Below are 118,920 nucleotides of genomic sequence, written 5' to 3' on the forward strand. Positions count from 1 at the left end.
TGATGCTAATTATGTCGTTAGCCCTTGTCTCGCTACCACTGGAGCCACCACTGGACTGAGGCTTGCAGGACTTTGTTCTCTGTGATTCCCCCAGCATCTAGTCCAGAGGAGATTCTCCACAAATGTGGAAGAAGGAATCATGCCAGAATTTTCACTCCCCCTGGACCCAGGCAGACCCAGGAAGCGAAGGAGTGTAGCGACTTGGAAGAGGAGCTCTGTCCACAGGCTGTGGGCTGCTTCCCATCCCTGGGTGCACCTTACACAGCAAAAAAGAAGAAGGATTTGTTTCCTGTTCGTTATATTTACCTAAAAGGGAAACAGGCTCTGCCTCTGGAAAACCCTTAATTGCAGCTTTATAAAGAGCCTCCACATGCAGGAAAGGGGGGACATTAATTGGTCTTCTAGGGAGCAGCTGAACGAGGTCTGGTAATTGAATTTCACAATGGACGCCTCCCTCTGGGTGGCCTGTGAGAGATCCAGAATGGATATTTAAAGTTTTCTTCATGTAAATGGTTTGGGCTCCTCAAGGTTGACAGTTTTTTGGTGGGCATTACTCATTCACACTTTCGCCTCAGACAAGATGAAGGGAAATTTACATCTTACAAATTCTAAACTGATAGAAGGGAAAGAAAAAGAGGGGGAGAGCCTGTCCTCATCTTGAGATGCATTTGGCAAATCCTCTGCAAAGGTTAGAAGAGCCAGTTCAGAGAATAAATTATTACTCAAATGCAGCCTGCCTCAGAGTGAAGCTGTAGACCCAGCTGGTAGATACCAGAGTTTGGGGGCTTTGTTCCAAAATGAATGATAATAGGTGAGATCAGAGGAGGCAAGGAACACACCAGGTCAGGACGATAATGGATACCTTGAACTTGTAGATATATACTGAGATGCTCCACTGAAGATTTAACTAGCACAGTGACCTGGTGAAGATTTAATTTGTGTGTTTTCTGTCTCAACAAAACACTTACCAGCAAATCACCTGATCCTTGGGAAGGGCATGCAAGGTAACCCCAACCACTGCCACCACCAGGATGGGTATCAGACCTTTTGGTTTTCTAAAGTCTAGGTCAGCCCTAGAGATAGAAAATATACTTCTAGAAACACGTAGAATAAATAGAAATCTAATATGAGCCACAAATATGAGCCACATATGTAATTCAAAATTTTCTAGTAGCCACATTTAAAAAAATACAAAGAACCAAGTGATATTAATTTCTTGATATATTTCATTTAACTTATATAAAAAATAACATTTTAACATATTATCAATATAAATATTGTTAATGAGATGTAAAAGAATTTAATGTAAAATGTGATGCATGTAATGTAAAAGAATTTACATTTTAAATTTTACATTATTTTTTTATTTACATTATTTCTTAATTTGTACTGGTCTTTGATATTCAATGTGTGGGTTTTTTTTTTTTTTTGAGGAAGATTAGCCCTGAGCTAACATCTGCTGCCAATCTTCCTCTTTTTGTTGAGGAAGACTGGCCCTGAGCTAACATCCGTGCCCATCTTCCTCTACTTTATATGTGGGATGCCTACCACAGCATGGCTTGCCAAGTGGTGCCATGTTCTCACTGAGGATCTGAACCGGTCAACCCCCAGCCGCTGAAGCGGAATGTGCTACTGGGTCAGCCCCTCAATGTGTATTTTAATCTACAGCAAACCTCAATTCACACTAAACACATTTCAAGTGCTCAATAGCTACATGTGGCAAGTGGCTACAAATTGGACTGTGTGGACATGATTCTTCCTACAGGAAGTGAAGCCAAAGAAATAGAATGAAACCTTTGTGATTCAAGGGTTACAAAGGAAAGTGAAGAGACTTCCAGGTTAAGAAAGCCAACTGAAATGTCCTAAGTACGTTCCTTCTCTAACACTCAAGAATATGAGCAAAAAATAATAAAAGCAGAAAAAATGCCAACATCACAAACTAAACAAAACTACTGACTGTTACAGGTTGAATTATGACTCCCAAAATTCCTATGTTGAGGTCCTAACTCCCAGTACCTCAGAATGTAACCTTATTTGGAGATAGGGTCTTTACAGAGGAAATCAAGTTAAAATGAGATCATTAGGGTGGGCCCTAATCCAATACAACTGATGTCCCTACAAAAAAGGGAAATTTGAACAGAGAGACAAGCATAGAAGAATGATGATGTTAAGAGACATAGGGAGAAGACAGCCGTCTACAAGTCAAGGAGAGAGGCCTGGAACAGATCCTTCCCTCACAGCCCTCAGGAGGAACCAACCCTGCTGACACCTCACTTTTGGACTTCTAGCCTCCAGAACTGTGAGACAAGACATTTCTGTTGTTTAAGACACCCAATTTGTGGTACTTTGTTATGGCGGCCTTAGCAAATTAATACAGACAACAATAACCAAACAATTGCTTTATATCTTAAAATATAATAAGAATCTAATTTCATTTTTAAAAAGAGCTCAAGATGAGATGATAAAAATTTTACAATTAGATGAATAGGACCCAAGGAAACAAATTGAAGACCAAAACAGCATCATTATGGCACTAATAGTTTAAAACTGCAAATAACAGATGCTGCTGAAAATACCAATACTAACATAAAGGAAAGACTTGAGATGATCATGGTAAATGCAGATGAAAAGAAAAAGAGTTTAAAACAATTAGAAGCTAATAAATATGGAAGACAGACAAAGATGATCCAATGTAAAGATAATTGACATCTGTGAAATAAATAATACAACAAATGAAAAGAAGATACAAAGATACTTGTTTTATTTTATAAAACAAGTGAATTGCCCTGAAATGAAGCAAAAAACAAATATACAGATAGAAAAAGTCCAGTGTTCCTGAAAAATCTGATACAAAATATTAAACATCAAGAATAACCTACCATAAGAGTTCCAAGCCAATTCAACAGACAAAAGAACAGTTGTTTCAACAATGGTGCTGGGACTTCCAAACATTCACATGCAGAAAATGAAGTTATCCTACCTCACACCATATACAAAAGTTAACTTAAAATGTATCAAATACCTAAATATAAGTGCTAAAACTGCAAAACTCTTAGAAGAAAAATAAGTTAAAATCTTTGTGAACTTGGATTAGACAATGGTTTCTGATATATAACATCAAAAGCACAAACTACAAAAGAAAAATAGATAAATTGGACTTCATCAAACTTAAAAAACTTTTGTGCTGCAGATTGGGAAAAAAGAACATACAGAAGGGAAGAAAATGCTTGCAAAACACGTATCTGATGAGTCTAGTATCCAGAATACATGAGGAAGTGTTACAACTCAGCAATAAAAAGACAAATAACCCAATTTAAAAATGGGCAAAAAAAGGATTTGAATACACATTTCTCCAAAGAAGACATACATGTTGCCAAGAAGCACATGACAAGATGCTCAACACCATTAGTTATTAGGAGAATACAAAGCAAAACCACAATGAGATACCACTTCGCACTTACTAGAATGACTAGAAAAGAAAAACACAGCTAGTAAGTGTTGGGGTGGATGAGGAGAAATTGGAACCCTCATTCATTGCTGATAGGAATATAAAATTGTGCAGCCACTTTGGAAAACAGTCTGAGTTCCTTAAAAGGTTAAACAGAGTTATATGACCCAGCAATTGCACTCATAGGTATCATCCAAGAGAATTAAAAACATGTTTGTAGTAAAAGTTTATACACAGATGTTCATGGAGACATTATTCATAGTAGCCAAAAAGTGGAAACAATCAAAATGTCTATCAACAGATGAATGGATAAACAAAATATTGTATATCCATACAATGGAATATTATTCAACCATACAAAGGAATGAAGTACTGACACTTGGTACAACATGGATGAACCTTGAAAAATAATGATAAATCAAAGAAGTCAGCCACAAAAGCCTACATAATGTATGATTCCATTTATATGAAATGTCCAGCATAGGCAAATCCGTAGAGATGGAAAGTATGTTAATGATTGCCAGGGTCTGAGGAGGTGGGGAGGGAGGGAATGGGAAATGACTGCTCTGGGGTGATAAAAATGTTCTGGAATTAGATAGTGGTGATGGTTGCACAATTTCATGAATGTGGCAAAACCCACTAAATTGTACACTTTAAAATGAAAATTTTATGGTACGTGGATTGTAGTTCAATTAAAAAAACACATGCATAGAAAGAAATCCATGAGACTTATTGTTAGAATACAGTAAAATATAAAAATCTGTAAATTGTGAAATAATTTTGTAAAAAATGTGAAAATACATTGTACAAAATGTAAAATTAATAAATGTAAAATGTAAAAATAATATAAATAAAAATTGGGAGATAAAAGAGAAGAAATAAGAGTGCTAGTGTCATCATTTTTCAAAGTGGGGAGATAGACAAAACTGGAACATATAATTTAAAATAGAAACATAATGACCACAACTTTAATGTTTTTGTAATCTCTCCTTTAGGAATTGAGGGATATTTTAAGAAATTATCTCTTGAAGTAAAGACACTTTATTTGACTTTCAACAATTCCTTTAGTTTCTCTCCAGTTCCTCTCCAGTAAATTATAATAAAATAAATTTAATATTTTTAAATTAAAAATTGAACCTATAAAATAATCCCATTTTAACAAAATATTTCTATCTCATCTTCCTAATTTTACATCGGCATAGAAAGATGTTTCAAATAATGCTCATCTGTAATTTCTAGACCATGGAATTTGGAGTGATTTTTTTTCCCCCTACTTTCATCCTTTTCTGCTTTATTTGAATTCTTCACAATGGGGTTGTATTATTTTCCCAAAACAATAGAGATAATTTTCTAAATGACTGGAAGAAAATATGCCAAGAGATGCATCCATATCTTGCCTGATCATGGACACCGGAAAATTAGCAAAGTGAGAAGAGTTTTTTTCACTCCTCACGTAATTTATAAGACCAGCTTACCATTGGTGTCAATGCTGGTAACAATTATATATGTAACCAGAGGTACCCTAGAGTCTCTTGCCACGGGTGATCTCAGTAAGATTGACACAGATTCCAGCTCCATGGTCTATAGGCCCACAAAGCTCTCTCCAAGAGTCTGGAGACTCCAGGGGACCGCATGCTCAGTAACATCCTCCTCCAGGGCGCTGGTTCTGGCATGAATCTCTGTGACCTAGATGTGAAACTCAGGCACACACACAGACAAATAACCACCCAAATCACAAAAAGCATTCATGCGTATAATTAGATTTCTTTTCCTAGTTGGTGAAATTTTTAAATACAGAAAAGAACAGAGTAATCTAACAAACACCCATGCCCTCCAACTCTCAGAATTTAATGTTATCATTTTATAGTATTTGCTTCTGATTTTTTTAACCTAGTAGAGTTAAAAGTGAAATCTCCTATGTATACTTCCCACAGGAACACCATCAGGAATTTGGTGTCTGCCCTTCCAAATTTGTTTTTATACTTTTACAGCATATAATGTATCCATAAATGCTTATAATACTGTTTTGTGTGGTTTTAAAATGCACAAAAAATGGTATCATAATTTCATTTTCCACAACTTGTTCTTTTAAGCAATGATTTTGAGATCTATCTTTGATGATATAGACAGACATCTAATTCATTCATATTAACTGTTATATAGTATTTCATCATATGAATATTTATAAATTCATCTATCTAAAGCTCTACTTGTAGACAAGGTTTTTCCAAATTTCCTCTATTACAGACAATGTTGCAAAGAGCAAACATTCTTGTACAAGTTTCCTGGTGCACATGTGCAAGAGTTTCTCTGTAAAAACCTAGAAGTGGAATTGCCAGATGGATCAAAGGGCATGTGCGTTTTGCACTGCACTAGATAAATACTACCAAATTGCTCTCCAAAGTGGATGTGCTAGTTTACACTTCCACCAGCAGAGTGGGAAGCTTTCTGTTTGGCAAGGAGATTTTCTAAAGATTGGATGGGATGCAAATAAACGGGGAAGTGGTTACATAAAGAAACGCAGAGAAGTTCAAAATAACTATTAGGCTCATCTGCTCTTAAATGTCCTTCTGCCACCCTATCTCCATGAATACAGACCCATACCCACTGGGGGATTTCACTTGCTGCTTCAACTCATATTGTTCCCAGTCACGTACCATCACGCTGACAACTTTCTCCTCCCAATCTACTTTTTATGCCTCTGACTCTAGTCTCGTCTTTCTACTTCCTTCATAGGGGCAAAAAATAAATTCCTCCCATTTTCTCAGAGAAAGTTGCTAAATTATCCCTTGTGTTGCTTAGGGCCTGATGCTCCTGCCTCCAGGGCCTGGCATCTGAGTCAATCTTACTCAGATCACCTGTGGAGAGAGACTCTAGGGTACATCTGGGTTACATGTATAGTTTACTTTCGATCTTATCAAGGTGGGTTCTCAAACACAGTTCTCTCTTGTATCAGTTAAGAATTGCTATATAACAAACCCACCAAAAACATAACAGGCTTAAAACAACACTGTTTATTAGCTCATGATTCTCCAGGTCAGCAATTTGGGCTAGGCTAAGGTAGGTAGTATTTCTGGTCTTGGACAAGCTCATTCATGCACTGTGGTCAGCTGGGTGGCTCTGTTTCTGGGGGATGGTTGGCTGTCGGGGGGGAACAGCTGTGACTTGGCCATACATCTTTTATGTTCCAGTAGGCTGGCCTGGGCTCCAAAAGTGAGAGCAGAAGCATGCAAGACTTCTGGAGGCTCAGGCTCAGAACTGGTATGATATCACTTCTGCCTCATTCTGTTGACCAAAGCAAGTCATAAGACCAGCCTAGATTCAAGGAGTGGAGAAATAGACTTCATCTCTTGATTGGAGAAGCTGCAAAGTCACATTCCGCTGGGCATGGATACAGTGGGGGTGGAGGACTACAGGTTGGGTTCTCTGGAAAGCAGACTCTGAGATAGAGATTAACGTGCAGGAAGTTACTTAGGGAGTGCTCTTAGGATCGACACCTGTGGAAGAGAAAGGACTAGAACGGAGCAGAGGAAGAAGCTGAACTATGATGTCAGAACAAAGCCTTCGACTGACCCCATGGGAAAGTGTGAAGCTGGGATAGGTCTTCAAAATTGTCCTGAGTTGGGGGGCTGGCCCCGTGGCCGAGTGGTTAAGTTTGCGCGCTCCGCTGCAGGCGGCCCAGTGTTTTGTCGGTTCGAATCCTGGGCGCGGACATGGCACTGCTCGTCAGACCACGCTGAGGCAGCGTCCCACATGCCACAACTAGAGGAACCCACAACGAAGAATACACAACTATGTACCGGGGGGCTTTGGGGAGAAAAAGGAAAAAATAAAATCTTTAAAAAAAAAAAAAAAAAAATTGTCCTGAGTTGGGGTAAGAGGACCAGGCCTCTATGCTCCCAAGTTGGCCAATCATTGTATGCAGGCTAACTCAAAAAGGCAGCAGCCAAGGAAATTCCCCAGGAAGGCTTACATTAGGGGTCATCTGCCAACACTACTCCCAGTAGCTGGCAGAATAAATCCTTCATTCCTTGGGTGGGTAGGTGGGTGGCTGGGGGTGTCTGTGTGGAATATCAGAGTACACAACACTGCCACATCCCCCTAAGAATTATTATCCTGATTTTTTTTGATAACACAGTTGTCACTTGTCATATACGTATACATTAAACATTTGTAATCGCTTATTAAAATGTTGCCTAAACTATGCATAGATTTTATATGATCATGATGCCAAATGCCACTCCTTTGAGCTCAGTTTTTGTAGTTTCACTGCTCATTTCTCTAGGTTATCTGCTCAAAACTTTAAGGAATGAGGAGAAACTGCTTTTTCCACCAGAAATCTAGGCAAGAACAATTTCAAACTGTGCTGGCAATGGAGTCACCCAATTGCAATTAGGGTAGAGACATGATATTGTTCTTTGCAGTAGGAGGAGAGAGAGGCTAAGATCTGGGTCATGGAGAGCGGATCTCTTAAAGTGGCATGTGAGAAGCCAGGATGGGAATTTGGCTGGAGGATCAAGTTGTGAGAGGAAAAAGAGAATGAGTGAGGCACGAAAGGATACAGAAACAGCCCCATCAGGGCAGCTCTTGGGATCTGGGCATTTTATGCCTTGAAAAGGCAAGATGCTGGCATTGCAAAATTCCAGAGGAGTCACCAAATCAGAATTTGGGGAGCTAGATGGAGAATTGTTTCCACCTGCAGCAAAGGAGAATTCCCTGTGACCACATAAAAAGTCTCTGCTTTTTGGAAAGAAAAGGTGTTGACCTTTATGTGGAGGCTGACATAGGAACGAACTTACAGGACAGGCCAGAAAGGAAGAAATTAGAGCAATGATCGGCAGGAAAGCCAGAGAGAACCACAAAATGTCAGGGCTCCTCAATTTCTCCTCAGGGCGGAGAAAACAGGGGCCGGCCCGGTGGCACAGCGGTTAAGTGGGCATGTTCCACTTCGGCGGCCTGGGGTTCGCCGGTTCAGAACCTGGGTGTGGACATGGCACCACTTGGCAAAGCCATGTTGTGGTAGGCGTCCTACATATAAAGTAGAGGATGATGGGCACGGATGTTAGCTCAGGGCCAGCCTTCCTCAGCAAAACGAGGAAGATTGGCAGCAGTTAGCTCAGGGCTAATCTTCCTCAAAAAAATAAATTAAAAAAAAATAAAGTGGAGAAAACAGTTCAGCGATTAAATGATAGGACCAAGATCACATTGTGGGTTGTTGGCCAATCTGTTTAGCTCTCCAGATCTACCTTCCACCCACCTCCACCTGGCGATGCTGTGCCCCACAGGCTCACCTGCATGGCATATGTCAACAGGATCCTTTACTCTCTGGCTTTTGTTGGATTTTCCCAATGGGAGTCACCTGCAGGAGACTAGGGGATGGAAGGAAAGAGAAATGAGGGTATTTACTCCCCCAGCTCCCTCTGCACTGGGACCTTGAACTGGAATCATTCTAGAAGACCCTATTCTACAACATCAGCTCTTTCCACATTCCCGTAAGCACTCCCTCTCCTTGTCTCTTCAGGCCTGGAGTCATAATGCCCTCAAGTGTTGCAATCTCTGGGGTGCTTCCCCATCCTTATTGGTTTTCTTTAACGCTTCTTGCACCTTTATACATTCTGCCTTTATTAAACTCTCCTTGATTACTCCATTTGAATGTGCATCCCTTTTCTAATGCAACCCTGATGATACATCACTTGAGCCAGCTAGCTTAAAAGTTTTGATGGATAGTTGTCCCTTTTGTCTGCCCAGACTCAGAAACTCATACTTACGTCTGGCGAATTTCCCACCGTATGAGTCTTGATGAGAAGTGGAGCTTATTTCCCAGTGAAGAATGTGGAAGTGCTAGCTGCTTGCTTTTCCAGCCTCCCTTGCAGCAAGAGTTTGGGCATGTGACCTAGGCTCAGTCAATCAGAGGTACACACCAGACTTAGAATGAGAAGCCAGTGACACAAAGACACAGGAACTGTGGAGAGGCCCAATCTGGTGATAGTGGCCATAGAAGCAGCAATATCCTGTCTCTGGGGTAGCCCAGGCAGGAGGGCCAGTGGCAGTCCCTAGTGTCCACGTGTGGAGTGTTAGCAGGGTCAGAGAGGTGAGCTGAAGGGTGTGGTACTCTGGTGGAGACAGTTTGGTCGTCACTAGACTAGCCCTGTGCTTCTGCCACAGTGGCAGCCAGGTCTGGTTCTCTAGTCTTCCCAGCAATGCTAAAAGCCCTCGAGTATCTTTTCCACTGATTCCTTTTCTGCTTAAATTTACCAGAGTCCGTTTCTGTTGCTTGCATTTATGAATCCCAACTGATGGAGGTTTCCTTGGAACCCAAGTGTGGAGTGCATCCAGGCCTCACAAGAAACCAGGAAACAGCCAGGGGCCACGGCAGCCACTCCCTGCCTCCCACTCTAGTGCCTCAGTGTCTCTCTCTCTGTGTATCCACCACATCCTTCTCCAGCTGCGGCTTTGTCTGAATTCATGGGAAAGCAGTATAGCCTGTTGGTTGGAAAGAGCCCACATTAGCCCCAGAATGCTTAGATTCGAATACCGGATGTACAGCTTACTGTGAGGCTTTGGCCAGGCATCTCTTTCCTCAGCTGTACAATGATCATAGTAGGGTCTTCTTATTTATTTATTTTTTTTTGAGGAAGATCAGCCCTGAGCTAACATCCACCACCAATCCTCCTCTTTTTGCTGAGGAAGATTGGCCCTGAGCTAACATCCATGCCTATCTTCCTCTGTGTTTGATATGTGGGATGCTGCCCCAGCATGGCTTGATGAGTGGTACGTACGTCAACGCCCAGGATCTGAACTGGCAAACCCCAGGCCACCGAAGTGGAGTGTGCAAGCTTAACCACTACACCACTGGGCTGGCCCTAGGTCTTCTTGTTTTCAGGACTAAATAAGATAGTATATGTAAAGCTGTCACTATGCTACTTGGCTCATAGTAGCCATCAATAATTGTTGCTACTATGGTCTTCAGCAGCAGCATTATTTTCATCATCATGATTCAAAGCCCTTATGGAGACTAGATAGAGCAGATGTCTTAAACTCAAGTGCCTACAGAAGCCGGACAGGCAACAGGAATAAGTGAAGCGGAGCCATGTATAAGAACACACTGGGAAGGGGCCGGCCCCGCGGCAAGTGGTTAAGTTCGCGCGCTCTGCTTTGGCGGCCCAGGGTTTCTCCAATTCGAATCCTGCGTGCGGACATGGCACCACTCATCAAGCCATGCTGAGGCGGCGTCCCACATGCCACAACTAGAAGCACCCAAAACTAAAAATACACAACTATGTACCAGGGGGCTTTGGGGAGAAACTACGGGCAGGGTGGAGACTATGGAATACGGAAGAGTGTGTGCCTGTCGAGAGGGAACAGCCAATTCTTAGCAGCGGCCATTTATTGCCACATGGAATGTGGGCCCAGTGATGCCAGACTTTCTAATATTTCAAGAGAAGCCAGGAATGCATGTTTTTATGGGAAACTTGATGTTTTCAAACATCAATAATTTAAAAAAAAAAAACACTGTACAGACCAAACAAAACCTTCCTAGGGCCACGATGGGGTGCAGATGCCAGTTTGTGTGTTCTGAATGCAAATCTCTGGGTCCAGTTAAAATTCTAAGGGAAAGAATCTGGTTGGGTCAGGTTTATTCCACTGATTCAATCAGCTATGTCTATGGCCCACTGCCTACCTAGCAAGAAATGTGGTGAAAACTCTCTGGGAAGTAGGAATGAGGTGACGGGCACTATTCAGAGAAGAGAGGCAAGGACTGAAGAGGTTTCCCAAGAGTTGCTCCTCTGTGGATCCCAGGGGTAATGAAAGCAAATATATCAGTAAGGTAATAAGCCCCAGTAACTGCAAACAAGTTGGGGGCTTATTTTTTCTCACATAACAATGTGTCTGGGGGTAGGCAGAACAGGGCTGGTACAAAGGCTCAGGGAGCCAGCCCTGATGGCCTCACAGTTAAAGTTCAGTGCTCTCACTGCTTCAGTGGCCTGGGTTCCTTTCCTGGTCACAGAACTACACCACCCGTCTGTCAGTAGCCATGTTGTGGTAGTGGTTCACATAGAAGAACTAGAAGGACTTAAAACTAGAATATACAATCATGCACTGGGGCTTTGGAGAGGGAAAAAACAAGAGGAAAATTGGCAACAGATGTCAGCTCAGGATGAATCATCCCCTGCAAACAACAGCAATAACAACAACAAAACCCCAAAGGCTTAGATGTATCTGTGTGATTCCGGACTCCCTCCATTTTTTCACACCTCCGTCTTAGCATGTAGGCTTTTGTTTTCATGCTTGTCACCTCAAGGTTGCAAGATGGCTGCAGCCGTCATCATCATGGCTATGTTCCAGGCAGGGAGAAAAGGAATCAAGAAGTAAGGGATAGGGGCCAGACCTGTGGCCGAGTGGTTAAATTTGTGTGCTCTGCTTTGGCAGCCCAGGGTTTTGCTGGTTCGAGTCCTGGGCGCGGACATGGCACCACTCATCAGGCCATGTTGAGGTGGCGTCCCACATGCAACAACTAGAAAGACCCACAACTAAAAAAAAAAAATGCAATTGTGTACGGGGGTGGGGGGCTTTGGGGAGATAAAGGAAAAATTAAAAAAAAAAGAATTAAGGGATGGTCCCAGAAATTCCCAGCATATTTCTTCTTCTATCTCATTGACCAGAACTAGTTCATACACCCAAACCTAGCCACAAGGTAATTAGGAAGGTGAGTATTTTTAGCTTGGTACATTGCAACCCCAAACATTATCAGGGTTTTGTTTATTGGAAACAAGGAGAGGATAGACGTAGGTTAGGTAATTGGCAGCCTCTGCCACCTCCTCCTAATAGGTACCATGTGCCAGACCCTGGCTAAGCAATGAGGACACCAGGCTAAAAGCCGCAGCATGCACAGCAGAAAGATATAGAAGTGGTTGTGAAACCCAATGCAACTGGGCCTGGTTCCAAAATGAGAAAATCCATTTCTGGTTCCTTATAGCTCCTCCAGACCTCCCATCCCTCCTGACCTGTTCCTGGCCCTCCTGCTGTCAGGGTGGCCCACCATGGCCTAAGTGTGGTGGGAAGAATATGTGATTAACACCAGTAGCGGTTTCAGGAGGCACCCAAGAGATGTTCCAGAGAGAAATATGTAACTGGCACATCTGGTTTATAATGTATATTAATCCCTGACATGTAATTCGAGTAATATATGTAAAGCAAAAAGTCCAAGTGCTGATTTAGGAGCCTTATTATTACCCTGTCGACAGAATTCATGTTCTGTTTGCACAGCGCTCCGAGTCCAGCAACTCATCTAGGGTAGCAGGGAGGAGGCGGCTTTCTGATGGATGCCCGCTGATGGGGATGGGGCATCAGTCAAGTGCTTGGAGCCCCTAGTAGGGTTGGCAGGAGCTCATCATGGCAAAGAGGACTGTGGAACTAGACTGACTTCCGGCTGGGTCTAGGGGCAGATCCATCCCACCCCTCAAAGGAAGAAAGCTAGAAATCTGTGGGCTTTGGGCTTCAAAACCAGTTCTGCCACTGTTACCATGTGATTTTGGACAAGTTGCTTCAGTTCTCTGAGCCTCAATTTCCCAATCTGTAAATGGGAATCAAAGTAGCACTCATCTAATAGAACTGTTGTGAGGTTTAAATAAAAACAAACAACAACAACAAACCAACCAGTACTGAGCATTTACTACGAGCCAGTGGTATTCCAAGTGTTTTACATGTGTTATCTCATTGAATCCTCACAGCAACCTCATGAGGTAGATGCTATTATGAGTCCCAATTTACAGTTAAAGAAAATGAGGCACAGAGAGATGAAGTAACTTGATCAAGGTCACACAGCTAGTGACTGGCAGAGCTGGGGTTCAAACCCAGACAATCTGGCCTCAGAGCACGCCCTTTGAGATACTTTGACAGACTGCTATACTTTATAGGAAGCATTCTCTAAAGGGTAATTCTCTAGACCAATGATATATGATAGAACTTCCTGTGATGATGGAAATGTTTTATAATTCTGTGCTGTCCAATACAGTAGCCGCTAGCCACAGATGGCTATCGAGCATTTGAAATGTGGCTAGCTTGACTAAGGATCTGAATTTTTAATTTAATTTGATTTTAATTAATTTAAATTTAAATAGTCACTGTGGCTAATGGGTACTGTATTGGACATGCAGCTCTAGGCTCCCCTGCCCACTCTCACCCCTGCTAGAGGGGTTTAACTCCTTACATCTGGTGGGCTAGAATCTTGGGGAGATCAGTGGCCTGCCAGGTAGGACTCTAGTAATAGGATTATATGAGCTGAACAAGGAAGATGATGGTTGCCAGTTAGAACGTGTTCTGGGCATCACCATTCAGCACACTACTCCTTTAAGATGAGTGGGCTCAAGATCCCAAGCTGTTCAGAGTCCCTTGGCAGTAGGCTCTAGGATCCTAGACACTGTCCAGTCAATGAGATTATATGACAGACACGGTCCCTACCCTCCTGGAACTGGCAGTCTAGCGGGGGAGAAGGATATTAAACAAATGACTACTCAATTAATTATTTAATAACAATTAATTAAAATCACACCTGAGTGTATGCCAATGTCACAAGTGATAAAATGGCATTTAGAGAAAGTGCCTTGGGAGCCCTCAACAGATAGCAATTAATTGTGTATGGGGCCTTAGGAGACAGATTGGTCACAAAAGCATCCAGAAAGGAGGAGAACCTTGAACTTGCACTTAAGGAGTTGGAGACTGTAAGGGTGATGTGTGCAGGAAGGGCATTCCAGGCAGAAGGAACAGCATGGGCAAAGACACAGAGGTGTGACGATACTGCAAGAGTTCTTATAAAAGAGAGCGTCATGATTCAAGGGACGATGAGAAAGGGATGAGCCTGGAAAGATCAGCTGAGGAGCACGTTATGAAATGCCTTGAATGCCATGCTGAGCTACTGGCCTTTATCCTAGGGGTGAAAAAACTTTCTAAGCAGAGAGCAGTTAGATTTGTTTTAAAAAGCAGGTTAGGCTGTACTGAAGAGTGTGGCGCTCTACTGTTCTCCAGCTGAGTGAAGTCACTGTTTCCATCTCTCCAGTTCCACTCTTGGCCCCTCCAATCCACTTTCCACACAGCAGCTAGAAGAATTTCTTTTTTTCACTTTTTCGTATGGTTCAAAAGCCAAACATTATAAAATGTATATACCTCTCTCACCTGCTGCCTTCCCCATCCACCTCGTCCTACCCACAGGGATTCCTCAGGGAATCACTTTAAGTAGTTTCACGTGTATCCTTCCAGATTTCTCTATGATGCAAATACACTCACGCGTAGGTGCTGTGGTCAATAGTTCCTACTGAGCCCAGCCTTTGAGTCATCCCAGCCTAGTTTATACATACTTTTAGTCTTGTTTACTTATATTTTCAAGTTAACCTACTCTTATTGTTTAAATATGTCTTTAAAGAGGAACATTTTAAAGTATTTTTCTAACGCATATTCTAAGCAATTGCTACTAAAATTTAAAAATCATACTCTTGTACATTTCATCTAAAATCATCTTGTGACCACCCCCTCCCCCACCAAGGAATACATCCCACCTTCTAGGAATCGCTGCACTAAGCTTTTCTTCTGATCACAAGGGTCCCTTCTAACTTTTACATTTGAGAATTTATGAGGTTCCCTTTCCCAGGTTGGTGCTGATGTTGCCCCAGGGGGCCCCTGCTCTCTCATGGAGTTCACAAATTTCATTCTTGTGCAGTGCATTGGGACAGTTAACATTCATGGGAGGGGACTCATGTCAGGAGCTGTGACAGATCTGAGAGTTTACCCTACTTACAGGCTGAGAAGCTAGACTGTTTCATGGGTGCTGGCAGAAGATAGACTTCTGGAGCAGAAACAGGGACTGTATTAATCACAGAGAAAGTATAACCAGAGTGTCAGGCTTATGCTGATTCCCCATGTCTCCCAAGTCCCCAGGAGATGATACGGGTGAACCTTCACAGACAGTGAGTTGTGTTGTAGAAGAATACTGAGCTTGGAGAATCTATCGCTTTTACAGTGAATGGTAGCAAGTCTGCTCTTAGTCTGGAGAAGACATTTCTTCATCCTTCAAGGTTGGTTGCTACAAACACAATGCTGAGAAATGGCCTGGGTAAAGAGTAGTCAGGGCCTTGCATTCTTGGCATATCCAGCAAGAACTTGCATGGCTGTCAGGGCCCATGGATTGCCTCCCTCAGCAAACCACACTCATGGATATCCTGATCACAAGCCCCATGACCCAGTTCAGATAGGCTAACTGACGCCGTGAGGTCTCAGAGCTAAAACTCCACCATTCTCTGCCCCACTCCTGAAAGCATAGCATAAGCTCAGCAAAGGGGGGAGTATTATAGGGTTCACCCTAATTCCACTTAAATCTGTAACAATAAAAGTTAAAAGATTTGCTTACTTCAGCAGTTTAACTTTTATTAGTAAAATAACCCAATTGTTGCTGGACTTCACCAGTTTGCACATTCAAGGGAAATAACACTAATGTGTTGTATCAATTAGCTATCACTATAGTAATGCCACAGAACAACCAACCTCAAACTCTTGGTGGCATATGACAGCATTCAGTTTGGGGTTATGAGTTTCCTGGTCAGCCGAGTGGCTCTGCTTAACTACACAAACTGGCTTGGGTGGTTTTCTCCATGTGTCGCTCATCCTCCTAGAACCAGCGGGCTAACCGGCCCATGGTTCCTCTTCTTGTCATTTTTTACTCACACAGGACCTCAAGCCCTCTTTGCAAAGTCTTCCCCATATTCTCTCTTCAATCCCAAAGTATTAAAGTATAATTAACCCTCAAATGATGAATATGATGGATTCCTCCCACCACCCAGAACAGGGCTTTAGAAAAACTTACACTCATTTTTCTTAATTAACCAACATTTCTTCCCAATAAAAAAAAGAAATGAGGGGCCAGCCTGGTGGTGTAGTGGTTAAGTTTGTGTGCTCTGCTTCAGTGGCCCAGGGTTTTCAGATTCAGATCCTGGGCGTGGACCCACCACCACTTGTCAAGCCATGCTGTGGCGGCATCCCAAATAGAGGAAGACTGGCACAGATGTTAGCTCAGCGACAATCTTCCTCAAGCAAAAAGAGGAAGACTGGCAACAGATGTTAGCTCAGGGCCAATCTTCCTCACAAAAAAGAAGAAGAAGAAGAAGAAGAAGAAATGAAACATTAACTTCAAGTTTAGGCCTCTAAGCTCCCTCTTCTGCCCACCAGGCTGGGGCCTGCTTTTGGAGGAATTGACAAATAACCCCAGTGCTTTAAGTTCAAGCTTTTACATGTATACGAGGCCTTTCGTTTTAGAGAAGATATGTACGGTGTAATTCCTCACGAAGAATGGATCTGTTCTAGTTTTATGGTTATAGAAGGTTATAAAAGATAATAAATTAATTTAGAAATGACTCAGAAAAGAGAGAGAGAATAAGAGTCAGAACAATGGCTGAAGTGTGTATTTTCTTTGCTGCCCTATATAGTTAGAGAGAATATACATTGGGTCTGGGCTTTACAAGGCGGTTACATAATAAGTACCTGACTCAGACTGTTGTGTTATGGCAATACCTTTCCCTTAAAGCTCTTTTTCCTCTGCATCACTGGGGTGTGCGTATGTGTGTGTGTGTGTGTGAAAAGAAGAATTAAACAGGGGATATGTATATTCCTCCCAGAAGGTATCTCCTATATGCTCAAGTCCAGCTATTGGCAGTCATCTCTATGTGGCCCCTCCTCTCTTGTTCCAGCCCCTGCCTGTGAACAACTGTAGCCTGAGAGGCCACTTGAAGGCTCCTCATATTTTCCATTGCTGGGGATATCTGTATTAGTCAAGGATTCTTTGTCGGAAGTGACAGAAACCCAACTTTCACTAGCAAGAAAAGGGAATTTATTGGCTCACATAATCAAACCATGGAAGCACAGGGTGGGGCTGATCTCAGTGATAACCGGATTCAGATATCCAATGCCCTCAGGCTCTTCTCTCTCTCTCTCTCTCTCTCTCTCTCTCTCTCTCTCTTCTCTCTGCTGCTCTTCGCTTGTTGGAGCCATTCTTGCCTATTACAGAAGGACTGTCTCCTCAGGGAGGGGGAACGTGGCCTCTGACAACTCCAGAATCATAGCCTTCCAGCTTTAGTAACTCCTGGAGGATAGATAACATCCCCTTAGCTCTGGTGTAAAAAATTCAAGGAGATTTCTCTAACTGGCCTGGCTTGAGTCACATGCTCGGGGCTTGGACCAACCACTATGACTCCATCTTCAGAATAAAGGTGGGGAATACTGGCATGGCCTCTGGGGAAATCATTGGGAACTATGAAACCACTTTAATTTGTATGAAATACAGTGCTCCTCATGAGAAATATGAAGTTGGTACCAAGTCCTTTTCCCAATCTGCGCCTTAGGACGTCCATCTGTACAATAGCAGGGGGTGGGGTGATCTGGAAAACCCTCCCACATGGATGTCCTGTGACCTTGCCATAAAATAACACACTAGTCCAAGAGGCAGCTCCTTCTCACACCTTCTTTGGGGGCCCTCTGGATTTGATCCCTGTGGGTCAGTTTCAATGCCACCAGGGTAGCTGGCCTGGGATGTGAAACAAGATAGCAGCTGCCCATCTCTTTGGGGCAATGTTGCTGGGAAACATGGTTGCTATCTGTGCCTGGGCCCCTGGGAGGGCTGGTTATCAGGCAGCTTCACAGCAATTGTGACTCTGTTTAAAGCTTGGGGCATTCTGACCTTGACACGAGGGTTGGGACTCATAAGCCTTGAGTTCTAGAGCTGGCTCTGCCATGCCATGGATCAATTCACTTCTGTCATCCTTTAAGCTCTCCTCAAGCATATCTCCACTCACCCAGAAGCCTTAGTGAGCAATGTGGAATTATCTGATCACCCCCTGTCAAAAGATTGGCACCTAACTACACTTATTTATTTTAAATTAAACTAAAATGTTTAAGCTATGTATGCATCATGTGTTATGATTAATCTACATTTGAAGTAATATTTTTAATGCACTAATCAAATATTTGTCTTGATAACAGAAGATAAAGGAGTTTCTATTATAATTGTTTATTGTCTATCATCCCCTCCCAAAATACATAACGGATATGACATTTTAAAAATATTAAATGTATGGCATTCTTAGAGTTCCCTCAGATGCAGACCTTAGAACCAGAATTTGAGATCAACTAGTTTATTTGGGGGATGATCCCAGGAAACACTGTTAGCAGAGTGGAGAGAGAGGCAGGGAAAGGAAGGTTACCAATAAATTGTGTGTGATCAGGGAATTTACCACTGTGGGCAACCGGAGCCTAATCCCATGGGGGAACTCTGAGAGGCAATTAAGAACACCCCTCAGAGTTATCCCATATAATGGGTAGCCATCAACTCCCCATTGGTCATTAGTTGAAGGACATTTCTGTGGGCATTACATTGCCAATACTTCTACCTTCTCCAGTGCATGGGCCAAGCGTGCTCCAGTGGCCAGGCCTTTGGGACATAGCTGCAGTAATCATCCTTGGAGCATGGGTTGAGTGCTGAAGAGATAGGGGTGGGGCTCTGGCAGGTGGCTACAGATGGGTTTTCCTTCCTCTAAACCATGATAACCTGGGGTTTCCCACCCTACCACTGAGTCAATGGGGATGGATGGGTGGTCCATATATGGGTCCACATGCTGTCTCTTGGCCTCTTAGATAACAGTCCCAGAGGACAGCACAAGGATCAATGTGTGAACTGGCTGACACCCAGACACCATCTTGAATAGAGGAAGGGGTGGGGGGCACAGAAAGATAAAACTTTTTCTCCAAAGATACTAAGTATTTACTTATGTGAGACTATTTTAAACTGGAAGAGACTGTTCCTGTTAATAATCAGGTTTATATGCAAAGCTGGAAGGAGTGCTGGTACTTTCTCCCAGACAATTAAGTGCTTTAGTAGAGAGCCAGGGTGTGAGGGGCTATTCTCTGTGCCCCACACAAGCCTGGCTGGACTTGTAGAGAATAGAGAGGCTGTCAGAGCACTGGCTAACACAAGGGCTGCACGTGTCCCTTCAATTTAATGCCCCCTTTATTAGTATAAATAATGGCTGAGTCGTCCCTCGTTGCCGCTGTTTCTGTCTCTGTGGCTCATTATGATCGGGGATGAACAATGCTCCTCCGACCCTTTACGTCTCCACAGTCATGGAGTAGAGCTGGATCCCAGGCCTAGCACTGCCCCTTTCTAGTTGGGCGACCTTGAGTGAGTTGCATTGCCTCTCTGAGCCTCAGATTCTTTATCTGAAGGAGGCAGAGCCTTAAGGATGAGGCTTTTCTCTCTGCATTGCCTCTCCTCAGGTGCAAACATATGTGACTATTTAACATTGCAGGCCACAGACCTCTTCACCCACAGGGATTCCCTTAATGATGTGGGTCTGCATGGAGTCAGCCAGATCTGGGTCCAAATCTTAGGTTCAAATTCACTACCTCTTCTTGGTTGTGTGGCTTTAGACAAGTCACTTAACCTCTATGAACTTCACTCTTTCTTTCAAATTAAGAAAAAATATACACACATACATATACATCCCCAGATGCCAGGCATTGGCCTAAGACTGCTGAGTCTGAATCCTGAATCTGTGGCTTGCTAGCTGTATGACCTTGGGCAAGTCACTTAACCTCTCTGCCTCTCAGTTTCTTCATCTGTTAAGTGAGAATAACAATAGCATTTTCTTCCAGGTTTGCTGCAAGGAGTAAGTGAGTTAATAAACGTGAAGCACTTAGAACTGTGCCAGGAACAAAGAAAATGCTGATAAATGTTTGCTGTTATTATGGCTACCTATCTCATTGAAACTTTACAACCCACTCTGGGAAGAAGTCTGACTTTTTCCACTTCTAGACAGAGAGTAATAATACCCACAGCATAGAATGGTTATAATTATAAAAAGTAACATAGGTAAAAAAGAATAGTTAATATTTATTGAATATTACAATGAATCAGCTATTACGCTGTATGAGTCAGAAATGTGCATGGTGGCAAGAAGCAAAAATCAAAACTAACGGTGGCACAAATATACAGGGCTTTATTCATCTTACATAAGAAGTCAGGAGGAGTCCAGGCGTTTTCTGTCTTTCTGCTTTATCATTCTTATCAAGATAATCTTTGTTCTCAAGATTTCAAGATGGCTGCTGTGCCTCTGTGCATCATATCTGTGTTCCAGGCAGAACAAAGCGGGAAGTGTAAAAGACTGAAGAATGCCAGTTGAGATGGTGTCTTTAAAAAAAGTTTTCTCGGGACAGGCCCAGTGGCATAGCAGTTAAGTTCGTGTGCCCTTTCAGTGGCCTGGGGTTTGCTGGTTTGGATCCCAGGTGCAGACCTATGCGCTGCTTATCAAGCCATGCTGCGGCAGGCATCCTACACATAAAGTAGAGGAAGATGGGCACAGATGTTAGCTTCGGGCCAATCTTCCTCAGCAAAAAGAGGAGGATTGGCACAGATGTTAGCTCAGGGCTAATCTTCCTCAGCAAAATTAATAAATTAATTAATAAAAATAAAGTCAAATAAATTTTGTGGTAAGTAACACCAAGCAACTTCCACTTGCATACATTGGCTAGAACTCTGTCACCTAGGTTGTATGGGCAGCTCTACGGGCTAGGGAGCCTAGGAAATCAAGCCAGCCCTCATGGGAAGGGAGGCTATAAACAATTTGGGGGTAGCCAATTCACAATATCTGCCACATATACATTTTCCTATTTAACCTCCACCAAAGCCTCGAGAGACTGGAAACATTCTTATTTCTGTTTTACAGATGAGTAAACTGAGGTTGGGAAAAGTGAGGGACAAGCCCAAGAATACATAGTTCACATGTGGCAGAGTTAGGATTCGAAGCCAGGTCTGTCTGAGTGAGCGGGTCTTGGCTCTTCACCACTACATGATGCTGCAAGAAGTCTACATCCTATAATGCTTGGCACACAGTAGGTGCTTAATAGGTGTTACTTCCCTTCCACTCATGGCCCTCTATGAGGCCCCACTAACTTGAGGCATTTGAGGCCAGGCCTCTGCATCCCTTTCCCTGCAGCCAGAAGAGTGAGAGGGCTGGTGTCCATGGAAAGAAAGATGGCCACTACACCCAAGGCTGCCCTGCTATTCAGGCTCTATGACCTGGATGGGGTGGAAGGAACTGCTGTGTGTGTGTAGGGAAGAGGTGGGATGGGTGGACATCCTTCTCTGACGCCAGCGTAAACTCTGGCAGGACATTTTGAAAGAATGTGGCCAAAAGATTTTAAAACAGCAGGCTGAAGGAGAAATGGATGTATTTTATTGTCCTACACAGTATTTTTTTAAAATTCAAATGAATTCATAACATTTTAATGTTGGGAAACTTCACACCATAACCTATATTTCCTGCCTAAGACAAAAAAAAAAAAGCTGTTCACAGTGCGCCCAGATTTCACACGGTAACACTGCTAGACCTGGGGAGCCACCACCCATCTTAGATGGGCATGTGCTTACCTGCCACCACAGCCCCCACCCAGACTGCTTCCCTTGTCTGTTATCTGCCTGGTTCCTGTGAGCTTCTGAGTTTGTTTCCCCCACACTGAACCACTGGAAAGACAGGCTCAGAGACGGAAGTGGTTTGATTTGTCTAAACTTATACAGCCAACAATGCCCAACTTCAAACTGGGCTACTGTGACTCTCAGTCCAGTGCTCCTTCTACATGACACCTCCGTCTGCTACTGTTTTTAAATTTATTCATCTGGACAAGAGCTATTGCAGTGGGGAATGCAGTAGAAGGAGCTGATTCAGAAGTGTAGGAGTGTGGCAGCTATGCCTCTGCTTGACTGGGGCTGTTGCTTCCCTTCTTTGGGCCTCAGCTTCCCCATCTGTAAAATGGGGGTAATAACAGTTCCACTCTCTCAAGTGTGGGAAGGCTTTGAGACCTCTTTGGAGCTAGGACAGGTTATTGAACATGACTGCTATTATGATTGGAAAAAAGCACCACAAAACTTGATGGTTTAAAACAACCATTTTATTTGTTCATGATTGTGCAATCTGGGCTGGGCTTAAGCGGGCAGTTTTTCTCCTGACTTTGCTGGTGATCATTCTTGTGGCTGCATTCAGCTGGCAGGTTGGCTGATGGCTGGGATTCTGATTCTCTCCATGTGGTCTCTTTAGCCACACTTCTTACATAGTTGTTCAGGGTTCCCAAGAACAAGCACTCCAAGAGGACCAGCCAGTGTGCAAGCATTTAAGCCTCTGCTTGCATCATGCTTGCTGATATCCCATTGGCTAAAGTTTGTCACATGGACAAGTCCAGCGTCAATGTAGGAGGAGACTGCATAAAAGTGTGGCTATCTGAGAAGCATGGTTCACTGGGGGCTATCAAAATAATGGTCTACCACAATTATTTTCATGGTGTCTGACCGATGGCTAGAGTAAGGAGAGTGCATCTTCACCTGCAGGATGAAGTTTGATAGTCCCTGAGTCTCCCTACTCAGAATTCTCTTTCCTGATGAACCTTTGCTTTGCAGCTTTGGTCTGGTAAGACCAAGATTTCAGAAACCAGATTAGGTTTTGACCCCTGGTACCAATCCAAATGATTGAAATGGCTGCCCATGTGTGGAGAAGGATTCCATAGTGGGCAGGGGGACAGAATGTCGTGATTGGCTAGGCCTGGGTCATGTGCCATCACCAGAGCCAGGGGGAACGGGGTGAGCCCATTCTCAACGAATAATAGTAATATTAATAATAGATGACATTTAATGTGTTTACTATGCACCAAGCACTCTTCTAAACATGTTATGAATTAACTGACAAGTCCAGCAACAACTCTGTGAGGTAGATATTATTCTCTGTATTTCTTACATGAGGCACAGAGAGGTTAAGGAACTTGCCCAGGTTCACACAGCTAGTAAAAGGCAGAGCCAGGATTCACATCCAGGCAGTCTGACTTTTGCGGCCACAGTCTTTTTTTTTTTTTTTTTTTAGATTGGCACCTGAGCTACCAAATGTTGCCAATTTTTTTTTCTGCTTTATCTCCCCAAACCCCCCCACCCCGGACATAGTTGTATATCTTAGTTGTGGGTCCTTCTAGTTGTGGCATGTGGGACGCTGCCTCAACGTGACCTGATGAGCAGTGCCATGTCCGCACCCAGGATCCGAACCCTGGGCCGCCGCAGCGGAGCGCGCGAACTTAACCACTTGGCCACGGGGCCGGCCCCTTGTGGCCACAGTCTTTCTGGTGGGGACCAAGAATGGGAGTGGAGGTTCACAGGAAGGTCAGATAGTGATACCACAAAGAGGGGAAGATGATACTGTGCAGACAAAACAGTATCTATGACCTACAACCATTCATTCATACTGACAAAAACATTATGTACCATTTAGAGTACAATTTAAAGAACACTTTTATATTCTTTATGTAGACACCTGAGTAATCGGGTATCTTTCTCTCTACTCCAGCTGGGATTCTTTCAGTCCCAGGGTCCCCCAGTTGGATCCAAAGCTAAGTTCTTGGGCAACTTGGTCAAGAATTCCTGAGGTTCAACAGCAAATAAGAACATCTGACCAAGAACTCTTAAAAGAATATGGAGAAGTGGATTTGGAGAAGCAGATGGAGAACATGAAGGGGAATGTGGTGGATGACTTCTACAGAAATGCACCTGGGAGGCCAGCATAGAAGCAAGGTTGATTGAAAAGTCTCAGGAAGTGTGTGTGACACTTCCGAATATTGGAAGTGGGGAGGGGGTGGAAGACTTTGTGCATCTGTCATTTCCTGGGCACTCAATCCTTTCTGAATAAGATGCACTAGAGACGGTTTTTCTCATTAGAACAAATGCCACAGATGCAAAGCCTTCCTTGTTTATATTTCTCCTAATGTGCTTCTGCTTGAGCAAGTGAGCCCTTAATGTCAATTTCAGTTAAAGCCGTTCCCTCTGATATTGGTGTTGCTGCTCAAGGATGCAATGGGGAGGAGAGGGAAGATCATTGGGAAGGGGCAGGGAGGTGCCCCCGTTTGCTAGGAGGCTGGAAGGGCCTGGTGAGGGGGGCATTGGGAGGGAAGGTATGGAATGATTTGCTCCCTACTTAATGAAGACCATACTTCAAAGTGCCAGACTGTTTATTGTTTGATAAAAAACAAATTTGGAGACCTAGGAATAAGGCAGAGAGGAGAGACACGGCTCTGAGGGCTCAGCCAGTGAGGAATGAGAGACACACAACCTTGCATTGACCTATGGAGAGCTTCCCTAGTAACCTTGAGCTGCCAGTAGTAGGGGTGGGGACTGTATGCTCCGAGCCTGCTCTCTGCTGTCATGGGAGTACCCTGATTCTGCCACACGCACTTCCTTCCCTCCCAGCTAGGATGGCTCCAAGCCAGCGGTCTCACACCAGCAGTGTGACCTGAGCTCAGCATGGCAGAGGGATGGAGAAGAGTCTGGGGTAGGTGAAGCAGAGCAAAGTTCAGGGAGAGGAAGAGACAGTCGCAGCCTGCCAACTCTTCCTCCTTTTCTTCCTTCCTTCCTAACAAAGGGAATTCCTTTGTTCCTTTTCAAAGGGAATTTGTGTAGGAAAAAGAAGATACAGATTATGTTCTCCAAGAAATGAGCCTTAGGAACAATTCTCTTCCCTTTGAGAAGCCAGAGCTTTTGTTTTTCATCCTCTTTATTATGAATAACAATGATTAGAAGAGCTTACTATTGCTTGAAGACCATCTATGTGTCAGGGGACACCACACACGTTATTCCTAGTCTTCCCAACAATTCTCAAGGTAAACGTAATTTACGCACATTTTACAGAGGACAAAATTGGGGCTTAGAGAGTTTGAGGAGCTTGTCCAGTAAGAGGCAGAGCTGGGGTTGGAACCAAGGCCTGTTCACTCTGTTTCTGGCTCTGATGTCTTCAATTACTGAACACTTGCGAGGTCCGAGCTCTTGGCTTAAACTTGCCAATGGGTGCATCTGAAATGAGAAATGCCTTCTATTCAAGTCTCAGATATCCATATCGGCAAGGATTAAACAGAGTTTAACCTGCCCTGAACTAGACGTCAAGATGAGAGGGCCCCAGGTCTGGTTCTGCAACTCTCCTGACGGGCAGCTTTCAGCATACACCATATGTAAGTTCCGCTCTCTAGGCCTTATTCTCTATCTGTAAAACAGGCAAGTTGGACTAAATATCTCTAAGGGTTAATTCAGTCCAACCCAATCTGACAGCATTTATGGGGCCTCTTGTCTGACTGTGCTGGAAGGATACAAAGAAGGACAAGACAGGTCTCCATCCTCTAGGTGAGCTGGATGTGTACTCTAATAGTTATAAGTAAAGGGCAATAAAACTTGGAGAGTGGGGGAGCATTTCATTTAGACTTAGCTGGCGGCATGTGTGCGTGGCAGCGGAGATGACATAGGCTTCACGGAGGAGAGAAACGCTCCTTCTCCAACCACATGATTCCAATGGGGGCTGCTGTCTCATCTGTGCCACCTCCCTATCCACAATGATTGTTTAAGAGTGGGCACCTGGCTCAAGCTGGGCTAGTCACAGTACCTGGCCCCTCAGCCATGGATAATTGGTCTAGAGATGAACACTTACTCATGTTGGACCAATCAAAGTCCCTCCCTAAAATTCTGTCCTTAAGACCAGAAGCAGAAAGCCCCAGTCTCTCTGGTGGAGCACCTGAGTTGTGAGTACTGACAGCTAATGCAGCCAAGTGTCCAGGATTGAGGAGAAAAGCTCACAGGCAGAGGGAAAGAGAGACAAGGACTGGGGAGAAAGAGTCCTAGCAACATCCAGTTCCCTGATCCCATATCTTCAATTCTCTGTGCCTGGTTCTCCAGCCTTCCCAGTAGTTCTGGGAGCTCCTCCATACCCTTCTGATAAATTCCTTTTCTGCTCCCGTTAGCCTGAGTTCATTATTTTTTCCTCCTAATTTGCAGCTGAGAACCCCAGCTATATCCTGGGGCTCTGGGCAACGCTGGGGGGCTACTCCTCACCCGGGTCAGGGAGGGCCAAGAGAGGGTTTATTCTCAACCAGGTGGACAGGAGGAGGGAGTGGCACTCCCACTGTGAAAGTGCATTAGCCTGGGAGGCAGGAATCCCTCCCTGTCACTGAAGCTTAGGCAGATCTCTGTACCTTTCTGAGCCTCAGTTTCCTTATCTGTAAAATGGGACTTGGAATAGAATAGTGATTGTCAAACTGTGTTCTGCAACACCCTGGGATTTTGTGAAGGGACCACTGCTTAAGGAGGGCAGTTTGTGGCTGGTGAGGGGAGGACTAGTAGGCAGGACTCTGAGTTCCCCTCCTCCCAGTTCAAACAAAGTCACTCCGCTCCAGCATCTGTTTTATGCATTGCTTTAAAAGAACAGTTGGTGGTTACCGGAGCGGAATGTGCGTGTGTGTGGGAGGGCGAAAGGGGTAAAGGGCAGATTTGTATGGTGATGGATGGTAACTAGACTTTTGGTGGTGAACATGATGTAGTCTATTCAGAAGTTGAAATATAATGATGTATACCTGAAAATTTATAGACCAATGTTACCTCAATTAAAAAAAAAGAATAATAATGATAAAAAAAGAAATAAAAAGAAAAAACAAAGAGGGCTCTATAGCTTAACAGGTTTGAAAACTCCTGGACGAGACGTCTTTGAGGACTTTTCCAGTTCTTCTGATGCGGGGTCGGTGAGCCAAGGAGTTGAAAGAAAGATTTCTTGGACTCTCAAGATCTGGCAGTAGTGCTCTTTTATTTAGAGAATAGTGTGGAATAGCATGGGGACAGGACCCATGGGCAGTCAGGCTGCTGCGTGGGGACAGGGCCCATGGGCAGGAGGAGCCACTGCTGCTGCCCTGAGTTGAGGGTTAGGGCTAATTTTATAAGGTACAGGTATGTGAGTCATCTCTTTACAAGACAAAGGAAAGAACATGAAAAAAAGTTAAAATGGTATCACTGCAGGTGGGGTCTGGTCATTGGGTGATCCCATGACTTTTAGACAAGAATCAAATTGAATTAAGTAAAGGTCAGAAGTTACCACCCTAAATCAGTTACATGAGATTGCCAGACAGCAACCAACTTAAGTTCTTGCCTTCTCCATTAAGAGTTTCTAGGGACAAGGTCATCTCTCTTCTTCTTCCTGGTACAGAGAGGGAGGCATCTTTTACAGATAGAGATTTACCTTACAAATGTAAATATGTCCCAACAAGGGCAAGTACCATTCCCCAGAGCCTCCCTCCCTGTTCCTGTTATGAAAAGCAATCAGCCCCAAACAATCCCGATGCCAAAGAGATATATCCTGGGGTGGCCAATTTCAGGTCCCTACAAGGTCATCCCCCCTTCCTTCACAAATGCAAATATCTCTCAAAGAGCAAGCAAATTCCAGTCCTCGGAGCCTGCTTCTCATCTGCAGTTTTAAAAGTAACCAGCCTAAAATCCTCATCACTTCTAGTTCATGATTTTATGGGTTACAGGAGAAAGAATAACTTTCACAATGATAAAACTATTTTGTGTTTGCTCTATGTCAGGCACTGTTCTGAGTACTTTACATATAATTATCTTATTTTTAAAAATCCCAGGGGCCAGCCTGGTGGCGCAGCAGTTAAGTGTGCACATTCCACTTCGGTGGCCCGGGGTTCGCTGGTTTGGATTCCGGGTGCAGACCTATGCACTGCTTGTTAAGCCATGTTGTGGTAGGTGTCCCACATAAAATAGAGGAAGATGGGCACGAATGTTCGCTCAGGGCCAGTCTTCCTTAGCAAAAAGAGGAGGATTGGCAGCAGATGTTAGCTCAAGGCTAATTTTCCTCAAAAAAAAAAAAAAAAAGAATCCTTACAGCAAGCCTATAATGTGGGGAATTAATTATCCTCATGTTGCAGGTAACAACCTGGGACTTGAGAGGTGAAGTAATTTGCTCAAGAGCAGACAGCTGTAAGTAGTGAAGAGGGGTGTGGACCCAAATTAATTAGAAGGGATGAACTGGCAGCCCACAGGCCAAACCCAGACTTAAGGTGTATGTGTTTCAGGCCAGCACAGTGGTTTTTTTTCTTTTTAATTTTGAATTAGTTGCCAGCACTTAAAAACAAGATGATTTCATACAAAATTTGAACTTAGAGCTTTTTTTCTTTTTAGACCCGGCAACTTGCAACACTGGGCCTGTGTATTCCCACGAGTAGTAGCTGCCTACTTTAGAAGGGGCATGAACTCCCAGCTTGCTACAGACCCCATTACTGCCTATTTTCTTATACCTGACCCACTTTGCTCATTTATGGTATCTGCCTGGCCCTGATTTTGCAACACCTGTTCTAATGACAAGCCAGTGTCTTCCTCAATGACTTCTTCCTACTTATATTCCTCTATCTCCATCTGCTCCTTCTCCAGGTCCTGCTGATTCTGCCCCACCACCTCTCCCTCATCTGCCACTTCTCTTCTTTCATTCACCTGCCTTCCTTATCCGCCTTCATTCTTTGCCTCTGTTGAAGATACCTGTTGGGTCCCTCTACTCTCCCCTTCCTCGAGTCCATCTTCCTAATCCTAGCTCCGGTAGCTCTACAAACATGATTGTCAAATCTCTGAAGAAGGATTCGCCCATTCAGGGTGAACTCAGAGGGAAGGATTAATTCCAGTGGTGGGAAGAGGAAGTGGCTGAATGCATGCTCTGGGGCTCAGACGGCCCTGGGTTCGAAGAATCCTGATTCCTAGACCTACCATCTGTGAGACAATGGCCATGTCACATTTCCTCATCCATGAAATGGAGACAAAAACAGAACCCAAAGTTGAGCCAGATTACTTTTAAAGCTTCTTCCAAACTTGACATTTTATCATTTTAAAGCAATCTCTGCTCAAATCCTTTCAATGATTCCCACCACCTACCAAGTTGAGTGTAGAAACCAGTTTCTCCAGATGCTAGCTCTAGCCTACCTTCTATATCTCATCTTTCTCAACTCAACTCATACCTTGCCCTGCAGAAACCCCTAGCTCTCACATTCCTGCCTTCATATCTGCTATTCCCTCTTTCTGGAATACCCTTCAGCATTCTATAAACAAACATTCCATAAAAATGTGAGGCATTAATATCTCTACCTGTTGAACCCTACTTATCTGTTTTCATTAGGAAATCTATTTTCAAGTTACAAAAACCCGAACTCAAACTACTCAAACTATAAAGATGTATTGGTTCATGGAAAAGTCCAGAGGTGGGGGCTGGCCCCGTGGCCGAGTGGTTAAGTTCGCGCGCTCCGCTGCAGGCGGCCCAGTGTTTCGTTGGTTCGAATCCTGGGCGCGGACATGGCACTGCTCATCAAACCACGCTGAGGCAGCGTCCCACATGCCACAACTAGAAGGACCCACAACAAAGAATATACAACTATGTACCAGGGGGCTTTGGGGAGAAAAAGGAAAAAATAAAATCTTTAAAAAAAAAAAAAAAAAAAAAAAGAAAAGTCCAGAGGTGGGTCAAGCTTCAGGTATGGCTTTATCAGGTCCCTGACTCTTTTTTTGGTTTGTTTTTTGTTTTTCGGTGAGGAGGATTGGCCCTGAGTGAACATCTGTTGCCAATCTTCCTCTTTTTGCTTGAGGAAGATTGTCCCTGAGCTAACACCTGTGCCCGTCTTCCTCTATTTTGCATGTGGGATGCTGCCACAGCATGGCTTGAAGAGCAGTGCATAGGTCTGTGCCCAGGACCTGAACCCACAAACCCCAGGCCACTGAAGCAGAGCACAAGAACTTAACCACTACACCTTGGGGCTGGCCCCCTCTGGCTCATTTTTTCTGTGATATTTTCTCAGTCTGACCCTTCTCCACGTGATGGTTTTGTTCTCTAGCTAGCTTCTGTCATGGTGGCTGTGATGGTTAACTTTATGTGTCAACTTGACTAAGCTAACATATGCCCAGATAGCTGGTATAACATTCCTGGGTGTGTCTGTGAGGGTGTTCCTGGAAGAGATTAGCATCTGAATTGGTAGACTAAGTAAAGAAGATCACCCTCACTAATGTGGGTGGGTATCATCCAATCTGTTGAAGCCTAAATAGAACAAAAAGGGGGGGGGGGGAGGGCAAATTTGCTCTCTTTGCTTGAGCCGAGACATCCATCTTCTCTTGCCCAGGATGTTGGACGTTGGTGCTCCTGGTTCTTGGGGTTTTGGACTTGGACTGAATTATACCACTGGCTTTCCTGGTTCTCTAGCTTGCAGACGGCAGTTGAGACTTGTAGGCTTCCATAACCGTGTGAGCCAATTCCTATAATAAATCTCTTCTTACATATTTCTATATATATATCCTATTGATTCTCCTTCTCTGGAGAACTGTGACTAATACAGTGGCTAAGAAAAAATTCTACTGAAACTCTAGGCACCATACCCTATACCACACTGTCCAGAAGGCAAAAGAACATCTGTCTCTTCCTCATTCTTCAGCTTTAATGGACCAACAACGGTAGGTCCTTAATAATTAGGAGGTAGGATGCTACAGTGATTCAGCATACAGGCTCTAAAGTTGGACTCCACCACTTACTAGCTGTGTGACCTTGGGAAAGTTAACCTCTGTGCCACAGTTTCCTCATCTGTATAATAGGGATTATAATACTACCTACCTCATAGGGCTGTTGTGGGAATTAAACAAGCTTGAAAAGTGCTTAGCAGAGTGCCTGGCAACTAGTAAACGCTCCACGTTAGCTAGTGTTGCCAATGTATTTCTTCAGAAACATCTCCCATCATGCTGTAATCTCCAGAGATTCTTCTGGACAACACAGTATTCCTAACATTTCTCTATTGAATTCATAGTCATTCATTCAACAAATATTAAATGAGAACCTACTGTTCTAGGTACTGAGGAATGAGCAAAACAGACAAAATCCTGTCTTTGTGGAGATGACACTGTAGTGGAAGGTGAGGATATGAGAGACAATAAACAAACAAACATAATATTTCTGGTGATGATAGGTGCTATGGAGAAAAATCCAGCAGGAAAGGGTGTGAGGAGGTGCAGAGGAGTAGGGTGTTGCAATGTGAAATGTGGGCCAAGGAAGGCCTCTCTGAGGAAGTAACATTTGAGCAGAGACCTGAAAGAGTGAGCCATGCCAATATTTGGGAGGAGAACATTTGGGGAAGACACAACAGCAAGTGCAAAGGCCCTGAGGCTGGCAGTGTGCTTGGCATATCAGAAGAGGAAGGAGATCAATGCGGCTGAAGCAGAGTGAGAGGAGGTGAGTGCAATACAGGGGATAAGGTCAGAAGGGTAGCAGGGGGCAGGTAACAAAGGATCTTATAGGCCATAACATAATCCTCAGCACCAGCAGGGAAGATATCTGTACAGGCAAGTTTTATAACCAAGGCCATGAGCAGGGAGGGGTGAGTGCCTCAACTTGCATGGTGGTGGGGCTGATGAGAGGTCAGAGAAGGCCTCTCAGAGAAGGTAGCTCCTGAGCTGAAGGATGAACAAGAGGCATCTAGGCAGAAGGAGAGGAGCAATCCAAGTAGGGAAAGTGCTATAGCAGAGGGTGCTGAGAAAGTGTGCTGTATTCCCGCAAACATGGTAAGACTGGTACTCAGAGAGGGACGTCAGGAGCCAGGGAGTGGCCAAAAACACAGCAGAGGTTGGTGGAGACCAGATTCATTAACTGGTTGATTGATTGATTCATTCACTCAAGTGTTTATTGAACACCAGTTCTATGCCAGACATTGCACTAGGTCTGGTAACACAGTGATGGACACAACAGCCAAAGATTCCTGGTCTCACAGAACTTCCCTTCTACTGGAGGAGACAGACCAACACACACAAACGGGCAAATAAATGACAAGACTATAAATGCCATGAAGGAAATGAACAAGAGGCCAAACTAGAGGACATCTTTAGGTGGAGTGTTCAGGGAAGGCCTCTCTGAGAAAGTGATATTTAAGCAGAGATCTGAGGTCTAAGAAGGAACCAGAAGTTAGAAGAGGTGGAGAAACAACATTCCCGGCCTTCGTCTCAGTGTCACCCTCTCTCTAATTTGATTTCTCTTCCTTTTGAAGAGAGACACGAGGTCATCCAACAACACGAGGGCACCAAACAACACGAACGGAGCTATAACGGCCGGTCTGGCGGAGTCAGGATTCAATTCAAACTCTGCTCCGTTCTCGGCAATCCTGTCTCTTAGGCAGGTTCTGGGGGAAGCGACGTGAAAAATACAGTCACGAAATCACCGGTTGGACGACGCATGGAGAATTTGCCTGGACAGTTCCCAGCCTTCATGGAAGTCTATCGCGGAAGACTGAAGGGCTCTCAGAAGACCCCTCCGGCTGTTCCGTGGAGGTTGGAACACTGATTTAGGTTATATTTTCCGACAGGAGAAATATTCAGGAGGGAGGACCGCCACCCCCATCAAGTTATAAAACATTTCCTGCACCCGAGAACGGTAACGGTACTTGATTTTAATTTTCCTTTTTTTTTTAAGTGGGAGTCGCACCTCTTCGCCAGACCCACCCTAACGGCAGTCCCTCCGCCCAGTCCCAGCCTAGGCAGCGAAGAGCGATCCTCGTCCAGGCCACGCGCCTGGTTCCTTGAAAGCGAAAGGACCCGACGCTCCTTCCTACTTCGTCTCTTCCACGTCTCTCTGGCACCGCCCCCCCGGCAACCTGTTTGGGCCCCATCTCCAGGCCCCGCCCACCTCCAGCACCACGCCGCGATCCTCTTTGGGGTCACGCCTCCTTCCGGCTCCTCCCCAGAATGGCCACCTTTGGGCCCCCTCCTCCCTGCTCGGCTTCCGGGCCCGCCTCACTCGGTCCCGCCGCAATCTTTCCTCCCTCCGGGGCTTCTCTTCAGCCTGGCCTCCAGCTCCCTCCACTAAGGGTCCCGCCTTCTCCAGCCTCGCCCAGGCCTCCCTCCACCCTTGACTCCTCCTCCGGGGACGGCCTCCCTCCGGCCCCGCCCACAGTCGCTCCTTTCAAGCCCTGCCCGGGCTCTTGGCTCCGGGAGGCTTCCACGGTCGTCCATACCTGTCTCACGCTCCTCTCTTCTCCGGTCTCCTCACCCTCTCAGCCCCGCCCCGCCTCCCGCTCCATACTGGTGTCAGCGGGTCTCTCCTCTCGCCCTCAGTCCCTCCTCCCCGTCAGGCCCCGCCCCGGCCGAAGCTCTGGACTTTTCCAAAGCCAGGTTGAGGGGTGGGGAGAGCCCTTGCGCCTGGAGAGCGGGCTGTGTCAGGGCGGGGCTGTGGACTGCTCGCGCTTGTGTGTCCCCGTGTCCTTCCCCGGAGACAGAGCGGGGCAGGGAGGGCCCGGGGCCAGGGCTGGGGAGGTGGGCGGAGCCGAGCTGAGGGAAGCCGCTCCGGGGCCCCCTCCCCCGCGCGCCTCGGTGGTGCCGGCCGAGGGAAGGACTCGCGGCTGCGGGGCGCGCGCGGCTGTCAGTGCGGTGGGGCGCGCGAGCGGCGCGAGCGCAGGGCGGGCGGAGCTGAGGGGGCGGTAGCGGCTGCGGCGGCGACTCCCGTGCGTGTGCTCAGCTCCTCACGCCGCGGCCGGGGCCGCCTTTTTCCTCCCTCCCTTCCGCCCCCGAGTGCGGCGGCACCGCCTCCTTTCGCGGCGCGCGGCTTCCTCCACACCTCTCGGCGCGGGTGAGTGGGGGCCGCGGGCGTCTCCCTAGGGGTGCGGGGGGGGGTGTTCCTTGTTCCTTTCCGGTCGCCCACCTTTTCGCGCGGGCCGCTGCCTATTTTTAGAAACTCTTTTCTCGGCCATTCTGGAAGTCCCAGGAGCCCGAGTAACTCCCAGGCCCCTTCCTCAGCACCTGCCCCCCACCCGAGCCCGCCGCCCTGGGGCGCCGACCCGGCCCATCCGCGCCCGCTCCCGGCCGCCCTGGCCTTCCCTGCCCGCCTCCTCCCCGCGGGCCCGGCCTGGGCCAGGAGTTGGCGGGGTGGGCCGGCGCCCGCTCGGAAGTTGGAGTCTTTTGTGCTCGCGCCCCGCCCCGCCCGCCGGAGGGAGGAGGGAGGGGAGCGGAGGCCGCGCCAGGGAGGCCTCGGGCGGCCCCGACTCTGGCTCTGGCCCGGTCCCCGGGCTTCTTCCGGCTCTGCCTGGCGGGCTGGGTCTGCAGGCTCCCCGGGGCGCGCAAAACTGGTCCTGCCTCGCTCCCCAGGGGCCTGAGCGCCTCCTCGGCCCCCGCCTTTGCCGGTCCTGGGCTCCTTGCACACCTTGGGCTCGGAGAGGAACAACAACAGGCCCTCGAGCCGGGGTGGGTGCCGCGCTTCACGCAGCCCCCTTCGCGCCGAGCCTCAATTTGCTCCTCTGTGAAAGGGGAGGAAAAGTCGCCTTGCAGGGTGTTTGTGGATTCATAGGGGTAACAAATAATGAGAGAGAAGCGTTTAATACCAACAGGTAACGTTGAATGGACTTAGGAACTTTGTAAGCCTTGTTTTTCGTTTAATGCTCACCACGGCCTTCTGGGGTTATCCCACTTACAAAAGCAGAAGTCTAGGCGCAGAGAGATTAAATAATTTGCACAGAAGTGTAAAGCTGTGGTGCTAGTCCCTGTTATTTCTTTCTTAGTATGAGCTTGTATGATCTCTTAGTGCAGAGGAGGTTTTCACTTGCCCTTGGGTGACACCGTTAGAGACATAACTCCGTTCTGCCTGACTGCTGGATCAGTGTCCACTGTACTATGGATGAAGGCTACGGGAGGTCCGAGGGAAAGGAAGTTACTATGAATTTCTTGCTAGTATTGCCCGTTGTAAGTTGATGGATGCAGGGGACTCCAGCTAGATCTCAAGCCCAACTAAGTTCCCTGGGGTTTTGGCTAACGAAGGCTTAAGTCAGTATCAACAGTGAGGTCCCGTCCTTTATTTTGTTTATGGGAAGTTCCTCCCTCCAAATCTTGCATATTCTCTATAGTATTTAGATTTATAGTTCCTTGTTGGGGGAGGGGGAGCAGGAAGTGGCTCAAGTCAACTGCTTCAACTCCCTGCCTTCAAATAGGGTTTTATTTCTTCTATTTTCAAATAAGGCCCAGAGGGCTGAAAGTGAACTAAAATTAACTTTGGCAAGAGTTCTAGTTTTCCAGTATGTTTGATCCCCGGTGTGAGGAGTGTCTGAAAATCAGACAGGGGAGTTCCTAAGCCAGGTCTTGAGGAATCTCCTGAAGTTTGCATTGGTTTTTTGGAGTTTGGAGATCTGCTGTGCTTTCCCCTTTTCAAGATTCTGGATTCAGGAGTTGTGGTATGTAGGAGCTGGAAGGGGTCTTACAGACCATGCGGTCCAACTTTTTTTAATCTCTTTTTTTCCCTTTCCCTGTTAACTGAACCTTGAATGGGGGAGTTGTCTAAATTCACAGACTGCCTTAGTGTCAGAATCAGAACTAGAATTCCCAGTCTTCTGCCTCCCAGTGCAGTCATATTTTTATTTCTACCATACCTTGCCACCTTTTGAATGGGTACTATATTAACTTATTCATGCCTTAAGACCAGGAATCCTGGGTAAATTGAAATCTCAAGGAAGTTGTTTAGTTCCAGCCACTCTCCACGCCTCAGGTTTATCATTAAAAGGAGGCCAAGTTTTGTGCACAGGTGTACCAGTTCTCATAAGTCATCACTTTTACTATATAGTACTTTATGGTTTATAGTACTCTTCTGTAACCATTATCTGATTTCATTTCTAACACTTCCATGAGGGAGTTCACAGAGTTTTGTTTATATTTCCTTTTTACAACTCTAATTGAGAATTGAGACACAGCAAGGTTAGGGCACTTGCATTACATAGATCACTGAATTAACAAGTGGGGAGGACTGGACACCTCTCATGGGCAGAGGATTTGGTGTGGCATGAACTGAGCCACTCATTGCGGCTCTCTGAGTCTGTTTCCTTATCTGTAAACTCCCACAGGGTTGTGTGGGGACTATGAGAAATGTCTGAAAGTGCATTGTAGAGGTTGTAGCAGTAGGAATAATAGCTAACATTTATTAAGTACTTACCATGTACCAGTCACTGGACTAAGGAATTTCTGTGGAGTATCTCATTTAATCCTCAGCAACTGTATGAATTAGGTACTATTATTATCCCTGTTGTTCAGAAGAAGAAACAGGCTTAGAGAGGTTACATGACTTGCTCAGGGTCAAGTAATTGATGAGACAATATAACTTTAAAGCTGGTGTGCTTTTTTAGTAAAAATATACATAAGATAAAATTTACCTTTTTAACCATTTTTAGATGTACAGTTCTGTAGCATTAAGTACATTTACATTGTTCTGCAGGTGTCACCACTATCCGTGTCTAGAACTTTTCATCTTATCCAGCTGAAGCTCTATACCCATTAAACACTAATTCCCTATTCCCCTCTCCTCCCAGACCCTGGCAACCACCATTCTATTTCTGTCGCTGAATTTGACCATTCTAGGTACTTCCTTTAAGTGGAATCATATAGTATTTGTCCTCTTTTGACTGTCAAAGCTGGCACTATTAGGGCTTCCCTTAACCTCTGGGTGCTCTGTAAATGCAAAATGATTATTAGTCCTCATCTGCAGTAGGGTGTGGCATGCAGCCCAGAGCAGGAACTCAGGCCTGGTTGTACTTCTGATTAAGCTTTCTCTTCCTTTCCCCCCACTCTGTGGATTGAAGTTCCTTATCACTGAAGCCTTTTTTGGAGATCTCTATTCACTCCTTCTGTAGCTTCCAAAGAGACCTCCTACCCTTGAAGTGGACCCCAGGGGACTTTCCACCCTTGCCTTATTTGCACCTGCCTTTCTTACTATCCGCGGTTTGGGCCTATAGGGTTGCAGTGATCAAGAATAGCAGTGCTATGACAGCAGCTTGGATCAGAACTACTCAGGACGATTAAATGGATTACCTTTATGAAATGCTCCCTCTCTGTGCCCTCTTTCCATAAAGGCACACAAGAGGGATTAGCTTTTGGGTTCCTAGAGGGTGTTTACAGATCCTCATTGCTTGCAGGTGGTTAAGATGGAGTTAAATGCTGCAGTTAGCTTTTGAAAATTCCCTTTGGTTTGACTGTTTCCTTATCTATGTATATTTTGGGGGCCTGGGTGGGATGTGGTGTTTATGTTTGTGAATGGTAATTGGAATTTTGTCCTGATACCAATAAGGGGTTGGGGTGGGAGGTGTTCCAGATATGGCTAATAAAGCAACAAGCACAGATGTGAGCATGTTGCACTTTCTTTAAAAATCTGATGGCCCAACATTGCCTGCATGTTAAAGTCCAGACTGCTAAGTGTGATAATGAGGTCAGAGTGTGTTGAATTGTTTATTGGATAGAAACTTGTAGTTGAGGGGCTTTAAAGTCGTTTAGATCAACCAGCCAGCCACCTGACCACCGTTTGAATTGGCTACCTGTTGAGATACTGTTTCACTGGGCATCTCATTATTGGAAAGTTTTCCATTCACTGAGCAATTATTAAGCATCTGCCACACACAGTACTAAGCTTGGGAATTTGGGTGTATACAGCCTAGTTGGGAAGACAGGCAAGGAAACAGGCAGTGTGAGAAGTGTTGTGACAGGGACAAGCACCGTGAGAGCACAGAGGAATCATAACTAACCCAGCCTTGGAGGGTCAGGGAAGCCTTTCTTGGAGAAGTTGCCTATTCCTAGACATCAAGAAAAAAATTGACAGAAGCCAGCAAAAGAAGAGATTTGGGCTGTCACAGCGGAGACAGAGATAACACTGTTCTAGGCAGAAGGAATAGCAAGTCTCGATATGGTGGTCGTAATCAGTGAGACTCTTAGCCATATATTATATCTATCAGGTACTATTCTAAGCATTTAGTGTGTGCTAACTCGTTTCTTCCCATAACTACCCTGAGAGGTATGTACTATTATTCCTGTTCTGTAGGTGAGGAAACAGACCCAGGGGGTTAAATAAAAGATTTGTGGATGGAGCATAAGACATGAATGGGTGGATGTGGCAAGGTAGACAGAGTAAAGGCCGAGTCATGAAATGTCCTTGTCCAGCTTGAGGAGTTTGGACTTCATTTCGAGGTGAGGGGGCCATGATCCTGTGTGTATTTTAGAAGGTATGTCTGGCTACCTGTTTGGGGAGTGGATTGGTGGGCTAGAGCATCGTAGGCAAAGAGACCAGTTGGGAGGCTGTTGCAGTAATGCAGGCAAGAGGTAATGGTGTTTCAAATGAAGGTAGTGGGCGTGTGTGTGTGTGTGTGTGTGTGTAGAAAGGAGATGGAATTGAGCGATGAGACACAGTCTCATCTAGTATGGAGGGTAAGGAAGAAATCAAGGATGATTTCTACCTGGTGCAGTTGTATGGATGGGGATGCCTTTTTTTTTTTTAATTTTATTTTTTCCTTTTTCTCCCCAAAGCCCCCTGGTACATAGTTGTATATTCTTAGTTGTGGGTCCTTCTAGTTGTGGCACGTGGGATGCCGCCTCAGCATGGCTTGATGAGTGGTGCCATGTCCTTGCCCAGGATTCAAACTGGTGAAACACTGGGCCGCCGCAGCGGAGTGCCTTAACTTAACCACTTGGCCACAGGGCTGGCCCTGGGGGTGCCTTTTATTGAGGTGAGGACACAGACGAGCACATAAGAGAGGGGGGAGGATTTCTCATGCAGGGTCTTCTTACGTCTGCTTTCATTTTCCTTCTTGTAATTATTGATCCTAGTCCTCTGTCGGGAGGGCCAGAGGAACTGGGATGAGGGAAAGCATGGCACAACAGATCTAGTAACTATCCCTGGTTAAAACAGATGATGTAAATACTAGTTTTGGAAAGGAGGAGATATTAGATCTTAGACATCCAGGCCCTGCACAACTGTGAAGACTGCTTATGTTAAGCCACTTACTTATTCTCCAGATAACGTCCTTTGACACTGCTCTGTATGCTAGTGTGTCTCTCTCTAAGTCACTTCTGCTTACTCTCTACTCCACTGGGGAAACAAAGATGAGTGAAACATAGCTTGAGGAGCTTGCATCCAGAAGGGCAGCAGATCTCAGTAGCTTAGATATGGTGCTGGAGGGAGAGGGTGAGCAGGTCAAGGTGGGACAGGCTGGGGAGGGTCCAGGAGAGATTTTTATTAGGGACAGGAGTCAGGAGATACTGCTCTCTGCTCCAGTCTTTTCATCAGGTGGTAAAGGTCCATCCAGGCTTATTCAAAGGTTTAGGTTTATTCATCTGAGTAATGATGGAAAATAATGACTGGATGACCCCAAGGATCTCTTCTAGCAATAACATTTTATGATTCTAGATGATGATTTAGATAATATACCTCTTGGAGAGGTACTTTCTTTCTTCCTTTCTATCTCCATCCCTCCCTCCATCTCCCCCTTCTTTCTTCATTAGGCAGTGGGTAGGGGGGTAAGAGTGGAGATAGAAGAGTTTTCATATGAGTGTCTATAAAAACCTAATTTTATTCCATTTTAGTTTCATGTATAAAATGTGGTACTGAAGGGGAGAAGATGGCAGCATTAATGTTAGCTGGCTGTCCTACAACTGCCCCTAGGGGCTGTAAGGAAAGTTTCAGACCCATGATGGGGTGCAGCTCACAGACTTTCAGGACTAGAGAGAGAGGGACAGTGAGATAAATTGGGAGCCTAGTCACGAGCTGGAGGGTCATTTGGTCTGGTCTGTGCTGCTAACTCAGTGTGTGGGCTTGGCCAAGCCCCTTTCCTTCTCTGGCCCTATTTCCTCATAGAGTAATCTGAGAGGTTCTTGTAATTTTGTAAAGACCCAAAGGGTAGGAGTTGGGGACTGAAGAAGGATTGGAGGTCCCTCTCTAGTCACCTTCCCCTCCCTGCTTAAGTGAATAACTAGAGACAGGCATTTGCCCAAGTATCATTGTTATCTTTTCTGACTGTTTCTACAGCCCTTCCTTTTTTCTCAGTGTTAGTGTCTGTTCCTTCATAATGGCCTTCATGTGAATAAATACGTTGTACCTCCTGGGAGGAGGGAAGGAAAGATGGGATATTATCCCTGGGTTCTAGTCTACCTCCCCAAAGAGCCATTCAGGCTGTTCATTGCCCCCTGCTCTCTATGCTGAGGTAGGTATGGGGAGTTTGTGGTTGAATACTCAGGTGTTCTGAGATTCAGACACATGTATTTGGAGTGCTCCACTGACAAAAGTGCAAACCTGGCTATCCTCCCAACATGCCCAGGGCAGTTGCACCGGGGAAGTAGAATTTGGTGGGCTTTTGAAGCTTGCCAAACTCAAATTGTAATTACCTAATACTCTCTCAGTCTTGCTGTCTGTAAAACAAGGGGATTGGACTAGATAATCTTTTTTTTTTTTAAAGATTTTATTTTTCCTTTTTCTCCCCACAGCTCCCCAGTACATAGTTGTCTATTTTTGGTTGTGGGTCCTTCTAGTTGTGGCATATGGGATGCTGCCTCAGCATGGCCTGATGAGCGCTGCCATGTCAGCGCCCAGGATCCGAACCGGCGAAACCCTGGGCTGCTGCAGCGGAGCGTGAGAACTTAACCACTCAGCCACGGGCCTGGCCCCTGGACTAGATAATCTTGAATGATATTTTTACCTCTTAACAGTCTGAATTTCCGGTTTTATGGAAGTGGCTTAAGAATTCATCTGTGGAAGGAGAAAAGGGTTTGCTAGAGCATTGAGAGTATCTCGGAGGGTTAAATTCTGGGTTCACAGATACCTTTCAGTATATATAAACAGATGGATATTGCTTTTTAGAGTGGACAGGTTGCTGAAAAATTGCTTGTGAGATGAATTTATCAAATTGTCTGCTGGGTTCCATTATAAACTTGGAGCTGTTGTCCCGTGGGACAGACTTGGAGTCTGAGACAGTAAAAATTTGTATTTAAATATGTAGCAAACTGTTTAAAATATAATAAAGGGAAGATAAAAAACACTCTGAGATTCCCAAACAGTACTAGGTTTGGAAAAACACTAGACCAGAAATTTGCATTTCCTTAGAGCTTTAGCTTTATGAGGTAGACACCTCTACTGAGGCTACCTGGCCCTTGACTTGCCATCTGTAGAGACTGAATAGTTCTGTTTATTTGTCAAGGTAAGAGTCATTGCTTTATTCCAAGTAAGTAGTCTCTTTTAGAAAGCCAGGTTTAGAAGCTTAATGTTATTGGCCAGATTTTCTTCATTTCAGAGGCATTTATCTGATATTTAGGTGTCTCTTGTTTATTTGTTTTAGTAAGGATTTCACTAAGCCTAGTTAAAGGGACTGTTTGCATGATGTCTGTTGATCTATTTGTCTAGTTTCCTTTGTAATTCTTTGTGCTAGTGAAGGCAAGCTCAGCAGTAGATTTAAAAGAATCATTTCCATCACTCATTATTTCTGTAGGTCTGTATTTCCTTTCTGAAAGTTATGATCACGCTACACTGAGAAGTCAAATGTTGTTCCCTGCTTACACAGACCATTTTAAGGCTTTGGGACTTTGTTCTTGCAGATACTGTAAGCTGGCACTGAGACATGATGTTGTTAGTGTAATAATGATAGTTATTCCTGAATCAGTTGAAGACAAGAATAGCTTTTCTTTAGACCTTGAAGACTCACCCTAAATTTATTTTCACACCAATTACAATCAACTCTTGCTAGAATTAGGGTCTTAGGTGGAGATACCATGCTAAGTAGGGTACCTAGGGGCTTTAATGTGATTATGCTTAGAAGTCCAGCTGCCTTCCATCCCTAAGCTCAACCATTCATTCCAGGAATTTGGAGTACCTACTATGTGTTCTCCCTGTGGAGAACATAAAAACCAAGCAAGACATGAATCCTACCCTCAGATTACTTTCACTCTTGAGAGGGAGACAGATATGTAAAACAGATTGTAGCTGCTTCTTACCCTTGCTGCCCTGGCCCAGATATTTGGGTTGAGGGTTCAGACTGGAAATAGCAGAATTGTTGCATGTATCACTAGGGGAGGAGACCTGTTCAAATATCTGACTTCCAGTGTTTAGCTTTATTTTTGGCCTTCCCTCCTTCTCTTCTTTTCTTGTGCCTGTTATCCAGGTATTTATTCTCTGTTGTTGTTAAAGATTGGCACCTGAGCTAACAACTGTTGCCAATCTTTTTTTTTCTCCCCAAATCCCCCCAGTATATAGTTGTATATTTTTTAGTTGTGGGTCCTTCTAGTTGTGGCATGTGGGATGCTGCCTCAGCATGGCTTGATGAGCAGTGCCATGTCCGCGCCCAGGATCCGAACCGGTGAAACCCTGGGCCGCCGAAGTAGAGTGCGCGAACTTAACCGCTCAGCCATGGGGCCGGCCCCTATTCTCTATTGTTGAGGTTTCCAACACCCAGTGTGTAAAGTCAGGAAGGTTAGGGTAGGGACAACATTGTCCTTCAGGTTTGGGAGTCCAGACATCTGCCTAGTGCTTTCTCTATCTGCTCACGTCAGTTGTCTGACTGGCTTCCAGAAAGATTTCATATTGTCTAGCTGCTTCTTTAGGAATGAAGAAAATTGTTTCATATTAAATTATTTTAAGTTTTATTATGCTTAATTTTGAAGTAAAATAACTCTCTGTTTGGCTTCAAGTTGAATTATTTGAGGTGTTGTTCCTGGCATTTGATCAGTTTGTGACTTATAAATTGTGATTACATTGTGGTTCTTTGAAGCCCATTGCCACTGTCTCTGCCAGCTTTCTTTGAACACTTTTTACAGCATGGAGCCCTAAGAAATGGAGAGAACACTGAGCTTACCCTGATCTTGAAAGGCTCTTCCTTTTCCCTCATTCCTACCCTTAACAAAGAAATGTTATTTGGGATGCTGTGTTGTGTTTATGATTTCTTCCAACAATTTAGCATTGCCTGTGAGGTTTAGAAGAAGAGGAAATATGCCTGTGTCTGTCCTCAAAGGTTGGGGACAATGTTGAAATCAATTGGTCAAACTGTATGGAGCCCACTGAGTGCCTTCCTTGGTACTGTGATTGATGTAAACGTGTAAGGCATACTCTTGCTTTTGGGGAACCTGTGGTCTCTTTGGGGAGATAAGATAATCATGAAGAGGTGGCTGATAATAGGGCAGTTTGGCGTAGAGAGGTTGGTTCCTAAGAAGATCTACTCTTGTTCCCTGGCACTAATTTGGCCAGGTAAACTGGAATAAGTCATTTCCTCTCTCTGAACCTCCATTTTCTCAACTATAACATGGGGTTAACATTCTGTATCTTGCCTTCCTCAAAATGTTATTGTGAGGAGCAAGTTAGATAATGTTACTAAAAGTACATTATAAAACCAGATGATGGCATTTATATGTGAAGAATCCACCAGTTATTTGTTAGAGGTAATGGGTAAATGGCAGAGTTTTCCATAGAAGGAGAGATCTTTTTGGGCTGGAGTGATCAGGAATAGAGGTCTGAACCAGCCTCTAGGATTGAGAGAAAGAATAATAGAAGCATTTAGACAGTGGCAATGATGGAGTAAAAGACTGTAAGCACAACTGTTTAGGGGGAACAGTGAGTGAGTGTTCTTCAGCTTCATACGCAAGTCATAGGGTAGGCATATGTTCAGCTTTAGTAGTTATTTCCAGTTTTCAAAGGCATACCAGATCACACTCTCATTAGCTGTGTATGAGAGAATTCCTGTTGCTCCACATCTTTGTCGACACTTAGCATTGTGTTTTTCATTTTAAGCCATTCTGGTTGGCTTGTAGTTCTAGAAGTGAATTTTAAGAACCATAATATGAACTCTCAGATAGGAGTACCATAAAGGGGTAAAGTGATTGGGAATTGCAGAGGAGGTTGAGATTGCTTTATTTGTGGGGGTGTACTGACCAGGGTACATTTATAGAGGAGTGAGCGTTTGAGCTGGGCCTTGTAGGATAAGGATAGGGACCATGTATGATCCCGACCATCCCAATTTCTAATATTTTGACTGGTTGTGCTTATAAATTATGAAACACCAATATTTCTATGTCTGGACTATATTTCCCAGACTGTCCAGAAGCAACATCCAGATATCTTGCCTCATTTGTTGTGCTCCTCTCCTCCACTTTTTCTCTAGAAGGTATGGTCACAGGAGATTTAGGCTGTAGAGATGGAGAGAGTACATTCTGTGCAATAGGAACAACTTGAGCAGAAACACAGATGAGTGACTATGTCGAGTGGCATCAATATTTCTAATGAGCAGAGAGGGGAGGACAAGTCCCATATTTTGGGGCTGGGTGATGCCTTCTCATAGCTTCCTGGAACAGATGGAAAAGGTCATACTGTTCCCAAGCCAATTTGTATTTATTTATTTATTTATTTATTTGAGGAAGAGTAGCCCTGAGCTAACATCTGCTGCCAATCCTTCTCTTTTTTGCTGAGGAAGATTGGCCCTGAGCTAACATCTGTGCCCATCTTCCTCTGTTTTATGTGGGATGTCTGCCACAGCATGGCTTGACAAGCAGTGCATAGGTCCTGCATCTGGGATCCAAACCGGTGAACCCAGGCTGCCGAAGCAGAGCATGTGAACTTAATCACTGCGCAACCAAGCCAGCCCCCAGTTTGTATTTAAACTGCATAGAAGGATGAGAATGACCTCCTTGTGCCTATAAGTACGTCATTTCAGGGAAGGAATTAATCCAACAAGCAGTCATACTGAAGTATGTCTAAAGAGAGTTGGTCTTCTCTTAAAATGGAGGGGGAGAGGGGAACGCCAAAACCTAAAGAGCTAATCTTAGTCTCACAGAGCTCATCTATTACTTGTAAATTTGCTCAGGGAAAAATTGCCATTTCTTTGTCAGCTTTTATCCTGCCAGGTGGACCCTCGCTGGGTGTTTATTTTCTGTAGTTTTACCAAATCACTTTGAAGGCTGGCATGAACATTGATCATGTCTTAGAGCCTTTCCTCTTTGTTCTGTCAGCAAATATTAGAAAATATACCTTAAATAACCTGGTTGGGGAAAATAAGATGGCCTGCCTGCTCCCAGAGAGCAGCACTTTCATGTTAAACACTAGTCAGCTCCTTATCCTGTGTCAGGTCCTGGGGTATTTGCCAGGAGAGACTGCGGGGGTTAGAGCTGCCACTGGGGACATTCACCAGAGGGTATCTAGGCCTTCTGTCAAGGAGGCTAGTCGAGTACTTGATTAAAAATCTGAACTGGGTTCTAGACCTAACTGTGCCTTTCCTATTAATAACAGCTACCATGAATTGGTACCCTCTGTGATGAGTTACCATACTTAGTACCTTGTGTTCATACTAATAAGCTGGTATTTACTGAAGGTTACTATGTGCTAAGCCCTGTGTGTGTGAGAGAGAGAGAGAGAGTGAGAGATAGAAGCCTTTATAATATATACATTTATATGTAAATCTTTTATAAGCTGTTTATATATATAAAATATATCTTATAGTATAAAACAGAAAATATATTAATATATAAAATTTATATTTTATATATAAATGTTTATATATATAAGATCTTATTTATTCTCACCTCAACCTTAAGAAGTAGGTTCACTTGATCCTCATCATATAGACAGGAAATTGAAGACACAAGGTGGTTGAGAAATACACTCCCAGTCACACTGCTAGTAAAGGGAATTGTCAGGATTTAAACCTAACCAATTCTTCTTTATTTTTAATATGGAAAATTTCAAACATATGCAAAATGGACAGGATAGGTTAATGAAGCATGATGTACCCATCATTCAGCTTCAACAGTTATCAATTCACAATCTTATTTCATTTATACCCCTACTTACTTCTTATTCTGTGCTTTGAAGAAAATCTTAGCTATTGTGTTTTGTCCTTAAGTAGTTCACAATGTATTTCTAAAAGATGACTTTAAAAACACAACCACAATGCCATTGTCACACCTTATAAAATTTAACAATTCCTTAATACCATCAAAATCCAGATTGTGTTTACATTTTCAATTGTCTCTAAATGTCACAATCTTATTTTTACTGTTTGTTTGATTTAGGGTTCATATAAGACCCACACATTATAATTGGTTGTTATGTCTTTTAAGTCTCTTTTAATTTATGAGTTCACTTTTATTTTTTTTTCCTTTATTTGTTGGAGGAACTGGTTTGTTTTTCCTATAGAGTTTTCCATGTTCTGAATTTTGTGTGTTGCGTATCTATGGTATGTTTAATATGTTTCTTTATCCTCTTTATTTCCTGTCAATTGGTGGTTGTATCTAGAGGGCAATATCTGTAAATCCTCATGACAACTCTACAAAAATAGGTGTTATTCTTATTTTGCAGATGAGAAGACATTGGGTGACTTGCCCAAGGCCTCATGGCAACCTTGGATTTGAACACAGATGTTGCCTCCAAAGTCTTGGCTCTTTTCCTTTTCACCACTCACCCATTCTGTGAGCTTGGGCAAATCATTTCAAGTTCTCTGGGCCTTCGTTTCTCTGATTGTATAATGAGAGCTCTTACAGTAGTAGTATTTTGTGTCCCTGAGCATTTGAGTGCCTGCCATGTGATGGAGTGGTGCTAGCTGCTGTGGGTGATACTCATGAGTAAGACTGTCTTCAAGGAGCAGGTAGCCAGCCAGGGACTGTAAAGCCATACCCTATTTCAGACATGGATCCTGTTTTGGCCATCATGGGGCTATAGCATCATTAATTCTCCATAGGAGCTTCCTAACTAGTCTCCCGGCATCCTGTCTTTTTTTTTTTTTTTTTTTTTGGTGAAGAAGATTGTCCCTGATCTACCATCTGTGCCAGTCTTCCTCTGTTTTGTATGTGGGATGCCACCACAGCATGGCTTGATGAGTGGTGTGTAGGTCTCTGCCTGGGATCTGAACCCACAAACCCTGAGCCACTGAAGCAGAGCACCCAAACGTAACCACTGTGCCATGGGGTCGGTCCTCCTGCATCCTGACTTGCCCTTGCCCTTTTACATGGCATGCTTCTCACTGCTGCCAAGCGCCTTTTACTAAAAACCATTGTTATTGTGTTCTCCCTGCTCGTAAATCTAGCTTGAGGGACCTGGTAAATAAGAAACCGTTTTTCTAGCAATAAACCTTCCCTCCTTGGATTGAGTTACTATTTCAAGGGCAGCTAGTCTTTTATCTTTTCTGTTTGGCAAAAGTATTATTGCTTATGGAAATGCTGAGGGAATCTGGAGATGATAGATGATGGAGTGAAGCATAGGGAATGCCATCTTGATTTGGGGGAGAGCGTACTTTTAGCATTGTAGTGTTCACTTCCAAGGACATCTGACTGTAATGGGACAATTGTGTTCTTTTGCAAAGAAAAAGAACTTTCAGTTGTGGAGTCCAGGGAGAAGAGTTTTAAAGGCGTCCCTTTGAGGAGAACCAAGCTGCTGAAACTTCATCTCACTGGCCAGCCATGCCATTAAAATAAATGCAGTTTAATATAGAAGCGAAGTCAAGCAGAGTAGTGGTTTGGGTCTGTAGTTATTTGGGTGGCAGACAGGTGGCACTGGGGTCCAGGCTGACATACAGCTACTAAAGGTAGTAAAGTCAAAAGTCAAGAGAAGTAAGGTTCAGGGTGTTTGTTTCCCTAGAGTGCCTTGCATATGATAGTTACTTAATATCTTCTTTAAATCGTTCTTTTAAAAAATCTTTGAGGGGCCAGCCCCGTGGATGAGTGGTTAAGTTCACAGGCTCTGCTGCGGCGGCCCAGGGTTTCGATGGTTTGGATCCTGGGCGCGGACATGGCACCACTCATCAGGCCACACTGAGGCGGTGTCCCATGTGTCACAACTAGAAGGGCCCACAACTAGGATATACAGCTATGTACTGGGGGGATTTGCGGAGAAAAAGCAGAAAGAAAAAAACAATTTGACAGTGGATCAAGCCAGAGAAGGCTATGGAATCATGGGTTCTGAAGCTCAGGATCCAAGTGACCTAGGACCTTGGATAGCTCCTTGGAAAAGCAGTTCTCTGACAGAAGTTAGGAGTCCTTAGGTGCTTTCTATTCTGGATCTAATCAGAAGATCTTACTGTCTAGATCAGAGGTTGCAAACTGGCAAATAGTCCCCAGTTCTTCTGCAGAAGGCTTCACTCCCTGAGCCATCTACTCGGGACTCCCTGTATTATGAATGACTCCTTGGGTACTGGCCTGCCCATGTTTTTTTTTTTTTTTTGAGAAAGATTAGCCCTGAGCTAACATCTGTGCCCATCCTCCTCTATTTTATATGTGGGACACCTGCCACAGCATGGCTTGATAAGCAGTGCATAGGTGCATGCCTGGGCTCCAAACTGGTGAACCCCAGGCCGCCGAAGTGGGGTGTGTGAACTTAACTGCTGCACCAGCAGGCCAGCCCCCAGCCTGCCCATGTTTGAGAAGCTTGTAGCTTGGCTTTTTTAGGATTCTGAGGCAAAGGGACATGGCTCTGATCTTTGGGCAAGCCCTTGGAGCACCAGCCCAATTTGGCAAAACGGTCGAGTTTATAGAATCATGTTCTTCATTTCTCTCCTTCATTCCACATACTACATACTACTTCCTTAGTGACTGGCTTCTTTAGACAGAGTGTATTTGTTCTCCACTGTGTCAAAGTCCACACCGTTTCCTCTTGTCTCTTTGATACCCAAGTCCATTACCAGTTGCTATTTATCACCAGGTTAGCACTTTTTTTCTTTGAAACACTTGGTCACCTATACTCATTTTTGCTCCCTGCTTTGTCTCTATGGGTCAACCCAGCTCTAGATCGAACTCTCTAATATTGAAGGGACTTTACCCAATTACAATGCTCTTAATCCTCTGGAACTAGATGAATTATCTTCATTTTACTCGGAACTTTTGGTGCCCTTATTGGCTAGTAAGTCTGTCTCCTGGCTTGTTTTAGGAGTTCACAAGGACAGGAAACTAGTTAAGGCTCAGTGAACCTTGTCCTTGTAAAGTTGTATTTTTTTGCAGTCTCTAATACACACATGCTGGGGCGAAGTGGGTCTGATGCCTCATGAAAGAAACCACAACATCTAATACGAATCAAAACTGTTTTACCTGTGAGTTAGTACCTAGTCTTTTCTCCTGCTAGCTGCAATGAGCATGAGCTCCTGTGTGTTGAAAGTAGGAAACTTTCTAAGTGACTCTTCTTGTTGCCTATTCCCTTTGGCTTCTTGTAATTACTGTAACATCCACATCCAGTGTGTGGAGTGCCATGGTAATTTCCATGACAACTGATCATGATTTCCCAGATAAAGGGAGGAAGCTAACAAGTGTTAGGAACTTGAAAAGGATATTGGAGTAACTTCTTGTGATGCTAGTAGAATTTTGAGCTGGAGAGGACTTTTCAGCAGTAACTGCCTAATTAAACCTTTTGCTTCTACAGACAAGGAAACAGAAGTTCAGAGAGGTTAAACAACTTGCCTAGGGGGTCACTAGGTTGTGGAATGTACTTGAGAGCCTCAGCTTCATTTTTCTTTTGTGCCTCCTATTCTATATGGCTTCTTTCCATTATATCCCACTGGACCATGAGCTCCACAGAGGCAGGAACCATGTCTGTCTTGTTAAGTAATGTTTTCCCTTTGCCTACCATAGGACATAAATATTTTTTGAGTGAATGGATAAACTGTGTTGGAGTTTCTCAAACTGGGATATTTGGCTGCATATTGGATGATAACATGAAATCACAGGATAAAATATCTATCTTCCTGAAGTGTCAATATACTCAGGTTTTTTTGGAGTTAGATTAGTTTAAATATTATAACTAGTAATTTAAAAGCTTACTCTTACATTAAATTATGTTATGGAATGGATAAGTTAGCATGAACTTTTTAGATAAAATGAGAAGGCTTCAGATAAATTACAGGATTATAATAGGCCCTTTGACCTTTACCCCAGAGGGTCTAGTGTTGCCAGATCTCTGATATTTTTAAGAGAAGCTAGAAATCTAATAATAATAAAAAAAGAGATCTGATTTTAAATGTTGGCACTTAACTCTGAGGTTTTTAAACAAACGTGTTTGGGTCATACAAAACACATCCTTGGGCCTAAGCATCTGTTTGTGTCCTGTGAGATAAACAGGTCTGGGCAGGAACTAAACTTTGGATAGGGCCAAAAGGATGATGGTGTCAGGATGGCTTCCATTCTGAGTCTGGCTCATTCTTGGCTTCAAACTGGCCATAGCTCGGAGTATAAAGCATGAATTTAAGACTTGATAGGTTAGAAAAATTCCCACATTACACATCACCCTCTGTGGGAAGCAGCTTCTGTAAACTCACAGGCTATCTTGGTCCTTAGAGAGTGTCGTGTTTATTCCCCTTGTTTTGCAGACGTAACTAAGGTCCAGAGAAGGAAGCTGAACTTTCCTCTAGCATCCTAAGCAGCAGTCATAGGTCGTGGGCAGGCCCTGCTCCACACTCTTATGTTTCGTGCTTTTGCCTCACACCCTCTTAGGGCATGGAGCAAGGGGCTTCTAGCATACTTTAGGATGGTTGGTAGAGCTGGGTGAACTTCACTTCTCAGTACAGCTCTATCATCCTGAGCAAAGGGAGGGCTGAGGTGGGAATTAGTAATGTGCTCAGCCTCATCTTCATACAGAGGGTCTATTTTTGTCACTAGCAGCAGATTGACCTTATTTTTTCTAACTAGAAAGATGTAGAGGACAACTCAGCCACAAAGAGCCTCAGTGCCAAGATAGACCTGTCCCTCCTTGAGCCTTCCTGCCTCTTCTTTTCCTCTTCTGTCTCCTCCCCTCCAACTCTTGCCTCCTTGAGTGCTACTGCCCTCCTTCTTCATCATTGCCCCACCCTTTTTTTCCCCCTCCCCAAAGCCCCAGTACATAGTTGTATATCCTAGTTGTATGTCCTTCTAGTTCTTCTCTGTGGGATGTTGCCTCAGCACGGCTTGATGAGTGGTGTGTAGGTCTGCTCCCAGGATCCGAACCGGCGAACCCCTGGCCTTGGCAGTGGAGCATGCAAACTTAACCACTACACCGGTCGGCTGGCTCCCCCCCGGCCCTCCCTTTTATCCTTTGTTTTTCTTTCAGTGTTGTCCTTCTCTGTGGGAAATTCTTGTAAGGCCACTGCAGTAGACAGAGTCTGGAATTGGACCTGTTTTCCAGGGTTTTTGAGGGGACTTGCTTTAAAGTAGGGCAACTAAATAAGGGAGATTGGATGTCTTTAAACTGCCTTGCTTTTTCTCCACCCCTACCCCAGGTAAAGCATAAAAATCTCAACTCTGGGCTTAGCTACAAGACTCATATAATCTGGTGCCACCTCAGTTTACTGCCTTCTTTCAACAGCACAGTGCTTAACACCCAGTTTCCCTGTGCTCCTGCTCAGTACAATGACTTTATTTTGACTATTCCCTCTTGAGTAGAAAGCTCTCTCAGATCCTTGCCCCCTTTACCTGACAAACTCCTATTCGTCATTTCAAACCAGTTTAAATGCCACCTCCTAAATGAAGCTTATCTGATGATTCTATAAGCAGAGTTAATTTTGATCTTCTCTGTACTTTGCTCTACTTCTTGAGTTGTACTCTGGTGATGTATCACACCTGAATCTACTCTCATTCATGAAATTGAGACCTTATGAGCCAGGGGACAGTGTGTTACTTATCTGTGTTTCCCTTGTGTCTCTGTAATAGGCCTGGCACAAATAGTACTTGCAGAATGAATGACAGAAATGTATGTATACCGATACCCAGGGTATAAGGTTGAATGTTGGGGCCCGCCCCGTGGCCAAGTGGTTAAGTTCTTGCGCTCTGCTTCGGCGGCCCTGGGTTTCGCTGGTTCGGATCCTGGGCATGGACATGGCACAGCTCGTCAAGCCATGCTGAGGCAGCATCCCACATGTCACAACTAGAAAGAACCGCAACTAAAAATATACTATGTTACCAGGGGATTTTGGGGAGAAAAAGGAAAAAAATAAAATCTTAAAAAAAAAAGTTGACTGTTAATTGCTACAGGTGAAGTATGATAAAGTGCTCTGGAAGTTTAAAGGAGTTTTTTTCTTTTAAAGATTGACACCTGAGCTAACAACTGTTGCCAATCTTCTTTTTTTTTTTCTTTTTGTTTTTTCTCTCCAAATCCCCCCAGTCCATAGTTGTATATTTTAGTTGTGAGTCCTTCTAGTTGTGGCATGTAGGACGCTGCCTCAACATGGCCTGATGAGTGGTACCATGTCTGCGCCCGGCATCCGAACCCTTGAAACCCTGGGCTGCCGAAGCGGAGCATACGAACTTAACCACTCGGCCACAGGGCCGACACTTTTACAGGAGTTTTTGAGAGAGAACTTCTAACTGGGAGAAATCTTGGAAGCTTCTAGAAGCTATAGCATTTGAATATGTCCTTGAAGATTCAGGAGTTCAGTTTGGCAAAGATGGTAGGAAGAACATTCCAGATGGAGGGAATGGTTGGAGTAAATGCAATGAGGAAGTACAGAGGTTAGGCCCCACCTGCTAATCCACCCATCCCCTCAGCCAGAATTCCTGCTAGAATGTGTGCTAAATTTCTAGGCCAGTCTAAAGAAATTTCTCCTGTGTTTTCTAACTTTTTTGTTTTTTTGTATTCTTCTTCTTTTTTTCCCTTCTTCCTGTGTCTTTTGACCCACTTGCCTTTTATTTTTGGTTTCTTCTCAACCCTTTTCTTTCGTCTTCCCATTTCTCCAGTTCTTTTTTTTTTTTTTTTAAACTTTATCGTTTACCTTTCTTTGCCTACTTTCTTCTTTCTTGCCCTCTTCCCCAGGTAACCCAGGAAATCTGGGCCTTTGGGTTGGGATGTGAATCAGCTGTACAATATTTGACTCCAAGTGACACCTCCCCTTGTGAAGCTGAGAAGTAATTGTGGCATAATTGCTTCTCATCTGTCTCTTATGTTTTATTGGCATTGACTTTTTTAAACCTCCCACGATGCTGGGGGTGTCGTTATCATTTTATTTTTTTTAGTAGTTGTCAGAATGTCAATTTTAATGAGAAGTTTCTGCAGACAGGCCTGCCCTTGAGTGGTATGAGCCTTCAGGCAAAGCCAGGGCTGGATGAGTCAGAAATGCTTATGAATCTGTTTTCTCACACATAAAGATGTCTAGGCTACACGGACACACACACTCCTTCCTATCCCTGCGGGTTTCTGTGCTTTGCAACACATACACACACAATTGAGTCATAAAGGTACGCACATTTCTTCTCTTCCACACACATCCGTACTGTCTCCCTTACACCTTCAAGTTATCTACTTCCTCCTCCTGCCGTGTACCCACACGTTTATCCTCCTATACCCCCGCTCCCACTGTTTTCTGCCCAGATACCCAGAATTGTGTATGCTAAGAAAGTATCTGCCAGCCTGTCTCAGACACCATGCTGTCCACTCCCTTACATATCCACACAAGTCCTACCTTACATGCAGGTACTGACATCTGCCCCCACCCCAGGTCCTGCACTTGAGTATCACACCGTCTCCCACTATTCCTTACACGCCTCTCCATAAGTATTTCTAATCTTTAAAAGAGACAGTTTATTTTGAGACTAGTTTTGAAAGGAAATGACTTTGCTGATTGCCGAAGTGGACTGTTAGGAAGTCTGAACCGTTTATGACAGATCCTTCAACTAAGGCCCCTAGAATAACCCTGTTATGGTGGGGGTGGAGGGAGGCTGGATCAGGCAATAGTGGGTTGCTTCTAAATGACACTCTTATGACCCAAGGTAGATTTGAACCTAGGTCCGAACCCAGTGTTGTGATTTCAGGGCTCATTTCTATTGGAAGATGATCATATACTTAGCAAAAGAGCCAGACCTACTGCATATGTTCCAAATCAGACTGTCTGGGGTGGGGCCTAGAAAACTATGTTTAATCAGTTCCCTGAGTTCTTTTGTTGTATAGCCTGCTTGGGGAACACTTATTGCGAGGAAAGAACTACAAGTAAGAAGATCTGCATTATCTTTGTGTACCATCATGGACAAGTTTTCTTTTCTGGACCTCAGCTTTCTCAACTGTAATGTAACAAAGCTTGTGCTTATAAGGCAGCCCTTCAGCTCTAAAATTTCATGCTGCTGTATGGTGAATTCAGTTTGGGATCCTTTTCTACCACAAAAGTGTCAGTTCTCTGGGTCTACCCTGGGCAGGGCATTTCAGGCTTTGGCCAGAGGCAGCAGAGGCACCCAAGCCCTGACCTTTTGTGGGAAGCACTGACACAGCTCCTCATTAGAAATGCATCGATATGGGCCTGCAGCCAGGTGTGGGGAGCCTGGGAGGAGACCTGAGGAGTGCTCCTAGCTGGGGAGACTCTGATTATCATGAAATGGAACTGGTTACACTTGTCAACCCAACAGTTCTGGTATAGCCGTCTTCCCCTGGGACCAGCAGGCAGGGCTGTCCTGAGCAAATGGGGAAATGGTTAACTTGTATCTACTTTTGATATGTTTTTCTCACCTTTATAAACTCATGCATAGTATGATGATTGGTACCTAGTACAGGCCCCCTCCTCAGGTGGAAAAATCACTTACTGAATACGTACTAAGTGTTAAATATTGGGTTAAGCCACTTTGTGTGTTTATTTCCTGTAACAATCTACTGGGATAGGTTGGAAAAGGAAACGAGCTCAGAGAAGTTCAGTGACTTGGCTGCCCTGTGTCATGTAGCATGTTCTCTGTTGTATTACACTACAACATTTCTGAGTGTTTGCAACACTGATTCCAAGCTGATGAATTGTGTTCTATGATGGCTGTCCCTTACCCTTCTACAGGCTGAACTGGAGCTCAAGCCCTCTCCCTCAAGCTCTTCGAAGACTGGGGGAAATTCTTTAAAATCAGTGGTGAGGAGGATGGGGGGAGATGCTCTGCTTGCTTTTGCTGTCTCATTTCTTTTCCAAGGACCTAAAGCGTGAACAGGTTCTAATGGGAGAGATCAGTCATCATTTGGGATCAATGGGAGGGCTTCCTCCTGCATGGAGTGCAGAGTCAGGTTTCTGAACTGGCCCTGTGCGGGGAGGGGGAAGGGATTCCATAACTGGATGTTTCTAGGCATTGTAGAACCTAAGGGCTTAGCATGTTCAGCTACCAGTATAGTCAGACCAAATTCCCCCTATAGTTGGTCATTCAACCAGTATTTATTGAGTATCTCCTGTGTGTCAGGGCTTGTGCTAGTGCTAAGGATTCCCTGATGAAGACTCAGTCTCTGCCCTGAAAGACCTCACAATCTAGCATCGGAGTCAAATAAGGAAACAAACCACAGTGTTCTATGTGTGTGCCTTACTAGAGGCATGTGCAAGGGACTCTGATTACAGAGGCATGAAGGTGGGCTTTCCTGGGGGAGGTAACTTTGATCTGTGCTTTGAAGGAGGAATAAGAGTTGAGGCAGGCAAGGCAAGGAGGGCACTCTAGACCAGGGAACTAGAACAGATGTCTCCAGGAACTCTTGATAAAGGGGTGGACGTTAGAGCACTCCCTAACAGGTAGCAAATCAGATTGACAGCCCTAGACTTAGGGCTGTAATAGTAGCCATTGAATGGCAGAAACACCAGCAGCAGGTGGGGAGGAGGTGGGTTTATTAGCAGGTACAGACTGAAACGTAGTTTCAGGGAGGAAACCAAGGGAGGAAAGCTGAAGAGCAGCAGCCCTCTGTCCTCTGGTCTAAGACTGCAGAGGTGCTGGGGGTTCTTGCCAGTGGTTTGAAACCTCGTCTGGCCCAGGCACATGGCTTTGCTTCTCTGTTGGCAAAATTTTCTGCTCCACTCAGCCTGCCCCTCCTTTCTGTGTTCTTTTTAAAAAAGAAATTAATGGAATCTATTCAAAATACCCCTGAAATGAAATTACATTTTTAACTCTAATTACCCTAATTAAAACTTGACAGCCGTAATCCTGAAATGGCAGATATGCTAAGTACCCCATGCCTGTGACAAGCTCACTTACCCAGATGGAATGTTGTTCTGTTCTGGGCTTAGGAGAAAAATTCTTTTGTGTGTTTGTTTTGTTTTTCCCCATCAGCAATTTAGTCTTTGGCCTCATATCTTCCCCAAGCTGAGATAGCCATACTTGTGGGCTACAGGCTTGCCCAGGACCCTTAATCTCAGTAGAGATCCCTTTGCATCCAGAGGTGATGCTCCTCGTGATTCTTACCACATATCTTTGAGTTCTTTCTTCATTTTAGGTCAGACTTCACGCCCTTAGCCTTTCCCTGAGTGAAATCCCTTGCCTTTGGTGACCAAGGATCTGTGCTAGAGGGCTGTCTGTTGATCTAGGGCTAAATCTGGATTTGGGATCAGTTTATGGCTGGTATTAAGGATACAGTTTGAGGTCAGGGACAAGGAGCTCTGAAAATAGGATTCCTCTTCCTTCGCATATCTCAGCACAGACTAGAGCCACCTAATGAAATGCCTGGTCTTGGCCCCTACATTAACTAGTTACCTGGCCAGCCCCAAGAAACATGATGGGGAGGGAGAGAGGGCAGCCCTAGAAGCAGACTAAAGGCTTCATTGATGCTGTGAGTCATCTCATGGTTCTGTTAGAATCAAAGTTCCCCATGTTCTAGTGACCTCCTCTCAGCCTAAATGCCTGTTCAGTCAGCAGACACTGGGTGCTATGTTAAGTACTGCAAGGGATACAGAGTTGAATAAGACACAATCCCTGCCCCTGAGAAGCTTAGAATTGTGGGGGAGTGGGGAGGCAGTGGTGGGTGACTGACAGCCATATGTATGACTTATTTTGTAAGGCAGAACAAGCAAAGACTTCTCACAGGTGTTGGCATTTGAGCTTGTCCCTGAATAGGTAATATTGGCGGAGAAATGGAGAGGGCATTGCAGGTGTTAGGGAACAGCATGGGGAAAGGTAGGAAGTTGCCAGGTGATAGCCCACTGTGGCTGGAGTATAGTGTGCAGGGAAGGATTTGGTAGAGGATGAGGGTAGAGATTAAACTTTATCCTGTAGGCAGAGGGGATGCATTGAGGGTACAGGACTGTGATATGAATGCGTATGATGGGAGACAGGATGTTTGAGACAATAGGTTAGAATAGGTGTCAGCAGACTGTGGCCTGTGGGCTGAATCCAGTCTGCTGCTGCTTTTCATAAAGTTATACTGGAATACAGCCACACTTGTTTATTCATCTATGGACTGCTTTCATACTACAGTGGCAGAGTTGAATACTAGAGACTCTTACTAGCCCATAAAGCCTAAAATACTGTCTGGCCACGTACAGAAAGTTTGCTGACCTCTTGAGTTAGAAGGTAATTATGAAAGTTTTCTAAGAAAAGATAAATGTCAGGACTAGGCCTGAAGTGGATTGGAGGTTTGTCAAATGAGACTTTTCAGAAGGGACAGCATGATTTAGTGGAGAATGCCTGCCCTCCCTACCTCTCAAAACTTTGTAATGGTCAAATTTGCTGAAAGTCACCATGGTCACAAAAAAAAACACAGGATGTAGTCAAGTCCTGATTTGCCCTTATTATCTGTGTGACCTTGGGCAAATCATTTAACTTTGCAGAAGTTGAAGTGAAAAAAGAAGAGACTCAATCAGAGTCGCAGAGCTCTTATTCTGCCACTTCAGTATACTTCACCCCCAGTTTATAAGTCTGAGGACCATCTAATGGAAAGACAAATATCCTAGAAAACCTGGAACATAGTTTGAATTGGGAAGTTGGAGATAGGTGGGCGGAAGCTTTTGAACACCCGGAGCAGCTGGTGTTGTGGGAGAGGGGGCTCATGATGCTTTGAGGACACCCTGTACTCTCCCCCTCCCCTAAGTGCTGGCATTTGTTCTGGCCAGGTTGAACTTATTTCTACCCTTCAACTTCCAGAGCATATTAGGCCCCTGCAAAACTAAAGGCTGGATGTATTTCTCAATCACTTTTCCCAGCCAGAAACTGCGTAAGTACCACTTGACATCCCTTGTGCGTCTCTCCGTGCCACTACACTGAACTCCCTATGCCTCACTCTTTTTCCTAGAACATTGCATCTATCTAGCCTGTAGGACAGAAAAACCACTAGATGAAGAGGCCACAGTGGTCAGTTCCAAACTCGTTTCTCCCTTCAGCTTACTGTGTGACCTCAGCCAATTTGTTTCATGTTTCTGGCCCTTCTGTAGGCTCCAGTACAAATGACTTTAGCCGCTCCTTGGAATTTCGGATTTCTTCTCTAAGACCCCAACTTCGGATCACAGCCTTTTCTCTTTTTTCTTTCCCCCCATATTCCCCACTCCTTTAAATCTAGAATATTACTATATGCCCACGCCTCTTTTCTTGAAATTTACTACCTTTGTGAAGAGAGTAGTCATATCTCTAGCTGTTTTTACTGGCGGGGTTCCAGGAGTTGGCACTCAGTCTAATTACTGGAGTGGAACAAATCCTGGGGGTCAGGTTCAGCTGATCCTAGAGGTTCAGCAAGGCATGATGTCTCTAGGATGGGCAGTCTAGTTCAGTACAGGAAAACACTTGGCCCTGGGCATCCATGATACAGTAGAGGAAAAAGGGCCAGGTACTGATTGAAGCAATTTACATACTTTTCTTTCATTTATCTCATAATTCTGAGATAGGTGATATCCCTCTGTTACAGATGTGGGAACTTAGTTTTACAGGATCATTCAGTAGACAGTAACTGACTCATTGAGGATACAGGGAAACAACTAACTATTCCCTGTTCCCAAGTAGGGGAGAATGGTAAAAGACACAGACGAGTAATCAGAGTGAGCAAAGTTCTAAGAGGATACATGAGAGCAGTTAAGTAACACTGCTTAAGGATACAGTGTAGGCAGCAGAGCCAAGGCTCAAATCCAGGTCAGTCTACACGCTGTTTCTACTATACCATGCTGCCTTCTCTGCAGAAGGGTGGGCAGAGTGGCAAACTCAAGTGCAAGTCCAGGCTGGCAGGCAGTCTCTGGAGAATGGCCACTGGTGGGGAGGCCTGGCCTTGGGTTCAGACCTGGGGCTTTAGTCCTTAGAGGGCCTGAGGTGTCAGGCCGGTGACTAAGGCAGGGGCTCTCATGTGGACCTGGGCCCATTTATAAAATAGAGCACATGATTTTTTGCCCTCTAGAACACGAAGCCTGGTGTTCAGCACTGGCAGTATGTTGGAATACCACAAGGAGCCCCACAGTCAACTCTGTGGTACACAACAGGGAGGAAGGGTTGATATCCAGGCCCTGTGGGTAGGGGATGGGAATTAGGGCTAAGGCTATTTTAAATATCTCCTGCCTGGAGTCAGAATTAGTTTGAGGACTGGATTTGAGTTGCTGAATCCCACCTGAAATGATAGAGCTAGGACAGACAGAGGGAAGAGATTTTAGAGGCTGACAGGAGCCAGTCTTCAGGTTAAAAAAATATGCCATATTAGATTCTACAAATTATTCCGTCTTAAAAACTTAACCATTTTATGCTCAGCACAGCCTTTGCAAATGCTGGCTTCTTTTTCCAGAGATTGTCTTTTAGGCGGGCAGGCTGTGGCTAGCTCTGAGCCCTAGGATCTTTCAGTTCTGCTGCTTCACCTTGAGTCCTCTCCTCTGAAGCCCCCGATAGTGCTAGATTCAATTTCTTCATCTTTGAAATGCAGGGATTGGACTAGCAGACTGATGTTGTAGTATCCTTTACTCAGGAGCTCCTTTATCCACCAAACCTGATGTTCATTCTTAAGGCTGACTCCGGACCCTGCCCTTGGTATCTACAGTTCTCACATAACTGAGCTGAATTTAAAATCCACAGATTCTTTTTTTGCCTGAGCATCTAATTCTGATTTTAATTTTTGGGTAAAATTGGCATTCTCTCTCAGATCCTGGCCTTCCACCCCGGAACCGGAGTTCTTGGGCTGAGGCCGCATGTGCAGAGCATTGTCATTGCTTTTAAAATACCTATTCAAAAACCGATATGTGAACTTGAAACTTTAACAGTTCCAGGCTCCACATTTAGGACACCTCCAAAGTCATTCTGTACTGTAGGAAGTCTGGATGATGTGGGAAGTGCCCTGATTGGGTGTAAGGAGACTGCTGGCCCTGCCACTGACTTTCTTCTGTGACTTGGGACAGGTCCTCTTCCCCACTCTGGTTTTACCACTTCTTCAATAAAGTGATAGGGCCTCTTCCAGCTCTGGTCTAATCAGGGACAGAAAGCTGTCTTCTACACAGTTCAGTTGCAGAGCACTGTCTGGCCTAAGCTTTGGTGTGTTGGTTACAGATTACAAAGCCTTAGATTCTTGCTTCCTACTTAGGAAAGGGAAGGGGAACCATCCAACTGTCTCATTAGCATGGAGAAAAGAAAACAATAATTACTTGTGCCTCCCTTGATGTTTCCTGTGGGCTTGGTTCTTCTAGGGAAGGAGGAGGGGAAAACGAGACAGCTTCAGCTGAGAAAAGAGAAATGCTGTTGGCTGCCCAGAAAATGCAGAGGCAAGAATAATTGTCTTGCATGTCTGTTGTATTCTCTGGACATTCCTACAGGCAGCCTAGAGACTTCTTGGATTGAGTTTCATCATTTATGGCATGTATAATGTTCTCATACATGGACATGGATTGCGCTCAAAAACCCTAATGTTACCTATCATTAAGAAACCAGCTGCCCTCCACGGCCTCCTTTTGCGACATACTGGGCATCCTGACACCTGTCTTTGTTGGGGAGTAGAGGAGGGTTTTACTGAGCCATTTTGTGACTATTTTTATTATTTTGTGAGGTCATCTGTGGAACCCCTACGGCAACACAGCCAGTTAGTTTATTATGCCAGGGCCTAGGCAGCCAAACAGTAGAGCAGGTCACAAGAGTCAAGGTCAGATATCCTTGTGAGAAGGAAGAATCTGGTAGAACTGCAAGACTGTGGGGTTTGGCCAAGGCTGGGAAAAGCAGGCCTCACAAGGATTGAGGCAATTAGAGTTTTCAGGCCAAGAGGTTAGAGGGCAGCTGGAACAGAACTAACAGATAGATTGGCAAGTGTGGCTCATGGAACCAGGGCTGTTTGCTCTGTGGCCAATCTTGTACTCCCTGCTGGATGTGGGCAGTTGTGCTGTGTACCCTTGAGTGCTGGTTGTAGCAGAAGTGGGTCTGAGGCCACCTGCAGGTAAGCTCTGCCTGATTGATCCTGGAGCTCCTGTGCTATGATTATCCTCTGTGGCTGCTCACTTTCTTTGGTTGCCACCCTGGAGGCCTAGAGAACCCAGTTTCCATTTTTCTTCCCCTCTCCCGAGGAAGATAGCACTTGAGTAATACCTCTTTCAGTCAGTCTTCCTGCAGGCCCTGGAGATTGCTCTAAACAGCAAGGATTCTGTAGGGACGTGCTATTTTTAAAAAATTTGTTTTACAAATGTAGGAGATAATTTCTTCTGTCAAAATCTCTCCTTAGTCCCCTGAAGCCCTCCCTTTCTCTTGTCCCAGGCCTTTTGCTTGGCTCCACCCTACCAAAAGCCTTTGACTTTTTCCAGGCCCCATTTCTTCCCCAAATTTTCTCTTAATTCACTTCCTGGCTCTTTCCCCCTAGTTGCCAGCTGTAAATTCCCAGTTTCTATATACTCCTGTGCAACCATTTCCCTGTTATAATTACTACTATTTTTGATGAGGAAGATTAGCCCTGAGCTATCATCTGCCACCAGTCCTCTTTTTGCTGAGGAAGATTGGCCCTGAGCTAACATTTGTGCCCATCTTCCTCTGTTTTATATGTGGGATGCCTGCCACAGCATGGCTTGATAAGCAATGTGTAGGTCTGTGCCCGGGATCCAAACCTGCAAACCCTGGGCCACTGAAGCAGAGCTTGTGAAGTTAACCACTACACCACTGGGTCGGCCCTTCCCTATTATTTTTTTGATGGAATGCTCCAAAATAATAGCCTGGCCCAGGAGAAGGCGTACTTCTTTTCAGACTAACTTGCAGTCATCTGGGCCACAGTAAAGTCCTTCCCAGAAATAGGGACAGTGTACACACCCAGGGCATTGTACATGCTCATTCTTGTGAAGGTGTACCCAGTATAAGGTGTTTTGATCAGGTATTTGAATTCAGCCCATGTACCTCTTATGGCTTCTTGCCTGTTTGTTACAGTCGTAGAACATCTTGTCCTTTAGGGTGTGTTATCCAGTTTGACAAAAGGCCCTGTCTCCTCTCTTAACTGCAACAATGGGCCGAGAGCCCCTTGTTAGGGCCTGGTGAGTCAAGTCTACAACTCTGGAACTTGTTGGTGCACTTGCATTCTACCCCTGCCCATCTTTTCCCCAGGCATGCAAAACCAACAGTTGCTTCCTTAAGTGTAAAATGGGAGAATTTGGTTCATTTCCTAAAAGTTGATTATTGGTGCCTGCTTTAATATGCGGGACGCTCCTTATTTTTGAACACGAGAAAGTGCAAGGTATATAGTAGAAAGAACACAGTCAGACCAGGGTTCCGGTAAGTTCAGTTTCCCAACTGTATGGTTTTAGACAAGTTGCTTTGCTTCTCTGAGGCTCAGTTTCCTGTTGTAAGATGGGGATAATTCTATTGACTTCAAAAGGTTTTTAGGAATAAATGAGAATAATTAAGGCTTTGGGCATCGGGAATGATACATAAAAATGCAAACGTACATGTCTTTCCTTTCTTTTAGGCCTTTTTATTGCTTCCGATTCATCCTTGTGTGGTATTTAAATGGAACAATAATACCACCTATCATTGAGTCACTTATGCAAGGTCCCAAGCTCTAAGGGCTTTCCCATGCTGTCTCATTTATTTCTCCCAAGAACACATTTATGAAGCGGGAACCTTTTTTAAACAAATGTGGAAAACTGAGGCACAAGCTCATGAAGCCAGTAAGAGACAGAGCTGGGATTCAGACCGAGGTTTCTGATTCTAGAGCCTGCGTGTTAACTAATGATCACTAAATTGGTCATTATTACTTTCTTTTTCTTTTCCTGAGCAATATGTGACTTATAGTGGTTCTTATTTTCTCTCTACTTGGACTTGTTGGGATTTGTGTGAATGTAGTTCTTGAGCTTTTTTAGTCTCGGTTGTTGCCTGACTGTCTTTTGATGGAGGTACAGACAGTGACATTGTTAGCCACAGCTCTTCCTAATTCTTTCATTTAGAGCAGATCCCTTCAACTGAAAGGTGGTACAGCCCTCTTTTTTTTTTTTTTTTTCTTTAGAGACCCTCCCCTCATTCCTTCTTTACTGTTCATGTCAAACCAACTAGATTCAAGCAGTTAAACTTCTTGTCAATCTTGTTTGATTCATCAGAAGATCCTTCAGAAGAGCAGATGCTGTCACTCTCAATTTATAGATATGGAAACTAAGGTCCAGGAAAGTAAAATGACTTGTCCCAGGTCATATGGTGAATTAGAGGTAGAACTGGAACTAGCCTTTAGGTTTTCTGACTCTCAGCCCAGTGCTCTCTACTAATTTAGTAAGAAGGAAAGATATATGTGTATAATATGCAGGGTTAACAGCATAACACCTAGCCCAGTGCCTGGTGCGTAGTAGCCCATGTCTTTCTGTTACCCTGCATTAAGGCATGGCTTAAGTCCTGCTCCTTCCGTGAAGCTTCTGAGGCCACCTCTGGTCAGACTGATTTCTTTCTCCACTTTTACAATACATAGCACTCTTTGAACTGTTAGAGGCTGCCTAATATTGTTAGTAGTCCTTTGCAGGAAATTGACAGAGTCCCACTCTGGGCTGCAAGAAGTCTAAGGTTAAGGACTGTTCTCATTCATCCCTGCATCCTCTATAACCCCTAGCCCAGAGCTGTGACCATGACCAGCTAGGCTCAGGAAATACTTTTTGATTGATTGCATAGAAGGCTTGTATATATACGCAGTGTTTTCCAGCTGACAGAACTGTTAAAGAACTGCCTGGGAGTCTCCCATCCTAACTCTTCCCCTTTCCTTTCCTATCACATTTTTTTCACAAAATGCCTATATTGTAGGCAGGATGGGAATTATATCCCCATTTCGTAGCCGAGGAGTCCGAGGCTCAGATAGCATCCAGATCTCTTGTTAGGAGATAGATCCAGAGTAAGATAAGAGTAGCAGGAATGAGAACACAAATCTTAGCTGACTAGGTCTCCATTCTCCGGAAGCAGTAGGAATCTTTAAAAGAAGGAACAGGAGAACTGTAGTTTTGAAACCTTAGTTGATGGTGAGGGCAGAGCTGGATATAGTCACTGCCAGAGATGTTTCAGGAACATGACAGAGAGGGTGGTGAGAAAGGGTTTGGGATGACTTCATCAATTTGCTAGCCTTTGAAGATTAGGAAGAATTTGAATCTGTACAAACGAAGACCAGGCAGTCCAGATGAGACAACAGCTTAGACAAAACTGTGGGAATACTGGAAAACCCACAGTAGAGGTAAGGCAGGCAGATCATGGCATACCTAGAGAGGGAGGCTGAGGTGACTGGGAACCATGGCAGTTTTTTGAGCAGGGGAGTGGCATTAGGAACATTAGTCTAGCAGTGTGGGCCAGGTGATTGGAGCAGGCTGGGCTGGGGGAGACTCATGAAAGAGAGACTAGGGAAGAGGCTACTATAACGATCTGTTCTTGTCAATAAATTTTAAGAAATATTCCAACAGTGCAGGCAAGAGATCCTGAACCAAGAGGAAGTTGACACAGTAGGCAATAAGGAATGGTTTGGATGTAGAAACTTGTCAATTGTGGAAATGAGGGAAGTGGGGGTTAGAAAGCATGAACATTTGGAGTCTAAATACTTGTGAGAATAGTTATACTATTTACTGAACCATGTAGGCTAGGAAATAGGAGATGAGTTCAGTTTGTTGACATGTTGAATGTGAGGGTGCTGATAGTCCATTTCCCTTACCACTCACCCCCTAGTGCCTCTGCCTTTTTCCTTTGACCTGGGCCTGTAGAGATCCTTCAGTTCCATGTGTTTGCTGCTTTGTTCCAGGCCTGGTGGCCTCCCCACCCCCTGCCCCATCTCTCCACCAGTGTCTTAGAGCAACTGTCATTGTGTCTCTCAAATAAGATGTGCATGTAAGGTGCTTAGCCCCGGTACCTAGTCTATTTTCAAGTGTTCATTGAATGTTAGTGGCTATTTAAATGGCTGTTGTTGTGGTTACCATCATAGCTTTGTCATCACAGTAGCTAGAGATTAGAGAAGCCTCTGGAACTACTTGGCTCAGGAGTCTTTCAACTGGTATTCAGTAAAAAGGCTGGACTACAAGTAGGTGGAGAGGATCTCAGGCTTGGGTATGAGTGGGGACTCTCAGCCATGTCAGCTAGGACTAGAGAACGTGTTTCTGGTCTTTTTTCTTCTGTTTTTGAGAAGTAGTATAGTGTGTGGTTAAGAGGGCAAGTCCTCGAGGTTGGACTCCCTGGGTTCAAGTTCTAGCTCTACCATCTATTAGCTATGTGACTTGTGCAAATTTACTTAACTTCTGTGCCTCAGTTTCCTCACTAGTAAAATGGGGAATACACCACCACACCAGTCCTTACAAGATTGTCATAAAGATTAAATGAGTTAATACAACTAAAGGGTTTGCAACTGCCTGGCATGTACTATTATTCTCCTTGCCCCAGAGACACCTTTATCCCACATTGCAGATAATAAATAGGAGTTTCTCTGTTGTTCAGCCATCCTCACCCAACAGAGGAGGGGGTGAGGGGAGAAACCTGAAACCAATCTCAGAGTGTTTGAAAGTTTGTTGCACCTGGGTTTCAGGTTATCTAAGCCTAGAGGAACTTGACCCAGGAGTGAGACAGAGTTAGAGTTGTCCAGAAGACCCTAGTTCTGTTCCCAGTTCTGCCACTGACTTCCTTTGATCTTGGGCAAGTCACCTAACCTCTGAAGCTCAGTTTTCTCATTTGTAAAATAGAGAGTATAATTAATTCTTCCACATGTATCTAGCATCTCATTCTTCCAGTACTACATTCTAGGTATATTGACTTTCTTGTTCCTTAAGCATAACAAGCTTATTTTGCCTAAGGCCTTTGTACTTGCTATTCTCCCTCTCTGAAACACTCTTCCCTCAGATCTTTTCAGATCTTACCCTTCACTTCATTCAGGTCTTTGTCCAGTAGTCACCCCTTGGAGAAGCTGTCCCTGACCATTTTATCTAAAATAGACCTCATTCTCACTCCTTGTCATTCTTTCTTCCCTTACTCTGCTTTATTTTTCTTTATAGCACTTAGCATGACGTGAAGTTATATATTTAATCATTAACTTGTCTTTTGCTAGGATGCAGGCATGTGAAGGCAGGAACTTTAAATGCCTGCACTGACCTAAGTTTGTGCCTGTTTTGAGCAGAACCCTGACTTCTCTCTCTCTTATAGGTGAGCCCTGTTCCCAGAGGTGCTGACCCTGTAACCCAAAAGAGGAAATCGCTGGCTGAGCTCAGCCTCGGTACTGGTGAGTAAGGGTGCCTGGGCAAACTCAGACCAAGATACAGGGTAACTAGTTGGGGGCATATTTTTGCCCTTAGTATAGATAACTTACAAGTGATTGCTCTCCTACTCCATGTCTAAGATTGGCATAGGCAGCCTCCTGTACTGGGAAGAGATGGTCTGGGATCATTCGCCATGAATAAGGCAAAGCAGGTTTACTTAAGTTCCTTCTGGCTTCTGCCAGCTGCTTTCTGCTGGGGAGTATCCTGGGCCTGGCAGCTAAATCCATCCTCCCACAAGCTCTCTTAAAATGACCTCATAGCCCTTAGAGACTTTCTTGATTTCTTGACTGGAAGGAGATTCTTGACTGTGACCTACCAAGCCCATAGGTTAGCTTTAGAAAATCCTATAGTTTCAGCTGTCCTGCAGAATGTAATTGTGAACGGTGGTGAGGTTGGAATGATAGAGTAATGCTGTGTGAAGGGGAAGTCAGGAGAAGCTTAGAGGGAAGACCACAGATGGTGAGACAGGAAGGGAAGTCAACACATTAAGAACCAATTATGTTGTGGATCTCATCTAGACAAAACCCCATTTTATAGATGAGGGAATTGAAGCTCAGGAAGCTGAAATAATTTGCCCAGGGTTCACACCTAGGAATCCATAAAGCTGATGCCAGAACCCAGGTCAGTCTAACTGTAAATACCAGTTTTCTTCCTGACTTGGCAGGCTTTCCTTAGACTGCTAATCTCCCTCGGATCCAGATTTTTCTTACAAAGTTTATGAAGACAGACCTCCTTAGGGATTCAGGAAGGAGGTCCACTTATTTGAGGGACCCAGCAGGGCAGGCAGGAGTTGTGCGTCCCTTCTGAGCAATGGCATTTCTAGTGAGAGGGCCAAGAGGCTGAAAGATAGGAAGAACCTTCAAGCAGGCAGAGACCCAGGCTAAATAAGACTGGAAGGGGAAGAAAACATCTGTAATGTGTGGGATGCCATAAACACTTTGGCCAGCAAAGATAGGGACCTGGAGAGCTGGATTGGAGTTGGGAAACCTGGATTTTTATTTTCTTTCGACATTTGCCCTTGGATAATCTCCATTTACCTATTTGTAAGATTGGAGTGCCTCCCTCCACCGTCAGTGTCTGTTATGTGTACACCAATCGTGGAGGATGTTGTAGAGAATCAAATGAGAAATGCAAGTTGGAAAGCTTTGTAAATTGTAAAGCAGCATGACCAAAATGAGGGAAAGTGAGAAGGAAGCATTATAAGTATCCCTGGCATCTCAGTCTCTGACCTGTATGCCAGCCCCCTCCCCAAAGGTGTAAAAGGGAGGATTTTTTTCGTGAAATTTGCACTAAATCTTTTCCCATGCCCTCTCCTTCTTCTGCAGGCCCTACCCGATGCTCAAGCTTTCCACAAGGGAAAGAATTCCAGGGCACAGAGACAAAGCTAGGCAGCATTGGCAGCTATAATTTACAGCATGTGGGCTGCAGAGTGCAGGTTTAAATGCACTCACACAGCCTGATTCCAAGGCCACTGCCAGCACAGATATTAAAGCAGTTTTCAAGAGCCCATCCCCAGCATGTGTCTGCACTCACTGATTAGCACCACTGAGGTGTTGCTTTGTTCCCTACTGTCATCTCAGAAGAGGAAGGCTATTCTTGTTTTGGCCCTAGGTTCCCTGCTCACCCCCAACCCTACTCTTCAACTGTGAGTGAAAAAGGCACTTATGCTGTAGCCTCATATCTTATCAGAGGCCATGGTCATTCCAGTTTTCCCACCATCTCTCTCTTGCCGTCGGCCAGTGAAATCGGTCATTCTCTTCACAGTTTGTAACAATAGACATTCTGTTCTTCCCTCTTTCTGCCTGAGAATGCACACAGGAGTCTGTCCCCCAACCGGTGCTCTTGGAATCCACACTCGTCAACCTTCCCTCTTTTCTGAATCTCCAGGTTCTTGCTGCCACCTCTTTTTGTCTGGTTATTCTAAAGTTCTGTAGCTTCTGGCCTTTCCACGGCCTGGGTGCTAAGCTTGGGTCTTGTTCTTGTAACAAGTGCTCTGTGAAGAAGTTCAACTATTGACTATTTTAAAATATGAATGATTCCATGTAAGAAAGTGCATAATATAGGGATGTCCGTATAGTAGCTTATTTATCTAACATCCTCAATTTTCCAGAGCCCAACTAAAAAGCAAGAAAGAAGCAAAGCATTGTCATTCTTAAGCCCTTACACAGCACTAATTTATTGCTGTTTTTACATGTTGTTATAACAATTTAGCAATCTGATTTCTAAACATCAGTCAGATTTATAGCAGCATATAAGAAAGGGGGAGGAGCTGCTATATTAACAGCAGCTAGAGCTGAAAGCTAATAGTAAGGGAGGGGTGAAAGAAGAATGATAAGAAAGAAGTTAAAATGAGTATGGAGGCCATTTAATTTAGGGGCACTAACCCTACAGAAATCTATGTGCTTTAGTAAGGTGGCGCTAGGTAATTTTTAAGCTAGTTCTAGGTTCCTCTTGAAGGCTAGATTTATCAGAAAATGTTAAATTAATTATTTGTGGTGTCTGTTATCAGGTGCTATACTCAATGCTCTACATAAATCGATCTCATTTTCATAGCAGCTTGGGAGGTAGGTGGTAGTCTCATATAAATTACTGAGATTTGGAGAGGGACACACAAGCAGTAATTGGAAGAGCCAAGCTTAGAACCCTGAAGAGTCTGGCTCCAGAGAACTGAGTTTTTTCTATTATCCTACATTGGCTCTTTCCCTTTCACCTAAAATCTTGGTGCTTCTCAGCCTCTTGGGCCACTGGTTCCCCCCCTCTCCTTTTGTTGATTCTCCTGTACAAAAATTTTCTTTTTAAATATTCATTGATGTAGTATTTATTGCGTGTTCACTATGTGCTAGGCACAGTTTTAAGTGTTTGAAATGTAGCAGTGAAGAAAATAGTTTTCTCTCTGTAATTTAAATTCTAGTGGAGGAAAACAGGTAAACAAATGTATACATATGAAGAAAAATAAAGCAAGGCAAGGGAATAGGGAGGGAATTGCATGATGAAAGAAGGCCTCTGTGAGAAAATAAAATCTGTGCAGAAATATGCAGGAACTGAAGTAGTGAGCTGTGTGTATATCTTGGAGAATAACATTCCAGGCATAGAGTTCAGCAAGTTCAGAGGCCCTGAAACAGGAGGATGCTTATTGTGTTTGAGGCACAGGAGGAGGCCAGTGTGGCTAGAGATGAAGTGAGCAAGAGGGAGAGTAGAGTATGGAGAGGAAATCACAATGGTAGACAGGGACCCAGATCATTTAGGGCTTTATTTTGAGTGGAATAGGAAGCCACTGGAGAGTTTTGAGTAGAGGAATGACATAATCTGACATCCATTAAAAAAAAAGTCCCTCTGCCTGATTGCACTGGCTAGGATCTCCAGTACGTTGTTGAATAGAATTGGTGAGAGCAGATACTCTTACCTTGTTCCTAGTTTTAGGTTGAAAGTGTTCAGTCTTTCACCATTAAGTACAGCGTTAGCCGTAGGGTTTTTGTAGATAACTTTTATCAGGCTAAGTTCCCTTCTGTTCCTAGTTTAGTGAGCAGTTTTATTATGGATGGATGTTGGATTTTGTTTATTGTGTGGTTTTTGTCCTTTATTCTACTAAGGCAGCAGTACATTAATTGATTTTTGGGTGTTAATCCAAGCTTGTGTTTCTAGAATAAATCCCACTTGGTCACAGTGTATATCCTTTTTATATGGTGTTGGATTTGGTTTGCTAATAGTTTGTTGAAGATTTTTGTGTCTGTATTCATGAGGGATATTGGTTGGCAGTTTTCTTTTCTTGTGATGTCTTTGTTTGGTTTTGGTATCAGGATAATACTGGCCTCATAGAATGGATTGGAGAGTGTTCCCGCCTCCTCTTCCACTTGAAGCCGTGTGGGCCTGGGCTTCTCTGTTGAAGACTTTTTATTACTAATTCACTGTGTCTATTTTTCTTTGTTATAGGTCTACTCAGATTTTCTACTACTTTTTGAGTTACTTCTGATAATTTTTGTTTATGTTGTCTAACTTCTTCGCTTAAAGTTGTCCATAGTACGTACTTATAATCCTTTTAACTTCTGTAAGGTCAGTAGTGATATACCCTTTTTTATTCCTGGTTTTGGCAATTTGTATCTTCTCTCTTTTCTTCATGGTTAGTTCTAAGGATGTTGACTCTGGCAGAGAGGCAGGGTCCTGAGCCTAAGAATAAAGCCAAGAGATCAAAAATCCAAGATGGAAAACAGTAATAGATTAGGAAACCAAGGTCCATAAATTTTGTTGATCTTTTCAAAGAATCAACTTTTGGTTTCATCGTTTTTCCTAGTCCATTGATTTCTTACTTTAATCTTATCTTCTAACTTAAACTTGCTTTGAGTTTAGTTTGCTCTTCTTTTTCTAGTCTCTTAAGGCTAAGGTCATTTTTTTAAGGCACTGTGCAGCCCATACAAAACTCTTCTTCAGGCTTGACTGACCTGTGGGATGTCAGTTTGCTCCTGATGTAGTGGCCTCTGGAGAAGTATCTGGAGCCTCAGAGAGGACCTAACTCAGAAACAATGGGAGAGACAAGTGGTCTGCAATGTAATGCGTTACTAGCATGAAGAGGGGATTGGGCTAGACCTGTGGCGCTGAGTAGCCTGGATCCTGCCTGTCCTAAGTCGCCAGTGGGCAGGCGTGTGCTTCATGTGGGAGTTGAGGGAGGTGGCAGCAGGAAGTCAGGTAACACATGGAAAGCTGGAGCTCTCCAGGCTTCTGAGATTTTGCCAGAGCTGGAGGAGACAGCTGCCCACCTCACAGGCTTCAGAGCCTTCCAGATGGCTTTGGAGGCCAGTAGAATATCTCTGTTGCCTGTTCATGACTGAGATTCTAAGCAGAGATTTGTTTCCATTAAAGAAATAAGGCTTAAATGCAGATCTCATAGGTAACATTGAGGTTACCTCAATGAGCAATGCCTGGGCTTGCTAGGTACTTATTTGTAGCCTTTAGTTTCCTTATCTATAGACAAGGAATAACAGTTTCTACTCAGCCAACTTTGTGAGGCATGTTTCAAATCAGTGCTACATAAAACTATTAGATACTGTACGAATATAAGGGACTATTAATGTTAGTGATTATGGTGATAGGGACCTAGGACAGAGTCTGATAAGGTCCAGGATCAGTAGTAGTGCATCATCCTTCAAGTTGTGGAGATGAATGTCTGACCAAAGTGGACTTTGTAGCTTAGTAAGGCAGATGGTTCATTGTCTGCCAGTGTAATCATCTGATGACTCCTAGAGAATTCTATGGAGAAAATCTGAGGGAGGCCACCAGAGCAGCTCATATAAGAAGCAGCTGTCCCTGTTCTCTCCCCACCCAGGGATTTTGCCCACATTTTATTACTTTGGTTCCAGAAATAGTTGGCTTTCTTCAGGGTTGCTGTCACGGGAAAGCAGTAAGTTCCAGCTCACCTGGGGGGAAGGAGCAGTGTGCAAAAGGCTCTGAGTCCCTCCTTCCTTCCCCAGTTTTCATTAAAACTAAAGAGGATCTTTCTGTCTCTCTGAAGCAGCAGGCCAGACAGAAGAGGGACTGACAGGTCCTATAGGTCAGATCAGCTGGAGGGCAGTTCTAAGGATGTTGACTCTGGCAGAGAGGCAGGGTCCTGAGCCTAAGAATAAAGTCAAGAGATCAAAAATCCAAGATGGAAAACAGTAATAGATTAGGAAACCAAGGTGCATCGGCAACTATGGTGCTAGAATCCTGAAATGAGTAGAACATGAATAAAGGTGACTTATGATCCATTGGGGCAGATGCAGAAACAAAACAAAACAGAACTATCCTACAAAAGACCACATTAACACAAAAGCAGAAATTGCTTCTTTTGAATTGTCATTTTTTATAATCTGAGTCTCCACTCTCTGCCACTGCCCTCATTGCCCCGCCCCCCTCATCTCCCCAGTTAGCATAATCTGTCAAGAGTTACTGTAATAAGTGCTTAGGACAAGGGACGAAAGTTACCTATGGTATAACTGATGTTTGGGAAGGTTAATTAACTGCGTCTTTCCCACCATTCTGTATATTCTTAGAAACCTTAAGCCATATGATGCTGGAGAAACAGAGGAAACTCTAAAGCCAAAGGTTTGAATCCTTGCTCTGACATTTATTTCTATGTGGACTAACCTCTCTGAATTTTAGTTTTCTCATCTGCAAAATGGAAACAATAATGTCTGTATGGTTGTTGTGATGCTAATAGGAGATGATGAAAAAAATGCCTGGCCTGGATTGGTGTTCGTCCACCAGTGATTGAAATAAATTCTGATACCATGTGTTCAGTATTAGATTGTAGTAGAAGGTGAGTATTGTGACCCAGGCTCTTAACCCTATTGTACTAACTCAACCTTGGGAAAACGTTTAATGCCTGAGTTTCCTCAGCTCTAAAAAGAAGAAATGAGGTAGAAAGTGGATCTATAATTGCTGATAATTCTTCCAGTTCTGTGCCTCCAAAAGGCACATTGATCTGTAGTTCAAAGGCATCAAAGAGTCAAGAGGAAAAAAAAAAGTTAAGAGGAGGCCAAAGGAGAAGGCTTAGTAGCTTCAGTACTACTTAAGGCTGCAGCAGGGATAGTTACAAAGAAAGAGCCATTATCTACAATGAGAACATGTTGGAAGTGTCTGCTTGTTTGCTGCAGGGGCAGTGACCTACCTGTCTAACCCAGCATTTGGAAAAGAAATATCAAAGAGAAGATCAGAATGGCCTGGAAGGTTGGAGACTGAGTAGATAGCAAGTATGAGAGAGACCAGGAGGCATAGGACCCAGTTTGTGCTCTATTAGCCATTTTTTTGGTGTTTGCAGTCAAGCTGTTTCTCTCTCTGCAGCCTCCGTATCCCCATCTGTAAAATGAATTAGTCAGGTGATGTATTCTCCAAGGGCGTCTTCAGGGCTTTCTAAATTTCACTGTCCACTGTCTTCTGGCTCTCAAGTTGTGTTTGTATCCCAGCTTTTGTCCTAGATGTTGAGGATTTCATTTATATGAGAAGGCTTCTTAACTAGCCAGACTTTGTCTAGCCAAAGAGTATTTAGAATGCTCTTGAAACCATAATTTCAGGCCACTAACAATCATAAATTTTCAAGTTCAGAAAGGCCTTGTTCCACCTGGTCCAACCCCATCATTTAACACTGAGAGATAATGCAGCAGGGTAGAAAGACTAAAGGCTTTGACAGCAGATCTTGAATTCAAATTCCTACCAGTACTAGCTTAATCTCTCTGAGCCATAATATCATCATGTGAAAATGAGGCTAGTGATAATAGAGTAGGCATATGCAGAATTATTGTTACTTGGAGGAGGAGAGGAAAAAACTGAAGCCTGAGAGATGAAGTCATGTGCTCAGGGTCGAGTTCAGACCAGAACTGAAGTGTCTTGTGTCTCATTCCAGGGTTTACTTCTCCTCTGGAGCCAAGGTCAGTTGTACCCATATGTATGTAATAGCAAAGATTAGTACTGAAAGCAGGTCAGCTTTCTTAACATCTCCGCCAAAAGCCTTCTTAATTCCCCTGTGGCGTGTGTCAATAACACAGCCCGTACTTGTTTTAGAAACAAGCTCTTTATAAGCACTCCTGTTTGGTTTGCTTTGGCTGGTACAGGATCCAGATGCTCTTAGCATAGCACAACAGACTCTCCAAATCCGCCCATTCCCATTTTTGAGCCACTCGCAGCTCTGATCTGCTGGCTGAGGTTTGTCCCCAAGTCCTCCCTACCTGCCATGTGAATCACATTCCCTTGTCTTTTGCTATTTGTCCTTTTCTTCTTGGTGGAAGTAACATTTATTGAGTGCCTACTGTGTGGCAGGTATTGTGATAGGTACTTTAAATGGATTGTCTCTTTTAATCTTTGTAACTCATTAAGTTATTAATAGCTCCAGAGGGAAAAGTTGAGGCTCAGTGAAGTAAATGAATTTGCCTGTTGTCACATACCTAGTCTGTGAAAGAACTGGGGTTTGAACTCAGGTCCACCTGACCCCATAGACTCCATGCACTTAGTATACTAAGCTCTTTCCTGAGTACCATACTGCCTCTCTGGCCTCAGCCTTTCCAGGAAGGTAGAGTGTTCAGGAGTGCCCAGGAAGGGACATTCAATGGCTTTAGTATAATGAGAATATAGAATATCTTTCATGCCTTCAGTGTGTTTTCTCATGAATTTCTGCTCTGCCCTGCCTCAAGCCAACTTCTCCAAGACCCAGATATGTGACCCGGAGATCCAGAGTATTAAATGAGAGGCCAGGTTTCCATCTTCAACATGGAACACCAAGTCCCTGGTGAAAAGTGTACTTGTCATTTTCAAAGTTGAATGAGGGCAATATTTCAAGCAATAAGCCCCTACTTGTATGCCCACCTCTGAAATGCAGGGAGGGAAGACAAAGGGCCTATACATCTCAAGCTTGGTGAGCCTCCTTTAGGGACCTGGCAGGAGAGGAGACACATATGTAAAAGATTTTGGAGTAAGATTATTCTAATAGGTCCTCAAATCTGTACTTGTTTTTCAGTTTACAGAGCACTTTACTTGCAGAGATCTTACTGTAAGGAAACTGAAGACACCTGCCTTTATGTGGTAGAGCCAGAGGCTAGAGTCCAAATCCTTAGTCTTGATAAGGCCAGTGAGTCTAAGCAGTCCCTCAAAGGGTTCTGTCCCTGACCTTGGGCCCCACCTAATCGTCAGTTGCAAAAGGGGCAGGCCCTTAGTCTCTGCCCTTTTTCCTCTGCCCGCTTGTCCCCTCCTTCACCTATTTCTACTCAACTGCTAGGGCCTTCTTAATGAGACCCTCTTCTAGTGATACATTTTGAGGCATAGGGTAAAAGGAGATATTTTTGACTCTGTATTTTCCCCAGGGTCATTTGCTATAAAATGATGGAATTTTAGGATATCAGAGTGGGAAGGGACCTTAACTAACAGTCATCAAGTTTGCAGAGGACCCCTTTATTTAAATGTATATTTTGATATCTGAAACAGAGCTGCTCTGTTTGAAGTGACAGCGAGGGGCCCAGAGTCTACCAGTTCAGCCTCTCCATTATCCTCACCAAAGACAGCCCCTGAGGCATCTACCTTAAACCCGCAGGGTTCCCAAGAACACAGTTTGTAAAACAATACTGACCTAGACCGACTTGCCCATTTTATAATTGTGAAATTGAGTGAATTAGTGGCAAGTCTCCTGACTCTCAGCGTGATGCCCCTTCTGATACACTGAGGTTTATGTCATTATGTCATTTCATAAGTTACCACCTGTTCCACTTAACATCCTATGCCTGGATGTCAGGCTTCTGTTACCTCCTGGCATCTGGCACCTGTAAAGTAGGCAGGCCTATGGATATATGTACTTTGTCAGGGCATAATTCTTATACATATGGTGAGCCCTTGTCAAGTTTTGTCCAACTCATTAATGTAGGAACGAGCAGAAAGAGAACAGCTGAGAAACTGGATTTACGTTGTTAGTGGAAAAAGGATTGCTGAAATTTGATTGCTAAATTAGATCCAAAATTGATTAACGTCCTAATGAAAACATAACCTTTTTTTTTTCCTGCTTTATCTCTCCACCCCCCCCATACGTAGTTGTATATCTTAGTTGTGGGTCCTTCTAGTTGTGGCTAACCTTTTTTTAAAGCAGAGAAATGTAATCTTCATCGCGTGCAAAAAGTGCACCATATCAATTTTCTACACATTAACCTCCAACTTTGCAGAGGGGGTTTTTTTTTTTTTGAGCAGGATTTGTGCTGAGCTAACATCTGTGCCAATCTTCCTCTATTTCGTATGTGGGATGCCTCCACAGCATGCCTGATGAGTGGAGTAGGTCTGTGCCAGGATCCAAACCTGCGAACCCAGGTTGCCGAAGCAAAGTGCACGGAACTTGAAGCCCTTGGCCATAGGGCTGCCCCCTAACTTTGCAGAGTTTTAAACATTTGGGCTCTAACCATTTGTCAAACAAAATTCCATTCTCCAAGAGTAATCAGATGACTCTCAGATGCATATTAACAAATGTTCCAACATGACTTTAAAAGATCAACAGTCATCTTTTTGCCTTACTTTCAAGTTGTGGTTAATTTTCCGTAACGTACCACCACTGAAAATGATTAGAGCCTCTTGTATTGAAGCCAGCTAGAGCTGTCCCAACCCAGGAAGCCACCTTTCTGCTCAGGGCACAGACCTGACTTCTTTGCTGGAGCTTCTGCAGATAGTAGCCATCAGCAACATCTTGAGCTCTCTCCTACAGCCCTCCTCACTGGCCTGGAATTTGATGTTTATTAATCCTAGACTTGCCTGTTTTCCTTCCGCTGGGCAAGGAGACTTTTCCCCTACTCTTAGTTACCCTCAGGGCCATTTTGGATGCAAAGAGGTTACAGAGTTCCATCTGGAGGAAGTTTGTTTTGAGCACGGAGTTCTGCTCAGGTAGAGTAGGCAACTGCTGCCATTATGTGGTTTTGTCTCTGAACGTGTTTTGCCCATTCTTCTGATTCCCACTGCTACCATCTAAAGCCAGATCTTAATCCTCTCTCACTGGGACTATTTTAACTGTCAACTAACTTGTCTCCCCACCTCCAGTCTTTGCTGCTGAAATATTACCTCCTTTCTCTCTCCATGGGTTTTAAGATACAGATCTTATTCCTATCACTTCCCTGCTCATAAAACCTTTAGAATAAATCCAGTCTCATTAGCATGACATTCAAGGTTCTGCAAAGACTATTTCTCCCCTTTCTTTCCATCCTTTTCTCCAGCAGTCTCTTCTTCAGGCTCTCTGTTCCTTAGGAGTTCATACTAGGGGGTAGAAATATTAGGGAAACCAGCTTTTGGACAATATGAAGGAAGAACTACCTGATCAAGTCTGCCAGCGAAGGTTAGGAAATGTTCTTAGTTGTAGTGCCATGTTAACATCCAATTTGGTAAATATTTGTGCCAGGTACAGGGATAGGTCCTTAGGGATAAGAAGAATGCAAGCTCATGGTCAGGGCCTTCGGAGCCCATAGTTGGTCAAGGAGGACAGACAGGTAAAGTAGACTACAGTGCTGATCACTATAATGGAATCATGTGGAGCACTTTGGAAACATGGAGGAGGAGAACACTGACTGCCTGAGACATCAAGGAAGGCTTCACAAAAGGTGATATTTGAGTTGGACTTGAAAGATGAGACATTTGACAATTGTGAAATATGAGGTATTTGGCAGTTGTGAAGCAGAGTCTGTAGGTTCTAAGCAGAGACCAGTGAGGACAAAGACACAGAAGCTTACATGTGTGTTTCAGAAAAGAGTAAACAGCCTAATGTAGCCAGAATATAGGATTTCAGGAATGGAGTGTGGTTAGGGTTAAAGTTATCCAAGTAAGTTGGAGCTAGACTGTGTAAGGCCTAATATTCTAGGCTAAGGAAATACTGTGTGTGTACTCTGTTTCACACATAGCATACCATAATGATTCTTGAATTAAGTGATATGTATTTGTCTATTTGTGCATATGAGTAAGCTGTGTGTTAGGATGTGTGTGTGACATTTGGAGATGGTTTTTGAAGATCTACTTAGGCAAACAAATATGAAAAATAGAGCCAAAATGACAGGTTAGACCTAAGCTCATCTGGACTTGAACTTCTGAGATACTCACCAGTTCCATGAACCCATGAATTAATCATAGCATGCCAGAATTGGAAGGACTTTAGGGACTAATAGTTCATCCACCCATCCGTGCAGTTATCCATTCAACAAATGCCCGATATTACTCTTGTAGCTGAGGTATGGTAGTGAACAAAACAAAGACTGGCTTTGTGGAACTTGTTTTAATGGGGGAGACAGAAAATGAGTAAGTCATTACTTATTATATCATTTCATATGTGTTATGAAGAAAGATAAGCAGAAGTAAGGGGTTAAAAAGTGGCCAGGGAAGGCCTCTCGGAGGAAAAAGATCATTTCCAGTTGAGAGAAGAGCAGGACGAGGCCCCAAGGCAAGTGCGTGTTTGTAGAAAAACCAGAAGGCAGGCAGTGTGGCTGGAGCGACACCTTGAGGGGGGAAGAAGCAGAAGATAAGGTCGGAGAGGGGATAGCTGAGGCCAGAACATATAGGGTCCTGAGGTCCATTTGGCCAGTGAGAAAATGAGGCTGATAGCCAAGGCCACACAGCAAGTTAGTAGCAAGGGCAGGATTGGTACTACCCTGGTTCAGCTTCCCTTCTTTTGCTTCCCTGCTGTCTTCTGACTTATACCCAAGATTAAGTTGAATCCCACTTAATTCCTTCATTCTCTTCTCCCTCACCCAGCTTTCTTTCCCTCCCCTTGTCCCCAGGGCTCCTGTCACACCATTGTTTTGTTTCATTTCAGGCTGCTTTGTTTAATCACAGCATTAGTAGCATTTATTTCTCAGACCCACATTTGCACACATGACCTGGTAATAGAATGATTCCTGAAAGTCAAAGCTTGAGGTCTTTGGACATCTTTTAGTTCAACTCCCTGGTATTAGGAACTCAGAGAGGACAAGTGGCGTGCCCAAGGCCACTTATCTAGTTAGTGGCAGAACTTGATTTCCTTAGCCTCCTAGTCTCTGGCTCTCTATTTTCTCCATGCTACCTCCTTTTCTTTAGTGTCCAGCAAAAGGGAGTCAAATTGTGGCCCACATAGTCGGCAAGAGCAGCTAGCATTCAGTGGCCCTCTGCCACCTGCTCTTACTTTAGCTTTCTGTTTGGTTTCTGTCATGTGAATTTACTGTTTTATTCTGGCCAGGGTCTTTGAACTACCACCCTTTGCAAAGACGAGATCTTGCAAAATCCTGCACCCTTATGCTACCCCCACCCTGAGCTGGGCAGCCAGCTCTTAACCTCCAGTCTGTTACTGGGGTTGTCTTTGAAGCCCAGCCCCAGTCTTGTCTCCGGAGAAGCAATGTAGAAAGAACATAGGGTTCGGAGTTGGATATATCTGGATTTGAATCTGGGCTTTGGCACATACTGGGACATAGTAATCTTGGACAAGTTACTTGACCTGAGAGCAGTTTTCTCATCTGTAAAATGGAGATGTTAATACCTGCTTGATGGGGCCACTGGAAAGATTATTTAAGGTATTATATGTATACACCTCAAGCATTCCCTGAAGAGAAACTTCCTTACTCTTCCTCAAAGGCCCATCCTGAATGCCCTCTCCCTTATTTCTGGTTATCTAATAGCTAACACTTCTTGGGTGGGTCTCTATTTGCCAGTACTGTGCTAAGTGCTTTTAAAAAATGCTTATTATTGCACGTGAATCTACATTTATCTCAAAATAAAAAGTTAAAAAAATTTTGAAAAGCACTGATCTCAATTTTTCTGTATTTTTCTTATTCCTGCTGTATGTAGGTAGATGCCAGGTTAGGATTCACTATATACCTGTGTTCTAGTTGTTGCTATTTCTAGCTGTGTAAACTTGGACAGGCCTCTTGACCTTCACCCTTAAGTGTTTTTCTCATCAGACCCCTAAAATTCCATCCCAGAACTGTTGGGAAACTTGACTTGCTTACCTGCTCACCGTGGAAAATGTGCCTCTGTTGGTGACAGTAGCAGCTGCTGGGCTGGCCCTGTGTGACTTGGAGAGGACAAGATAGGAGACAGAGAACTGGGCACCTGGGAGCCATTAGATTAAGGATTGGCAACTCCTCATGAATCAAACAAATGAAAAGATTTCTGGGGTAAGATCCTGGGGGTAGTGTTAATGGTGATTTTATTTGCATTATGTTCTGGGGATAAGGGGCTTGCCAACTCCATTGAATGGAAGGATCAGGAGTGTACAGCCACCCTTGCTTGTACCTGGACAAAAGACAGTGTGTTGGTGGCAAATGTCCAGCATGGTTGTGGCTGCCCACAACCATCTCTGCCATTTAGGACATCAGCTCCTGGCCCTGTGTCAGCACCTGGACAAGGCTGCTGTGGTTTTATAGGAAGATCCCAGTCTCTGGAATTGCACAGATATGAGTTCAGATCTTTGCCTGCCAATTACTAATTGTGTTTTGTTTTTTTTTTTAAAGATTTTATTTTTTCCTTTTTCTCCCCAAAGCCCCCCAGTACATAGTTGTACATTCTTCATTGTGGGTCCTTCTAGTTGTGGCATCTGGGACGCTGCCTCAGCGTGGTTTGATGAGCAGTGCCATGTCCGCGCCCAGGATTCGAACCCACGAAACACTGGGCCGCCTGCAGCAGAGTGCGCAAACTTAACCACTCGGCCATGGGGCCAGCCCCACTAATTGTGTTCTTTAGGCTAATTCTTACTTTATCTCTCAGAGCCTCAGTTTCTCTGTCTGTAAAATAATGTTGTTAATACCTGCTATTGGGGTGGTTGTGAGAATTCAAAGTATCTTAGGTAAATAGGTGTCACACAATACCCAAGACTTAGTTGGGTGAATGGCAAGTTGATCTGTTGCTATTAGCTCTTTGAACACCAGTATCCTTAGGAAGTAGCAATAAAGTCAAGGCTGCTAATTCTCTTACCACCTCCCCACCCCTCTTAAAAATGCTCTGGACCCCCTCCTCTCATTCTTTAAGGTCAGGCCTCAGAAATGTTGGGTAAGAAGGAGCTTCCCAGGCCAGTCTCTATCTCACCAGGTGGCATATCTGAGTAAGCAGGATTGTTACATAGCAGACATACAGGGCCAGGGCAGGTAGCAGCTGATGAACAAAAGGCTTCTGTCTGTTCCCAATAAATTGGTCCTTGGGGATCCTAGCTTTGAAATTCTAATTGACACAGGAAGGAAAAGATTCATTAGGCTCTGGACTCATTAAAATGCTCTGCTGCTCACCTACGATTTATTCTTGGCACTTCATCAGGAGAAATTAAGTAAACCAATGGTGTGGGAGGCTGCTGACAGCAGAGTCCAGTGTGCCTGGTGCTACTCATGGGGTGGGGATGCTGAGCCTCCCATACTGTGGAGCACATAGCTGGCTTCAGAAGTTCTTCACATGTAGCACTTAGCATGAGTCTAAGTCTCATATATTGTCAGTACTGAAAGGACCTTTTGAGATCATTCGTAGATGATAACTCAGTTATGGATGGTCCACAGAAGGACTGGGGCTTGCCCAAGATCACCACACACAGTAGTGGTAGGACTGAAATTGGAATCAGGCCTCCTAACTTCCAGGCCAGGAATCTTCCCCTGCATCACCTTTGGATTTCTAGCTTCAATGTTTCATTCATTCAACTGTCGACAGATACTTTTGACACATTCTGTGTGCTAGGATTCTGCGATAAACAAAACAGAGATGAGGGGAGAGAGACTACCTGACCCAGTATTAGGGGAAATTAGAAAGGCCTCCAAGACAGAGAGGTGAATAGGAATTAGCTCAGCAAAGAAGATGAGGAGTGTTCAAGGCTGAGAGATCAGTGCCTATAAAGGCCCAGAGACTTTCCAGGAATGGAAAGTTGAGTCTTGCTAGAGTGGAGGGAAGAGATGAGAAGTTAAGATGAGTCAAATCTATGAGGTTTTGGCCACTTTATGGTTATAAGAATCCTAGACCTGGTATTAGGAGTCCTGGGTTCTAGATGTGTTTCTGCTACCAATATGTTGATCATCATTCAGATAATACTTATTTAACATCTTTTAGGTGTGCCATGTTGAGAATTGGGGTAGAAAAAGGCATAAGATGCATGTAGTTCCCTCCCTCAGAGATCTGTCATTTTAATGAGGCAAACAGACTAATGAACAACTCCTATAATAAATCAAAGGAATAATTACCTCTGCTGGAGGAAGTAGAGTTGAACTGTGTGTTACCATTTGTATTTTCTCTAAACTTTGATCACTCACCTGTCAGGTGGTGATAACCACTGTCCCGTGTAGCTCATGAGCTGATGGGAAGACAGCTTTGTAATGACTGGTATTTGTGCAGCATTTTGTGGGTTACAAAACACTTTTCCATTATTAATTAGTTGAATCTTCACCACAATATTATGGCTTAAGAAAATTCTCCCCAATTTACAGATTAGGAAACTAAGACTCAGGTTAAGGCTTGTTCATAGTCTTATAGCTTTCGATTAACAAAAGCTAGGATTATAAATCCAAATCTTGTGCTGTCTTTTGCAGTACAGTAAAGTTTCAAATAAACTTTGAAAAGTCGAAAGATGGCAATGTTTCCGTCCCCAACTTGACTGGCAAATTTCCTTCTCGCTTCACTGAAAATGCAAAGAACATCTCCAATGTGAGAAAAGCAGACATAAGTTGGCTGGGGAGAAAGAAAGGGAGCTTCTTTTAAGGCTTCCCCAGACTGGGCTCTGAACTTTTAAGACCATGTGCCCCAGTGTTCCATCAGCTCCTACTATTCCATCTCATGCCATTTACAGAGTACCGTCTCAACCGTTCTCTCATTGGCTACACATAGCAACTTGCAGGGTAGACAGAGGTTGCTTTACAAGTGAGTAAACTGAGGTCTACAGAAGTTAAGTAATTTTCTCAGTCGCTGAATTATTCATGCCAGAATGAGGGCTGGAATCCAGGGCTTCTGACACCAAACAGGTGCTCCTAAGTCATAGAATGTAGGCTCCTTTGATTCATTTATGCGATTCTTTTTTATTTATTGTTTTTTATTTTATTGAGGTCACAATAGTTTATAACATTGTGAAATTTCAGTTGTGCATTATTATTTGTCAGTCACCATATAAATGTGCCCCTTTACCAGTTCACACAATTCTTGAATATACCTTATCAGCCAGAGACTTTTCTGTACAAGAGAGTCTCTGGTTAGGCTCAGACCATCTTGGTGCAGTGCCTTCCTTAAGAGTAGGAACTTTTCTTATTTATTTCTCTGTCCCCTGCTAGGGCCTGGTTCCAAGAATGCTTTGCTGTTGTTTTTGGACTTAGTCTGCCAGAAGCTGGAGGGAGCAGATGGCCACAGCAATGTGGATCATGAGGGTGTGATCCCAGGCACGGCTGGAAGATGATTTGAGAGCCCTGTAGCCATCTACTGCTGTTTCTATGCCTAGGTCCCTGCCAAGGTATTTTCCATCCCAGAAAAAGTGAAGCTGGCCAACTCGACTCCCATCACCTCCCCTTGTCCTTCCCTTCCTCCCACCCTACACATACTTGTTGGTCTCCTAGATGGATTTCATACAAAGGCTTCTATGATCTGCTGTCCCAAATGACCCTTTAGACCAATTTCCCAGACATGTTCCAAGGTAAGGTTAGAGAATCTAGCCCCACAGCCAATCTGGCCTCTGTTCTATCTATAGGCCTCTCACCAGGCTCCTGCCCACTCTGCTGTTTTTACTTCCGACTCCTTTAAGCAGATTCGCTGCTTAGTGAGACAGACAGTCTGAAGAGTAATCAATACTGAGAAATTGACATGTTTCCTGTTTATCCAAAATCCTACCTGGAAAATTTTAAGGAGCACTGTTTAGGGAGGTGAGTGGGATAAGGACAATTGACTTCCATGATGGGAAGCCCGCAGGAACCTTAAGTATCTTATAAATCATAAAAGGAGATATCAACATTTATTTACAAGGTTTCAGTTGTCTCTCATATTCATATCTTTATACATTGTAGAGCCTTTTCATACCTGTTATTGCCTTTGAGTCTTGGAACAGCTCTGTGAGGGAAGCAATGCAAGGATTATTATTCCTACTTGACAATTGAGACCAGGGAAGGTTAGTGACTATCTGATAATCAGGGTGACAGTGCCCCAGTCAGAACTGAAAGTTGTGAGACAAGTAATCCTGGGTTTGAAATCTGGTGCTCACCAGTTTGTGGCTGCATAACCTTGGGCAAGTTACTTAACCTCTCCAAGCCTCGGTTTCCTTCTCTGTAATAGGAGGAAACAATGTTTACGTCTTATGGTTGTCTAAGGATTAAATGATATATAATGTATGGGAAGTGCCGGCACAGTAAAGAATAGGTATTAGGAGCTCAGTAACTACAGGTTCCCATCTCCTTGTTTTAAGTATCTTGTATTTTGAGCCTTTGAAAATTAGTACTCACTACAATAAAGTAAACTACGTGTTATAAATTCCTATTTACCAGAGTATCATTTAAGTGCCTCACTGGGTTAAGACAACTGGATTAGAGGGAAGCAGGGATGCTCCAGGCACCTGCCTCTGGGTACTTCTGATACAAATCACAGGGGCTTAGAGCTGATAGGGACTCTAGAGGTCTGTTCTAGTATGTCTTCCTCAGAACAGATGTTAATAATCTGGGAAAAGTCAGATCGCATAATGCGAATTACATTTCTTTACTGCTGACTCCTCAGAGCCTTAGTGTGCATGTCATTCTTGGGGGTGGGAGGGGGGAATGGAGTATGCGGAGTTTCCTATTTTTATTTGACCTTGGAGCCCCCTTTCTGAGGAACTCTCGTTAACGTCTTGAGGAACACAGGTCTTCCACAGAAGAGTTCCTGCAACACTGATCTGATCTAGTTTCTCCGTTTTCTGGATGAGGCAACTAAGGTCTGTAACCAAATTTACTGAGCTAATCCATGGTAGAACCAAGTTTAAAGTTCAGGGTGCCCGACTCCCTCTTGGGCCACACCGCTATTTGCATTCCACCATTCTTCCTCTTCTAGCTGGCAAATCATAAAATTACAGAGGGAGGATTCTGCAAACCACTAATCAGAGAGCATTGTCAGAGCGTCAAGCTTTCCATTTTGATGTGTTTATCCTAGTAAGCAGGAAAATGAGGAAACAACAGGCTTAATGACCACCAAATGTTTCTCAACAGCTGAAGGACCAAGGGTCGGGTAATTAGCTCAGTGTATGGAAAGGTGCCTGTAATCCAAAGAGTCTTTAAATCTGTTCTTGGTTTGAGAAGTTTCAGTTGTATTTGGGGGCTCATCCAAGAGGCCCTCAGTGCAATTCCCAATGATGAACATTCTGACACCAGTAACTATGGAAAAGATCCTGAGAGGGGTTTGAAGAGAATATGTCAAATTTCTGCTCTTCCTTTGCTATCTCCACCATGGAATTCAGTGTGTAGGAATGTGCTGCTGGATTTCTATCCAGACCCAGAGGGAGTTGTCCTTGGCATTTGGTGGGGGTATCCTTGCATTTACTAAGCCTTCTAGTTCAGATCCAGTAAAATTATAACCTTTATGTTAGCAAAGTTGTATAGTAGACTTTTGAAAACACATCTGATACTCAAAAGAATTCTGTGACACAGTGGTTATCTCCCATGTCATATGAGGATACTAAGGCTCAGAGAAGTCCAACAGCAAATTAGTGATATGTTCATTGTTGTGTTACAGGTGCCTAGTGCAAGCCTGAAATAGAGTAGATGCCCAAGAAATATTTATTAATTGAAACGTTAGTACATTCCCAGGAATGAACTTCAGGTCTTTGAACACTCCAGTGTTCTTTCCATTAAGCCTGCATGGTGGGGCCCATTGCTCAGCGTCACCATATAATTCAGAGAAGGAGGGCTGAGTCTCACTCACTTTGTTGATTGCTGACAAGGATCGCGGTGTTTCTAGCCTTTGCTGCTCTCTGCTTGGTGAAGACCTCTTACATATTCTCCACTACAGAAAGCCCAGATTCAGCAATCTCTGGGCTGCAGGTTGAACCTCTTTTGAGCCTCTGCTCCCTGTAGGAGCTACTGAACCACAGATACCAGTGGTCCCTAGCTTTGTACTCTGGCCCTCTTTTCTCTCTCATCACTGTCTTGCCTGTCCTTCTGCCCTACTGAAGGGTGAGGAACTTGGGCTCATCTTATGAACACCAACTATGCAGTTCACTTTTAAGGCGTTGCCACGTCAGAAATACTAGGAAACCACTTACAGTCATGTGCTGTATAATGGACATTTTGGTCAATGACGGACCGCATATACAACGATGGTCTCATAAGATTAGTACTATATGGCCTCAGTGTGTAGTAGGCTATACCATCTAGATTTGTGTAAGTACACCTTATGATGTCTGCACAACAATGAAATGGCCTCATGATGCATTTCTCAGAACATATCCCCATTGTTAAGCAATGTGTGACACAGCGCCCACCTAGGATTCTTTTACCTGTTTGTTAGCAGAAATTCACTGAGCATCTGCCGGTTGCCACGGCATTGCTGGAGGCTGGGATCACAAAGATTAATAAGAGTCTCTGCCTTTAAGGAGTTCAGAGTCTAATGGAGAGAGACAGATATGTGAATACAAAAATGCAGCAAATGTTGCTGTGGCAGAGGTCTATAGAACATAAGCAGGGTCCAGAGGAGCGAGTGACTGAATATGCCTGGGGGATGGGAAACAAAGGCTTTCCTGAAGAGTTTCCATCAGGGGCATCACATCAATGGATTTGTGCTCAGAAAGCTCCTTGTGGCCCCAGCCTTCATCACTAAATCAGAAATTGATTCTGGTCCTGCTTTATTGATGAAGCAGTCTCTCTCTTAACCTTAACTTAATGTTAAGAGTGTGATATTTGGAGCCATCTGTTAAATGGGGCCAATAGTAATAGTATTTTCATTTAGAAAATTCCTGAATGCTTAACTTGCTGGTGCATTATCTTATTGAATTCTCACAACAACCTTATGGGGAAGGTACTGTAATATTATTCTCATTTGTAAAATGAGAAAACTAAGGCACAGAGAGGGTAAGTCATTTACCCAGGATCATACAGCTAATACATGGCAAAGCTGGGATTTGAACCCAGATAGTCCGACACTGAGTCATTCTCCTAAAACGGCCTCAGAAAGGGCCATTGTGACCTTGATATAATTTTTACCTCAAAGAGAAGTTGTAAGAATGAGAAGTAATATACTTAGCAATGCATCTACCACATAATAAGCAATTAATAAATCATAATGATAATTTATTATATTACAAAACAGCCTTTCCTAAAGGCTGAGGTGGATTGGACTGCCCTGTACGGATGCCTCCTTCCTGTCTCTCCCAAGTCTGTCCTGGCTTTGTTATCTGTACAGCCTGCTTTTTTGTTTCTTAAAAAGCTTGGATGGGGACAGGGGCAGTGGTACATGGAGTTCAGTTTAGCACATACTCCGTGAGTGAGTACCCACTCTGGGACAGGGCCTATCCTGAAAGGCAGGGGGCGATGTTGTGCTGAAATAGGCTGTGGTCCCTGCCATCCAAGAATTCACAGTCAGTCTAGGAGGGGAGATAGCACAGAAACAGATCATTTTAATACAGTCTCCTCAGATGGATCTTAGGCAGTACATCAGATCCCACTGCCCACGGCTCGTACTGCAACTAGCAGGGCAAGAATGACTTGCTATTAATTGTTGAAATAATCACCCTATTAATATCCTTGTCATCATTAAAGCAGCTGTTGTTAATGTAGGAAGTAGTAATACCTTAGAGAAGGTCAGTAGCTACTCAAAGGAGACTTTTAACATGCTCAATTGGAAAACCCTATTTTATTTTTATGGGGGGAAGGTGGTGGCGTTCCTAAATTGCTGATAGGGCTGAGGGAGTCCTTGGCTTGAGGGATGTACTGTGGAGAAGGATTTATGTCCCTCAAGCCTCCCCTCTGGCCACCCAATGTGCTCCCTGGTTATCACATACTTTATAGCTTATTGTACCTAGGCACATTTTTTTTATTGGCAGAATGAGCAAGAAGGGGGAGGTAGCTCTCTGAGGCAGGACATCTGCCAAGAGAGGCAGTGACTGAGCATCTGTTGAGATTGGTAGGGGCCTTGCCAGGGCAGCAGGGACTTTGTGAATGTGTGAATTATTGCATGAGGTACCACCAACTGATCCATGAGTGTTATTGGAACTCCTGCCATGTGCCTAGCAATGTGCCAGGTGATGTAAAAAATACCCTGAAAGTTCGCTGCTGCTTAGTGAGAGAATACTAACACATAGACAAAAAGAAGTCAGCACAGACAAGATGCTCTGATCAGGGGTTGACTTGTATGGTTCAGTCTCTAAGAGCTATAGGGACTTGTGACTGCCTCCTTACTGAGCACTGTCCTGCATATGGCATAGGAGTGGGTCATGACTCCCGTGAAGTCCAGGCTCTTCAGTGGCTCACAAGGCTCTTTCTGATCTGTCCTCTGCCAGTCTCTCTGCCGTCATCTCCTGCAACATGCAGTCTTACAGCCTACACTCCAGCCAAACCACAGTACATAACGGTTATTCTTTAAATACGGAAGCTCTGTTCAGCTTCTGCAACTTTCCTCTTTCCTAAATGTTCTGTCTCTCATCTGTGTGTGGGCTAACTTCAATTCATTCCTCTGGACAAGATCAGAACTTCTTGATGACGCCTCTTCTCTGAGTCCCTCCTCTCCTTTCTCTCTGCTAAGTGACATGCCTCTGAGTTCCCAAGTGTTCCTGTCATAGCCCTTATCAAGATGAAACATAGATTCTGGTTTTCCTGAGATCTCCACCACTGGATTGTGAATTCCTCTGGGTCAGGGATTGTACTTTGTTCTCTTCTATACTTTGTACAGTGACAGTAATAGGTGCTCAATAAATGACTTTTTTTAAAGAAATGATTTTTTGATAAATGAGTAAATAAATTTTTCAGCATGTTTTTCTTCTGCCTAGGAACCTACAATAACTTCTTTGTGGCATCAAAACTCTGTAGACTCAAAAACGAGTAAACAAACACAGGAGACTATTATCTTCACATATATATGAAAACAACAGTGAGGATTTGGGTTTCCTCTACTGATTAACACCCCCACCCCTATACACACACATTATGATGATACTCGATTCTGGTGAGGTTGCCATGAAAGCAGCAGTCATTGGTGATAGCAGTGTAAATTGGTACAGCACTTTTGGAAAGCACTTAGGCAGTGTATCTCCAGAGCCATAAAAATGTTATACACTTTGACACAGTAATTCCACTTCTGGGAATCTGTCCTAAGGAAATAATCCAATATATAGAATAAACTTTCCCTCAGATGCTATTATTTATAGTAGTGAGTAGTCAGAAAAAGCCTAAATGACCACCTAAACTATGACCAAGCTAAACTATGATGAATCCACTCGGGAAAACTATGAGATATTAAAATTTGTAGTTATAAAAAATGATGATTTAAAACTGTGCAGCAATAAGGACAAATATGTTATAACATATAATATGTTATAATGTTAATTGAAAAAAATTGTTACAGGATTGAGTGAATGATCTAACTACATAATCCAAATATAATGCCAAAGAAAAAAGCCCTGCAAAGAAATAGACAAAGATGCCAACAGTAGTTATGTTCTATAGAAGAGTGGGGGGTTTAGGTGATTTCTTATGGTAATTTAAAAAAATAGACACACTAAATAGTACAAATACTCAAATTATTGGCTAAGAATTTTGAAATAATGAAGGAAAAACGTTAATTTCAGTTTTAAGCAAAGGAGTGATGCGGTGATACTATTCTAGTGGCTGTGTGCAGGATGAATTTGAAGAGTGATATTAAGAATGGAGAGACAGGGCTACCTTCTGAAAATATTTAGGAGGCCAAATCAGCAGGGCTTGGTTCAGTATGTGAATCAGGGAATGACTCAGTATGTGGGGGGAAGAAGTATATGCCTAGTAGTGAACACTGGCTTAGGAAATTTAAGGACTTGTCCAAGGTCACACACCTAGTAAGTAAGCAATTGATCCTGGGTTTAAACCCTGGTCTGTCTCTGTCCAAAGCCCGTGCTCTTGCTCCTGTAGCTGAGACATCTATTAAAGCTTTGGGAAAACTTTTTTTTTCTTTCTTTCTTTCTTTCTTTTTTTTCTTTTTTTTTTTTTTTACCATCTACTGCAGTGTAGAAACTTGTTTAGTGTGGTGTCTTTTTTTTTTTTTTTTTTGAGGGGTAAGGGGACCAGAAGGAGTTAATTTCTTCCAAGATGATCACAGGGAAAAGACTGTAGATACCACAGCTGCTTCTGTCATGATCAGTTGAATTGACTAGTTTAGAAGCTCATTAGTATTGGATGTGTATGCTAGTTGTCTTGGGGGCTGACTAGTTTTTTGCCAAGTTGTACTGGATTTTTGGTTGCTTGTGGTAGAGGGTCTCTTGAACTTAGATATGCGAACGTGTACCATGTTACATGCAAATGAAAATTTTGGTCATTATGCCAAGTTTGTTAATGATGCTGCAGCTCTGGGAGTGAGAGAGGTCAGATTGGCAGTCTCCAACAAGGGACAGTGTCTAAGCAGCTCCCTGAGCCATACAATGCTCCATCCCCATACCTGCCTTGTATAGACTAGTCCAAGAAAAGGTTGTTTTGAACTTAAGTCTATACTTTGGAGTCTGATTCCCAGCCCTTCAGGAAGAACCCAGTTCATACTAACTTGCTCACTGTGTGACCTTGGTCAACTGACTGCCTCTCTGCACTAGGGTTTACTCATCTGTAAAGTGAGTGTGACTTATAGCCCCTCAGAGGATTGTTGTGTAAGGATTTGGTAGCCTTAACTCTTGAAGCGGCTTGTGAGCCACATTAAAGGAGTTGGACTTGGTTTTTGGTGGTAGGAAGAAGCCATTGAAGGGTCTTAAACAGGAGGTAGCACACTTACACTTGGCTCGATAGTGAAGAGGCAGATGCTTAGTAATGTTTGTGGAGTTAACATTGTTACCAGGACGACAAAGGCAGAGTAGCTATGACTATGGCGTCATTCTCAGTGGTCCCCTTTGGGCCAAACATAGGGCACTGTGGGATGATGCTTAGAGCCCTAAGTTATATTTAGATCAGTACCCTGGAGAGAGGTCGACTTTCTTACCTTCTTTTGTCTGACTGTGAGAAATTTTTAAAAAATACGTATATATGCTGTCTGCAGGATCAAGCTTTTGTGGGGCTGTGAGAGGTGGCATTCGGTGTTTTCAAGAAGGATTGTTGTAATGAGGAAAATACTGATTTCACATGAAAGGATTTTAATCAATTGCCTTATACCTGAGGGGCATAGTGCTTGACTGCAGTCCCAAGTTATGCACCATCCACCTCCTTCCGGACGACTGGCTTCCTGCCTGGGTGCCTCTGTCTAGGAAGACCTGTAGCAGGTGTCCACCCCAGGGAATATTCCTGTCCACAGTTGCATAGCACATCTCAGGTAACAGTATACTTGTATATGCTGTCTCTTTTGACCCTCACAACAACCTGCACTGCAAGTGGGCAGGGCAGGGATTTTCATCCCCATTTCACAGATGGGAAACCTTGAACCTCAGAGAAGTGAAGTGCCTTCCCAAGTACGTACAGTTAATAGAGGTGGGATTCAGGACCCAGGGCTCCACAGGCAAGCAGGAATCCAAAGCTGATAATCCCCTTATTAGTGTTTTAACTTAGGACGAGGCCTGTTATGGGAGAGTTTAGGCCTCCCGCTCTGTGTTCCTCGGAGAGTCCGTCACTTCATCTAATAGAGAAAATGGGAATGTGTACTCTACCATGGCACAGCCTTCTGCAGCCTTATTCAGAATAGAGTAGCCACAGAACGTGGGGGTTCCATCAGAGAGACAGAATAGTGAGCAAGCAGAAGTTTCTTGGAATATTAGCCCTTGAGGCCCCAAGCTCAGAAGGGGAGCCCAACCTGCCTTCTGGGTCCTCAAGGTACAAAGAGGCCTTTCTGGGAGCCTTCACTTAAGGGCATCTTCCTGACCCCTTTGTCAAGTTGTATTCTTTGGGGGCCGCTTAACTCGAGATACTCACTTATGTATTCATTCAACACTTAATGAGTACCTACTCCTGTGATTCCTTTTATGTTCAGGGCACATTTCCAAATACTAGAATTTTGGTGACACACTTGAAGAGACTTCATTGTACGCACAGTATTCTTTCCTTGATCACAATTCAGCTCTAGGGTAATGTTGCATAAACTCACCACCTTCCCTTTCATACTCACAAGGTAAGGTTCTTGCAGGTTCAAACAATAACAATAATAATAGCAGCAGTAGCTAATATTTGCATACTTTCTAATGTGTCAGACATTGTTCTAAATATTTAAATGAATTAAGTTATTTTATCCTCCAGCAACCCTAGAGATATGTATTGCTATTGCCGTTTTACAGGTGAGATAACTGAAGCATAAAGAACTTAAGACACTTCCCGAAGGTTATGTCATATAGCTAGTTCAGTGGCAGAGCGGAAGGCATTTTAGTTTCAGTGGTTACTCTCTTGACCATATTACATGGCCTCTCACATGGAAATAAACATTCAGGCTTTGGCGCCTGCTTGATGGAAGGCCACTAATCACAACAGCAGGTTGTACTCCTCTCTACACTGTGTCATATGACCCACTCAGCTCTGGTTGTGCTGAAAGATAGCACCATGTAAGCTCAGTTAGAACAAAAAGAAGTTTTGTACACTGATGAAAATTTGGCCATGCACCTGGAAGATTCAAGATACACTGTTGTGTCTTGGCACACTGATTAAGAGCTGCTCGTCTCCCCCAGCCAATCATACTCTTGGGTGTATGGTGGCATTCAGAAATGAATGTGATGTCCATCTTGCTCTCAAGAAACTCCCTACAGGGAGAGAGAAGACTGCTGTGTAAATAGCCATGATACAAGACTGAAAATCAGAAATATCAAAAAGAAAATTTACAGCATGCCTCCTCTTCCTGGCTGGTTTCCTCATGTCTTCTGGTGTGGGGAGAGAGAGTCCAAGAGTATTACTCTCTTCAGGAGTATACCTTCCTCTCAGACCCTCAGGCCTCAGGAAGGTTGTTCAGTCCCCTTTAAGCCTAGATCATCTTCCCTTGCAGGATATAGCATGACCTAGAGCATGTTACCAAGATAAATCACCTCCTAAAGTGTTTGGTGGAAAATCCTTGAACTCATCCTTGGCCTGCTTACCCTTCTCTCTCTTGAGAAAAGCAAAAAGGAAAAAGATTAGGATAGTTTTTGCAAATTAGTCTAACACCAAAGTCTAAAAGAAATCAGGCTAAAGGACTTGAAAGAAATTAAATAAACTCTTTTCCTTGTTTGCTTTCCTTTTTATAGAGGTTGGCAGGGATGGGTGAGAGTGACTTAGAACTGTTCTACTCTAAGTGTAGTCCACTGAATCAATGACATTTCGCAAACTGTTGCTAGTTTGTGTTAAGCATAGAAATTGAGAGTAAGTGCTTAGAAACCTTTAGAGTAATTGGACGTTTTTATTATATTTTGCAAAGTATTTATCCTTAATGCCTTGAAAGTAAAACCAACAAAAAGCTAGTCCTTCACCACAAATAGTTTTGAGAAGTACTGGCTTATTTAATGTGACAGAGTGAGAAAAAGCTGCAGTCTTCTTGTCTGTAAAATGAGGTTAATAATACCTGCCTCGAATTGTTTTGGGAATTACTTGATGAGAAATAATATTTTGGGATGCTTAATATATGCCTGCATTGTGCGTTGTACTTGTATTATCTTATTTAATCCTCACCACAATTCTGAAATAAATTTTATCATTTCCATTTTTCTAAGGCTTGGATAGATTAGGGGATTTGCCAGAAGTCAAACCTGTAGTAAGTGTGCAGGGGGGATTTGAATGGGAGCTGGCACACTTAACTATGTCATGTTCTGCATAAAGAGCCTGGCACACGGGACGGCTCCCTGTCATTCCACTTTCTCTACTTCGCTAGAGGTCTGGAGACCTGCTTTCTCAATCCGTCACTGACCCTAACTTATTTTTGTGACCTTGGGCAAGTCACTTCTTTTTAGACCTTAATTATCCAGTCTACCCTGAGTGGCACTATGTTTTATTTGTCTTTGGTTCCCCAGCATTTAGCTGGACAGGGCTTGGCATTATAATGGTTATTGAGTACTGAGGCAATTGATTACACTAGATGATGTCTACTTTCTTTTTTTTTTTTCCTGCTTTCTCTCCCCAAATCTCCCCAGTACACAGTTGTATATTTTAGTTGTGGGTTCTTCTAGTTGTGGCATGTGGGACGCCCCCTCAGCGTGGCCTGATGAGCGGTGCCATGTCCTTGCCCAGGATCCGAACCAGTGAAACCCTGGGCCACCGCAGCAGAGCATGTGAACTTAACCACTCGGCCACGGGGCCAATCCCAGTCTCTACTTTCTCTGAACATCATAGGTTGTTTATACTCTTCCCTTCCTCCTGAGCATCATATTCCCCACTTACGCCACCTGGTAGCATAACCTTATGTTCCTCATATCTGTTTGTGTTAGGCAGTCTTGATCCTGGGTAGTTTGAGGCAGCCCACAGGGTGCCCATGTTTTTACTCAGTTGGGAAATGTGTCTAGGATAGACCCGCCAGGGATAACACAAATAAGGAATGGAAGGGGCTGGCTTACGGAGTCAGAAACATGCTGTTACTCCATGCTCTTACCCAGTGGGGCCTGGGCCTTGGGCAGCTCTGCTGGCAGCCCTGCCGGGCCTGAGTAATGGCTGCAGCCTGGAGCAGGGTTTTCCATGAGCTCCACTGGGGTCTCTAGTAATTGGAACATGGCACCTTCCAACTTGTAATGGATGGCAGAGCGAGAGGGGCATTTGTCACTGCCTGACTTCCCTGTGGAAAAGAGGCTCATAAGTCACAGCTGACAAACCCTTTGATGACTTTTAAACTTCATTTACAGAAAAGAATAGCTATAATCAACCGACAGCAAGCAGTGACTAATCTTGCTACATTATCACTGTGAGGAGCCGGCCCCTTAAGGTGTGGGAAGGGGGAGGAGGCTTCCCTTAGGCTCACAGGATGTGCCTATTGGCTCTCAGACTTGAGAGTATGCCCTCAGCAAGGCGCCAGGAGTTTATGCCCAAAGGATCAGAAAGTGTTAGAAGCTGCGCTCCTGGCAGGTACAGGGCACTCTTATCACGAAGTCATTCTGGGCCAAAGTTAAGAGCACCAGCTCTGGTCTCATCCAGACTGGTCCCAGCTCTGCCATTTCCTGGCTTGTGTAGGACTGAGTTCCAACCCTTAGTCTCCTATCTGTGAAATGGACACAATACATACCATCACCCACCTCATAGCAAAAGACTTACAGCAGTTCCTGGTATGTAATAAGTGCTCAGTAGTTGTTGGTAATGATGGTCGCGTGATTAACCCTGGAAGGGCCCTTTGTGGTCACGTGCTCCAAAACCCAAGTTCATGTGGCACATCAGCAGCAAAGTCAGGCCCAGTCTTCCCATGGGGGAGGGAGTGTCAGTGGGAGGAATCTAGTGGAGTGGGAAGAGCACAGGCTTTAGAACCAGACAAACTTGAGGTCTTTTTATCCTGATTATGCTGCTTAATGGACAAATTATTTAAGCTTTCTCTGAGCTTCAGTTTCTTCATCTGTAGAGTGAAGATGATACTTCTACTTATTTCAGTAGATTATGATCAGGATTATGAGAGATTATGCATATATAGCTTCCAACACAGTCCCTGGTATAAAGTTGCCGAAAATTAAATTGTGTGTTCCCCTTTTGTCCCCTTCATGACAAGAATTGTATGCAACTATCAAGGAAAGAGGAGACAGCACTGAAGAAATTCTCCTATTTCAGACTTTTATTTCCAGCCTTGCCCTGTATATGCAAGAGGAAGGGCAGAATAGGGGGAGCAAAGAGGAGAAAGCAGCATGTTTTGTACATTGTTCTTGCCAGGTGTAGCCTCTCCCCATGTCCCAATACCCAGTGGGAATTCATCTTATACACACACTCTTTTTCTAGAGCCTTCTGTGATGCTCCTACCCCTTCTCTGATATCCCAGACTGCTTTGCTTGGGCTGCTTCTGGGGCAGCAGACTCCAGCCAGGGCATGTGTGCTTTGTGGCCATGGTGGATGTCCCCTGCTGGACTGGAGTTCCTTGAGATCAGATCCCAGACCAGTTGCTGGATGAATGAATGAACGATTCGTTTGTTAATTACCACCTAGCCCATTGTTAGCTCAGTGGGTATTTGGCTATCTATTGTGATTGAATTGGTAGGTGGGTGTTTGGATGACTAGTTTTGGCAAAAATAAAGAGGTTGACAATCATTTGTAGGTCCCTAACTTTAACTCAGTATTGGGGAGTGTAGGCCCACGGTTATACCTATCCACCCCTTGTTGCCTTCCCCCCATAACTATAAGGGTTGCTTGTCACAGATGCTAAGCCTTAACCTTAGCCACAGTCAGGGGTAGAGTTAAGATACAAGATGTAGGGAAGATGGGATATATATATCCAGACCACATTGTGGGGAGAGATGACTGAGGCCTCAGCTCTGCCTTCTGTTTCTGCTTTGGAGTCTCCCCTCAGGGCCTACTAGATGCTGATACCAGTGTTACAGTATAGGACCAGAGACCTATGCTATAGCTGAGGGGTGAGTCAGTGGCCCAGCAAGGCCTGGAACTCCTCCCAGCCAGCGTTCTTTGCTTTCTCAGTCCTGTGTGGTAGAGATTTAACAGGCATGGGGAAGGGGCAACTTCATGAAGTTTCTAGATTTGGTTCCTATAGATACTAGGATAAGGGAGAGAGCATGCACAAGCCCCCTACCGTGACTCCCTTATTCTTTGCTGGAGTGTGGAGCATTGGGAGATAACATGGGTAAAGAACATTAGGGCTGGGATGTGGAGGATATAGAGCGCCAGGCTAGATTAATCACCTGTTTTCATAGGTCTTAGGGCATTTGACTTTCTTATGTAAATATACTGGTCCCAGCCAGTATACTGGGCACTTTACACATACTATCTCTAATCTTTACCCTATCCTGGGAAGTTGGTATAATTTCTGATTTGTACTTGAGGAATCTGAGGCCCAGTGAGGTTGAGAGACATGTCCAAGGTTATATCTCATAAGTGGTCGGGCTGGGATTGGAACTCAGTCCTATCTGATTCCAGAGCCTGCGCTGTTTCCACTATTTCATGTGCATTTTTCCTTTGTTATTAGGAAACAAACAGGTTCCTGGAGAGAGGGCTGTCTTAAAAAGGAAGTAGAGGACAAGGCCCATGAGCACTATTTCCCACTATCTCCACAGTGCCAGCACAGAGGAGAATACTCAAGAAATGTTTGTTGAATGAGTGAAAGGGATAGGAGTTGTGTAATAATAAAAATAGGCGTAATCCTCATATTTTTTTTATAGTATTTTACAGATGGAGCAGAATGCTTTCATTTCGATTCGCCTATTTGATTTTTTGTGTGTGTGTGAGGAAGATTGGCCCTGAGCTAATATCCGTTGCCCACTCCCTCCTTTTGCTTGAGGAAGATTGTCCCTGAGCTAACATCTGTGCCAGTCCTCCTCCACTTTTGTATGTAGGACGCCGCCACAGCATAGCTTGATGAGTGGTGTGTAGATCCGTGTGTGGGATCTGAACCCACGAATCCTGGGCCACTGAAGCAGAGCGTACAAACTTAACCACTATGCCATCAGGCCAGACCACTTATTTGATTTTTATATCAGATTGGAAAGGTAATCAGGAAAAAGATTTCTGTTTTCAGAATAAGGATGATAAGGCTCAGAAAAATTACATGACTTGTTGCAGGTCACATAACTAAGAACAGCAGAGCCAGGACTAGGCCTCCTGGACATGTAGCCTGTACCCATTACACTCTCACCAATCCCAGGAGCCGTCAGTGTTCAGCGTGCTGGGAACTGGGGTTTCTCATGGGAATGGGAATTGTCAGGAACTGAAGAGCACTCCTTGGGAAATTAGTCCTGTCTGCCCAGTAATGATTGTTTGGGCAATGCTAATGAGCTGGGGCCTGGCGAGTTTAATGAGATTAATAGATGTTCTGTTATCCCTGGCTGCCTGGTAAGCAGGAGCCTCTGGACCAAGGAGGCCTTGGGCACTCATCAGTCTGATTGCTTAGCTTTCTCTAGAAATAGCCTCCCCAAGACTGATAGCTGTTTTCTTTCAAAACTGCCCAGACGTACCCAGGGTTATCTAAGGGCAGAGATCTGGCCGCAGGCTGGTGTGACACCCCCCCCCCCCCCCCCCATCCTTATGCTGGAGAATAAGGCCAGAGGTATCCAGCAGGACTGGCCCAGACAGAGGCTCTAAATAGCACTGTAGGGGGCATCAGGACCAAGAGCAGCAGCTCCTCTTTTGAAATGAGCATTTCAAGAAGAGATCTGGTCCTGGGAGGATTTACAGAGTTGTGGGAGTGAGTGTTCTGATGGCTAAGTACCTCAGAGGTTAGGCTGAAGGCTAGACTTGATCCTGATAGGCAGGATTGGGAGAGCATGAGGGGTGACGTGGCAGAATCAGAGCTTTAGTACAGTTGTTGAGACAGTGGCATGTAGAATGTAGAACAAGAATTCTGGATTCAAGTCCCCTAGCTACCCCCTTCACTAGCTGGATGACCTAAGGTAAGTTACCTATCTTTGCTGATCCTCAGCTTTTTCAACTATGAAATGGGGCTAACAATGTCAGGATCAAGGATATAAACTGGCTTCGTTCATTAAAATCCTGTGCAGATGTGAGGCATTGAAGTAGAAAAGGGGAAGGGGAGGACCAAGGAGAGGGTGTGACTGGTTCAAGGTGACAAATTTTCACCATGAGAATCAGTACCCAAAGCATCTCTATGGATAGGTTTTTGGAGTCAAACAGACCTGGGTTCCAGTTTTGGCCTTGCTCTATTAACTAGTTACTTTGCCTCTGAGCCTCTGCTTCCCTATCTAAAATACCTCCTCATAGGGCTGTTGGGAGCATTAAGTAAGGTGAAGTATGTAAAGTCTCTGACACATCTTTGGCACTCAGTAATCAGAGGCTGTTCTTTTGTGGTGATGGCCCTCTGTGGGGTCTCATTTATCCAGAGTTCAGGGGTGGAGTTACCCTTTAGAGCTTTTCTACCTTTACAAAGCCATGTCATTTTACCACATGTTCAGGCTTGGCTCTTGTCGTCCAAAATGTAGCTTCCTTCTGAAATGTTTCAACTGGGAGAAATTACTTGTTTTTGCCAAATTTCCTCTATTCTTGTAGACTGGTGAAGGGCGCTCATCTCTTTGAGCTGTAAATTGCATTTCAAAGCCTGCGTCCCTGGTGGGTTTTAATTATCTCAAGCGCCCAGCTTTTATGCAGCAGTTGTTTCTCCAGCAGGTAAAGGTGAAGGCACTTACTTGGGAGCCAGTCCTCAGTTTTCTCTAGTATGTCTGGTCTGTTGCCTCCCAGCTCTTCACTTTCCTGGGGGCTTGTTTCTCACTAGCCCAAAAGGAAAAATGGAACATAAGAACCTTAGACTTAAGAGTCAGAGAAACCATGGGGTTCTTGGGCCTGCTACTCGCTGTGGCATCTTGGACAAGTCCATTCTCCTCTCTTCCTCAAAGTGAGGGCATATAAGCTCCATGCTCACTAAGGTCCCTGCCAATCTGATGTTGCAGAAGTCTCTGAGGAGAAGTCTGGTTCTCTCTCCCCTTCTCACTTCCCCTACTCCCACCGCCAAGAGCAATGACTCTACCCACCTCTCCTTAGTTCATTGCTAAGCATGGGGCCTCTGGGGGCTACAGGCACCTTGCTCTCAATTACACAGCTAATCTGTGAGATGGAGCTTGTCCCAGGGGTTAGAATAGCTTATCGAGTCAAGCAGCTTCTGCTGAATAGGATGTCAATATTTTCTAGGGCTCCCACTCTAAGCTAGGGAGAAGCTTGGAAGAGCCAATAAAGAATTACATTGGGAAGATTGAGTTGGGGATGGTTGGTCTGTGGAGGGATGTGTTTGGTTCAGAGACTAGAAGAGTATGCCTGGGGACCTCAGCCCCCAAGGACACCCCCCCCATCCCCCACCCCCGGCCTTAAGGCAGGGCCACAGCTAGCCCTTCTCACCACTTTCTGGGACATTATCCTCACCGCTTCTTCCCTAACATTTATTGAGCACTTACTGTGCCCCAGGCTTTGTCAGGCCTGACTGTAACATGTGCAGGGCAGAGCAAGAGAACAGATGGAGACTCACGTAATCATATGTCTAAATATTTGAAGCTTATAAGTGAAGCTAACAAATTGTTAAGTTTATGACAACCTGGAAGACCATGTCTGAATTTAGAGTTCTTGACTTTTGGGGATTCTGTACCTGAACCTAGCAGTTCCGAGTGAGCTATTCTAGGCATGCTTCCTTTTCATTTCCTACCCTCAACTCCATCCCTCACTTTGAGGCGCTTCATGGTAGAAACTCAAGCTTTTCCATACCTACATAGACACCTATCCCCTGGGACTTAGGCAGTACGAACAACAGCAGCACAGCCTACCCTCTGAGGAGTGTGCAGGCCTTGAAAGCAGATTGAGGGCTGTTTAGGCAAGAAGTACAGGGGTTGCATGCCTGGAGCATGCTTCAGGTGGACATTTCTCCTCAGTTCTGGAGATTCCTCACCCAGAGGGGCCACATGCTTACACTTCCTGAGTCTCTTCTCTACAGATCAGAAAACTGACCTTTGTGTGACATGGCTTCTGGCTGCCTCTCCTTTGGCATCATTCAGAATGTGCTCCAGTCTGACCTTAACCCTCATCTAGAATGAACCCGCAAATGGCGGTGTTAGTAGAGTAGAGAAGCTTAACTAGTCAGAATAATTATTAGATTTGTAAAGAGCTTCACACTTTGCCAAGTCCTTTTATGTACATTGTCCCAAACCCCAGGTGATGAGAGAAAAGATTGGGTAGGGCCAAACCTGAAGGACTTTGCTCACCAGCCAGGGTGTGAGTACTGATCCCACCATAGCACCAAGCACAGGTGTTCAGCAAATGCTTCCTGCTCAGTTGTGTTAGAGGCTCCTGGCAGAGGTCTGAGGGAACCTACCAACTGTCCTGTCCCTACCAGGTCAGTGGCAGAGCCAGCAATCACCAACAGATTTCTGGACCATCATCCTCTCTTCTCCTCTTTCTGTCTTGGTCCCCACCCCAGGCCTGGTTGGTTCCCTTCAGCCAAAGCAGGGGGCATCTCCCTGGGCCAAAACTTAATGGCTTTGAGCTGAACCACCCAGGAGAGAGTTATCTGATGTCCGTGGAGGAGCCTCACAAACTTCTTATATACCCATGGATGGACAAAGAATTAAACTTGAATGGCCTCTCATCCAAATAGGAAAGGGATTGTCAGAGAGAACTGTGAGGAATAGGGAACCCAAGGAACCCACATACATTAAGCATTTCCTGCTACATATGGACACTGTGTTACGTGTTTTCATGGGTAATCTCTTGTGTCCCTCACTGCTTAATAAATGTTGATTGGATGCAAAGGCAAACTGAGTAACAAAAAAGAGTCTGTCCCTTCCAGGCCAGGTACAAAGCTGGCACTTGCTCCTTCATCAGTAGCAGTGCCCTCTCAGTCCCCTTCCTTTACTTAGGATGGTGCACACTTCACCCCAGTCATTCCATGGAGCTACTACTGCAAGCCTAGCCGAAGAGGCATGTTCTTCCTCAGCATCGTTCTCAGGTCCAGCCTATGGTTCCCTTGCAAACAGTGCCATCTGCTGGTCAGAACATGCCATATTCCAGGCTGGGAGGATTGAGGAGAAAAGGATCTTTTTCCCAGTGAGACAAAAGATACAGATTTCCCAGCTTATACTCAGCTCTTCTCTAATTCACTGAAAAAAGCCCTGTCTGCCCAAAAATGTTAGGTAAATAGGCAGGTGTTTATGGTTAGCCGAGGCTGATAAAAGTTTTTATATATACTGTTTGGGGTCTTTAGCACTTTCTGAAATAGCCCTAGGATGGGATATTGAGACAGGAGTGCTCCAAAAGGGAGTTGCACCAACCCATGCCAATGAGCAGAAGACTGGGCCAGGAAGTATAAATGCCAAGGGTTACTGTTAGGCCTTTCCTGCTGAAATTGAGCCTCCTCTTCTGTTCCTTCTGGAGACATGACCAGATGCAACCTGTCCAGGGAAGGGGGTAGGAGCAATTTGTACAGCCCTTTGGGGTAAAAGACGTTTCCAGAGTGTAGAGAGCAAAGTGTGGACATAGTATCATCTCTAAGCAAAGAGAACAAAATTTGAGTAAGTATAAAAAATGGGTAACTCTAAAAAATTAACTTATTAAAAACAATTTTCAGATAAATATGCTGACTTACTATAGTATTTAAATTGGCTTTAGCTCTGGGAAGGAAGGTGATAAAGTCGAAGAAATGGTCTCTAGGACCAACTGACCTGGGTTTGAATGCCCATTCCTGGCAAGTTAGTGAACTTGTTTGGAGTCTCTTTCTGGTAAGATATGGATGGTAGTAATAATACTCATGAGGTCTTGGGATTATTCAATATTGTATGCCAGCCGTAGCCCACAGTGAGTGCTCTGCTCAGTGAGGCTTATTTAGCTCACCTTTTTCTAAATGGCTGGTATCAATAAAGACAGCCATAGCTTGGTTCATGTCTGAATCAGACTGAGCAATTTTCATAATAGGGTATTGTTCTAGAGCAAACATTCCATGCAGTTACCATGTGACCTCTTTGCCATGGCTCCACATTGAAGGAAGATAAGAAAAGCTGTGGAAGATCTTAAAATTTAGATCTTGAATAGGGTAATGTTTGAGATGAGCATTAAAGGAGTGAGTTTAAATGAATTGAAGTCAAGCAGACCATGGTTCAAATCCAAGTTCTGCTATTTACTAGCATTGTGACCTCTAAATATATATTTCCTTTCTTGTAAAATGTCCTGGTTCTGCTTATCATGTCAGTACCAAATGAGGGATCATATGTAATCCACCTGGCATGAGGTCAGCAGCTAGTAAGATGAGTAAAAACAGGGAGGCTGGATGCTGTAGAGGTATATGTGGGAGAAGGCACAAAGCAATCCAGTTTAGCCAGGATATGGGCCATGGATAGCCCTTGAGCCCAACCTGGGGGTCTAGCCTCACAGTGGCTCTCTCTTTTCAGGTGGTCACCATGTCTTTGAAGATCCAGACAAGCAATGTAACCAACAAGAATGACCCAAAGTCCATCAACTCTCGGGTCTTCATTGGAAACCTCAACACAGCTGTGGTGAAGAAGTCAGATGTGGAGACCATATTTTCCAAGTATGGCCGTGTGGCCGGCTGTTCTGTGCACAAAGGCTATGCCTTTGTTCAGTATGCCAATGAGCGCCATGCCCGGGCAGCTGTCCTGGGAGAGAATGGGCGGGTGCTGGCCGGGCAAACCCTGGGTAAGTGTCTCTTCCTGGCCCTACTCCTGGTATTCTCCTGAGCAGGTGCTGGCCTTCACTCTGTGGCTTCTCTCTTAGCCCCTTTTCTGTTTCCCTCACTACTACCTACTACCCCTGTCTGAGATGTTGTAACTTAAATATAGACAGTCCCCAACTTAGGATGATTCGACTTATAGTTTTTCAACTTTACAATGGTGCGAAAGCAATATGCATTCAGTAGGAACTGTACTTAGAATTTTGGTCTTTTCTTGGGGTAACAGTGTGATGGTGTGATACTCTCATGTGATGCTGGGCAGCGGCAGTGAGCCGCAGCTTCCCATCAGCTATGTGATCACAAGAGTAAACAACTAATACATTTACAACCATTCTGCACCCATACAGCCATTCCATTTCTCACTTTCAGTACAGTGTTCAATAAATTACATGAGATATTCAACACCTTATTATAAAGTAGGTGTTGTGTTAGATGATTTTGCCCAACTGTAGGCTAATGTAAGTGCTCTGAGCATGTTTAAGGTAGGCTAACCTAAGCTATGATGTTCAGTACGTTTGATGTATTAAAAGTATTTTTGACTTACACTTACACTGTTTTCAGCTTATGATGAGTTTGTTGACATTTTCAACCTTCAGTAAATATTTTCAACTTTATCGGGTTGATAAAGTCATAAGTCGAAGAAGATCTGTAGTTATAAAATCACTGCCTGTAGGGGAGAATTTTAGAAGCTTCTGGAAAACACTCCTTGTTCTGTCCCTGCTTTCACAGTGACTCTTGACAAGCCTTGTGGTTCCACTTAAATTGCAGTTTCCCCAGAGAAAGGGAACAGAGTGGACTAGCACAGCCTATTACATTGGGCTACAGATGGCTTAGGTTAGAATCCTTTCTGAGGGCCATGAGGAGGGTCTGGAAGCACAAGGTGAAGCAGGTGCCCTTGCCCTTGGTGTTATATACATGTGTTGTAGCTATGCTGGTACTCTACCTTGGAGCGTGTATAGTGTTCGTGTATGTGCACATATGTCTGCATATATGTGATTATTTGAGAAGGGATATGTATATATGTATTCTTGAATATGTGGTAGGTGGATGTAAGTGAACATGTGGAGGATATGTGGACATACACCTTAGAATGTCTATATATGTAGAATGTGTGTCAGAATATACTCGAATATGTAAGCAAATATGCGTATATTTATTTACCAAATATTTATTGAGATTTTATGCTAAGCGCTGTTCTAGGCATAAAGATATTCAGTAGAATGTTTGCATGAAATGGCAGTGGCTAATTTGTGTATGGGCAGTTTTATATATGATGTTGGAGTCAGGTCTGAGTGTTCTTCAGTATATTATCTGTGGGTGACCATGTGTGTGACAGTGTGTCTCATGTGTGTACTTGAGAATGCATATATGTGTGATGTACGTGGTGTGAGAGTGATATGTTTGTGAGTGAGCATGCGTGTGTCTGAATGTATATGAATATGTAAATAAGCACGTCCATGTGATGTGTGCGTATGAGTCTAACGTGTGAAGACTTCTGCTCTGTTGGCGGTATTAGTGAGTAAGGTCCATGTGTACATCATGTAAACACAAATTGCTGTGCACACGCATGAGGGTGATATGTGTATGGGCACCCTGCTGTCTTGCCAATGTCTGACTCTGCCTCCTCCCTCCACACAGACATCAACATGGCTGGAGAGCCCAAGCCCAACAGGCCCAAGGGGTTGAAGAGAGCGGCATCTGCCATATACAGGTGGGGCACTCTGTCTTGTCTGTCTGGGTGGGATTGGTCTCTCATTTTACAGAGGGAGTGAATACTAGTCGTGACGGTGTGCCCAGCATAAAATCTGGGGAGGCATTTGGAGATGAGGGCCTATGGAGAGTGGGCTGAGTGGCCATCCCTAAGCCCTGGCCCTCTCCCCTTTGTTTCCCCAGTGGCTACAGCTTTGACTATGATTACTACCGGGACGACTTCTACGACAGGTGAGCAGGGGAGGGGCGTGCCCAGGCATGAAAACAGCCAAGCTGGAAGGGTCCTGAGAAATTGCTGGTGCAGCCCACTCAGTCCTCCAAGTGGGAACTGAAGCCGAGGTGTGGAGAGGCATCTACCCAAGGCTGCTTCACAAGTTGGTGGCAGAGCTAGGACTAGGGTCCAGTTCTGCAGGTGCCCAGGCCAGCACTCCTCCCACCCCACACTGTCTCCCACCCCACACTGTCTCCCACTCTCTGACCGCCCTTCCTCCTCGTAATCCTGGGGTATGGGATTTGATGGAACTGGACAGCTGAGGGATATACAAATGTAGCAAGTTTGGAATACTAAACAGGATGCAGGGTTGGGTGCAGGTAGTTTGAGCCGTCATGCTTCTGCTGTTCAGTCTCCGTACCTCTCTGAGGTGCCCAGCCAGCTGGAAGGAACCTCAGAGCTCAGGCTGAGCCTCTTGGCCTTATATTTGTAGCCAAGAGGCCAGCAGCCCTTTGGAGGTCTGAATTAGTTCCTGGTAGCCTATGTGGCCCACCCTCCACCCCCAAGCTTACCCACACCTACCCTTGAAGCTGTGGGCTGCACTCCATGATACCAGTTACATTCTTGAGTGGAAATCATGGTGGGTTCTGGCCCAAACTTATCTTCCTCCCCCACTCCTGCTTGGCTTGCCCCAGGCTGTCCAGGAAGAATAGAACATCTCTGAGCCTCGGTTTTCTCACCTGTGAATGGTTTCAGGCGATAGTGCAGCGTAGTATAAAGTGCCTTAGCCTGGGAGACAGAAGACCTGGGTGCTAATCTGAGCTCTGCCACTGAATGGATTGTGTGACTTTGGGCAAATTCCCTCCCTGTGTATGAAATGGGCATGCACCAAGTGATCCCTCAGGGTTCCTCCAGCTCGGGGATTCTGTGGTTCAGTGATTCTGACCAAGGCCAGAGCCGCCCCCTCCCCTTGGGGGCAGAAATTCAGGGTCTGGAAGTGGGTCCATTACCAGAGACTCTCTGTCTCCAGCCATCACCACCCCAGGGCAGGGGCTCCCTGAACAAAGGAGTGCCAAGGCTTGGGGCATTGAATTGCTCAGTGATGGTAGGTTTCCTGGCTGTCATCAGGAAAGTGATCCCACAGTGTACCCCCAGGCTGCTGTTCCCTGCAGAAAGGTAGTAGCAGTAGATGTGGTGAGCCCTACTGAGCCCACGGAGCTGCTACCTGATCAGCAGGAAAAGAAGCCCCCTCTGGAGGGGGCTGGGTGATAGTGTTGAGGGGGCAGCATACAGTCTGGGAGCCCAGGGGTCTGCTCGAGTTGCCTAACCTTGATAGTTGGGGGGCCTCTTGCCTTTCATCTCTAAAGAAAGTAAGAAGGATGGAGTGATTAAGGGGGCCCAGAATGAGGAAAGGGTCTTGGATTCCAGCCTCGTGCCTCTGATGTCTTAGGCCCCTGAGCTGAGTGTCTCAGTACCCTGACCTTTCACCTATCACACCTAACCAAGTTTTTTTAACCAAGTTCTCTCATGGTCTACCCTCATAGTGACCTTGAGGTGGAGCACAGAATTTGGGGTAGCCATCCTCATTAGGCAGATGGGAAAACTGAGGCTCAGGCAGGCTTAGGGATTTACCCCTACACCCAAAGCTCTCTTTTCTCAGTTGGGGGTTTGTGTGGCTTTAGAGAGATTGCAAGCTCTTTCCAGAGATTGGGGTGGCAGTTGGACTGAGCAGAAGCCAGGTCCAGTAATAGAGCAGGCCTAGGTGTCTGGGTGATCTAGGGAAGGCTCCTTTCTGGGGCTGGTCTCAGTTTACTCCTCTGTTGAATGGGACTGTAACCATTATCACAAGCCAAATCCTCTCTCCTTACTTGGCCTGGCTGGTAGGAAAGATGGATGTAGTGAGGATCCTAGCAGCTATTAGGGTCAGGAAAGGCCTTCCTATTTACCCCCTAGGGCTTGTTGGGAGCCGGCAGAGATGCGTAGTGCAGGCTGCCCAGCCGTTAATCAACTAGACATGTATTGGTCTAGAGTCACAGTGCCACCTGGTGGCCACAGGCCATGCTGCAGCCTCTGGCCCATTTGCCCTCACAGGCTCTTCGACTATCGGGGCCGCCTTTCACCTGTGCCAGTGCCCCGGGCAGTCCCCGTGAAGCGACCCCGGGTCACAGTCCCCTTGGTCCGACGTGTCAAAACCACCATTCCTGTCAAGCTTTTTGCCCGCTCCACAGCCATCACCACCAGCTCAGCCAAGATCAAGTGTGAGTGACTGTATCTTCTTCCTAGATAATTTTTATTTTTGTAATTAGCAAAATAATAGAATCACATTTTTTTACATTGGAAAATAGATAAAGGAACAAATCTCCCACAGTTCTGCAGCTCTAACACAACCGAGTGAGTATTTTCATGCATTTCTAAGAGGAAAAGGCTGACGTTAGAGGAGGAGGGGCTTTGGTTGGGCACAGAGTCCAGTACTATGATGTGGAGCCCAATGAGGAGATGGTGTCATCTTTCTTCTAATAAGGACAAGGACAGGTCTACACAGGCCTGCTACTCCATGTTCACTCGAGTGCACGTGCTGCAATCAGGCACCTGATTTATAATCAGGAAATCTGATTATAAAACAGCCACATTTACACACCTTGAAAGACACCACCCTATAACACAAGCAAAGACACATATGCTTGCTCAGGTGCACACCACACACCTGTATTCTTATTCATCCCCAGTCCCTTTCAGAGTTGAGAAGTCGGGGAAAAGATACAGGTTCAGAAGAGTGGGCTGGTCACTGTAGGAATGGCTTCCAGAAAGTCTCAGGGGGAAGCCACAGGCAGCTCTAGCCTTTTCCCTGTCCAGAAAAAGAACTGTGGACAAGGACAGTTCCGACCACTGGCCTGCCTTCCTAGTTGACAGCATGGGGCTAGGGTCTTGTGTTAGTGTCAAGCTCCCAGTCTCCATGTGACAACCCTGTACTCCCTTCACTCCTAGTAAAGAGCAGTGAGCTGCAGGCCATCAAGACAGAACTGGCACAGATCAAGTCCAACATTGATGCCCTGCTGGGCCGCTTGGAGCAGATTGCTGAAGAGCAGAAGGCCAACCCAGGTCAGCTTCCCAGGGGCACAGGGTTGAGTGTGGGGAGGACAGTGCCCTGGGCAGAGAGGGAGCTGTGACCTCCAATCCCACCTGCACCGCGCTGAGGCCTAGTTTCTGCTAAGGTACTGGCCTCGACACCTACCCCAGGCTGAGTTTTATTCCCCTGTTTCCCACCCTTTCACCCTCAAGATGGCAAGAAGAAGGGTGAAAGTGGTAGTGGCAGTGGCAGCGGCAGCGGCAGCGGCAGCGGCAGTAGTGGTGGCAACAGTCGGCCACCAGCCCCCCAAGAGGACACAGCTTCTGTCGCAGGCACACCCCAGGGAGAAGCACAGGCTCGAGACGACGGTGATGAGGAGGGGCTGCTGACACACAGCGAGGAAGAGCTGGTGAGGGCATGGCTGGGAGGGGCAAGGACCAGACTTGGCACTCCTAGTTACAGGAGGGCATCAGAAGAAGGGGGAACCTCTGAGCTGGTTGGCCCCACTGTGAGCTCCCTCCTTCCTCCTTCCAAGGGGTTCTAGTCCTGTGAGGAAGAGGGAGAATGACCAGGGAGTAGTTGTCTCTTTCAGCCGCCAGTCAGAAGTCCCACTGAGGACTGGGACAAACTTCTCTCAAGCCTAGGGTCCATTCTAAACTCTTCCATGTGAGTTGGAGAAGGGAAGAGTCAGGGGCTCAAGGGAGCACACATGGTCTGCAGAGTTCCAGCGAGCAGGACTGGGATTACTTGGGGAAGCCACAGGGAGGTGGGTATCTACTCCACCTGAAGATTTTCTAAAAGCCGTTGTTGCCTGAGCATGATACAGGCGCTCTCATGAGGGGGCGAGCTCCCAGTCTGTTATTGGAATTCTTCAGAGTAAGGCTGGGAAGCCATTTGTCAAGGAGCTTATGTTAAATAGGAAGGTAGACCAGATTCTGAGTGTCTATTTGTTGTGTGCTTACTACTCATTTACCTAACAAACACTCACTGAACACAAGACCCTGTAGTCCACCCTTTATAACTTCATTTAACTTTAGCTTCAGCCCTGCACTGTGCAAAGTATTAGTTTTCCCACATTTACCCCATGAAGAAACTGAGGCTCAGAGGAGTTGAGTAGCTTGCTCAGGGCCTTATAGCTAATAAAGGCCAAGCCAGGATTGGAGCTTGGACTTCTTCTCTGGGTCTGGAACTTTCTCCTTTTCATCACTGCTGAGTTCTGGTGCAAGGATGAATGGGCTTATGGCCACAACAATTAAGAAGTTCGCCTCCTCATGCCCAGCTTATCTCTCCTTCTTTGAACCTAGCTTGATACTTCACCTTACTCTTTCAGGCATAGTAGTCTTTGTAAAGGCCCTAATGAAAGCTTAGATGCCCCAGAAATGGGGAGCCCACCAGTCTACCAGGCTTTTAGCTTGCTCCAGTCACAGAAGGTCTTTCTATGCAGAAGTGTACCCTTGCCATGTCTGGAACTTCCTTGACTGATCTTTTCTATCTCCTAAGGGGCCTTCACACAACTGTGTTGGGATCCCAAACCTGCCTTGTTTAGACTGGTCCCATAGTCATTCCCCTCGGCTGTCTCTCCCCCTTTCTGAGTGTGGTCTCCAGATGTGCTCTAGGCCCCAGGGCAGGACTCAGAGCTTGCAGTCAGTGATGTGTGGTCTCTTGTTGCCTCCTCTCTATCAGGAGCACAGCCAGGATACAGATGCGGAGGATGGGGCCTTGCAGTAAGCAGGTATGGGGGGTCCTGGTGGGCAAGGGGTGAAGTAAAGTGGAGGGCATGTAATGAAGCAGACCTGGCAGGGTATCGCTGTGCCCAGCAATGAAGGCTGCTTCATCCTCATCCTGCCACACCCCTTTGTGGTTGGGGTTTGGTGGGCTTTGGGAACAGGAGTCATGAATGGGCTAGCTGGGCCCATCCAGCAGGAGTTTCCTTGGCAAACTCTGAGCCATGTTGCCTGTCTTTACCCTTGAGGAGCTCCGAGTCTGGTAGAGGAAGACACAGACCATTCCCTCCCAGTGTGAGCGGGATGATAGGGGCTACAGAGCCAAAGGTCAAAGAGGGGTGTGATAGAAGAGGTGAGGTGTAGCTGAGCCTATTCAGGATTGAGGGAGAAGCATCTGAGGGAACAGCCTTAGCTGAGGCCCAGAGTTCTAGCAGTCCTTGACGTGTGGGAAATGGCCAGGTTCCTCCTGTGGCTGCAGTCCCAGCTCTGCATAGTAGGGAGAGAGAGCTGTTCATCATCAGAGGGTGATGACTGTGCCAGGCTTAGGGACTGGGATGTGATTCTCTTGGGAGGAAATGCCCTGTATGCCAGAAGCTGCCCCAACCTGATTTGAACTCAGTCTTGTGTGGCCTCAAAGCCCAGTCTCTGGCCATTGTGTTCACCACCCTGCTCTGTCCCACCCTAGAGGGAAGCCAGGCCACACCAGCTCTGCCAACTCTGCCCCATTCCTTTGGGGGCCATGTTCAGAGTAAGGCTGGCTTGGGTGGAGGAAGGCCTCCACCCAACAGAGGTGTCTTTACACATGACACATTCATGCTCTGAGATACTCCAGCAAGGCTTCCCAGACGGTTAAGTTTAGGAAATTCTATATGTGAAGTCTTTCCTCTTGGAGCTTCGTGGTTTGTTTTACCAGGGAGGCTAAATTTTACCTTGTTAAGTCTGTTCACAGGTAGAGTGTGGGGCTCACGTGAGGAAATGGAGGCTCAGGGGACCGAGACTTGCCCAAGATTGCATGGCCAGAAAATTATGAGGCCAGAGCCAGAGTGCAGGCATATATATCTGTCTGCAAACAGCAAACACCATTCCACCCGTCCTTCTTCCCAATCCCTTAGTCTCTTCTTTGTCTCTCTCTTTCTCAGCCTGACAGGAGCGATGGCCACCGGCAGGAGAAGGGCATGCACTGTACCAGGCCTCAAGCTGGGCACCCACGCCTGGATTCCACCCCCAGCGGGTCCCAGAGGAGAGCTGGCAGCAGGCACCTCCTCCCCCACACATCCCAGCCAGTGCCACAGCCTCTGCAGGTGGAGTTCTGGCCTTGTCTCCTCACGTACTCTCCCTGTCAGGACTGCCCAGGCCAGAGGGCAGAGCACAGAGGTTTCTCCACACTCTGCTTCCCCTCCCCAGGACACTCCCAGGCTTGGGTTTTTTCTATAGGTTTGGAGAGGGGGAGCCACAGGGAGGGGACTCTGACAATAAAGAGATTGGATCCCAACTTGCTCTGAGATGGGATGGTTTGTGTTTTCTGAAGAAGGTACCCTGGCTTTCTTGTCCAACCAGAGATCAGGTCTGCTGTACCCGCTTCTGTTCGCTCCTTCATTCCTCCCTTCCAGGGAGTGTTGTCTAGGGTGCCTAATACTGATCCGTCTGCGCCTTGGTTTCCACAAATAACGTAGAGATAAAAATGGCCAGTAGGGTTATTGGGGAGGGTCAGATGTGCCAGTGCCTATGAGAACACCTTGGTGGTTGAAGTGCCAAGCAGTTGTGACCCACTTGTCAGGCAGTAGTAGGTCTAGGTGTCAGCTTCTCTAAGTCTGATCTTTCCCGGTTCTAAAATGATTCTACAACCTGCCGCTTCCTCCCCTTCTCTGTCCTGGTTTAGGGCACTGTGTTTTTTCACTCAGGCTTCATCCACTCACCAGCTTCCCAACCTCCAGCTTCTCTTTGCCCTATTTCCCACAGGCCAGTGGCCACCACAGTGTTATTTCTGAATCCTGTCCCTTCCCTGACTAACTTTTCACCATCAGGACAGAATGCCAGCTCCTAAATGTGGGGTACATGATCCTACTTGCCCTGGCCTCTCCTGTCTTTTGCCCCCACCTCTCTTTCCTGACCCCTACACAAACCTTACACCACAGCCACACAAAACAAGCCCTTTGCTCTTATAGGCAGCAAGAATTAGAGCCTGTCTCCAGTCACTTCAAGCAATAGGAAGTTGGTATCAGGATATATGTGGGCTGTCTGCAGATATCCTGGGCCACCTGTCTAGACATTTGCTCTGTTCTCTAGCACCTGGCTAGGTTCCTTCAACGTCCACTTCTGTCTTAACTTCACCCCTTCCCCTTTATTCCTCACCACAAATTGATCAATTTCCCCAATTGTAAGTCCCCAAGAGAGAATCAACTTCCACAGCAAATCTTTTTTAATCACTCATAGGTTATAAGTACCCTCCCTGGTCCAGTGAACTGGATGATACAAGTGTGGCCACTTAGCCTAGTCTCATTGGTATGGTGCCGTGGGTGGGCAAGCACCCAGAAACATGCTGTTACAAGCCTGGCATGTACTCTTCTTGCTCCTACTTTCTCCACCTGGGAAGTATCCACTCATCATTAAGCCACTGTTCTAGTGTCACCACCTCTGAGAAGTCTCCCCGACCGGCCCTATTGCTCTTCGAGAATTGTTTATTCTCTCCTCTGGACAGCATTCTCCAACACAGGGAATGAAATCCCATCATCAGAAAGGGGTTTGGGCTCTTCCTTCCATCTTGACATGTTCTTCAGGCCTGCTAGAATCCTTATTGAAAATCCCCAATTTCAAACCAACGCGTCTACAACATAGCCTCCACCAAACCTCCGCCTGGGCTTTGGCTCCAGGTTTTGGTAGAGGATGGAGCCTGGGCTTGGGACAGTGCTCAGTGCTCAGTCTCCCTAGGGAAGTCTTTGTTGTCTCATGTCTCCCTCTCTGGGCAGCCCTCCTGCCTGCCATTGGCAGGCCAGCAGTCTGAAGCCCAAGTGTGGCTCTGTGTTCCCAAGCTATGCATGAGCCTGACTAGCCAGCCCCAAGGCAGTCAGAGTTCTGGACCCACAGCTGAGCCAAATACTCCCATCCTTGCTTGGCCATTACCTGTTGGTGTGATTTGGAGCAATATTTCTGCCCCTTCGGAGCTTTAGCTGCCTAGTGAGATCACAGTCCCCATATGTCTGCCTGCCAGGGACCCTAGGCAGCAAGGGGAGAAAGAGTAGAGTCTGAGGCTTTCAGTCTGAGAGATCCAGACCTGGGGTGAAAAATAGCCCTTGGAACTGGGCTGGGACCTGGCCCAACTTGGTCAAAACGAAAGGCTTCAGTCTGGATAGGCTAAGAAGGTGTCCAGAGGAAGGGGCTAGGTCCACAGGGAGTGTCTCATCCCTCCTTAAGAGCCCTTGGTGGAACATACCCCTCCAGTTCCTGAACCTCTAATCTTCCTTGCTGCCGAGCAGGTCAGAGCCCAGCTCTAGCAGACCCACTTGTATACCTGGTCAGGTCTTCGTGTCCCCACCTATTCAAGGACTTGGGCAAAGTCCAAAGAAGGGGTTTTGGAGCCTGATGAACTTCACACTGAGAGCTGGCACTGTGTTCTTGTGTCCCCAGAGCCTAGTGCTCTGTGCACGTTGCACTGTAATAACATTCCCAGACTCTACAAGGCCCCACTCAGTAGTGCTTGACTGAGGCACTCACTTTTCAGAGCTTAGGGGACAGGTAGAACAGTGGGGGCCGTGGGCTTCCTTAGTATGCTAAGCATAGAGGGTCATGAGAAGAACAGGGAAGACCCCTTCCAGGACAGGAAGCATCTGCCCTACCCAGAGACCCTGCTTAATCACCCTGGTGCCAGGACATATCCTGGACAGAGTGAGAATGGAATCCCCCTCCAGCACCCCAGAAAAGCTGCTGAACTACTAAAGCCCCTGGGAAAGCTCACAGTTGGCTCCTGAGCCTTGGGAGGTTCACATCCACAAAATCCTGTGTCCACATGCCCACCCTCTCTGTCTTGGGTCAGGAAAGATTTTCCATTCCATTGCTCAATAGTTATAATTTTTGTGTCCAACCTCTGAAAACCAAAAGGAGATGGTGAAGAAATGTGATACCAGATTCTGCTCAAAGGACCAATATTCTCTAGATGTTTTCAAGATGTGAAGCCTTGTTTGTCGTCCTAGCAGCCAGCTTGAAGGAATATCCCAGCCAGTGCGTTTACTGGGTTGTGTGCTGCCAATAAGGTTTGTGACCCTGGACAAGTCTTTCCTTATCTGTATGAGGGGTTGGCCAAATCAGGGATAGTAAATGGGCCTTATATCAGTTCTTAACTGCTAACAAACCACCCTGAAATTTAATACCCTTAATAAACCTTTGTTAGCTTCCTATTCTTTGGCTTGGCAATTTGGGCTGTGCTCATCCAGGTGGTTCTTCTACTTAGCTGGACTCTCACATGGCTGAAGTGAGCTGGCAGATTGGCTGGGGGCTGCTTGGTTCCAGGTAACCTCACCCACTTGTCAAGTGGTTGACTGGGCAACAGGGGCAACTAGCCCACGTGTTTCCAGCATCTAGCAGGCAATACAGGCTAAGCCCCTATACGCAAGTGTTCTTCAAGCTCCTGCTTGTGTCATATTTATAAGGTCCCAGTGGCTAAAGCAAGTCGCATAGCCAAGCCCCAATTCCTCTTAATTTGAGGAGCTTCAAAATAAGGCCATAATTTGTTTTTAGTCTATCTCAGGCCTCATTTCACTTGCCATTTCAGAACATTTAGTAGCAGCTGCTGGAGTGCTTTTTGAGGATTTGGAGCAGTCTTTAGTATTAGGAAATAGTAACATGATAATTTGGACATGTTTTTTATGGGCAAGGAATTGAAATGTGGTTGTGTGAGTGTAGGTATTAGCCAACCCTGGCCAGGTTATATTCTTTCCCATAAGGACATCATATACTATTCACGGGGCCATCTGACAAGACCACAGAAATACAGATGTAGAGCAGGGTGAAAGATTCTGAGCCAGGCATCCTGGGTTTGAATCCCAATTGGGCCGTTGATTAACTTTGGACAAATTAACCCCCCCCCCCCCCCCCCCCGCCCGCCATGGACACATTCTTCATAATGGAGTTATCCCATAATAACAATAAACCGCTTCCTGGTGTAGTGTGAACTTTTGGTTACAAGTAATAAAAACTGAACTCAAATGTGCTTAAGCAGGAGAAAGTTTACTGTTTCACAAATTGAAAAGTCCGGGGGTAGATATTCAGACCCAGGGGTTCAAGAACTGCCATCAGAAATTTCTCTATTCCTCAGCTTTGCTTGCTCTGTTGATGTCGTTCTCAGGCAGGTTCTAAGTGGTGGCAGAGGGTGGGCCACAGGGCCTGTGAGAGCAGAGGAGGAGAAGGGAGAATCCCCAAAAGGAAAATTTGAGTTCTAGTGCTGGAAGAAAGGAGGCTTGGGTTGCCAAAAGCTTCAGGTTTTCATTATGTGGTTGTGCCCATTTTATAGATTTTGTAGATGCTTCTAAAAAGGACATGGCCCCATTGGCAGATGGAGTCTATATCCTCTCCCCTTTATCTAGACTCTGTGGCTTTTTGATCAATAGAATACAGTGATGATGGTGATGCTATCTATACCAGTCTCCCAGTCCTGCTCTTAAGAACTAGCAGTTTCCACTTGTATCTCGTGACCCAGCCACTCACTATGCCCAGGCCACATGGAGGGGCCATGTGTACATGTTCCAGCTGACAGCCATATCAGCTGTCAGACTTGAGTGAGGAGGCCTTCGAGTTGCCTCCAGCTAAGCCACTAGTCTGATTGAGAACTTAGTAAGAACTGCCTAACTGACCCCAGTCAAAGCTCAGCACCATGAGGGATAATAAATGATTGTTGTTGTTTAAGCCACTTAAGTTTGGAGTGAGTTGTTCTATATCAGTAGATAACCAGAACACTAACAGACTCAAAGAGGTTAAGTAGCTTGCTCTACTTTAAGGGGACTGGGTTAAGAGTATAGACTTTGTGTTGAACTGAGTTCCTTTCCACACTATTTGTTGTTAAGCAAGTCACTTAATCTCTCTGAGCCTCATCTTCCTCATCTGAAAAAGAAAGGAGCACATCCTTATTATGACAATATTTAATAAATGAGAGCACTTACTATTACCTAATCCAGATTCAGGTGATTTTTCTCTTAAAAAATAAAAGAGCATAATTTTCTTTACTCTTTTTGTTTTCTACTTATTTTTATACTCGCCTTGTTCCAAAATGTATTTCAGGCAGCTTACAAAGAAAACGTGAATAGAATATTGTAAAAATGAGGCAGAGGAAGATAATAGCAAGAAGAGCTCTTTTTGGTGTTCCAATGTCTGTGAGTTATTGCAGCTAAGAGTAGTGTGTTGGTCTGGTCACTAGGCCCATGGGGCAAGCCCTGCTGGCCCTCCTGCTTGTACCAATGAATGGACACCTCCCTCCTCTGACTGGTGAGTGGGCCCCTGGTGCACAAATACCCCTCCCTGCACCTCTGCCTGAGTGCACCTCCTGTGGGAGCCCAGATGATCAGGGTGTCTTTCCACAAAGGTACAGCAGACAGGTCTTGTTTGGGCAAGTGCATGAGTTTGGCTCTTCTAGGTGCACAGAACAGAAACTGACAGGGTTACCTATTCTTACTTTCTCACTTTCTGACCTGGACCCCAACTCTTCTCCACCTTCCACTTCCTTCTAACCCTCCCTTATCCCTCAAACCCTACCGTCAGCATCTCCTCTACCCCTTACACACCCCAATGCCCAGATCTCTTGACCACACAGGGAGCTAAGGCCTGAGACTGTCTCATTCATCCTTGCCCATAAGGGTTTTAAAAAGGAATATGTGACTTGGTTAACTAAATAATTATAGAGCAGATGCAAACAATCCAGTCCAGCATCTACCTTTGTGTTCTTAATTACGTATACTCCACCCTTCCAGCATTTGACTTTACAGAAAGAGAGATATAACATATATGTATATATGTTAGCATTTCCTGGGTGCTGTCCTGAATTCTTTAACACAGATTGCATTATCTTATTGAACCCTCACAACAGTCTCACAGAGTTGGAGATAATTCATCTCATATTGCAGATTGGGAAACTGAGACTTTGGGTTGAATAATTTGCCCAAGATCATGTCATTTGGAAGAGGTGGAGGCAGGACACAAACTTAGGCAGTCAGTCCCCACATGCCCCTGTCATAAATAACTCTGTAATTCCTCTCTCGATTCTTGTGACAACAGTCTCTCCTGGCTTTCCTCTTCCTCTGGACACAGTTTCTTTTGCTGACTCTTCTTATGCCAGCACCTCTCCACCCTCTTTAATTTTTCTCTCCAGCTTCCTGGCTGTCCGAGCCCATGGCTTGAGACTCCATACTCATGCCTCCACAATCTCCACCTTGAACTCAGTCCTCCCCAGGAGCAGCAGGGGATATATACAGGTGCCTATCTAATAGCTGCACTTGGATCTCTACAGGGACCTCAGTTGAACCCTGCCCTGTCCAGCCCCCAGTCTGTTTTTTTTCACGAATCCCCCATCTTGGGGAATGGCACCACTGTCCACCCTGTTGCCCATGTTAGCGTCTTCCACTCCTCTCTAATTGTCAAATCATGTTAATTTTTCCATGGTATGTCTTGGTCCTAACCCATTTCTCATCCCACTGCCTTAGGTTAGGCCCTTTTTATTTCTTGGACTTTTGCAGTAACCTCGTAACTAGTCTTCCTGCCACTTACTTCCCATCAGTCTTTCCTGTTCACCACCATCAGTTATTCACTGCCTAGTGGAATTCCAGACCCCTCAGCATGGCATTTAAGCCTTTCAGGATCTGCCCCCTTCCTTTTTCTTCCCTAACTGGCCTCTATTCTCAAGACACATGGGATTAATTGTGGAAAGAACTGTCTGGCTTGTGTGCCTTTACATGTGGTGGTGTTGTCTCTACCTGGAATGCTCTTTGTCTTCTCCCACTGGCTAACCCTCATTACCTTTATAGCTCAGCTCAGAAGTTGCCTTCTCAAGACACCTTCCTGACCTGAGTTGGCATTGGCCCTTTCTGTGTGCTACTTCTGTCACAGCTTTACCAGGTTATATTTACAACTGGTTTGCTCATCTGTCATTTCCACTAGACTGTAAGTGCCTGGAGGGCAGGGACTGCTTTTTGCTGCAGGCATTCAGGTAATAACTTTTGAAAATGACAGTCATGAGAGGCAGCATTGCAGAGGCAGAGCACAAGCTCTGGAGCCCAAATGCCTGGGACTGCATCCTGCCTCCCTACTTACCACATATGTGACCCCTTGGACGAGTTGCCTATCTTCTCTGAGTCTCCATTTCCTTATCTGTAAAATGGGGATAATATACCTACCTGAAAGGGTTGCTGTGCTGATTAAATAAGGCATTTTTCCTAGTGCACTGGTATGTCTGGGACTCAAATGAAGCACTCATAATTCTCAAAGGCCAAAATAGTTACAACACTGAAGCTGTTGCCCAGTATATGATTAGGTTTGGCCAACTTCCCATGTAATATTTTGGCTTTGATTTGATTTCTGGCTCATTTAAAAGCTCATGAAAATCTGTAGCTGACAAATATAAATTAAAAAGATGCCCATTAAAATGGTGGTTTTTAATAAGAGCAATATCCATTAATACTTACCCCTTAGAACAAGGGGTTCTCCAATGGCTTCAAAGCCAAGCTTAAATCAAGGGGCAATGATTACGAGCGTTCAGGAATATTTTATGTTATCAGGGAAAGTGTGAAAGGACAGGAGCCATGGCAGCTACAGGGGACCCAGCAAGTGTTTGGTCCCTTCTAAGAGTAACACCATTAATGTAACAAAGCTCCATGGACTATGCCTCTGTTGCAAACCCTTGGGAGAGTTTGATGCCCCTATAGGCAAGGGTGGCAGGGTATATCAGGATCATTTTGAGACAGGCAACCATCCCAAGAGCAGTCTT

The 118,920-nt window shown here is 44.8% G+C and overlaps 1 protein-coding gene and 3 long non-coding RNA genes across 23 annotated transcripts; 1 reads left to right on the plus strand and 3 right to left on the minus strand.

Annotated features, from left to right (window-relative positions):
• Window positions 1-6,447: 6,447 nt before the first annotated feature.
• Window positions 6,448-9,018, minus strand: LOC138920147 (uncharacterized). Its single transcript, XR_011430860.1, has 2 exons — window positions 8,740-9,018; window positions 6,448-6,888 (listed from the first exon to the last, which is right to left on the minus strand). It is a non-coding gene; the product is annotated as an uncharacterized lncRNA (long non-coding RNA).
• Window positions 9,019-25,044: 16,026 nt separating this feature from the next.
• Window positions 25,045-33,623, minus strand: LOC111769990 (uncharacterized). Its single transcript, XR_002802868.2, has 2 exons — window positions 33,350-33,623; window positions 25,045-25,358 (listed from the first exon to the last, which is right to left on the minus strand). It is a non-coding gene; the product is annotated as an uncharacterized lncRNA (long non-coding RNA).
• RALY (RALY heterogeneous nuclear ribonucleoprotein) lies at window positions 33,606-111,450 on the plus strand. 19 transcript variants are annotated; one of them, XM_070247325.1, is made up of 10 exons: window positions 33,606-33,960; window positions 66,315-66,390; window positions 102,948-103,212; window positions 104,885-104,957; window positions 105,140-105,187; window positions 107,259-107,425; window positions 108,153-108,266; window positions 108,447-108,643; window positions 109,918-109,966; window positions 111,098-111,450. In XM_070247325.1, the coding sequence occupies exons 3-9, from the start codon at window positions 102,957-102,959 to the stop codon at window positions 109,960-109,962; spliced, it is 900 nt and encodes a 299-aa protein (XP_070103426.1). In that variant the 5' UTR covers window positions 33,606-33,960; window positions 66,315-66,390; window positions 102,948-102,956; the 3' UTR covers window positions 109,963-109,966; window positions 111,098-111,450. The 19 variants fall into 19 exon arrangements, with proteins under 19 accessions (XP_070103426.1, XP_070103433.1, XP_070103422.1 ...); XM_070247321.1 differs by having other exon boundaries at window positions 33,667-33,960; window positions 107,223-107,425; XM_070247327.1 differs by lacking the exon at window positions 33,606-33,960 and adding an exon at window positions 34,282-34,571.
• LOC111772164 (uncharacterized) lies at window positions 94,529-102,472 on the minus strand. Of its 2 annotated transcripts, XR_002806038.2 has the most exons (4): window positions 102,225-102,472; window positions 99,213-99,294; window positions 95,182-95,355; window positions 94,529-94,708 (listed from the first exon to the last, which is right to left on the minus strand). It is a non-coding gene; the product is annotated as an uncharacterized lncRNA (long non-coding RNA). The 2 variants fall into 2 exon arrangements; XR_002806042.2 differs by lacking the exons at window positions 94,529-94,708; window positions 95,182-95,355 and adding an exon at window positions 100,516-100,592 and having other exon boundaries at window positions 98,870-99,294.
• Window positions 111,451-118,920: the final 7,470 nt, after the last annotated feature.

Source organism: Equus caballus, chromosome 22, assembly GCF_041296265.1.
Source record: "Equus caballus isolate H_3958 breed thoroughbred chromosome 22, TB-T2T, whole genome shotgun sequence".
Lineage (NCBI taxonomy): Eukaryota > Metazoa > Chordata > Mammalia > Perissodactyla > Equidae > Equus > Equus caballus.

Coding starts and splice junctions, on each gene's coding strand:
- RALY (XM_070247321.1), top strand. CDS start 102,957: ATGTCTTTGAAGATCCAGACAAGCAATGTAACCAACAAGAATGACCCA. Junction 107,426..108,152: donor CAGCTCAGCCAAGATCAAGT/GTGAGTGACTGT, acceptor CTTCACTCCTAG/TAAAGAGCAGTGAGCTGCAG. Junction 108,644..109,917: donor CACACAGCGAGGAAGAGCTG/GTGAGGGCATGG, acceptor CCTCTCTATCAG/GAGCACAGCCAGGATACAGA.